A 144,179-nucleotide genomic window follows, 5' to 3' on the forward strand; every position below is an offset into this window, starting at 1 on the left:
AAATAAAATTCCATTAAAAATGTGACTCACTGAGGATTAGGTAAGTCTTTTGGAAGTCTCTTACACCATACTAATAACACAGGTGTTCTGGAAAGCCTCTCTCTTTACAGTTTCAAAAATATCATCAAGTTGCTCAGATTGCAAAAAGGAAACCCTAGCACTTCTATAGAAGTCTCAGCAATGGAGAGCTTTAAAAGCTCACCTTTGTGTTGGTATTTCTCTTATTCAGGATAAAAGAGGAAATTATGCTGGAGTACAATTCAAAATAATAACAGGATCAACCTCCGTATTCTTTCTCAACAGCCCAAAGATTACATGTTCCCATTACCTTTAGGGTGTGTTAGAAAAACCCCTGGTGTGCAATTTCCAGCTAAGCTTCTTCAGGAAGACATCCAATTTCTGTCCTCCAAAGGCCTTTAGTGATGTAACTTAAAGAATATCAAGCATAGGAGATTCACAGGCAAGGGCGATTCGCATCATAGAAACATCTATGTAGTGCTCTTAACCGCTAAACTAGGCAGACCCATTCATTTCCCAGGAGCAAAAGGCTCCTCCAGCAAAAGAAAATTGGCCAAGATCCCATTCATGTTCATCTGCATGAAGAAGCTATTGCAAAACAAAAAAAGCCAGGTGTGAATTTTAAGTACAATAGCCATTTATTGTTTCTCAGCGCTCTGGCTCCATCAGGTTACACTGAGGTGGCTACAGAAGCTGCTGTTCGCAGCTGGGCACGTGGCCCTTGTTCAGAGGTTTCTCCCTCCATTATAAGGCTAGTTCATGAAGCAGCTGCTGGGCTGCCACAAATTACAGACAAAAATTAAGGAAAACCATCAGGCATAATACATGACGAAGAATGCATCCTCATCCTAGGTAATCCTAGGCATCCTAAGCAACAACAAGGCCATAGAATAAATGAGATTGGTAGGTAGCTTGAAAAAAATTTGTCAACAAGGATTTGTAGGATGCCTTGTGCCGGAACTGGGAACAGGGTGAAATTCCGAGTGGCCCCCCAGGACTCCTAGCCAAACACGATTTAAATATAACTGGTGTCCATACCAAAACCAATGTCTTTCACACCATCTAGTTTGAGCTGCTGCTGTCATAAACGAGCTTTCACAAACCAACGGAATTCTGTTTGTCCCATCCAATTGGGTTTACAGGCAACTTCTTTTAAAATAGTGAATTACGTAAAAATAACTACACACATGGACAGCCCTCCAATAACTGTAAGGCCAGCTAGATCTTTCTTTATATCTATGGGTCTTTAGATTTCAGCTGGAATGGTACAAAAATGGAGGTAGCCTTTTACCAAAGGGAAGTACAACCTGAAATATTTTAAACCAAAAATTTCTTCCCACCTTTTCACACAGGTTTTAGTATTGCTCGGAACAATAACAACAAAAAAATTAATGAAAAGACAGGCTTCAAAATTATTTTTAAAATACATTTTTGGTCATGTTTTCAGTTCTGCTTCAGGGACCTTTAAGTTAATGATGGATAAAATTCATAGAATAGGATCATAGAATAGTCTGGGTTGGAAGGCACCTTTAAAGGTCAGCTAGTTCAACCCCCCTGCAGTGAGCAGGGACATCTTCAACTCGATCAGGTTGCTCAGAGCCCCGTCCAACCTGACCTTGACTTTTTCCAGGGGTGGGGTGTCTACAACCTCTCTGAGCAACTTGTTCCAGTGCTTCAGCAGCCTCATTGTAAAAAATTTCTTCCTTATATCTAGTCTAAATCTACCCTCTTTTAGTTTAAAAGCATTACCCCTTGTCCTATCGCAACAGGCCCTGCCAAAAAGTTTGTCCACATCTTTTTATAGGCCCCCTTTAAGTACGGAAAGGCTGCAATAAGGTTTCCCCAGAGACTTTACTCGTAATTCACCTTTATGACTACAAATAGAGCTTGAAAGGTCATGAGTTATATAAGAAAATTTGCCACAATTACTTTATTTGATCCTTCAGAATTATGTCTCTGTCTTCTAAGAAAAGGCTGTTTCTATTTATGTAGAAAAGCTTCCAGGAGATGATGCCAGCCTCTGAAAAGGCAAGGGCAGCAATGCTTCAAGTACTTGTTAGGCTGTGTGATAAGCCTCACGCTGCATTTTGCTGATCACGTCAGGCTCCAAAAGAGGCAAATATTATAACTTCATAATATGAAACAATGTTGTTGCTGAGCATATGACCTGGGAGCTGGCAGCCATTTCACCTGTATTTAAAGGAGTCATTCAGCAAAAATCCACCTTTCACATTCCAGCAAGCAGGAGCTCTGCCTTTGGCTCTTTATGCCCTCCTTGTGTTACAGTGCGCTGGCAAATCTTTGTCCCCATTTTGTAGTATGTTGTCATTATAACTTCCAAAATTATGTCTTTTCCTTGGTGACCAGCACAGAAGAGCAAGTAGCCTAAATAGACATTTTTGTTATAAAAGCATTCTTAATGTCATTTCTCTGTAATGAAGCCATCTACATTTATAAGGGTGTGTGCACCGGTTTGAAAACTTTTCTGACAAAGATTGTCTACATGTGATGTGTTTCAAGGAACAAGTCAAAATGGCAAATGTGAGCACTTCAATACTAGATCCTCAGCAGAATTTAGCTGCTTTTGAAAAGCAGAATTACATTTTCTGTAAAGATATAGGTTCCACTTGACAACCACAACTCTGAAGAAATGAAGTATTTGCAGCTAGCTCTTCCCCTCCCCTTTCTTTTTTAATTAATGAAAAAGGCACGGCACCTGTAGGGGCTGAAAAATATGTTGTGGTTGTAATTGCGGAGCCATTCAGATCATACAGCTGGGATTCTGCCAAAGCCAGATGACAGTGCAGACTGCCATGTGGCTTGGAGGTGCTTCTTCCCTGTTAGGATGCCTGTAAGGTCGTGCTCGGAAACATTTTGAAGATGCCCAGAGAGAAAGCACAGAAGTGCTGTAGGTCTCAGACTCCAAAGGTTCATGCTTTGTGGTGGCTACCCTAACTTTGCGTGTGTCTGCATGTGTGTGTCTCCATGGTTTGCTGGATGTGTCTCTCAGCCTGCATTTCCACATCACCCCATCCTCCCCGGATAAATGAGTCGTTCTTGTTTTCAGCGCTGCCAACTCTCCTGAGGGCAGTAGTTTGAACCTTGCCGTGAGGCAAATGGCAGCCTTTCCTCACATGTTTCCTCCTTCCTCAACATGGCTGCCCCCTTCCATCTTGGACAAAAGGATTTACAGCAGCTATTTCACCTCCGTGGTTCTCTGCGTGGCTGCAAGGCCAGGTTTCAGCACAGGTGCTGCCCTCCGCTGCTTTTAGTGAGACTGAAGTTGTCCCCAGTAGCAAAGTGATGGGAGTTGACGAAATCCTACAGGAAAGAAGGAAAATGAGACAGGAGTGGGTAACTGCATGACAGGCCCTGGGGCAGAGGTGCTGCTGCGGCCCCCCGTGCATGAAACATCCAGTGGGAATTGAAAGAAAGAGTGTTTGAAAGGAGATGTGTCTTTCCTTGGTGTTTGACAATTAATTTTTTTAACCTGCATTTAATGTAATCATTCATGTTATGTGTAGATCAAACATACATATTTTAAATTATTATTGAAATGTTTTCAGTGTGTGAACATTCATTATTTTAACAAGACTTAAGATTCCAACATTAAGTACAGTACTCAATAAGAGAAGCTTATTAGTCTCAAGTTTTTCTAGGAGTTAACAAGATGGTTAATGTCCAAGAACACTCTTTCACATAAAGTGAGGTTGTAGACATTTTTATTAGCCAGAAATCCGAAAGACTTCAGGTCTTCACTAAAATCTGAACATCAGTATGAAATACACGTCTCCATTAACTGCTACAGTACCTTTCTGTTCTATTTCCTAGTTTTTGAGCATAATAGTTTATATCAGTGTATCCTCATCAAATTGAAATGGTTATTTAATTATATCACAATTCTACCTATCTTTAAATAAGCGTTTCACAGCTGCTTTCTTCTTCTGCAGACTTTAGTCCCATTCATACCTCAGAGCAGCTGCTGCTAAGAATGCTTAGTCCATAGTAACAGGAGACAAGCCAGGGCCTCCTGAGGTAATAGGAGCCAACAGGGAAACACCAGTGAAACACCTCAAAGGAATTAAGGGGTGTTCCTCTAAGAAGGTGACATGGCCAACAGTCCAGCTGAAGTGCCTCTACACCAATGCACGCAGCATGGGCAACAAACAGGAGGAGTTGGAGGCCGCTGTGCTTCTAGAAAGCTACGACCTAGTTGCCATTACTGAAACTTGGTTGGACGAATCCCATGACTGGAGCACAGCTATCGGTGGATACAGGCTGTTCAGAAGGGACAGGTGAGGAAGGAGTAATGGAGGCACTGCCCTCTACATCAAGAAGTGGATAGAGTGTGAAGAGCTGTCTCTGAAGAATTGCCACGAGCAGGTTGAAAGCTTATGGGTAAGAATTCGAGATCAAGGCAACAAAGGGAACCTTGTTGTTGGTGTCTACTATGGGCCACCCGATCAAAGGGAGCCTATTGATGAAGCCTTCTCATTTCAGCTACAGGAGGCATCGCGCTCACAGGCTCTCATCCTGCTGGGGGACTTCAACCGCCCTGACGTCTGCTGGAAAAGTAGCACAGCAAGCTGTAGGCAATCCAGGAGACTTCTGGAGTACATCGAGGATAACTTCTCAAGCCAGGTAACAGACAGCTCTACCAGAGGGAATGCAATACTGGACCAGATGGTCACCAATGCAAGTGAGCTAATCAGTGACATCAAGATTGGAGGCAGCCTTGGCTGCAGTGATCATGCACTGGTGGAGTTCGCAGTCCTGAGGGATATGGGCCAGGCAAAGAGTAAAGTCAGGACCCTGAATTTCAGGAAAGCAAACTTCCAGCTGTTCATGGAATTAGTCAATAGGACCCCCTGGGAAACTGCCGTCAGGGATAAGGCAGCAGAACAGAGCTGGCAGATCTTTAAGGAATGCTTTCCATAGAGTGCAAGAGCTCTCGATCCCCAGGTGAAAGGAATCAGGCAAGGAAGGCAAGAGACTGGCATGGCTGAGTCGAGATCTGCTGGTCAAACTAAAGGGCAAGAAGGAAATGGACAGGCAGTGGAGAAGGGACAGGTATCCTGTGAGGAGCATAAGGACGTTGCCCAGTTGTGTAGGGATGGGGTCAGGAAGGCACAGCTAGAGCTGAAGTTGGCGGCAAGGGATGCAAAGAATAATAAGAGGAGCTTCTACAGGTATGTCAGCCAGAAAAGGAAGGTCAAAGAAAGCGTACTCCCCTCCAATGAGCAAGACTGGCAAACTAGTAACAACGGACAAGGAGAAGGCTGAGGTACTCAACAACTTTTTTGCCTCAGTCTTTGCTGGCAGCCTCTCTCCACACCTCTCAAGTGGATGGACCACAAGGCAGGGACTGGAGGAGCAAAGTCCCCCCCACTGTAAGAGAAGATCAGGTTCATGACCACCTGAGGAACCTGAACATACATAAGTCTAAGGGACCCAACCAGATGCATCCAAGAGTGCTGAGGGAATTGGCTGATGTAGTTTCCAAGCCACTCTCCATGATATTCAAAAAGTCATGGCAGTCAGGTGAAGTCCCTGGTGGCTGGAAAAAGGGAAACATTGCATCCATTTTTAAAAAGGGTAGAAAGGAGGACCCTGGGAACTACTGACCTGTCAGCCTCCCCTCTGTGCCTGGGAAGATCATGGGACAGATCCTCCTAGAAGCTATGCTAAGGCACATGGAGGACAAAGAAGTGATTCGAGACAGCCAGCATGGCTTCACCAAGGGCAAGTCCTGCCTGAGCAACCTAGTGGCCTTCTATGATGAAGTGACTACATCAGTGGACAAGGGAAAAGCTATGCATGTCATCCACCTGGACTTCTGTAAGGCCTTCGAGACGGTCCCCCATAACATCCTTCTCTCTGTATTGGAGAGATACGAATTTGATGGGTGGACTGTTCAGTGGATGAGGAATTGGTTGGATGGTCACATCCAGACAGGTCATAGGTCAATGGCTCAATGTCCAGATGGAGATCGGTGATGAGTGGTGTCCCTCAGACGTCCATATTGGGATGAGTATTGTTTAATATCTTCATCAACAACATAGCCAGTGGGATCGAGTGCACCCTCAGCAAGTTTGCCGATGATACCAAGCTGAGTGGTGAGGTTGACATGCCTGAGGGATGGGATGCTATCCAGAGGGACTTTACAAACTCAAGAAGTGGACCCATGTGAACCTCGTGAGGCTCAACAAGGCCAAGTGCAAGGTCCTGCACCTGGGCTGAAGCAACCCCCAGTATTAATACAGGTTGGGGGATGAAGAGATTGAGAGTAGCCCTGCAGAGAAGGACTTGGGGGTACTGGTGGATGAAAAGCTGGACATGAGCCGTCAATGTGCGCTCGCAGTCCAGAAAGCCAATTTTATCCTGGGCTGTGACAAAAGAAGCGTGGCCAGCAGGTCAAGGGAGGTGATTCTGCCCCTCTACTCCACTCTTGTGAGACCCCACCTGGAGTACTGCGTCCAGCTCTGGAGTCCTCAGCACAGGAAAGACATGGACCTGTTGAAGCGGGTCCAGAGGAGGGCCACAAAAATGCTGAGAGGGATGGAGCACCTCTCCTATGATGAAAGGCTGAGAGAGTTGGCGTTATTCAGCCTGGAGAAGAGAAGGCTCCTGGGAGACCTTATTGCAGCCTTTTAATACTTAAAGGAGGTCTATAAGAAAGATGGGGACAAACTTTTTAGCAGAGCCTGTTGCGATAGGACAAGGGGTAATGGTTTTAAACTAAAAGAGTGTAGATTTAGACTAGATATAAGGAAGGAATTTTTTACAGTGAGGGTGATGAAACACTGGAACAGGTTGCACAGAGAGGTGGTAGATGCCCCATGCCTGGAAATATTCAAGGTCAGGTTTGATGGGGCTCTGAGCAACCTGATCGAGTTGAAGATGTCCCTGCTTACTGCAGGGGGGTTGAACTAGCTGACCTTTAAAGGTCCCTTCCAACCCAAACTATTTATGATTCTATAAATTTTTTAAAAAATCTAGTGTGGAGAATGCTCATTTCATGGTATTTGTGTCACAGTTGTTTTATCAGATGTTCTGGAGAAGAAAACAGAAAACATTCTTCTCACAGTAGATGATCTTTATCTGTGACGCTCATATGGGAAAACAATTGTGACCCTTTGTGTACTTACTGTCAAAAATACTGGAACAGCATTAATATTCGTGGTTTCATTTGTCCTACCACCATTCTTTAGGCTCCTAAGTCCTGATCCTTCAAACCAATGAAGGGAGTACTAACCCTTTTAATTTTATTGATAATATCTTAGACATTAGAGTCACTAAGGCCAGACTTACCCAAACCTAAAACATGAACTGTGCACAAGCCAAATACCGTGTGTGCAGGGTAAGTAAGAGCTTTGGCATTCCTTGTTCTTCCTGAAGTATATTATACCGCCTGCAATACGTTGTCCCGAAGACAGAGCTCTGTTTGATGTTGTATGAATAGACATTGTTGTTGTTCTCTCATCTTCTTAACTGAAAACTTGACATGAACTTCAGTAGAGTCCCAAATAAACCACATGACACTATTCAAGAGGCAGGAGAGATTAAAAGGAGTTGGGTAATCTTTGGAATAGACAAGAATAGTTTATGCATACTAGAGATGTATTCCTTTATAGGTCTTATCTAATGATACCCAAAATATCTTCTCCCACACACTTCTCAGGACTTAGGAGGGGAAAGAAAAAAAAAAGCAAAATGACAGAGCGTACCCTGATCTATTCATGGCATCACAGAAACAGATTATTCTCCATAAATTTTTTTTTTTGCTCTGTCTCAAAAATTCACATGCAGCTTAATCTTCCTCAGGGTGCTTTTTAGCACCTACAACTCCAATCAGACTGTGAGGTCATCTTAGTTTATGAGTCAGGCTATCAGACCTGCAATACAAGATTACAGGGATACTGCAGTATTTCCCAAGTAGAAAATGACCTCACGTACAGCTACACTGCTATTCAGTTGAACTGAAATTATACATATCTGACCCATACAGGAAGACTGGAATTTTAATTCCAGGAATTGAGAACTTTTTTAAGGCTATCAGGTTCCACAGATGCACAAATATTCAAACATAAAATCTTTCCTACTAGCACTGAATTTTCTTAAAGTTACTGTGTCTAAATTGATTACTCAGCAAGTTTACGCATAGCAACTGACAAACATGAATCAGTGCTAAAACCACATGCTATTTTGACTGACATTGAAAGAAAACCAGTTAGACCTGCTGGATGTTTTGACATCTCTTGCTAAATCAAAGTGATTTTGTGAGTTAATCTTTTATGGCAGCAAGAAATCAGCTAAGAAGAAACTCAATCTAGAAAGAGTAGCTAGTAGTCTTCGTTAAAGCAATCATTATATTGACTGTCTTCATTTAATAGTTCATACATTCCAAATAACAGGGGAATGTGCTCAGACTAAAATCAAGGAAAAACCAGATTTTTAAGGGAATTCGGGATTACTTTTCCATAAGTTATGTTTATATTTAATCTTTGTTAATAGAGTATTAAGTATGTTTGTGATACTTATGTTGGAAAGAAGTTGTACAATGAAGTACAACATTTATTTGAAAAATGCATTATCTGTTCTCAGCATTAAAGGATCATTTTACTTTCTACACATACACATAACACTCAGAATAACTCAGGTATAAAGTACTTTGCTGGTTTTCAGTAAACATTTCAGTAGTTCCACTGAATTTAATTCCCACTTTACTATTAAACAAGTGACAGACTGAAGGGGTTAATGAAGTCTTAACTTTTCCCTTCTGTGTCAGAAGAAATAGCCCCTTTCCATGGACAGACACAGTTGGTACCTGCTGGCCACAATGGAGGCAGTGAAGGTATTGTTTATCAGAAATGCTGGCTGCTGTTAAAATTATTCCTGCCTTATTGCAACACAAGCTAACAAGCAAAAGACACTATTTCAATAAATAAAGTCTCCTATCAGTATCTAATTCTCATGGTCTTGAGTATACATAATTAGACTCCACAATGAGGCCCCATATGTGAAGGATTCTTCAGCCTTCTTCTCCAAGCTGGGGGTCTCTGCCTACTTGAGGAGCAACTTTAATTGGTCCTTCAAGAGAAGAATCCTCTGTTTTCCAGAGAAAAATGTTTATTTCTGTAAATGTTGGGACTTCAGATGCAAACTGAAGTCACTATCAGGCCTATTTTTTCCCACTAAAATACACGAGGGACTAAGTAATGGGACTGATGATGTAAACTTACTTTTAGAGTTGTCAACCTCCAGGAATGGAATCCACAATCTGTAGTTATAAAATTATTGTTATGGGGTGGCAGTTTTAATTACTATGTAATTTTAATTACTAAATTACTGAAGTGTGTAGTCTGGAGAAATGTAATAATGGACCAGCTCTTAATAATTGCCTCAGTACAAATTCAGGGATATGACTCCCACTTTTTAAATCAAATTATCTTGTTTTCGTGGCTTATAGGACTCCAAAATGAATGAAGAAGAAAAATCTTAGATTCAAACCAAATATGCTGTTGCTGCCTGTTTGTCTTCCTTTTGGATACACATAGCAAAAAAAGTTCTAAATCTAACAAAGAACCTTTTACTCCTTTTAAATTACCACAATCTTTCAGTATTCCATTAAAATTATTACATGCTCTTGGTAATATTTTTGCAAATTACATTACATTAGAGACTCTTATGATGTCATCACACTGGAGAGAGAATGTTGTCTAGAAAGGTTTCTTCTCTTTGATGCTGTGTCATTTTTTAGGTTCCTTTTCAAACAACTAGCATCTGTAAGACAGAAGCGACGAAGAAGCTGAGAAGACTTGATTGTGAGAAGTACCACTGAAATGCAGACAGAAACAAAGCACTGCTGATTTGCGCAGCTCAGAAAGTTTTTATGTTACTTTTCTTCCACAGTTTCCCTGGGGAGAAAGACTGAAAATACAGGCTGCTGTCACCCTTCCCTCAGGAAGGAAGAACACTTCCACTTTGTATAATCTCATGGTGAAGATGTGGGTTCAGATCCCCTCAGGCAGAGCAGGGATGTGAACTGGTTTTCCCACATCCTCAGTGAATGTTCCACCACACGAGTACTGGAAAGGGCTGGGATTATTCCTCCTCCCGGCCTGTGAATTGAGACTTTTGTTTCTAAAGCTCTTCATGAAAAGTGATGGGCACTGAAATATTGCAGAAATGTCAGAAGAAACTGCTCTGGTCTGCCCTAAATCGGCTTTTTTTTTTTTTTTTAAGAAAGCAACTAATATACAGAGGATCATTTGGCCATTTTCTACATTCAAGATAGTAAGTCCAGCTGCTCAAAACAATTCTTTCCCAGATGGTCAAAAACCACCATCCCCATCAGGACACAGGTAGTTTATTGTCTTATCTGCTTGGAGTAAGTGCACGCATCCTTATCGCTCATTCTGCTCTCACGCCTCGGAGACAATCACAAGATTTATGTTCATCTTCATTTGTTCCTTGACTCTTCCTGTACTGTGTTCCAGAAATGTATTGAGCACAGATGTTTTTTCTCCACCTTGACAGAGCACTGGGTCATCAGTTCCAGGCCTGCCAAAACCGGTCCTGCTTTAATTGCCCACTCCATCTGCATGGTATCTCCATGCAGCTCTCTGGGGAATCACCTCCTTCGATCGCTTTGCGTTCGGAGTCTGTCGTGGGAACCAACTCTCACCACATCCAGGTAAGTATCAGTGTGTCCTGAAAGCATAAAGCCTTTTCCCCGAGTACTTTCATTTTTGTTCCTGGAAAAACTTGACATCTCGTAAATGCCATTTGCTTGCTTATTGAAACTAAACTTCTAAGTTACTTCTTTAAGAAGGAAGAATGTATTTTGTCTTGGTCTATTTTCATACAGAACAACTTATGTTATTATTTCTTATTTTTTAATAATAGCTTGTACACGTAAATATGAAAGTAGTCTGTGCATTAAAGCACTGAGTTGGATTTTTTCCCTTGTTGACATATTTCTAAAATACCGGAAAATAATCAAAATATTGAAAACATAAAGCAACAACATCAGTAACTTTTATAAAAAAAGGAGAGTCATATAAAAACTGTACAATGTAAAGTCATAGTAATAAAGTATGCCTAATATTAATTGTGTAAGTTTTGGAATAATTCTGATAAATTGAAACCACTTTGTATTTAAAACCACTTTGTTAGTTTTAGAAAGAATTCCTGAGAACTGAAAAACAACAGTGACAACATCATTCAAAGAGTAACTTTTTAATATTATTCTGAGAGTATATTTCACATAAGTGCAATTTTCCTCCAATTTTCAAATCCCACAATCAGATTTCCAATTTTCCAAACCACAAATACACTCATATTTTGACTGTGTAACCTATACTTCTGAGTCTGGAGGCTCACGACTCGGGGGGGGGGGGGGTTTGATGACAGCAGTATCTGTTAGGCATCCTCCAAATGCCTCCATCTCTTTTTTGTCACTCCAGTACTCCTACTCTTCTGAGAAGGCTCCCTCAGTGCTCTCCTAGTATCATGCTGCACACAGAAGACTGGCTCATGCTTTTCCTCTTCGTTCTGTGCTTCCCCAAATCGTACACAATGTAAAAGTGGAAGGAACATTAACCACTGCGTAGGCTCCCCCTTAACCAAAAGGTTCCTAGTAGTCATCAATGTAATCTCTTTTTACACTATCTTAATACTTATGTGGACTTGCATATAAAACTAGAAACAGAAATATTTCAGAAAGCTGTCATTGACCCCAGCACCAAGTCTTCCTTCTAATTCAGATTTAACTTCCTGGATCAGTTCTGTGAATATGAAATACATTAACCCATACAAGAAGCTAATTTTCAGATGTTTTCCAAGTCAAAGTAAAATTAATACATACTGGTATTTTTTTAATTAACCCATGCTCATTTCTTTCAGATTCAAAAGTAAAAGAAAAATGTAACTAAAAGAATAACTAAATCACTACGCTTCTCTTTCCTTTCTTAGTGCTGATGTCAGTAGCAAAAATTTAAATTCACCTTCCATCATTCTCCTGTATTTTGAGAAAAACCACCAAACTGAAATATTCTGACAATAAAATACATAATGGTGCCTAAAGATCATGATGAAAGATCCAAAATACACTGAAGTTTTTTAAGTACTTACTGAAAAATAACAGTATTGAAAAAGCTGGACCTTTAGTCATAATGTGCAATCCACTTTCAGGGCGATGGGTGCGACACAGTATTTGCCTGCATAGCTCAGAGAGAAGTGAAAAAGGGATGTCTTTGCAGTCAATAGCGATGAAAAGCTTTTGTTAGGACATTGCTGTTTTGTCTTGATAATTGCACCTTCAAAAATAAGTTTACCAGAAAAGCAGAACAACACTATGCTCTGCAATCAGCTCAAAAATCTTTTTGGCAGGACTGACAGAGCGCTGATAAGGACCTGTTATCCACCCCACTGCATAAAGTTGCATGTGTCACTGACTTCTCATTAGGATGAAATCTTGACCCTACCCAAGTCAGATTTGTCACTGATTTAATTGTAGCCGCAATTACCTCCTTAATGTTTTTGAACATCTTCAGAAAAGACAATTAGCTGCTTCTGGCTAAGGCAAACAAGCAAGCAACTTCATGGCAAATTTCCCTGCCGTGATCTCGTGAGGAGTGGTTTTGTCTTTCCTATTTCCAACGATAACTGAAAGAGAGAATTTAAGTGCTTCAGGTTTGGTGAAAGGTTGAAGCCAGGCAGAGGGAGCTGCAGATGAAGGTCTTCCCTGGAAGGGACAGTTTTGCCAGCTGCAGGTGTTGCTCCTGTTCTGGCACTGTATTTCCACCCAAATAATGTCAGAAACTGCACTCTGCTGAGAAATGGGCCCAGCAGCTCCATGAAGACAGAAAAAAACTTATATAAAACTGTTCTCTTTGAATGCCCATGTCCACACCACGGACACCAACCTACCAAGGTTCGCTTTGCCTTATTTTGAAATCAGTTTGTTTCCACAAGGTCTTTTGGAGGTGGGGAACAGCTTTTACTACCCTGCTGCAGAGGGATTCACACACAGATCTTCTACGGGGGGCTGTGGGGCAGTATGTGAACTGAGGAAACACCGGGAGGGGAGAGGAGCCCCAGCTGCAGCTTAACATGTTTTTAACATGAAGATGCGCTGGCCCTTAACATGTTTTTCATCTAATTTCTCCCACCAGTTTACTGAGCACCGCAGCGTGACCTTCTCCAGATGTGGGGTGTGGAAAGTTCTGCTGGGAATAACCAAGCCCACACCTCTGGGGTGCCCTCAATGACGAGAAAAGCCATCAGGCGCCGGGCAGCCCGGCGAGCCCCGCCGGCGAGGCCCGCTGTCACCCGTTGGCGGCCCGGCCCTGAGGCGGCGGGGGCCGCTGCGGACTCCACCTCCCGGCATGCCGAGCGGCGCGGGGCGGGGCGGGCGGCCGCGCATGCCCGCCCCGCCGTAGCGCCCGGCGCTCACACCTCCCCCTCAGCCGGGCTGCGCGCGGTGGAGCAGCGGTAGCGCCATGGAGGCCGTTCCACAGCTCCGGCCCCGGCCCGGCGGGGCTGCCGCCGTCGCTGTCCCCCTGCCGCCGTCGCCGCCCCCGGAGCAGGAGCGGAAGCTGGAGCAGGAGAAGCTGTCGGGCGTGGTGAAGAGCGTCCACCGGCGGCTGCGCAAGAAGTACCGGGAAGGTAACCGAGGGGGAGGGGGCCGCCCCCTCCGCGGCGCCCAGGCCGGGGCGCCCCGCTGCCCTCACCGCGGGAGCCGGGCCGGGAGCAGGGGTGGTCCGGCGGGGAGCCACCGTGCCGCGGCGGCGGGAGGGGAGTCGCCCCCGCGGGGGGCTCCGCGCGGATCCGGGTGTCCCCCCGCGGGCGGGGCGCGGCGGGGCGGCCCGGTGCCCCCAGCCGCTGCCGGAGCGCTGCCGGCAGGCTGGGCCGCGGACCGCTGCTGAAGGGGGTGTGTCGGGGGGGGCGGTGGCTGGGAGCAGCCCCGGGCTCGCTTCCTGCTCCTCGGGCGACCGGGGCGCCGCTGCCGTCGGCTGCCCGCAGCCCCCCCGAGGAGCCCCCGTCGGGTCTGCCGAGGTTTTGCCGCTTTCCGTGGGCTCTTGGCAGCAGAGACCCCTTGGTGGCTCAGGAGGGCTCACGGCGCATCTCTGGGAGCTTTTCCCGTGGGATGCAGGAGAAGAGGATTGGTGTGCACGGATAATGCTGCGGGATGAAGACGGGCGCTTGGCTCAAGGTGCGCCGCACCTGTGCGCGGACACGGCTCCGCGCGGCCCTGCGGTACCGCGCCGTGCGACATCTAATAGCTCGTGGCTACAGCCAGGCCTTTCATCACAGGCAGCTTCCAAGTCGTACGGCGATGTTTTCCAAACTGGGAACCTGCAGGAGTGGGGAGGACAGTAGGTCATGAATGCAAAGGGAGATTGAATGGTGATCTGGAGAGGCACGGGTCTGTGTGACCTGTTTGTGCCTCCTGTCTTTCAGACGTGGAGGAATAGTTCAGACTGGAGCACTAAGCAGAAGAGCTGGGGAAAAGCTCTTATAAAATAAATTTCTGCGAGTCCTTGAAAAATCTACTTTGTCATCAGTATTAATGCCCTTATGCAAGGTTCTTAATGGGTGGTATTGGAATGCTTAAAACCTCCCAGAAATGCTTTCAGATGAGTGTCAGAGTTGAGATTTGTTTGCTGAAATTTGTAGTCTCCTCAGGTTGATTATAGTCGTCTGCCTAATCTTTTTAAGACAGGTTACAAAAAAAATCATCCCTTCGTTCTTTCAGTGAGTCCACAGCTCTTTGCTGACATGGTGCATACCTCAAGAAGGACACTTGTGAAATGGGAGCTCTTCCCGTTGTAGGCACTAGTTCTTGCCTCTCCTCTATGTCTGCATATGACACTTCTGTTAAAGTAACAAGGTCATTCTGCTTTCTGGACTTCAGAAGTCTCCACAGGAGCCTGTCCATGGGATTTGGGCACAGATATCTACCTGTGTAGACACTGATCAAGAGTCACTGTTTATTTTGGCCTTGGTGAGCCAAAACTGAAGGGAGGATCTCCCTTGTTCTCCTGACTTTTAGGTGAAGGAGCACAGTATGTTTTTAACAGTCAAGTCCTGGCAAAAGAGCCCAGCTTTGAGCAGTTCATATTTCTCTGTTTTTTCAGAGTGCCTGCAGATTAAGACAGACAAATATTGGCACTGTTAACATTAAAAAAATGTGAGCAATCTCTGTAACAACTGAATTTTTTTTAGATGACAGCCTAAATTACATGGAAGTCTATGTAAGCCTACTTCTCGGCAAAGAGCAAGTTAGTACGCAAGGGTAAGTTGTGTTTTATCTTTAGTTCAGCGTAATTGGTTAAATGAGAGAGCAAATAGTACTCTTAGCTTACTTCGTGTGTCCTGGAAATCATGTGTTAGTGAAAACTTTGCAGTGATTTTTCTAGTCACTGTAAGTTAGCAAAGTTGTATGTATTTGCATGGAGAGAGTTAAAACCCAAACAGTTCATCACATCATGTCTGAGCAACAAGGAGAGCTCCACCCATTACCTACTCATCCAATAGCAGGTGGTCTTTACAAGTTACTAGGGATTAGTAGTCCTAGTACTTCATATGTTAGGTTGTTTCAACTTCAGAATTTTATTTTTGGAGTCTTCTCTCTCCATATTTCTCTGTGCTTCTAAAAGCAGACTTGAGAATCTCCTTCCTAAATGCCTTTAATGTCATTCTGAAATTTTAATACTAGTACATGCTTGACCTCTGAAGGATCTTTTCCTGGTATTTTTGTTTCATTTTCTAGTACATAGAGACACTGACTGGCAAGTATGTTACCCTGAAAAAATCGAAGTTGACAGTTTGCTAAAGAAAAGTAAAAAAAGCCACAAATCATCTGTAATTTCTCAGTATGAATTGAATTATAACTTGGGTATGAAAAAGCAAACGTAAAAAAAGCATCCTTGGTTATAAGCTTACAACACAGGGAAAGCCTCTTGTCTCCACAGTGCAGTGTACCCACCTCCATATGAAGCAGAAACAGAGCTATCTGTATTATTCCAGAATCTTGTATTGTCCTTTCTTTTTGTTTTGTCTTTTTTTTTTTACTCTGCCTTTTCTCATGTTTACTAGAGTTCTATGAAACTAGTTTCCATTTTGTCTAAATAAGCAAACAGCACTAGAATTGCTGTTGTATTCAGTGCTTTGTCTGTAGATACTAAAATAGAATTGTGTATTAATTTTGTTGGTAGAGGAAAAAGGATGTTGAATATCCTTCTGAAAGCTATATGATTATGTTCTACAGAGTAGATAAGTCTAAGAAAGCCCTTAATATTGTAATATGATCTTAAGTTACTGTCTTCTGTTAGAAGCGTTGAAGGGAAATAGATGCTTCCTTGAGACACTGAGATGTTTGTTGATAGAAAGTTATACTGGCTTGATTTTAATAAGCTGATTTCTTTGAGAATTCATTTGCCTTGCTGATGTTAGCAAGCCTTGAGTTTCAATCAGCAATTGTAAAAGGTAAGCCAGTGTATTATCTGACTTGCTTATAACTGGCACCATTGTTACCATTTTCTTTCATTTCCCACAATGGTTCCCCTCTTTTTTGAAGATGAGCCAGTGGAAAAGTGACAATACGGTTCAAAGCTGCAAGCTAACATGTTTCTGAAGAAGTTGCATACTTGGCAAAGTGCAAAAGCAATATTTCTTAACTAGGGATGCATCACAACAAATTTTTTGCAGTTACTAAGGAATTACTAGAGTAAAGTTTAGTCAGCACCATGTCATCTAAAGGGTTTGATTTTTTTTTTCTTTTTTTTTTTTTTTTTCCCCTTGGTGAAAAACTGTAACTCTTGAGATTCATTAAAGCTGAACCTTGGCTGCTTTTTAATTTCTCAATTTGTTGAACCACTTTTACTTGTGTGGTGGATGGATTTTGTATGTACTTCTGTACTGTGGCTCATATGATAGTCCCAGAGCATGCTAGTGTATTTATGATAAGCATTTGCCACATTCAAAATGATTCAGCTTAAATTCTTTGGAGCTTGCATTGAAGTGCATTTTTTTTTTTGTTTTCAACAGTTTTAACTTTTTTACTGTGTGACTAGTACTTACGTCTTCCTGTTTTCGAGATATTACTAATCTAGTATGACTTCTAGTGGGAATGCTTATATTTTTTCTCCTTTTTCATCTCCTTTTCTTTTCATCCTCTTTGATTTCCTTCCCATTACACCCTCTCTGTTGTTGATTAGTAAATAAAGAAGGGAAGCATGTAATCATAAATGCCATGGCAGATTTGGTATTTTGTGATTGTAGGATACTTTTTTTTTTTTCCCCACTGTGGATCCCGCAGTAGTATTATATGTCATATATTTTAAAATTGTTTAATGAAGTTTAACAAATGAGCATGGGATTTTAGTGTGAAAAAGTGTATTTGTTTTTAAATACGGTGATTGGTCCTTGTCCACACTGAGTGAATGTGTCAACTAAATTAGCTAACCATTAATAAGTTGTTTCAGACTACTTTAAGGCAGTGGTAGGGACAGACAAAACCTGTCTAGTGGTTCCTAAAAATACACATAATTCCTCAGGTTAGCCTATGAACTTTGTCTTCATAAAGGAAACTTTCTGAACTGAGAACAAAACACACTGAGGTGTAACGTGTTCACTTAGGAGGGTATCTCATTAGCATAAGACTCATGTTTTTCTGGTGTTTTACTTCTGTTTCATGTCCAAATGGGTTAGTTTAGTCTTAATTACATTACACACCAGGGTAAAATCCAAAAGCTGAAACAGCTCTCAAGTGCTCAGTTATTCACTTATGAAACTTAAGGATTTTGTGTGCTTGAGACAAGCACTTAGAAAGTACAGAAATTTGGAGTTGAGACTTGAATTTCTCCTACTAGCCTGTTACAACACGGAGATGGGGGGGGGGAAAAACAGCTTTTGGTTTAGTCTGTTGCTCTTGGTTCTGTTGCCTGGTACCACAGGTGACTCCAAATTTTACAGGATTTTCCTCTGTGCATCTTTTAGGCACCTGCAGCCATGGGCTGGAGCATGTTGTATCTGTTCCATATATGCATGTATATTATATATATTGCGTGTATGCTGATGTCTGTCAAGCCTGACAGACAGGCTTGTAAAAGCAGATTTTGTGGTTCATAGGGAACTAAACATGATCTATTGAACATCTGCTATGTGATACTAGTTTGTTTGTTTGTTTCCAGTTGCTTGTAGCAGCCAAGTAGGTTTCGTTTTTTACTGTGATAAAAAGCCCTTCCTCTGATACAGAGGCAGCCTTTTTTTTTTTTCTCTGAGTTGTTTGTTACCTTTGTAGTCATGCAGAGCTGTATTTATCAACTAAACATTTTCTGTGCAGCATGACCCTCAGTTATAGATGGTTTTGTATGTAGTCTGGAAAGATGATTTACAGAACCCTCTACTTCTCCCTGGAAATCCTGTATTGAGTATGAGCGGGGAAAAAAATTGATGAGGTATCTGTAAAGGTATTTTATGAAATATTTTACTGTGTGTTAACCAAAACGTTTTGTTATTCCTTCCATACACCTGTTAAGGCTGTTCAGGCTTAGAATCACACAGAACTGGTCTTTGTCCTAGTATTAGTTACTTTATCACAGAAGCTGATAAAAACATTTCTAGGTGGTAGTTTGATTCCTTAAAAGAAAGATTTGTTGAAACTTCAAAGAAATGGATAGTAACTTTACTAAGAAATTTTTCAAATCCAGAAAATAGGAAGACTTTATACAGGACCCTGCCTGACAATAGTAAGTAGCCTGAGTAGGTAAGTGGTTTAGACATTCATGTGAGAAGTGTCATTCTGAAGTCAGTTGCTTTATGATCTCTTCCTCTCTTACGCATTTCATGAAAAACCTTGAGAGAGCTTAAGTTCTTCCTGATGTGAAACAGGAAACATTTTGAAATAGTGGCATTTTTCACAGGACAGGAAGACTTGTCACTGAACTCTACACGGTAAGTTAGCTGTTGTTACTCCTTTTTGTTAAAAATAACTGGTTTGCTGTAGAAATAAACCTAAGTTTTCAAGATCTCTATTTATCTTTCCCCACTTGTGTTAATTTCTTGGAAGAGGGAGACATTTTATAATACCAACTGGTACATTTTCAACCAATAGAAACTAAATGCCATTTCGTTACAATTAAGATTCATGCTATTTTATGACGTGGGCATTAACATATGATTGCCCTTACTGTTTGCACACCACAGTTTTGCAGTGAAACTTTCATTCGAAATCCCATAATATTTTACAGTTTGGGGGATTTAATCATTGGTGTCACTTAGCCCACAGATTTTGAAAACCCACTGACTGTGGCACAGACTTGGATCCCCTGAACAAACAGCGACATGTAACCTCCTTCCCTGCTTCTTTATTGCCTCGGCAGGGAAGATTACGTTCCTGTTGCAGGGTCAGCATAATGAAATCTGTAACTGCACAAATGAAATCTGCATTTGCACAAATCTACCAAAATCAGTAGTTTCTGTAATGTGATCATCTCTGCATTGGTGGCGTTAAGGCGCAGCACATAGTCCATCCCACAAAGTCAGGTTTGGGGGAGAGAGGTGATAGTTTCCAACAGTGTAGAACCAACACCTGGGAGCAGTAATTGCTTAAACTATCACAAACAGGCGCCCCACTGTTTGTGACAGCCATCAGAGACTTATAGCAGATTGGAGACACAGATCATTCTTCAGGATGGTATAAGCTCACCCCTAATAGATGCTTTAAATAGCAGATGAATTGTACACTGTGAGTCTGTTTAGTCTAAACAGATAGATAGGAAGTTTACCTGACAGGTCAGATGTAGAAATGCACATTTAGTCAAATGCATCATTTCTACGTGAGTAGAAGGGAGGAACATTAGTATTGAGAGCGACAGAAAAACTTAGATTCTTACACTTTTCTTTTAAGACTTTATTGGAAAATATTTCAGGTAAATCCTAAGAAATGTAAAGCAAACACTAGTCAGACAAGAGAAGAAAAATATTAGCTCTGATTACTTGAACTTTGTCTGAGTTGAAGTTCATGTTCTGTATTTAGACATGTAAAATTGGAAAACGGTGAGGCCAAAAATACCTGAAGTCTTTCACAAAAATACTGGACATGCTGTTTTAGTAAGACAGATGCTCAGTAAGTTTCTAGTTTATCTTGTATACACTGAAAGTTGTAATTAGCATAGTATTAGCTAATATTCCTCATGTAATTAATTTTATTAATCATTGCCACAGTATCCAGAGATTTAGTAGTACAGCTAAATTTCAACCGACAAGTCACTGTTAATGAGGAAATTTTGTCAGATATTCATAGGAGTTTGATTTCAGCTTTAGGCTAGCAGACAGTGTAGGATTGCTTTTCCCATTACTGTTTAGCATGTTGTAGAAGCTAGTTTACTGTTTCCAGTACATAAGTGAGAGGTGGTCTTAGGAGGCTAAAAATGAGATGGATTTTTTTTCATTCTGCAGTGCATTGCCATCATCAACAACAAAGAAAGCTCAAGGATCTTGCTAGGCATTGCTGAGGCCAGCAGCCTGTCATCTGAAGTTAGCTAGCATTGTCATGGACACTTGTTAATCGTGGGGATAGGTTTGCTTTGTACAATGAGCAATTCAAAGAGTTTTATTGATACTATCATACAAATATGAACATATTGCTTTTGCTTCTGTCTTTCAGTGTTAGTCAATGTACTGAGCTTATTTTCTCCTCTACCAGAGCCATCAAAGGTGTACATAGGAAGGCGATGTGCTGTTAAATAGAAGTAGTTGAAAAGGGGGTGGTGGATTGAATCTGTTTTTTGCATTACCAATTTTTATTAGCATATAGGTAGCCAAGACTACAAACCCTTTTTTGGGCTTCCTCCCCTTATTACAATTGCTTTGAATTCAGAAAATTGTAGTTTTCCAAAAGGAAATAATGGCTGTTCTAATTCCAGTTTTCCTTAAGTCTTAAAAAACTGTTTCTTTTGGGGGGAGTTGTTGCTTAAGATCTAAAACCACAATGCATCTACCTGAAGTGCATGGTGTCAGTTAAATTTTGGGATGCAAGATCTTGTTTGGTGATGGATGAAGTACCTTGTACTTGGTTTTGAGATTGTCAAGAGATGACTGCACTGTTTTCCTGAAGAACACCAAGGGCGTTAAGGAAAATAGTAATTACAAAATTTGTCTTGTGGGTGCAGGTAGTACATTTAACACTGTGATTTAACTATTTTATTGCTTGATAGAATTATTTACAAACAACAAATCAGTTGTTTGGGCTTATATACAGAGGGTTGTGTTTTGTTTAAAACACCAATTGTTATGATTTGTTGAAGAATTGACTAATTTTTCTATTTATTTCATAAACATGCCTTAAATGACAGTTCCATTTAACACTTTATAAAGAAATATCTAAAAAAAAAAAAAAGCTGGATTTTGTTTTTAAAAGTAGACTGCCTGGAGAGAGGAGTTACCGTGTTGGGATTGTCCCACCAAGAATGGCAAACCTGGTCTTCCCACACTGTGCTCAGGACCTTTGAGACATTGTAAATAAATGTGGAATGAAGGGAGTTCTTACTGAGCTTGTATGATTCTTTCTTCTTTATTAAAAATGTTTTCAGTTGTTGAAACTTACAGCTAACGTTAGGTCTCTATTGCTGTCACCCACAATTAAAACTATCTTGTAATTAGGATCACTTAAAAATAACTTCTACGTGCCTGACCTGTTCTCTCTGTGACAGGATTTGGTAACTACTGATTACTCTGTGGTTGCGTTTGGGGGTGTGATTTGGCTGTTCTGTGGGCAGTATTAATGTGGATGGAAATTATTTAGAGGGATTCAGCTGCTCTTGTAAATAGTATTGGAATTCTGTTATTGCATTAGAAAAGGCTGTGTTATAAGAACCTACAAGTTGGTTGGTCTTTTGTTCACTGACAGAATTGCTAGAAAGAGATGGGCTTTGGGCTTTTTGTTTTTAAAGGAACAGTTAATCTTTAAGGTAAAGAGTAGGTAATTTATTTATTTTCTAGGCAGTTCTGGATGGAGAGGAGAGCAAACATGAAATAATTTAAAAATAATGTCAGTGTAGTGATTTGAGAGGTGTGTGAAACTCCTGTTATGAACCAGTCTTGCCAATCACACTTTTCAGCTGGATGTTGGTGTAACTGGTTCTTTGATGGAGATCTGAGCTGTATGAAGATCTCTGAAGAGTCAGTGCTCAAAACAGGTTTTAAATCACAGAAAAGGTGATCTCCAAGTGTATAGTAAGAGTGTTGCGTAGCCTTAAACTTTATATTATGGTATGGTCATGAGTATGTGAGATGAAAAGTTTAATGCAGCAAATCAAATATTAACTTTAAGATGTAATTGAAGATGCAAGTCTTTTTTTATTCCTTTAGATTAACCAACCACAAACTTCTATTTAATTTACAGCACTATTGATTGCTTAACAGATTTTATTTATTTCTTTAGTAACCATTAGTTTTGCGGTGAAACCTTCCTGCATATTTTACTGCATTTTTGATTACACAAGGAATGATTCATGAATAAATGTTTAACTCAAATAGAGTTAATGCAGTATTTGCACATAGATTATAATGTATTGTTTGAAAAATTAATACACAGTGGATTGTAATGTATTGTTTGAAAAATTTAATACATGGCTCTACTGTGTTCTGGGTATCAGTCTGAAATTGGATGCTGCAAGACCTGTTGTAGTCGCTACCTCAAAATCTCAACAGACAGGAAGCATTATTTGCATTTTCAAGTCAATATTGGAGCATGGTTCTGGAATTAAAGTTCCTGTAAATCTAATACACCTGTCTGTGCCTTCTCAAAGCTCACTCTGGAGAAGAATGGGGAAAAAAACACCCAACAACTCACTACCATGGTATGTGCTGAAGGGAAACTACTTCAAACGCTTCTTTGAAAGTCCTTGCACAGTGTCTTAGGGAAACCTCTTATCTGCAGTTGTTTTGGAGCATTAATGCCATTAATGAAAGGGCAGACAAATGGGTATCATATCAAACCCAGTATTGACAGTGGGTCAACAGCAGATGCTTAGACAAGAATATATGAGAAGTGCTGCTGGAATATCACTGTATGCTTGCTTACCATTATGTCTTTCAGTGATTTCATGGTCTAGGAGCTCCTGAGTTAGAAATTCCATCTTTGAATATGGAGTTGGTCATGGATTTTTCTTCCCTTAGCTTGTCCAGCTACATGAACTTTAAGGTTAATTATGCATTTTGTGACAAAAGAACTTTTTTTTTGTTTTGTTTTGAAGCTGACCTTTTATGCTTTTCCTGATTGTCTCCTACTTTTAGAACAGCCAGAAGTTGTTCCATGTTTACCTTTCCTGTGTCACTCATGATCTTGTGGAAGTCTGTCCTCTCCCGCTTCCATCCATCTTTTTCTTGCCTCTATTATGTGTTCCTCATACAGAAGCTGTGCTGTATCTGTCCCACGTTGCCATTTTCTGTATCTGTAGACCTGCTGTTTTGGTAGATGAAAACAAACCAGAAGTGCACACAGAATTGACTTTTGGTATAGGATATGTGATGGAATTACTTTGTGATGAATTTTTCACTTTGTTCTGCATGTCTCTTCTAATAGTCTGTATCATTCTGTTTTATTTTCTTGTCAGCTCAATGCCAAGAAACTGTTGATGTCATAGGCAGCTCTGTTCTGACCCAAAGTTCATGTTTCAGAGTGCTGGTAGTCAGCTCTAGGTCTGTTGCTATATATCTAAATTTAAGATCCCTTATCAGTGGACTCTTTTGCCCCTCATCTGACTTTCAGAGAGAAGTGCAAGTCTCTGCCTTGTTCAGAAGGAAATAAGAAGAGTTGCTATGAGAGCAGGATTCAGGATTTGCTGTAAGAAGGGACTGGCTGGTGAAGAACATCTGGTCTTTGCATATTTCTTCTTTCCCATCTGCCTTATTTAATTTTTAAGGAAAAGTGGTATTTAAAATAGAATAATTGCTTAAGAATAGACCAAATTAAATAATGGACTAAAATAAGAACAGTATTAAACTTCGGATTTTTGTATTTGTGATGTTTTCCTTCAGTAAGTGTTCACTCATTTACTTTTTTTCTTTCTAATTAGCCATGTATTCTTCAAACAAAACTTTAGCAACTGCATGTCATTCAGGCATTTCACAGTTGTCTGGAGCATGCAGTAAGATTCAGAGTATTGTGGCAGAGAAACTATGAAACTTTATCTAAATTGTACCAGAATTAATTGGCTTTGAGAACACATTTTGAACTTGGCTGGTGCTTTCTGGCTTGGTGTTGTACAGGTTCTGCGCTTTGTTGACACAAGAAAGATTCATAAGAGTTGTACTTGTTTTGCCCACTTTGCTGGTAGAACACTGTCTATACCATTTCTTGCTCTCTTTCATCAGTAGAGTATGTTCTGTCCTGCATGACTGTTTCTCCATAAGGCTCTCCTGAAAGCTCTGGAAAAGTGACCCACAAGTTTTAGCAGAAACCCTTGCAGGGACCTGCCTGTGACCTGGGTGTTTCTCTGCTCTGGTGCTCAGTTGGTGATCATGCTAGTGCCTTTTCTTATAAAGCCTGTCTCTCTGAACTTGGATCATTTGGGAAATAATGAGAGATACCACTCAAATATAATACTATATTTTTTTCTGTCAAATCTAACAACTTTCTAATATATGCCTGTTGAATAGCAAGCAGAATACATGTTTTCTTGTATGGCTTCCCTATTTTGTTACAACTAAATCATGTCCGCTCCCTTCCATCTCAACTGCCATCTCACACAAGGGAGTATAAACACCTAACTTTAAACATGACTCATTTTGATGATTGTACAATTGTGCTAGATGATTATTTTTGAAGAGAAAAATGCTGTGACATCCCTAAACCAAACTTAAATAGGGAGTAACCTGGATGGTTGGTTTAAATCTTCTAAGTATGCAACTGTCTATACTTGTCCATCATACCTAGTCTTGCTGTAAGTGACACAGGTGAGGTGAGGGATTGTTACTGCTTTGCACATATGGAGCGGGGAAGGTTGCCACTGGAAGAAATCCTTTATTACTGCTAATTAAAACAAAGTATATCAAAGAAATTGCCATAAGTGGGTTAGAAACAGAAATCTCTTACTGATATGAGGAGGTTCTGGAACTGTGTTTTGAAAAGCGTGTTGGTCGTCCGAGTAAAAGCTTAAAGTATAGCTGTGCTCTTGAAAACTTGTTTTTAGCTCTATCAGCTTGTAGGTGCAAAATCAGTAGATAATTCTTATTCTACAGATTTATATATATTTATACTAGTTGTGTGCACACATCTGTGATTAAGAAACACAAAAGGAATTAGCGAAGCTCGTGCCAGTGAGCATGTATTTTTCTTTCTTAGGGCAGAAATGTCCTTTTAGTAAGGTGTGCCAAGGGTTTGCGTGCTGTAGAAACCACAATAGGAATTGTGGCTGGCCACGAGTAGCATTTATCTCGTTTTTGTTTAGCAGTACATTATGTAAAGCAAGCTAGGAGAAGTGGATACTTAGCAGCAAAAGAGAAAAATCATTGTGTTTAATTACTTTGAAGTACCAGAATTTAACATGCAAGACTTCTTTTTAGCAAGGTGAAGAGCATGAAAATACATCTGTCCCTGGAGATCAGCAGATGAATTTCTGTGATTTTCTGACTGAAGTTGGTTTGATTCTTCAGTACTGTCCCCTAGAAGCTAACTCATTGAGAATGGCTAGATTAGGCAGACATCAATGAAGACCTGAATTCCTTTGCCAATGTATTCAAAGAAATCTATAGTCTTGGTTAAACTTCCATTTCAGCATTTTTTCATGTAATACCATCCACAGTATTTGCCATGAACATGAATGCTACTAGGAAACCTTTCAATCTTTCATTTCTAAAATGGTTGTCAAGTTAATGCTCATGCACAGAAACCTGAAAGCAAAAGTTCCCAAGGACTTGACTTTCACAGAACAAACTGAACAAAATCAGTATACTGAGAATATTGCTAGTTTCTCAAGTACCTGATAGCCCCTTCCTTCTCCAAAACCTGGAATTTTGTGTTTGACTAGAGAAAAGCACGTAAGTAATCTCTTTGTGCATTATGTAACTTCTTTAATTGGAAGATGGGGATTTTGCCATGGAGATAATGAGACACTTTGTATCTAATGTGCAGTTTTTTCTGTTGTTGTTTTGTTTAGTGGGAGACTTTGATAAGATCTGGCGTGAGCACTGTGAGGATGAGGAAACGCTGTGTGAATATGCTGTGGCAATGAAAAACCTTGCAGATAATCACTGGGCAAAAACTTGTGAAGGGGAAGGCAGAATTGAATGGTGTTGCAGGTAAATCTTCATGTATTTGAAAGACACAATTACACACTTGCAATTATTTATAATACAAGGCTTAAGCATGTTTTGCTTTTTTCCCAATTTTTAAGATTTGTTCTATAACATGTTAATGATTTATTGCTTCCTAAAACAAACACATTCCTGTTGTTTCCACTTACTTAGGAAATACAGCTTATGAAGTGTTGTGTTATAAGGTGAACCTTTTTTAAAGTATCTTCAACAAACAAGGGTTTGGGTTTTTTTCCCCTGAAATACTGAAGCTGTTTGCAAGTAAACCTATGAAGTAATTTTCTGTATATTTGAACCTAAACTGAGCAAATGCAGTGAGTGTAGCTCAGGTTTAATTTTTTAGGGCTTTGGTTTGATTTGTGCATATAATAGGGTTTGTTCTCTAAATGCAAATCTCTGCTGCATAATTTTCAAGTCTTAATCTTGACTTTAACCTCTGTGAAACTTATTTTAAATGGATTTTAAACTTTAAAATTCCGATATGTCATAAACATCTAATTTGTATTGGGTTGTCATAGTAATAAACTCACAAAGTGAGTTCAGCTAAACTATTTCAATCCTTGAGGAAAATAAACTCCTAAAAGAGAAATGTTGGTCACTCAGGATTCCTGCATACTGTTGGCATCCAAGGCGTACCATGGATCCATACAGTAGAATAAAACAAAACATTGTTGAAGTCTAACTGGGAAGAGAATTTGTCGATGGTTCCACCTTTGGGAATGACTTTAGACAGGCAAAAAGTAACGTTGAGTGCCAGTCTGTAGGTCCTGCGTGGGTGGGTGTTGCAGTGTGATGAGCAAAAGGCAGCAAAGAAAAGCAGGCATGGTATTGAAGTTCATTACATGGGTCCTTTGAGCCCATAAAACTGAAAAAAAAGAGGGGGGAACAACTGTGAAACTGTTGATTTAGAGGACATCTTGGTGGCAACTTGAGCTGTTCTGTGGCTTCTGGAAATGGAGCAAGTCATAACAAGCTGGTTTCCTTTTTCTGTACAACAGACTTAAATATGTGAAAACCATTCCTTTATGTATCAATCTTTTAGCTTTTAGCTTTTAGCTTTTAAAAAAAAAACAAAAAAAAATAGTTAAGTGTTTCTTTATAGACCCTCTTCCAGACATGTTTCGTGTATCATTACCGCAGTTGCAAGAGAGGTGAATCAATTGGAAAGAACTATGCCCAAAAATAGACAGAGCATTCCCCTGGCCTTGTCAGGGATAAATACTCCAACCTCAATAATATTTCTTAATTTTAAACTCTTGTTTATGCTACTGACTTTGTTTGGTGGGTTTTCTGTGGGTTTTTTTTTTTGTATTGGTGTGGCATTGATTTATGTTCATTTGTGATCCCCAACTGCCCATTTCTTTTTTACAGGCTTCCTCAGTTGCTAGTTGTTTTCTTGTATTTGTGCTATTTATTCTTTCTGTGGAAATGCTGTTTGTACTTCTCTCTAATAAATTACACTCTCTTAAATCATACTGAATTCTAATATTGATTTCTTGCAGCATCTAGCCCCTGCACCCCACTGGGCATCATTCACAGAGCAGTTCAGAGGAGTACTGACTGTTCCAATGTTCAGATTATCTGTGAAAATACTAATTGTACTGGACCCAGGACAGATTTCCTTGCAGCATTGCTTGATATTTTCTTACAATTTGGTTGTCAACTAATATGTGAAACTTTTTTCAGTATCCCTGTGTGCACTTACCTTAAAGTAATTTCAGGTAAATGGTATTCCCTTATCTTGTAGCAAATTTGTCTGTTACCCTATAGGACAGGATAATGTTCCTTGTGGACAGGGGAGGAACAGTTGATGGCCTGTGTATTGAAGAAGGCTCTGTGTCTCACTTGTTTTCTCTTTGTAGTTCCTAAAAGATTTACAAAGTAAACATTTATTTAAAGTGTCCAGTTTGGCCCTTGCAGCATGAACTTATATTGAAAAGAGAGTCCACCTGGTAAGAGACACTAAAATGCTCTGTCTCAGTATAAAGCTTCAATTAAAGCACGTACCTTTTCAGCTTGCAAAGTCAAGGGGTCAGGAGTTTTACAACAGTAGAAAAAGAGGAGTACTTTTCACTTTTGTGTGCCTCAGATTAAACTGAGGCCTGGATGGCTAGATACCAGAACATATCAGATTGACTTTGTGTTCTGCAATTTTTTTGTTCCTTCTTGAAGGACCAAGAGGTGTGCCAGACAGATGGCAGGTCCCATTGTTGTTACTCCTCCTTGTGTCTGGTTGCATAAATGCATGCAAGAGAACTGACTTCACTGAAAGCTTTTGCTCAATGCTTTAACTGTGTCACCATGACAGCAGGAAGGTAGCTGATGTATTAGATGAAGTTTAATTTGGGAATGGAATGCTGAAAACACTCAGCAACTGCTGGTATATCCCTGCTGAAGAAAGGGTAGTCTGAGCTTTTTTTGTTTTTCTTGGAAGGAAGATCTTTTCCAAGATCTGAAATCGAGAAGTGTTTTTTCCACTAGTTAAAAGAAAAGGTTGGGTGTTTTTTTTTCTTTCCTTCATTTTTCTTGTATTCTCTTATAAACAAGCACTGGATAAAGTAAATCAGAGAATGCTGAATTCTAGAGAAGCCATGTGTACTTCTCAGGATCAAGAATAACAACTTTCTTGCAGGGTTCTCTTTTCAAAAGTCTTTCTAGCTATTTAGTTGAAGACACTGGAAAAATGCTTATTCTGACATTAATTCTTAAACCAGATGATATAAAACTTATTATTTTACTTCTCCATTAGTTGTTGATTTAAAAAAGCACATACCCAGACTTTAGAAACCATAAAAGATGGAAAACAGTACATGATAAATTGTGCTGATGACCATATGCTGTGTTGTATAGGGCCAGTTTTATGTATTGTTTCAGGGCAACATTATACAACTGTTAGTTGGGGAGAGGGTAGGAGGGAAGAGGGATTAAAACTTCGTCCCCTTCCAGATGCAGGTTGATGATCTTCTGGGCAGCACTCAGCTGTCCTTCCTTTGCTTTCTTTTTATATCTTTAGAAAACTGAATACAGAGTAGCAAATGACATTTGGAAATTAACACTTCTGTTTCTCTTTCATTTCATTTATATTACAGCACAAAACTTAAGTCTTAAACCAAAACAGGGTAAGATGATGTTTACCCTGAATGATTGTCCTAACTCCTAATTTTTGCTGGCATAGGTAGGCTGGTGAGCCTTTGTATGGGCAATGAATGCCAGCCTGTTCTGGTTCTAGTTAGAACAAAATAAGCTAGACCAGCAGGTTTGCTTCTTTCTGTTGCTTTTGCATCAGTGTTAAGACTTGTGTTGACTTGGCTATTTTTTAAATAACAAAAAACAAAATCTGCACTTCTAACTATCATGACAAAGCACTCTCTGGACCTGCAATTTTTTAAAAACTCTTTTGCCTGTTTCATGAGCAGACTGAAGAAATGTGGTCTTGATGAAGTTAACATTGGTTGAGTGCGGAACTGTTTGGAAAAACTTGCAAAGAATAGATGTTAGAAGCTTATCTTAAAATGTGATTTACTGAGAAGGACTCTGTCAGTGTCTGTCCCTGCATCCATATTAAATCTGCAAGTGAGACTGAACAGAAAATAACTGTCACTCTGACAGCAGGATTAAAATTAACAGTGTTGTTAACTATACCAAATATTATCAACTATACAAACACAGGCCAGGGAGTAATTGGTTGTGTCAGTCTTTTCTAAAAGCATTTGGATTCTGTAGCAGGCCACAAGCTGAATATAAAACAGTCAACAGGAAGCTTTTGCAATAAAGGCAAATATCATACTGCAGTGTGTTAATGAGATTATCCACAAGATATGTAAAGCACTCCTCTGACTTTATTTAGCATTGCTCCTAGCCAAAATATTATGTTGGCCACTGCATTTAAAAAATGACAAACAGCTCAACTCCAAGAAAGTTACAGAAGTGATCAAAAATATTATATTTTTTTCCACAAAAGCCTTGGGGTTTTTTTTCTAGAAGCTGGAGGTGTGTAGTCAAAAAAAGAAAAGGCTAAGTGGTCTCTTACAAGATCTTTGAGAATAACAGGTCTCTTCTAGAACTGTAAAGCTGATCTTGTTTGGGTTTGGAATATTGAATGAATGAATGTTTGAAGTCCCTTCAACACTGTGTGGTGGATTTTTTTTTGATGAATGCAGTTAGTAGAGCAATTCACTTTCAGGAGAATGGAATTAAGAGGGAGATGGCGTAAACAGGAGAGAAACCATTTAAAATAGAAAAAAGACCTAATGTTCCTTGTTCATGTTTCTATAACAGTCTTCATTTTTGCTCTTAAATAATACTTCGTTCTGACAGAATCATATCTGTTTCTTCGAACATTTGATCTAATTAGAGCAGTGATCATATGGTAACTGCCACCTATTTTCAAGGTCTTGGAATCGTCCAGTAATGAAGAATATTGCCTCCAGAAGCTGGCTTGGGGTTCAGGGGTGGACACAACACCAGAGAAACATCTGGTTACAGACCTAATTGTGTTTCTCAAAAGGAAAATGCCTCAAAACCCTAAAACTGAGACCAATTATGGAAAATAAAACGGAAAAAATATATTGTATAAAAGTTTCTCAACTTGAAGTTTAACAAAATATAATTACGATAAAAAATTATAATACTTTACATTGAGAAACCTAGCGCTCTCACCTACGCTGAATACAGGATTTCCTTAGCCTAAAGCTGGGTGCGCATGACAACAGTAAAATATTTTTCAGTCCAGAGGAAACTTTTGTGCTCTTCTAGGTATGATTAATGTGTACAAGGGAAATTCAGAATTCTCCCTTCCTTGATTTTCTTTGTAGGTTGTGGGGTGGGTGGAAGAGTTTGTGGAAGAGTTTACACTTTTTTTTTTTTTCAGGCCAGAGCTCTGCCAGTTGACATTAATAAACTTACTCCTCAATGTATGGGACGAGAGGAGAAATGTTTTGCAGACAGAAACCATGATGATAAGTCCAGACTTTCCTTCAACTTTGAAGGGAAGTATGTTATTTCTCTGTACCCTCACTGAACTTCATCTTCAATGTTAGGTTTTGGTTAATAAATATGGTAAGGAACACAAGTCAAGCTTACCTTTTCCTCATTATAAAGCAGAAGGAAAGAAATGGACTGTGTTGGTTCTTAGCCTGTAAAACAGGCTGCTTGAAACCCTTGAGCATTGATAACAGCTGTGAGAAACTGCTTTTGCCATGATAAAAGCTGACCACACCGAATTTAATTTAGTTGTTCATTATTATTTGGCAAGAAGAACTACCTACTGATTCTTTCATGGCTTTTAAATTTCATATGGTGTTTCTTTGGCAATTCCCTCCTCCTTTTTAAGAATTATATATTCTATTGAAACCCTTGATTTTGGTCATTCTATTAGAAAAAGAAGCTTCTCTTTCATTGCTGGAGAGTATAAACAAATAAATATGTATTCACATTGGCTTTTACTGAAACTTCCTATACAAGTCCAGCCTAAATGGTGGAACAGGGGGGTCAACTTGAACAGGTTGTTTACCATTTGAGATTTGAAGTATGGAAAACAAGTTTCACGGAGGAAATAGCTAGATTCATTTTTTTTTTTAAAGCAAAGACATGAACTGGACACTTCACCTGTGTCTCTGCCAGCAAACTTACAGTTTAGACCTGAAATGTTTATTTTGCAGTTTGTGTAAACTGCAGGAAGTGTTAGCTCAGGTAGCATTTACATTGCACAATTCTTCACAAACAAGTATGTTAATTGTAGAGCTATTATTATATCATCAAAGACTGAAAGCTTAAATGTCAGTTAAAAATGGAGCCATGTCAGTTCTCAGAATTATAAAATAGATTCCTTAATTTTATTTCTCTTTGTAGATAATTAAGGGATCTTCTGTTCATTACTTGAGACAATTGTTAAATGTAGAGTCTTATAAAGCTCAAAACCACAGTGTGATCAGTGACAACTTTTAATGGCCGGGAAGTTAAACATGTGGCTACATCAACAAGTTACCATGGGTAAACTACTGAGCGCATTACCTCTGGTTAGCTACGATGCGGTAAATGTCCATGGTCACTGTACCCCACTGTAGGTGTGAGGTCTGCCTCTGTGAGGGGAGTACACAGACAGCTCCTCTGAGGCCACGGGACCCAAAAGGGCAACATGTAGTAATCCTGCCAGAACTAGTGTTGCTTTAGAAAGGCGTAAAGTGGAGATAACCCTCAGCGGTTATGAAGTGCAGTGTTTCCTGGGGTTTTTTGTTTGGATGGGTGGATTTGGTATTTTTTTTTTGCTTCCTTGTGGTACTGCACAGGTATGCAGACTGCGATCTGAATGTGAAGAATTTTACCCAGTTTTGGGCCTTCGTGTGGCTCTGGCCCCTCTGTCTACCAGCAAAAACCCCAGGAGCAGAAGATACTTCTCCTCATGGTTGACTTTGATGGTGTCTTATGTGCAGACAAGGTCAGTTAAGAAGAATATAGAATTATGAGAACTCAGTTGACATGATAGACAGGGGTAGAAGGATGGAAAAAATACTGATTTGCACCAGTACCAAGAATGAGGAAGAAATGGCCTCTTGGTGACAAGTGGAGCTTATATTACACTTTAGAAGCAGGTGATTCTCTGTGCAGCAGTTCATTAAGTGTTAAGCTGGGCAACATACCAGCTTCTAGTGAGTTAAAAGGTTGATAACATCAATAGGATGAGGAGGAAAAACCAATACGTTCTGCCAAGGTTGTGAACTTTTTGATGTGTTCTGACTTACCTGTCAGCATCAATGGCAGTGTTAACGCTATTTAAACTGCCATTGATTCTGGATGTTTTAAGAGATATAATGAGAAAAAAAGACTTGGAATAAAAATAAAGAGACTGCAAGATGCTAACAAAGTATTAAGGTAGCTGATGAATGGTAAGGAAAAATTTTTTTTTTGAGTTTTATTTCTTTGACTAAATGACACACAGAACTAAATAGTTATAAATTGATCATATGCTTATAAACATATAAACAACATAGTGTAAAATACACTTCTATACCAGCAATAATTCAAGTGTTTTTCTAGGGTTCTTTTTTGTTTATTGATGTTTTTTATCTCTTTCCTGCTAAGTTAACTGACTGGCTCCTTCTATTTTAACTTTGTTAATTTTAGAATTGTTGTCTTTCCACCCGTGTGATCTCTAATGGATGGAGTTAGTATAGTTTCACAGCCTATACATCTAGGAGTACTGCAGTCTGGACTGCTATTCATGCTTCTGCATGTGATCTTGCTACATACTGTTAGATGTGGATTTTATTTATTTATTCCACCTAGGTTCTCTTTGGTCTGAAAATAGCTTTGGTTACGGAGGAATTGCAACTATAAACTTGTTGATATATAGATAATGTTTACTGAGTTTATTTCTCATATAGCTGTGTCTTCTGGTCTATGGTTACTGTCTGCATTTTAGACTTTTTATATTTAGTGCAAGAATGCCTAGGGCCTGCTTGGGCATGTAAAACTTGCTTGTGCTTTGAGTTTGTTAGACACAGGTCAGTTTTGATCTGGAGGTTCTATAAGCATGTCAGCACAGAAATGTGTCCAGGATAACTTATTTTTCCCCCTCACGGCAAGAATTATTAACCTGGACATAATGTGCTACTGTAATTATATGTCTACTGACTCAAAGTGGTCATTTCCTCCCATCTTGGAGTAAAGTGGCTTCTGTCTGTACCTGTTTGACTGTGTATGTTTCCCTTTGAGAAACTCAACTCCAATGACTTTTTTTTTTCCCCCTTCATGTCTTACATGGTGAAGAGGCTGGATATATTTGTTGCCTATAATATCACCAACCCTTAGATAAGGCCTGTGTATTCCAAGTCCTTGTCTCTGTGATTTAAATGCAGCATTATGCCAACATGTCCTTTCCTGAATCTGTGATGTGAAGTACTTTGTTATCTTGATCTTGCTTTGTATAAGGTGTTATTAAATTCCACTTGAATATATGTTTTCTGGAACATTTCCTTCAAACCTCTGCAGCTTTGTTAGAGGAAAATTGTGTGAATTTCAAGAAAGCATCCTAAAAATGGGTTGTTATGAAAACATCATTCAAACAAGTACTATTTCTGTTAAACTTTCCATGCAAATACTTGGCTGGCACATCTAATTAAAAATACTGCTTTGTGCAGGGTGAGTCAGGCTTTTTAATTTCACAGCAACAAATTGTTTTCAATTCTAGTTCTATTTGGTGGACAAAACTCAGTTATTCTCAAACATAATGCTTGCTGCTCATACACTAATGCTGACTATTGGTTGAAGTATGCAGCTGCAATTTAACTTTTTTGATAACATTCATTCCTTTAAACTGGTTAACATTTCTCTTCAAGTATGACCAGATTATTTTGTTCCGGTTCCTATTAGCAAAATAATTAAGTATGGGGAAAAAATTGAAAGCTAAAATAAGTCTTCCACAATAATACAGCTACTGCAGAGATCTGTTACTTAAAACCAAAAAGCACTCCGGGCAAACTCAATTAAAATTAAAAACTGGTGTATGTAAGTTAGCCCATGAGCCTGGATTATGATTCTTTTCCCCCACATTATGTGCCTTGCAAGACACAGATGTTTCAAAAGCCCCTGCATTTATGGGGAGCTCGTTAATACCTCTTTGCACCTTAGTGGTGCTCAGGTGACAGCTGAAGTTTACCCTCTGGTGATGTTCTGACAAGACTTCTGCTACCTTGCTCTAAAAGTCTATTCGGATAAAACTATTTTGAACCTGTTTACTCAACTGTGACTCACAGCCTAATTTTTGGAAATAGAACACCACTCAACTTCAAGTGTGTCTTTGGGTGTATCACATCTTTTCTAAAGCTGATTTACCAAAGTTGCAGTAAAATCCGGATTTGTTTTAAAGCTGACAGCACTCGTATGTCTTAAACCTCTGGCTTGTGTCTTATCTATAGTAATGACCAAAAATAGCATTCTGTTTTTCTGGAGAATTTTTCTTTTTGTCTTTTCAGTGTATGCCGAGAATATTTTCAGGATGGTGGGAAAAGAAAAGCACTTGAGAAAGATGAAAAAAGAGCACTTCTTGATTCGAAGACCACTCCAGCTTTAAATGTTCCCCAGGCTCCCAAGATTGAAGATCCCTTGCCAAACTTTGGCTTGACAAATCATGAAGCTATAACAGAAGAGTAAGTTTTACTTTTTTTCCCCTTCTTTGTGTGGTAAGGCTTACCTGGACATTTTTTTCCCCATAACATATTAGATCAGTCTTATTTATTTTTAATAGTTAAGAAAGGGCATTTTCATGTGAATATATACATGTTTCAAGAAATATTTATGTTGTAGTATATTTTGGTGGATGCCATAAAAAAAATTGCTTGAAAATGACAACCTAGTCATCTTTATTTAGGTGTTAAAGCAATTTCACTGTTGTATGTCATTGGTGTGCAATGCAATTTATATTAAACCTTTAGGTGAAATAAGGGAGACATTAATTAAGTTAGAATCTAATGGCTGTTCAGCATTTGTTAAACAGTCAATTGCTTGTGTAAGTACTAAGTGCCAAATGTAAATATCAGAGTACTTAAAACTTTCTCTTCATAAATAATTGCAGAGAAACTCTTGATTCCAATTATACACTTCAAAAGCAATTTTGAATTATAACCCTCAGTTTTAAATGTACTAGCTTTCGGATGACTGGCTCTGCAGAAGTTGTGGTATCCTTGAGGTATTTTCCTCACAACAGTTTTAATTTTGTTTCTGACCTTTACTCAACTAAGAATTTTATTTTTGGCATTCAGGAGTAGCTTTAGAGTCCCACCCTCCTTTTTTTTTCCTAAGTAACATGGGTCATGTTTGTGGCTATTCCATGTGTGATGGAAAGAATTTAATATTTTGCAAGTGTAGTGGAATAATGAATGCATAAGCATATTATCAGTAAATGTTACACTTATTACTTGCTTCATATTCTTTATAGACCAGTTCTTACAACTGTCTGCAGTATTTTTTTCTGTGCTGTGAAGAGACTTTTCTCATTATTGTACAAGTCTTCTGTGATCAGCACTTTAAGTTAGATGCAGTTAGGAAAGGAACAAGCATGTTACTTAATGTTATTAGCAGATGTGTTTGTCCTTATGAGCTGCTATCTTTTGTGGTTTCTCATGTTTGTAAAGTAACTTGCAAACAGCATAAAGATCCCAAATGCCTGTGTAGTTGAATAGTACATGCAATATTAAAACATTTTCCCCATTGTTGTCCTATTACGACAAGACAAAACAGATGCTTCTAAAATGAACATAGTGGCTTCTCATAAGCTGACTTCCCCTACAGACTTTTCTTTTTAGTGCTCATTTTGTTAAGTCAGACTCAGAATGAATACCTGTTTTTAACGAGAACTGCCAGGCACTTTAGCACAGAGGGCTGATGAGATACTAATACGTTATAACATCTCAATAATGCTGGCATTTGTTAACACATAATTTTAGCATTACGATAAATCGTGGTTTGTTGGTACTTGTTTGTTTAAATCAATAGGTTTGTTGATCATACACCACTTAAAGTTGATTTGTCTTCCAGTGGGAAGCCTTGTCATGATAAAGCGTTAGCTCTCTCTTTGCATGTGCTCTATCTTCATACTTTATACAGTTTATAATGGCCGTTGCAGAGCTAACTTCACATGAGTTTCTTCTTGCTACCAGTAGTCTGTAGCCTTACCTTTCGTTCTGACTAGTGTGTATAGACAGTAGTTAACAGAGAAGTTGTTATTAAATCATTTTTGAAGTATTTGTTAATACAGTGAGTGATGATGATTTTTATCTTCATTCTCAAAACTTTAAAAATACATACATCTGTAAAGACATACCTGGCAAAGGCAAGATTCATAGTATTTACCTGAGTAAGCAACAAATGATAGTAAGATTTTTAGTAGCTGTACAGACCTTAAAGCAACAAGATATAGCTGTTTAAGTTACTGCCCAGAGAAATAAAAGCTCAGTTTCTTCCTCTGTGCCTTATAGAAGAAATTACAGAGTTTATCAGAATGAAAATGGATTGTGTATTACACAAAGCATACTTTCCTTCTGAAATGTTTTTCTACCATGTCTATACTGATCAGTTAGTGAAGTCTGAATCTTGGTGAGGTCTTGGTACAAGGGGTACGGGGGAACCTCTCCCACGCACACACTTGTTCAAATACTCTTACTCCATTCTGGTCATGTAATGCTACAAATAAGAGTTGTGGGGTTGTCTATAGGTATGGCTAAGTCTGACATTTTGTTTTATTCTGGTAAGTGTAAAGACAATTTTTTCTTCCCATATATAATTCTCTCTCAAGTAGTATTAAAACAGGTTGTTAATGTAGGAGCTCTTTCTGAGCTTACCTTTACTAGCAAGCCATGGTAGAGAGACTGCACTTTGCTTGGTAAGGAGCAAAGCTAGCTCAGGAAGAAAAAGTTCCACAGGTAGTAAAAAAGATGCTGAGAGATGTGGAGAGAAGTAGGAAGCACTCAGCCAGCTCTCAAAGGTGATGGTAGGAAACATTGTAGGAACCAGAAGTGCAAAGTTTACTGCAACTCAGAAAGTCACTCAGCTACTTTGATGAACCCATTTCCAGTTGCTCATGTTGCTCACCTTTTTGTCAGATTAAAATTGGTGAGTGTCACAGAAATAACTAGTGTGAACAGTCCTTTTTTACTTTCATCTGTATGAAAAGTAATGTATTGTCCACAGTACTTTATTCCATCCCAGAATGAGTTCTTATGTCTCTAACATTACAACTGCACTTGTGAAGCTGGACATCAAAGTGGCTCAGTCTTGCAAGATAAAAGCAGCTGCTATCTGCTATTTAACAGCTTCTCCCTTCAATAAATCAGTCCCCTCACTTTGTTCTCTTTTTGAGTTGTTTCTGTTCTTTTTCTGTCAAATTAAGCAGTCTTGATTTTTATTCTTAATGGTGAAAATCACAACCTTTTTGGTATGGATTCTTCTCAGGTGTTGGTTTGACTGTCTCTTAAGGTTCAACCTGTCATTCCTTCTTACAGCTCAGCAAGCTAGACCTTTCCAGTGGATATCTTTATGGGTGGATGTTATGAATGATTTGAGGCGTACCAGTGTTGCTGCTCAGAACCAGATGCAGAGCTTTGTTCTGCTCTTCTGACAGCAGCACAAGGCTTCTGAGTGTTTTTCCCCTCCCATCCTTGACAAACAATAAGAGTAATTGTAAACTGTAAACTAGGAGACCAGCACTTGAAGTGATTAATTCCAGAGATAAAGTGACTTTCTGTCTGGTCATATAACTGTGCTCTACTTCTATCTACTTCCGAAAGAAAATGTCACTTACCTGTACACCACCTAGTTGAATAATAGGTGCATTTTTAAGGGGGCTGATAATCAAGAGCTACAGTCCATTTAATAAAGTTCTTGAAATAAACAAGTGTGGGATATACTTAAAATGCACTCACTTCCTCTGTTATGTACACTTCTCTGCCAGTTCCTGATCTGTAACTATTCCCATTTTGTTTTTCTACCTGTACACTAATGCATTAGAGAACTGTGGATTCAAGATGTGCTTGGAGATTATCTGCAGCGGCAAAGTATTTCCCTGGCTTTTAATGTTGCCTTGACTGAAAAACCATTAGGAAATGGTGTTGAAGGGTGATTATCAATGAATTCAGCAACACTACGTTTCTAACAAAGTCATTGGCTCACTGGATCAGTCATCGTCACCTAGATTACAGTTATATTCTCACTGAGGAATCTGACTTAAGAGTCATAATGCTGAAAAAGTAGGTATCTGAACTGGTGGTCTTGAGACCATCTGAATCGGTGGTCTGTGCTCTCTGTGTATGTTCAGTGGTGAAATCTAAGTGCTTCTGAAGAGCTTCAGAATTATTTCAAGCACTGAACTAGGATCCTGTTCCTACTGATAACTGGCAGACTTAGAGTTGCTACTAAGCTATTCATTGCACCTGTGTTCTGAGAGCAGCAAAACCTGACAAGGAATAGGAAGTTAAGACACAAGTGAGCATCTGAATCTCTGCTACTTTTAAGGTTTCAAAGTACGTTTGCATTGAACTTAGACTACAAGGCTCCTTGGATGTGACACACCTATCAGAGTGAATTTGCCCTGTATCAAATGCCTTAGATCTGTTGTCCATTAGTATGGAAGAGAATTTCTGGCTTCTGCTCAGCTTGGAATCCAGAGTTGTAGCTTTCCAGAAGTGTGCCCCAATGCTGTAGTAGTCTGAAGTTGTGTCCCTCTTCACCCAGTCAAAAATAACACTGCAGCCAAGAATGCAGGTTTTGTAAGAGAGGAAGACAGAATACATCACAGTGATTTTTTTTTTCACTCTACCATAGGTAAAGTTGGCTTTCCTGGTGATTAGAGGGTTCTGGGTTGTGCTGCTTAATTTTGATATGTACAAATATTTCATTGAACACTTTAAATGGAAAATGTTAAGACATCTAGAGGCTGTCAATCTTCTTTATGGGAAGTTTGTTCTGCACTGTATAGTTACATTCCCTCTTGTTGGGTTTCCTGTGGTCCTGTGTGTTTTCTATTCTTTTGCTGTTACCATTGGACTCTTATGTAGAACACAAGCATACACACAGAAATATATTTTTGTGTTTGAATGAGAAGGAATCTGCCATTAGTGTCTCCATTTGCTAGACAAGGAGGTGTGCTGGTCTGAGAAACCTAATACTAACCTTACGTGGAAAAAGACACTACTTGACTTCAGCCCATGTTTGTGATTTATGGCCACTGGGATCTGAATGGTCCTTCTGCAATATTCAAATTCCTGTTGTACAGATTATATTGTGATTGGCATCCAAGCTGGTAAAAAAATGTTGCTATTATCTTCATTCTGAAATCTCACTCAGTACTGACTGACTTACAGGGTAGCCTGGTAATGTGTGCAGTTTTAACCTAAAGATAGTTGTTGCACTGTTTGCCTTGGTGATGCTGGTATTTTGACAGACGTATCCCCTGGATATCTTCTATTCCACGTAGAAGCAAAATCCTTAAACTTGGCATTATTATTCTGCCAAGTGCAACAAGAAATCTTCTCTTACTTCTCCAACATCCTCTCTGTGGTAGATCACTGGGATTTTAGCAGGAGTAGAGAGAGCCCAAATCTCTTTATTGCTACTTAAAGGTATTTTTTTCTGCAGTATTCCTTACTGCTTTCTTGTTGCTATGAGTACAACCATGGCTTTGTTGGACTCCATTGGCCCTGCAGATCTGTTTCTGAAAGTTTTTGCAGTTATCTGTCTCTCTAGGGCTGAATCTTTCCCAGAAAGATGACAAGTGATATTTTGGAGATGCCAGTTGTAATTGGCTACAGAAACTTAACGCAAAAAGCAACATTTGCTTGCTGGAAAGTTATCATTCTCCTCCCTGTGCAAGCTGTGAGTTCACCTTTGTTTGCCTCTATTAATGGATTTTGGATATTCTAAGATCTTACAGATCATGATGGAAATTTTTAGATGCAGGTCTATAAATGATCCAATAGAAAGAGCTCAAACTGTTGGGTGCTACTGATGCTGAATATTTTCTTTTTTTTCTTTTGATATGTGGATGGACTCATCAAGTTGTGTTTTAAAGAACAGGCACATGTAAAGTCTGTACTAGTGGACTTGAACAGAATTGTTCAGCTCCAGCAGTTAGTGGTTTGTTGCAATTGCAAAGAAAGAATGAACAGCAGGGGCCTCCAATTTCAGAATGCAATGAAAATAAAAAAATGTCTTTGATTGTAGCTGTATTCAACAGCTGAGTCTTTGATATTAGTGATAACTGAGTGCAACATTCAAATTCTAATTCTTCTAAGAGGGACATTGTATCAGGTTAGACAAACTAAGTGCCAGGATGCAGCAAAACCTTTAAATGATGACAAGATAGCTGACTGCCAGTACTTCTCTACAGGTCCATTGATCTTATCTGATGCTGGTAACTGCCTTAGTCATGAAGAAAATGCCTATGGTTGCAAACTTGAAGACGACAAACGTTCCTCTAGGCATTGGTGAATGAGGCTATCCTGTGGAACATAAGAATGCTTTCAGAGGCAAGGCAGCAGTCACTATCCTGAAAAGTTGCCAGGCATCTATCTTCTTTTCTTTTTTAAACTACATTTTTAACTTAAAAGAAAAGAGCAATGATGTCTTTATCTTCATAAAGTCATTCTGGGTTCGTTTTGCAGTTGGTCACAGGTGTTGTCAGAGCTTCCCAAGAAAAGGCAAATCTCATCTGCCAGCCTCTAGCACATCTTCTGCTGTGCTATAATGGGATCTTCCTCCAGACAGTACAAGAATGTCCTGTTTGTTTCTTTAGTCTGCTGTTTTCTTTCTGATCTCCCACTCTTCCAGTTCTTTTTACCCCAGGAAGTTTTGGAATCTGTTTGAGAAGATGATGGGCTAGCTATTCAATGTGGGGTTGGTTTTTTGGTTTTTGTTTTGTTTTTTTTTTTTCTTTCACTTTCCATGACACTTTGAAAAGGTATATGTGCATGTCTGCAGCATTCTGGAACTAAAGTATTAGTGTCCTCAGCAGTCTGCCAACCTCTATCAGTCCAAGCAGTAAGTCATGATTTCTCAAGTTAATCCCTCCCTCCCAACTCCTTTTTTTTTTTTAATCATTCACCTTTTGTTGTTTGGTAGCATAGTTAAGTATTTAGCATTATAGCCATTGGCCTTTTATCTATAATTTCACCTTGAATAGTAAGGTCATCACACAGTGGCAGATAAAGAGATAGATTTTTGGCTTACTAACATTTTCTTCAGAATTCTTATAGGATAAATCTTCATTTTTGAGTACTTCAGAAGTACTCTGATTAGGACTCTACTCCAAAAGAAAACTGATTGCACGGCATGGAATAGACTTTTTTTTCCCCCCAGTAGTTTTGAGGGAATACTTCAATTCATTTAGATATTTAGAATAACTTCCCTACAACTTGAGCAGCCAGTTTTTAAGTTTGTGGCTCTGCATGGACTGATCTAACTCTTCCACAGCATCCATTGAAAAGAGCATTGGAGTGAACCTCCAGCATTTTAAAAAATATTAGCTAACATAAAGCAAATAAAATATTTTAATTTTTTTGCAGGGAATAACTAAATGTTTTCATTTTTAGATACTTTTTTGTTTACCTTGGAATACTATTGTGTGTTCTCTTGTCTTTATTAAACCAGTGACGGTGCTTGACTTCAGATGCTCTTTAAAATGGGACTGACAAGTAGGTAGGTCATAGAGTGTTGCCAGTTTCTCTTTTTGAACTCCTGAAATTTTAACTCTGGTGACTTGCGTGACTTCAGCACCAATAAATACTGCAAAAAGTTAAGTGGGAAATAGAAAGCAATAGAGAAAACCTGTCTAGTGGACATACAAGTTGCCATTTTAGTTTCTTACTACAAGTACACAAGTTAATAGTATTACAGCTGCTCTGAACATAAACTCTGCTTGAGGACTATTTGCTTTACTGATGGAGCGTGGTTCTCTAGGTACCTCAGCAATTCAAGTAAGGCATTCACTTCTACTAGTCACTACTGTGGTGTTCTATGAGAATTTTTGTGTATTAGTTCTCTGAAATTGTAATTCAGAATACAGCTTCAAAAATAACATTTGATAAAACTGAATTCTTTTTGCTTCTTAGATTGCTCCACTCCTTGGGGAAGATCAGATTACTTGATGTTGGTAGCTGCTTTAATCCATTTCTGAAGTTTGAAGAATTTCTGACAGTTGGAATAGATATTGTTCCAGCTGTTGAGGTATGTAATGTTTGCTAAATTTAATATAAATTTGATTCTCAAATATTTTAGAATGCTTCAAAATTGCTGTAAAAAAGTATATTTAATACTTAAGTATGTATCTTTAATATCTGTGCTTTAATAGGAACTGTGGCCCTCCTACATCCTTTCCCATGAACAGGCTTTAAACTGTATTTGTATTTTGTTTGAAAAGCTAATTTTTTTTCATGAGTTATGCCTTTATAATGCAGTTGTGAATCTTAAAATTGAAAAATTTTAGTAACTATCATTTAATGGCATTTCAGATGAGTCCTTGCATCTTAAAAGGCATAAAGAAAAATTGAGTAGGCTTATGCTTAGGCATGAACCCCTCAGAAGCTGCATTTGCTGACAGAAGGAAATAATCAGTGACTGTACTTGGTGAGTTTTTCTAGGGAGTTTTAGTAACCAGAAGTGCACTGTAATGGGGCTTTTCAGTTTATTGCTAGAAATATGAATGAACTTCCACAATCCTGAGGACAAATTTGTCAGCACTTTTGTGGTAAATTGATTCATTTTCTCTAGGTAGTAAGGTTCTCAAATGCATTAATTCTGCTGTAATCATATGTTCTTTCTGTCTTTTGCTCTTGACCCAACTTTTGTCAGTCCTAATAGCATTTATCAAACAAGCAAAATGGCAAAGTGGAATGAAAAAGAAAAGATACAGAAAGGAATGCATTTCTGACACAAACCAGAAAAACCTTTGACCATACACATCTTGACCACTTACAGTTTAAAATCAGGTTCTATTAAAATCTGTGGCCTAAGGTAACACTCTCTAGAAATGGAGTGATGAGAAGTGCACAAGTACAATAATACAGTTAACTTGAAAGTAATGTTTTCTTATTTGCTGCGATGTGGTTTACATGCTAAATGCATGGTATTTTGTTGTGGTCACCAGGATTAGTCCGCTAACACGTAATTTATATTTTTGCATATATGCTTAGAGATAATGAAGGATATTCTTGACAAAAACACGAGTCTGATAAATTGCTTTTTAAAGCAATTCAACGTTAGTTTCATCTAAAACACAAAAACTTTGAGGGGACTCCATCTTGCCAATTTGAAGAATAGGCATCAGTTGCCCAAACATGATTGCCTTCTACCACTTAAGAGGCCGTAGGACAACTGCATAGGGCTGTTGGGCATAGCACAGGATGTCAAGGAGACGTGTCACTGAAGTGGCAGCCTATGGCACCTAAAATGGTAATATATGGCAAGTAAATTTCCAGCTAAGATATATAGATCATGGGTGTCTACATCTGGGGTTCTATGTTCCAGTTAAGAGTCAGTGGAAATCTATTAAAAATAGTCAGTGAAACCTAAATGTCTGCTGTTTCACAGTGAGGTGAACTGTGTTTTGACCTCATGGGCTGTGTTGACTGGCTCTCCAGTGAGTATAATGGGCTCCTGGGCACCTGAAGTTACATGAGCTGAATCTAACCATCAGTTTTTGGGAATGCATAGTTGATGTTTTGCTATCAGTCTGTCATGCTGTTTTCATAAGAAAATTACTTTTGTTTTCATGAAAATCAATTTAAATGTACACTTACCAAAACCGTTATTGTAAGAGTCCCAGAAAGGTTACTTCTGTGGATGTAATGGAGGAATGTGAGTAATCCAGGCCAGACAACAGGAGAGGGAGTAGTCAGGTAGCTGCAATTTCTGTGTACTAACCAGTTCTTCAGGTTCTCTCCCAGTACAAGGGAACGATAAGATAATTGACTTCTTGTTATCTGACATAGCTTGATGATAGGAACTCCCTGGAGTGCTACTGTACAGACCAACGTCATTACTGTGAGGCCTGTCTCAGGCTCACCAGCTTCTATTGCTTCCATTCTCTTGGATACTGTGGTGTGTTCAGCACACCTGGAAACCTAGCTAGCAAGCATTCTTGGAGTGATGTGGAGTACAGTTTGTGCACTCAAACGCATCTCCTAGCATAAGCTTAGGCCCACCTCTAAACCAGAATTAATAAGCTAAGCCCTGATGTATTCTAGATGAATCTGCTGTGAGCTGCATCAGCACCATAACCACCTGAATAAATTTATTTTTAGGCCAGCAGTTGCCTGGGCTGATATAAGATTTCAGAATAACGACGAGAGGGTTCTTATGGTAGTTAATATTGTCTTCTGACCTGAAAAATGGATCTGATGACTTAATGGTAGAAGCTGAACATAGAAAAAACTGGTAAAATCTTCTGATTTAGCATATCTTTCAGGTAAGATACCAAAATTTTTGAAACACATTGAAGCATAGAGACTTCTTTGGAAGTCAGTTTCTTGAGTAACGTTAAATAGAGGATTAAATAATTCCTTCTTTAATAAAAATAGATTAATCCACTTTCTGCATATATAAATGCTTTGGATATAGACTAAGTACTTGAATAAAATAATTTAGCTAATTTAAGGAATAAGAAGAATGTTATTGTGGAAAAACTAGGAGAGGAACTGAAATGTTAGTTATAATAAAAGAATTAATGTCTTCAGAGTGTTTAGAATCTCTGTTTCATAGAGAATGTAAACTGTAGAGATACAAATATGGAAATATATTTCCATTAAAAGGTTTTGAGGGGGGACAGGGGGGACTGCATCAAGAAAAGATTAGTGTTCTCTTTAGCTAGGCATTGTTCACTCATTTTCAGTGTCTTGTTGTAAGGTACACTGAGAGAAACATACAGTATTAGAAACTAGGCGGAAGGAAACTGAGACTGGGGTAAGCGGAACAGGTTTCTTCTTGTTTTTGTTGGCCATTCCTTCAAACATTCTGTTTATGACACAGATATTCCAGAGTACAATTAGCAGTGGTTATTTTCTTAGAGGAGTTTAATTTGTCTACATAATAAAAAAATAAATTAAAAAAAGACAGCAAAATTGGAATGAAAGGAGAATCTCCACTTCGGGAAAATCCAAATACAATTACATACTGGTGGGAAACATGCTCAACATGCAGCAGATGATATATTGGAGTAAATATAGTCTGAGACATAAACCAAAGAGGCTGGAGGGTACTGGAATTAAAAACTAGAATATACAAGTAGGATTGTGTTCTTAAATGTCAGTGGATGCACTGAAATATGACTGTTTGCTGTTTCAGTGTCTAGAACAACTTTAACATCAGTTCAAGACTTGTATATCTAGAGTTTAGTAGCAGTTTCCAGTTTAGCAGCATTTTTGTCCTAAAACTGCCTGCAGAGTTCCAATTCCACTTGAAACATACTTTAGTCCTGAAATTGTCTTTAACATTATATCTACATAACTTTTATGAGTGTTTTTCCACTACTGAGAAATAAGTGCAGTCTAAATTGTTTTTTTCAACTGTATATGTATAACCTCTAACTTTTTAAGTCTTGCTTCTAAGTAAGGTTAGGATGTTACTCTGAACAATTATTCTTCAAAGCACTTCTTTCCTTTAAAACTTATTAGAGGTTATCATGAAACTACTACTGTTAATTTCCTGTTCTAAATATTACAAGGAACCAGAATCTGCAGGTATAATAGTTGCAATTAAAATTTCTTGATTATAGCCACATCATGCAAGTCTCTCTTGATTTTTTTGAATACTGGAGGCCAAGATTAAAGCTACTGAAAAATAAATCACAGATTTTTTTGAGCATTGATTACTTTTTCTAATTTACTGAATACTCTTGGAAGAGAATGTGATTTCATGTAAACAGAAATAATGTTTTCTTCTACTTGGAAACAACTGTGCATATCAGTCGCTTTACAACTACCTTTACAGTAGTGTTCTAGTGATCTTTTTTGAACATTGTTTTATAAAACATGCTAAAAGTATTTCTGTGGTACGAAAGAGCAACAGATCTAACTCTACCTTTCACATGTGCTCCACAGAATGTTTTGTGTCTGCTTTCATGTTAACTTACCTGTTTAGAGTGTCTGTCGCTCACTGCACCTTCTCTAGGCATTAATAACAATTCTTGTTGCTATCATGTGAAAACCTTGTATCTTAATACCTTTTTATGAAGTCAGTCCCAGGTTTTGATGAATATAAAGTGTTAAAACTTAAATGTAGTGAATAGCATACTATTACTCTTATTTTTTGAATGCTCTTTTATTTATGTTTTTATGCTCTTTTAAGTTAAGAACTTAATCTTCTGTATGTTGAATTGTGTCATTTCCCATCTTTGACAGCTTGAGCGCACAAATGATCAACAGATGAATTTATAGCCCTTACCTTACTTTGATAACTGCCCAAATCTGTACTGCTACACTTTGCATTTACAGCGAGGTTAAAACATGGCCCCGCATCACTGCTGCAAAGCAATTAGTGTACTGTAACTTTCTATTGTATATTGCCTTGCCATAGTGTCTTTGTTTCTGTAGCAGTAAAGAATGACACTTTTTTTTCAAATGACCAAGCTGCTTAAGTTTCTTGGATTCTTTTTGAAGAACTGGTGGAAATACTTGAGGTATCAAATTTATTTTCTCATTACTGATTTCAGGTTTATAAAAGCCGATAAAAGGCTTCCAGCATCTGGAGAAACAAAAGCAATCTAGGCTTATCCGAGTTCTTCTTAAATCGTTTGTGAGATAGCAGAGATGATACTTCATTCTATTTGGGCTAAATTTCTTTTTTTTTTTTTTTTTAATCCTTCTCAGCTATCAAATCTCTAGTAAATTACTGCACATCTAAAATTTTGCTTTGCAATCCTGAAAGCTAGCAATATGTGTTAAATTTGTTATTTTAGATTGTTTGATTTAATAGCAAGAGGAATGTTCAGCAGGCTTGACATTTCCTCAAGGAGGAAAGGAGAAGTTATCATTGATTTTCTGTGGGTTTGGATTGTATTTGCTCTTTAAAGTAACCTTGATGTTTGTTTGGTTTTCTGTTTTTCTTACTCCACCAGAGCGTATACAAATGTGACTTCTTAAATCTTCAAATTCAGCAACCTCTCCAACTGGCACAAGATGCTATAGATGCCTTTCTTAAGCAACTGAAAAATCCCATTGATTCTCTACCTGGAGAACTGTTCCATGTTGTCGTTTTCTCACTCCTCCTTTCGTACTTTCCATCCCCCTATCAACGATGGATATGCTGCAAGAAGGCACATGAACTTCTCGTATTAAATGGCTTATTGCTTGTAATAACTCCTGATTCATCTCATCAGAATCGCCGGGCTATGATGATGAAAAGCTGGAAAATTGCCATAGAGTCCTTGGGTTTTAAACGCTTCAAGTATTCCAAGTTTTCTCACATGCACCTGATGGCATTTAGGAAAACTTCCCTGCAAACAACAAGTGACTTAGTTAGCAGGAACTACCCAGGAATGTTGTATATCCCACAGGATTTCAACAGTATAGAGGATGAGGAGTATTCCAACACTTCCTGCTATGTTCGATCAGATACAGAAGATGAACAGCTAGCTTACGGTTTTATGGAGCTACCTGATGCTCCTTATGACTCAGACTCTGGAGAAAGCCAGTCTAGTTCAATTCCTTTCTATGAGCTAGAAGACCCTATATTGCTTCTAAGTTAATGTAGTAGTTGAAATGCCCTTTCAGTCAAACCTCTTGCTTAACTAATTTTGCTATACTAACATGGGCTCAACACACAAAAATGGTTTGCGTAAAGAAAATGCAAAGGTTTACAGAGTTTGCTATTTTTTTCTACTTTTGAATTTTAAAATTTATTCTTGTATGAAAGTGAAAAAATACAAGTTTTATGCAAATGACTCATGTCATAGCATAAATTGCTGTTACTTTCTTTAGATTTATATCACTAATTTTTTTTCCAGAAAGGTACCATTCTTTAGTGCTGTGAAGTGTGAATTCTATTTAATTTGCTAAACGTTGTTTCAATATTTTAACTCAGTGTGGTTGAGCTTAAGGCACTGGAGTTGGTGGGCTTCTGAGAAGTATATGTAGGAAGAAATAATTTGTACTTTAATTAAATGTGCAGATAGGTTAAGACACTTCGTTACACATGTCCCTTCTTAATTATGGAACAAAACTTTTTTCCAGAATCTGTTTGACTCTGGTTAAGCCTGGGCTGGAGAAACTGTAACACTTGCACATTTGATTTTATGTTGCAGCCCTCTTGAGATAATACCAAATCAAGATAACACCAAAACACTGGAATATATTCATCCATAGTTATACATACTATGTAATTTCATTGCATAAATAGTAGTTAGACATGAGAGTTCTGAAGAAGTTATCCCCCACAGAGGAGTATGGTACGTCTAGACAAATATGTTCCACTTCAAAGCTGGAACATAGTTTTGCAATTTTGAGTGTACAAGCAGTAACATATATCAGTATTTCCCCAATGATGGTGTTCTGTATTCTCTTCAAACTGTGTTTTTTTGGGGGACAGGGTGGGTTTTGTCATGTTTTAAAGTAAATTATTTATGCATTTTAAAAACAAATAACCTTTTCTTTAATTGTACTTATTTGTAGACCTCCCAAGTTATATGGTAACTACAGACCAATTTTGTAAAAAAGGAACATAATTATACAGGTTTTTCAAGGATACACATATTTGCACAACCACACAAGTGACATTAGCATACACTATTTGTTTGCTTATTTGGACCCAAAAATCTTCTGTTTAGTTAAACAAGAACTCCATAGCTGTCTGAAAAATGGTCTGCATTGTAAAGAGATGGAACAGAAGTGTTTTACATCTATTAAGTTTTTTAACTTGTGTAATAAATTTGTGAGTTTTTGCAGGAGAAAACAATTCTGTTTGGTGGTAAAACAGAGACTTCAGTATTAGTTTAGCTTAGCTTTCCCTCCATTTAAAAATAATGGCCAGAATTTTCAGATTTGAATGTTAGGCTGTTAAATCTATATGTAAGTGCCTAATAATAACAGATTTGAACTAGGTGCCATATCATGGTTTTAAGACTGACTTCAGCAAAATGGTAGAAAATACTAATATAGTTTCAAAGGTGGTTGTGATAAAATATACCTTACACCATATTAACCTACCATGTTGTATTTATAATACAGAAGTTACCAGATAAACTGAAGTTGTGGTGTGGATTTTACAGTGGTTGCTACAAAAAATGAAACTTACTCCTTCCATTGAAGTTTTGCACTGAAAGTGTCACAGTTTGACCTACCTGGTTTTCTTTTATACTGTTTCCTACATAGAGTCATCCTGCATTGGTCCAGTGTACACTCATACGTGGTCTGGACTGCAATGCTTTATTCTTTAACATAAGCTTTTTTTGTGTCTCTCTTCTTAACTTTAAAGCATCCCCTAATACCCGCTTCAGATTTGGTATTCAATCTGAATGATATCATTACATACAAACCAAACAATTGCATTCTGATGTGTAAAAAAAAACAATTAAGTTCAGACATACAGGTATCATGGTTGACTTTTAAATTTTTTTTTTTTGCGGAGAATGCTTCTCTAATGAAATACATGATGGCTTCAAAACTGTCTATAAGTCAGCATTTGCATCTAGTGCTTTACCACTTGACTTTCGCTAAAACATTTGTCATTCAAAGCTTTTCTTCTTCCCAGTTAACCACTGACTCCAGCAGTCCTCATGTTAAAACTAAAATATTGGTGCTATAAATTAATCTGTTTATGGAAACTTAATCTGTGCATACTTCAAAGTGTACCGAACATTTTAACTGCGACTCCTTTTAAATAAAAAATAAATAAATATATGTTGGCATTGGTTAATGAAAATTGGTTTGAGACATGCAAAAAAAAGCAATTCACGCCAAGATTTATCCCCCCAAAATAGTTTAAAATATTAACATCTAAAATTTAAGCCTTTTTGGCAGGTTGGTGACACCACTGTGTTTGTGGTTTAGGGACCCGAGATTCGTAACAGGTTGGTTTTCTTGCTGCTCATTCTAAAGACCTGAAGTGTTCTCTCTCACTCTCTCATTCTCTCTCTCTTTTTTTTTTTTTTTTTTTACAAGGGACAATAGATTGTGGTGGAGGAGGAAAGTGGGATTTACATAGATACTTATACCTCCCTGAACAATAAAGTGGTGATATCAGGAGTTGTTGGATATTTGGCTTTGGTGCAAGAAGAATGTTTCTGAGTTATCAAATGTTAGAAAATTGTGACTGTGCAAGAGATCTCTTGTTCTTAAGGTGCTGGAGAGGAAAAGGAAAAAATGTGTATTTGCATTTCTGTTGTCTTTATGTCACTGCTTTGTGAACAAACCACATTTATTAAAAAAAAACTGAAAACCTTTTTAAAAATTGTTTCTTTGGTGTGGAGATGTTTCTTTTTCTTCCTGTGCAATCAGTTTATGCTGAAATCCAGTGAAACCAACGCAGAGTTATTTTCCTTATTGCCAAGAAAACAGTTGTGTTGGGTTTATTTTATAAACAACTGAATTATGGTAAATATGTTAAATTTGGTACTTCAGTTTCAGCTTCTACATCTCAGTTGTGGCCTTTGCTTTACAGCGGAAGGGTTTTTGGAGTTCTTCCATTTGATCCTGTAACATGTTTCTTTGCCTGCCGGCTTAGGATGCAAACACCTAATGCAGTTCCTCTGTTTTCTGTCTAGATGTTCTTAATTTCTCCCTGAAATATATGTGCAGCACCTGTTGTATGTTGGCCCTTTGAGGTCGCTGCTGTATTTTTCTACCTGGTGATTTTGAGTACTGGAGGTGTTGGGAAAGGATGGCAATAGGAAAAGAAACCCAAAGAACTGAAAATGCAAGGCTCCTACTCAGATACAGATTCTAAGAAAATTAGATTTCAGCAGAACTGAAGTGTGGCCCTAGCACTGCAGAGCCTAGCTGGTATATTCTGGTCTCTTACTGAGAGTGAAGATCAGAAAATGTGATTTCACAGCTCTTCAGTATTGCTTCCTGCAGAATCTTTCTGTCCTTTTCTGCTGCATGGACACTTGCTCACTTGCTTTAGAGGTGTGATCATTCTAAGTCTTTTTAGTCATATCTCCATGAATCAGCAGCAGGTTTTCTGCTCCTTTTTCCTCATTTTCTCCAATTCATTGTTTTGTACCTGTAGAATAGCAGGAAGATTTTTTTTTTTTAGAAGGGTTGCATTTCACAAACTTGCATAGAAACTTAGTTGTTTTTTTTTACTTTTTAAGTAAAATATTCACCAAGCAGTTCAACAAATAGTTCTTGAAGAGTATTCCTAAATCATAGTTGGACAGATACAGTACTGTTGTTTGTGGTGCTGGTAAAGCATCTGAAGCAGGTGATGTTTACTAAGCAACTGTAATTTTTATTGTTCTGCTTGTTAAAGGAAAACCTTTGTGCTTTTTTTTTTTTTTTTAAACCCAGGTAACTTTTAAGGCCTGTTGGTCAGTTTTATTTAAAATTTGAAGAGGAGAGGTAAGGAGGTTCTTGTGAATCAGTTGACTGAATCATTGAGGCAGGAAAGACAAACTGTCAGAGTTCAGGTGTTTGCATATCCAGCTGCTGACGGTCAGCACTAGTGCTTCTGTTCTAGGTGGGCAAAGGGGCTGGTTGTGATGAAGGGATTGTAAATCCGCAGCAGGCCCACCCTAGAATGGTTTGGGTTGGAAGGGACCTTAAAGATCATCTGGTTCCAACCCCCCTGCAGTTCAAAGAGCCCCTGTGCAGCAGCTGTCTAAACTTCATTTAAACTCCCCTGGTTTTGCCTGTTGAAGCAAGGGAGCTCTTAAGACCCAGAACTGCTTGCTCTTGCCCACCTACCTGCAAGGGCCAATGCAAAACACGCATTTCCAACAGAAAGTGTGGTGAAGCACTGATGGTCAAGGAATCGTGCCTTCTGTGTAATGCCGGGGTGGTCATATCTTTGTTTGAGGAGCACGAGTTCCTCCAGGACCAGAGTCCTCTCGCCCAGCAGAAGGCTCCTGCTAGCCAACTAGGGGACCCGTCTGCCTTGCAGTCCTGATTCAAACACAGCTTTCCCTCTTCTGTGTCCTAAGCACCAGCTGACACTGTTTATAGGTTTGGGGGTTGTTTTTTTAGTTCTTGGAGCCTCTTAACCTGGCACTTGGGTCTGTGGAGGGGAGAACGCGCTTTCACTCCTGCCTATCATTTAGGTGCTACCGCACAGCGAGACAGCTGTGAGGCTGGAGGCTGCCCATGGGAACACTGTTACAACCCCACTCTGGCTCATCGACTCGGGCAACGGTTCTACCGAGCGCCTCGTCGCCCGGGCTGGGCTCCGGCAGCGCCCGGGCGGCCGCGGCGGCGTTTGAGCCTCGGCGCGGCCCGTAGGCGGGACGCCTCGCTCAGGCTCAACATGGCGGCGCGCGGGGGGTGGGAAGTTTCCGGGATGCCTGTTGAGGTGAGTGCGGGCCGGGGCCGGGCCTCCTCCCGCGGGTTAGGGGAACGGCGGGGGCCTGCGGCCTCCCGGGGGGTGGGCCGGGCTTGCCCCGGCGCCGTGTGCGTGGAGCAGGGCCCCGTCAGCGCGGCGAGGGGAGCCTGGCAGCCAGCCCCGGGGGGAACGCGGCCTCCCCGGGCAGGCCCAGGCCCAGGCCCAGGCCCGGGCCCTGGCGGGGCGGGCGCCGTCTGCCCAGAGCAGCTTCCCGGGGCGGCAGCTTGTGGTAAGCGGCGTTGCCCCGGCAGCCCCGCGGCTGGCTGCGCCCGCTCCGGGGAGCCACATGCCGGCGTTGAACTTCCGTGGCCGGGCCAGCCCGGCAGCTGGTGCTCTGGCCGGTGCTCTCCGTTTGTTTGGCACCGGTAATCCCTAATACAGGCTTGGTGTTAACATCTGAGAAGTAGCGGAGTCGTTCGTCTGAGGTTTAAGCCTACTGTATTAATATGTTACCTAAATGCGACTTTTTGTTTAAAAAAATTCTCATAGAGTTGCTTTTTTAAAAAAATATGCGCTAAACTGGGAGAACAAAGCTGAAGAAAAGCGGGTGGAGTTATTTTAGATAGGCCTTACCTGGACTTTAAATCAATTGCAGTTAAACTACTGAACCATCTTTGGGTTTCAGTTTTTTTTTTTCTACTTTGTTAGACAAATTAGGTAAAAACTACTTTGGGAATAGTGTTCCTTTTTGTGTAGGAAAGCTCTTGGATAGTTTAGTCCCTAAATCTCTACTTAGACTCCAGGTTTTGCTTAAAGTTGTGTTTGCAAAAGTTGACAGATATTTAAAAGTGGGTGTACGCATTCTGTTTTGGATCTAAACATGATTTGCTCAGATATGTAACTCAGATGTTGCAACCTGAAATTTTAAGGCCCTTAGCCTAAAACATAAACAAACACAACACCCCCCTGACTTTGAACAGTCCTTGTCTAAACAGTCAAAGTCTTAACAGAAATGAGTAACAAATAGCTGTGTTTTAAAGAATAAATCGGATACTGCAATTTCCCAGTAAAATTGTCTGAATTGCTGTGTTACATTTATTTGCTAGTAGCTGCACAATGGGATACATTAATCATGAAAACACTCCTTTTCCTCTTTTCACCAAGAAGTTGACCATGTGTTTTGGTTAGAAAAATACTAACGATTAACAGTGTGGTTTAGTAGTGCACCTTTTTGCTGATTGGCTGGAAGGTGTAGCCAGGAAGAGGAGGTTGCATTCCTGGTCCGAGCTGTCATTTTGCGAATACTTCATGCTCGAGCGGACTTTGTGCCTTTCTGCTAGGAACAGATGTGTTCCCCTGCCCCGGCACCCGGCGCAGCACATGGGGCAGCAGCAGAGGAGCTGCTCTTTTGTGTTTTGCATGATGTGATGGCAGCAAAACTCCACTTGGCACAAGCTGAACCAGTCGGTGTAGTTTTCTGTCAGAGTGCCTGTTTTCCTGCAAGGGAGTTTGCTAGTGTAAGGATCTCACCAGCAAATAATTTAGCGACTGTAGCAAAATTTTAAGCCAGGCGTTAGATGGGAGCTTCCACCCTTTGCGTATGAGCCAGCCTGCTGAACTCTGTGAGTCTTATCCAAAGGAAGGTTTATAGTGTTAACCCCTTGACTTGGAAGGGTTCCAGAAAGGCTCAGGAATCAAGATAACAGGATGGCATGGCAGATGTTCAGCGTAGCAGTAGTCACGCATCAGTGCTGTGGGTTGGAAGGAGATGGGAAATTGTTCCTCTGTATTCATGGTTTGAATGAGAGATAACTGGGGGCAGGGGGAGGGCATGCGTAGAAGTTGAAATAAATGGCTCAAGTTGTCCATAAAGCACATGTTGATTGTGGTATAGGAAACAGTGAGACTGTGGACAGTGCTGTGACACCTGATATATTGCGAGCTGGAATATGATAGCTAACTTTGGGCTACGTTAGCTATATAAAGTAGAAACAAATGAAAGGTTGAGAGGAACAGTAAGTATATTACTGAGTGAGGGGAGAACTATTACGAGATCTTAAGCATCCGGGCAACTCAGAAGTAAGTTTTTGTGTATAAAACATTAATAATAATCAGTACAATGAAAATGCACAGTTGAAATCCAAAGAACTTTAACTTGCAATGGCATAATGTAATAATTATTTGCTTTAACTATATGGTATGTTTTCTTTTCAATTAAACAGATTTTTAATGCATAGCTCTTCCAAGCATATCTGCGATGTTGCTAGATATTTAACATAATTTGAAAATACGCGTTACCAAACTTAAGTAATTTAAGCAATAGGATTTCTTAGGCCTAGTTTGTCTCTACACCAGTTACTCAAGCTGGCTTTACACTGGGTGTCAATCTTCAAATCAGGCAAAGCTTGTGGGCAGATCAGTCAATTCACTTTTTCCTTTGTTGTTCACTGGTTTGAAAAGTGAGAATTTAAAAATCAAGAGAGAATAATGTCTAAGTTTTGAGTTTCAGTCAAGGTGTCCTTTCATACTTCCCCCAGCATTATAAATAAAAGTAGTAAGCTGTAACCCAGCTCTGAGTGTTCTTGACACATTGGTTGCTCTGTCATACCAGTGACTCTTCAGACGTCTCTGTAAGATGGGTTATTAAGTAACATCATGGTTTAACCTCAGCCGGCAGCTAAGCCCCACGCAGCCACTTGCTCGCTCTCCTCACAGCGGCATGGGGGAGAGAATAGAAAGAGTAAAAGTGTGAAAACTCACGGGTTGAGATAAGGACAGTTTAATAGGTAAAGCAAAAGCCACATGCACAAGGAAAGCAAAACAAGGAATTCATTCACTGCTTCCCATGGGCAGGCAGGTGTTCAGCCATCCCCAGGAGAGCAGGGCTCCTTCACGACTAACAGTTACTTGGGAAGACAAACGCCATCACTCCAAACATCCCCTCTTCCTTCTCCTTCCCCCAGCTTTATATGCTGAGCATGACGCTATATGGTCTGCGATATCCCTTTGGTCAGTTGGGGTCAGCAGTCCCAGCTGTGTCCCCTCCCAACTTCGTGTGCACCCCCAGCCTACTCGCTGGTGGGGTGGTGTGAGGAGCAGAAAAGGCCTTGACTCTGTGTAAGCACTGCTCAGCAGTAACTAAAACATCCCTGTATTATCAACACTGTTTTCTTCACAAGTCCAAAACACAGCCCCATACTAGCTACTGTGAAGAAAATTAACTCTATCATCCCAGCCAAAACCAGCACAGGTAATTACTTAAAAAATGATAGAGGCTACGTATGAGTCTTCTTGGGGACTCTGCCCCCTTGTTGGGGACTTTGCCCATAACGTGTATAATCATACTCTTAGATAAAGTTTTTGTTAGTAACTTTAAAAGCAAAAGTTATACATAAATATAAACAGTACACAGGATTTCAGTAGCTTTTTACTAAGGGAATTGGGCTGACTGGTTGTTCTGGGGCTCTTTGTAATTTGTGACACTTCTTAAGACAATTAGAAATGAAAAAATATTGATACTGACTTTCTTATTTCTGTACTTTCTTGTGATCCACCTGTTGTTTTCTGCCTGATTTTCTCTGGAGGTGTCGGCTCTGTTTCATTCATTCAGTGAATCCTGGTTTAGGAGGATCGAAAGGATAAAAAAAGAGTACATGTGGTTCTCTTTACAAGTAGTTTCACAGAAAGCTTGTTCTCGGAGGAGTACTTATCAATTTGTCACTTACAAAACATTTTGCAAATAGAGCAGGGTTGTGACTTCAAAGTACAAACCTTTTTTGCCTTTTAACTAGGGAGCTCTGAACTATGCCTCTGACAAATTTGTGATAAGTAGAAAAGTATATAAATACAGTGAAATGGAGATTTTTATGGAAATAGAATTTCATCAATATTTTTTCCCTACCTATAGCAATTAGTAGTATTGTTTATGGGTAAATTCAATAAGATTAAACACCAATAGGATTGGTGGTCGTGGTCCTCGTGTTTCAAGAGTGAGTTCAGACCAGGATGAAGCTTATCCTGTAAAATAGTCATGATCTCCAGTGAGATCTGCCAAGCCACGTTTTCTTACAAAATTCTAAAAATACTACTATCCGTTCCTATACTATATGAAAAAGAAAAGCATGATGATTAAATGGATCTGAGTAAAAGGTGCTTATGATCCTAAATATAATATTTATCCTGATCATTTTTGTTTGTTTTTATTTGTGGGGGAGAAAAGTGACTTGGAGGGGTGAAAATGAAGGCTTTGATTTTATATTAAGAAAAGTCTCTGAAAATGTTGCCAGATCAGTTGATACATCTGTGTGTCCACTCCCGTTCCATGAAATGGAGATAATGATAATATCCTTTTTCATTATCTACTGTGGATTAAGCTTGTTAACTGATTATGAAGTTCTTTTTTGTAAATTGTGTAGTTATTTGACTACTAAAAAGAAGCCTTGCGAAGCATATTGAAGAGGTTTAGTATAAAGTGATAACTTGCCAAATGTAATGATGAAGTAAAACAATGTTTTAAAACAATATTAAACTATTTTAGAAGGTAATAGGTATGATAGTAGTATTTTGGATACCCATAGATACCTAATATAGATACCTAACGGATGGGTTTTGTGGAAAAACTGCACAGGCCAGGTTCAGTTTGCCTTTTCCTCCCATTCCAATTATGAAATAAGATTTATGCAGAACCCATTTTATATTGGTTTTAATAATGACCCCAATTTGAATGACCTTTAACAACACACATACTTTGTCTTTATTATGTGTTTTTTAATTTAGATGTTAAACTTCTTGGTGAGAAAGAATGTGTCATGTTTATGCTGTATATGATTGAAAGGAATTATTTGCCACTAAAACTATTTTAATTCTTCTTCCAGGACTTCAGTGATTCTGGACCACTGTTACTGATTCTGGACCACTGTTACTGAAATGATATTACAGAAGGCGGCGATTGCATTGTGTTTGTTGGATGAAACCCAAACATTTACTTTCAGTCAAGTGGGTAAAACCCCCTAACTGCAGTTTACATGTGTAGGTCACTGCGTTACTGTGTTAGTCATTGTCTCTATGCAGCAATGACAAGGCTAGAAGAAGCGAACAGAGAAGTGAACATGCACTCATCAGTCAGATATCTTGGCTATCTTGCCAGAATCAACCTACTGGTTGCCATTTGCATGGGCCTTTATGTCAGATGGGAAAAAACTGCGGATGCACTGATTTTGGTAATATTTATTCTGGGGCTCTTTGTTCTTGGAATTGCCAGCATACTGTACTACTATTTTTCAATGGAAACAGCAAGTTTGAGTCTCTCCAATCTTTGGTTTGGTTTTTTGCTTGGCCTTCTCTGTTTTCTTAATAATTCTGCCTTCAAAACAGATGCGAAAGAAGAAGCTACTAAATATTTGCTCCTCTCTGCCATTGTTTTAAAGATATTATGTGCTTTGGTTGAGAGGATTTGTGGTTGTATCCATCATCGACCGACTCTGCTGACAACAGTTGAATTTTTGGAGCTAGTTGGGTTTGCAATTGCCAGCACAACTATGCTGGTAGAAAAATCTATGAGTATTATTCTGTTGGTCATGGCTTTGGCCATGTTGATTATTGACTTACGTATGAAGTCTTTTTTGGCAATTCCAAATTTGGCAATTTTTGGAGCCATTGCATCCTTACTCTTTTTTCCATCACTGCAAATCCCCACAAACCCTTCTGCCTTGGCATGTTTCTTCAGCTGCCTGATTTCAGATCCCCTTCTTGACGTTTACTTCAGTGGACTTTCAGTTACTGAACGATGGAAACCCTACTTGTACCGTGGTAAAATTTGCAGGCGGCTTTCTGTCATCTCAGTTGGAGTCATTGAACTGATCTTTTTCATTCTTGCAGCCTTTAAACTACGTGATTTGGATCTCTGGTATTTTGTGATACCTGGTTTTTCTATTTTTGGAATTTTCTGGATGATCTGTCATGTGATTTTTTTTATAACTCTTTGGGGATTTCACACAAAACTAAATGACTGTCACAAGGTATACTATACCCACCGTGCAGAAAACAACAGCCTAGACAGAGTTATGGCATCTAAAGGGATGCGTCACTTCTGTTTAATTTCGGAACAGCTAGTATTTTTCAGCCTTGTCGCAACTGCTGTTTTGGGGGCCGTGTCTTGGCAGGTAAGTATTAATCTCTTTATCTTGATCTCCCTCTTGAGAATGCTCCTGAGAATTGTTGGCTCCTTAAAATTCCTGTGACATTTAATGGTGTGCTGTGGCTCAGCAATTCGAAGTTGGAACCCTTGGTTTCACCAGCATGCTCTTCAAGTTAAACACTCTGTGCTGCCTTGACTGTGGCCTGTTAAGGCAACTAGAACATACCAGCTTCTTTTTGTGGGCAGAATGGGAAGAATTAATGCTTCCAGGGCAAAAGAAGTGTGCAAAGTATTGCAAGTTTGCCTACTTATGAAATTATTTTGCTTTTGGATTCATTGTGCCATAAAATTTGTTTTCAAAGTAAATCATGATGTTGAACCCTAGTAATACTCACTATATTGAGGGCTTTTCTTATGGACTATTTTAATTGAATCAAGGCAAATTCATGTTTTAAGAATGTATTTTTCAGTAATTTTCCATTTAACTATTAATATGGAATTAGAGATCAGCTGATAAACTGCTAAATTGTTGGCATATGCTCTAAGTGTCTTATTTTCAAATCTAGTTATGCACCACAGGATATGTCCTCTGAAAGACCAGTTCTTAAAACCACACACTGTTTTTTACTTTTCTTTCCATTTCTGAATTAAGGACTTTGTCTTTTCTTTGCAGAAAACATACATTTCTCTCAAAATGCTTGTTCAGCACCCAAGTTAAAGTACGTTTTGTGATGTCAGAGTTACAGTAGGGTGAAAAAGGAGTTTGGTGTCTGTTTTCTTTTTTAAGCTGATCTAAAAACTGCCAACGATCATTTTTATACCCATGCATCTCTTAAATGTATTACACACATATATATAATAATAATATATAAAAATGGTTATTATTTCTGGCAGATCCAGTTTACAGAAATGTCTCCATAGTGTTTCCAAAACAATTTGCTGCCCATTCCTGCAGATTTTCTTAGAATAAATAACCTTGTAGATGACAGGTGTTACAGAACTTGGTGGAAAAGGAAATTTACAATTATTTTGTGAGGTTTTGTGGGTTGTTTTTTTTTTTTGGTTTGGTTTGGTTGTGTGGTTTTTTGTTTTTGTTTGGTTGGTTTTTTTTTTCATGAAGATCGTTGGAGGTTAACAGACAAGCCTGGGAGGAAGGCTGGGTAGTTTTGCTCTTTCTTTGGAAAAGTATCAGCATGCATCGCTATAGCATCTGGACTTGCAGAAAGGACAAAGGGAAGAAATAGAACTGAAAAGAAGTAGAGAAGAAAAATCTCCAAAATGTATTTACGGAAAGTGAAGGTGCTAATGTACCAAAAGAAATGGCAAAGTGGTTTGGGAGATAGAAACAACAGATGGAGTATCAGCATGCTAATATTGTTAACTTCCATACTTCTGAGAATTATGTGATTTTTCTCAAAACGCAAATCTTTACTTTTTCTATGCTAGATGCCGGTTTTACAGTAAAAGCCATTTTTTGCCATGTCTGTCAGATAGTCTTATTAGTTTCTCTCTCCTTGCCCTGCTCCTTTAACATCCTGAGACACACTCCACCTAATTACACCTAACAAAGCAGTCAGAACAAATGGAATGCATACGTTGTCCATATGGTCACTGGAGAGAGGCAGTTCCTTTTGGTGGCGCCCAGAGCCTGTGTGCAGGAGTTTAACCACCAGACTTGGACAGAATCTTCAGGGGAAGGGCTCTCTCCCCTCATCTATCTGCTTAAAGCACACAGGCACTTCCTGTAGGAGGACCGCTTCCTTACTGCAAGCTCTGTGCGTAAGCAAGGAGGATTGGATTCATACCCATCTTGTTACTTTTTTCTCTTCACATTGATTGATAATTCTTTGTAATTTTTTTCTGTCTCTGTGCTCTGCCTCAAAATAACTGCAAAGGTTACATGTCTGATAATTTTCAGTCCTCTCTAATTCTGAAGAAGTACTGTCATGCTGTGGAATCACTTGTGCGGGACTGTTCACAAGAAGCAAACTGGCAATGCGTCTAAAATCTTAATATTTGTTAATGGCTAATTTCAGTTTGTAGTGTCCTATGTGTAAATAAGATAAGCTGTTGCTCATCACCTCTGTCTGATAGGTTGCATATTTGCCTGTTCAGCGGGAAAAGAATTGTAGTGGCAAAAGGGAAAGGCATCAGAAAATACTTCTGCTTGTCAGGAAATCCAGTTTTTTCTTATGATAATTTATTTTTAGTAGATAATTACATTTGCATTTCTTCTACTATATTTATATTTCTTTCATCATGTGCTTATAGTAATGAATTAGTTTAAGATTATGAATGCAGTTGTCTCCAACTAAAATAATTTCTACTTCAGAAGATGTTGTGATGTTTGCCTTGCAGATCACTGTGCCTATTCCATCTCATGTCAGAAAATGAAATACTTTATCAGCCCTGGCCAGAACAAAATTTAATAAATGGATGTATCGTGTATTATAGTGATTGCAGGAAACTGTGGCCTTTTCTGTATTTTTCTGGCTAGTGTCAGGTTTCGAAATAATTAGAAGAAAGCAATGATGCATAAGCACACAATTGACCATCTTGCTGGGCATTTGTTTTTTTTTTCTAGAGGTTTAAGGAAACTAGTATTATTTCTTCTTTGTAAGGGGGATTTAAGGCCTCAAGACTCTAGAATCCTTTGCTGGATTTTTGAGTCTGCTGTTTCAAGAGGTCTAACAAGCTCAAGAGTAGTGTAGCTAACAAGCTTCTCTAGTAAATATGTGCTTTCCTTATGGTTATTTATATGTATTGTAACAGATAAAGAGACAAATCAGACTGTTGAAGACCACTCTCTGCCCTTCCTCTTTAAAAAGTTATTGCTAAATACTTAGTGGGTTGGGATTTCAGGGTTTTGTTTGGTTTGCTTTTGTTTTTAAGAAAACTCTTCTGCAGAAAAAAAACTGGGAACATCAGTATGTGGTAGAAAGAGATCTTAGGGCTGTGTTAGGTGCCTTTCCGTGAAAATGTCAGCTTAATGTTTATTAGTGGTCAAAAAAGCAAATTAAATACTGGGAATTACTAGGAAAGGACTGGTGGTATCATTATGCCGCTGTATAAATCCATAGCTTCCATATTGTGAATAACTGTGCAATTCTTACTTGCCATTCTATAGGTAAGAAAACAAGCGAATGTTCAAAGAGAAGGGCAGTGAAATTCATTATGGTCATGAAACAGTTTATATGGAGGGAATGAATAAACAAGGATGCTTCAGTGAGGAAAAGAGGAAACTAAGTGAGAATATGGTGAACATGTAAAATATTGTGTGTGATGTGGGAGGAGGTAAACAGTAAGAGACAATAAACGATCAGTTCCAGTGCAAACGTTGAGGGGAATCAAGTTGGCAAGAAGCAGGTGGGAGCTAGACAGATGGGAATAGTTCCTCATACAGCACTGAGTTAGCTCTGGGACTGTGTATCGTGGCACGCTGTGTGTGCAGAGCATTTGCAGAGGCTCAGGAGGAAGCTGGACAAGTTCATGGAAACAAATTCAGTGAGGTTTACATACTATATGGAAACCACGTCTGGCTCAGGAAGTCCTTGAGCCACCAGTGGTTGCAGTACTCAGGAAACATATGTGTTTGATCTGTCCTTACAGTCTTTCCTAGGCATCCATTTGGCCTCTTTGGAGACGTTCTTCTCGATGGACTTTTGGTGCAGCCTAATGCAGCCACTCTTACATTCTTATGTTATGTATTTTTTTTTTCTTAACTGTTCAACATTTTTTCCTTATATCCTTAGGAATGCCAAGTATTCCTCAGGCACCAGTTCCTGAAAATGTGTTTGCACTTTTTAAAATGGTTTAAAACATTTTTCATATATGTAAGATTAACAGTTTTCAGTCTTTGCAGCTTGCAGTTTGGGATTTATGTTGTCATTTTCGTAAGTGCTAATTATATTTGAAATCTGTTAAGTGTCACCTAGAAGGTGAAGCATTTTTTATTTATACCTTTCCTCACTCTGAAGATGTACTGAAAGCTAGTTTAATGATACTGCATTTGATAAGAGAGGTGGCTTGAAATCGCTTCATGGGCTGCCATTTGACCTCCTACATAATGAATAGAATTGGCTAAAAAACTGAGCCTTGGAAAGGTACTTCCTGACAGTCAGCTGTAAATAATTAGCCATAGCATGTAAAAAGTCTAGCTCAGCTGTATATGTTAGGTTATAGCCAGAAATGGAGTGATGGAGGGGAGGGGTTCTGTTTCATGGAAAACTTTGTTACAAGTACATTATATATGCCCTTTTAATGTTTTTAATAATTGTGATATCTGTGCATCATATAAATCTCAAGTGTATGAAAGGTCAAGACCTAAAGAGACAGCTATCTGCTAATTGGTGGCTAGAAGGTATCCTATTTGATTAAAATTGCCAGAAAAATATAAAATCTTTTGTGGAAAGGCCTTTAAAGTGAGGTCAATTAACTCGCTGTTACACACACAGTAATTTTCTGCCTTGTGCAGAATTGTTGAGACTGGAAGTTTTGTTAGCCAAGGACCTTTCTTTAAGAGGAGCTTAGCCGCCGTAATAAGCCAAGGGTTGAAACTCTGCGTTCCTGGTGCTTCAGTATGTGCTTGGGAAGAACTGTGGCTCCTGAAAGCAGAATCTCTCTCCAGCAGATCAAGCTTTAAATATGAAGAGAATTGTCAGGTCTGTCTGAAGCTGGAGGATGAGTGCAGGAAGCACAAGAAGTGTAGAAGTAACTTGTTAAAGCTGGTTACATTCAAAAATGGAGTAACAGCTTTTCAGTGGGGCGTGTTCCAGCTGGGACATGGTCTGTCTCTGAGAATAATCCCTGCTTTAGCTGGAATGGAAAGACACCTTGAGTTGTTGGTAGAAATACATTGAAATTTCCCTTGCAAAATCTGCAGGAAGTGTTCTGCGCATGCCTTTACATTTGTGTGAGTAATTTTGGTCAGATCAATATACTCCTTAAATCCAACTTACTCATTTCAGCAATTACTCACATGCCTGTCCGTAATTAGGCTCTTGGACGGGACAAGATCCAGCAGAAGTCATACAAATGACTTGGGTATTACTTCTTTCAGAAGCCAATAAAATGATGAAAAATTTGCAGATTAAGGTCTTGGAATTTGCAAGCAAAGATCTTCAAAAGGTTTGGGGGACTCTTTTTCTTAGAAACTTAAAATCAGATTTTGTTAAGTGCTCTGTGCCAAGGTAAGTACAGGTTTTCTGAATTACTGGCCAAAGAGAATTATTATCCCTGAAAGATCTGTGTTTAGTATTACCAAGAGTAACCTGAACTATGTCAGAGACAGGTAAAGTAATGGAATGAAGTACCTCCAGTATATTATTCTTGTTTTTAGTGAATTTCATGGGTTAGTAAAATAATAGTATTCATTATATGCTTGAGTACTTGTACTTAAATGGACAGTACTATTGAACTCGAATTATTAATGGAAGAAAAATTAGTTTATTGTAAGTATGTGTATTTTCTTGTTTTGAGGAGAGTTAGTGATTTTGTAGTCTTTTACTGTGGTGTGTTTGCCTGGTGTTTCTTGAAAGTTCAATTTACAATACCTTAATAAAATTGAAGATGGTGACTTCTCTAAAAACAAGATTATTTTCTGAATAGTAAGAAGTTTTCTAAGTAACATCTATATTTACTTGCACATACTTTTGTTAACATCACAGATTAAATAACTTTTTTGAATGCAAATCATATCCAGTCTTTCTGCTTCATTTTCCCCTGCTTTTCTTCCTGACTTATATTTTTAATCCAGTCCTTCTCATGCTTTGCTTGTCCAGTTTAGTTTTTTTTCTTTTCCTTCCCCAGAGGCCCTGCTGCATCCTCTGGCCTTTCTCCATAGTTTCTCAAATAGCCATGCCACTCTTGCTTTTTTTTTCCTCTCTCTGGTCGTCTTTAGTTCCCCCTTTTCTTTTCCTCACCGTTAGTTTTTCCCCTCCTTGTCGATTTGACTTGCATATCTGTGTCTCGCTATTTCTTTACAGCCTTGGCTGTTCAGTTTCTTTTGTGATATCTTTATTCCCTCTTTCCCTATTGTTTCATCATCTCGTAAGCTGGATCCTAAATCCCCCATGCTCACTGCTCATCATTTCTTCTCAAACTCACCCGCCATCCTGTTTATTTTTGCTGCCCATCTTCCTCTCTGCGGTAGGTGCTCAGCCCTCCTTGGCTCTGTACCTCTCCAGACCTGTCCCGAGGGCTACGTCAGGTTGCCTGCTCACATCCACAGTGGCAGAACACCTTGCTGCTGTCGCCACCGCTTCCAGAGGCCCTAGGTCATGAGGAGGATCTCTGGTGACAAGAGAAAGAAAGTCTTCATTGCTACTCTAAAGAATCTGATTTAAGTGTTAAGCTTGCTGTCAAAATCTCATTAGTTTCAGAATTCAGATTTTTATATTAAAAGAAAAACAGAAATCCATTTAGTACACTTTTAAATTGACAACCACTTCTGGTTTTGCTGCGACAAATACCCAGTGACTAAAGCACAGACTTTCCCCTGGTTGGAAGAGTTGTCAGGGGTGGGTAACGTAACACATTAGATCCATCTGCCAGTAAATGTGACAGCTATTTTCTGCAAACTGTCTTCTAGATTTTCCCAGGGCTGTTTTAATAGTCAGAAGTAACGGATTATTTATTGTTCTCTAGAGACTATTCTTTCATTCCATAAGTTGTTATAAGGCAGTTTCCTCTGGTAGTTGATCTACGTTGTAACTTCACAAATTTTGTCTTTAAGCTTATTTTTACCTGTAATATACATATCTTGTTTTCATTTGGAATAAGCTATCCATCGAATATTTGTAGATTAGTTACCACGTTATCCTTTTTTCTCCTGAGCCTTCTCCGTCATGGAGCGTATACTACTTTGTTTTTGCAGAATCACTGCAGAGGAGCTAAGCAGAACTGTTTATTTTATATTTACTTATGTGTGTGTATATGGTTATATAAAAACAGGTAAATATTATTCAGCTTGGATAATGGAAAGCAGAGCAGAATTTTTGCTTATAAATACACAAAGACATCTTTGTTAACCTCCTTAGTTGTTGGTCTCTTACATACAATCCCAGGCAGCCTGCTCCAGGTGGCCCTGCTTGAGCAGGGGGGCTGGACCAGATGACCTCCAGAGGCCCCTTCCAGCCTCAACCATTTGGTGATTCTGTGATGATCTTAGTTGACATCTGTTTAGGAATTTATTTCTATTTTAATCAGAAGGGCTCCTCTATAGGTCTTTGTAACTGGCTTCCAGTTTAAACTAATGATTCTTTCTTTTTTTTTTTTTTTTTTCTTCCTCCTCATTATTTTTGTCAGTCACATGTCAGTAATGCTCCATTGTTAAATACAGTTCCAGAACTGGTGGTTTACTCCTTGGGACTGGAGTTATCATATCCATTAATATAAAATTATATATGTTGGCTGTAAAATACCTCTAAATTCTTCTGGTGTTTTAACAGTTACACTTAACAATAAGCATTGCTTGAAAAGCTAAAGAAAGTGGAAAGATGATAATACTACTATTGAATCTCACCCATCTTTTATTGTTTGTCATTTCAGTCATCAGAGGCAAGAAGTATATTTTTTTTACCTTTTCTACTTTATTTGCAATGAGAACACACTGTGTATTTCCTAAATATTCATCTAGAAGAAGAGAGACAAAGGCAAAAAAACCCTAGACTAAGAGATAAGATGGCTTCTCATGTTTTCAGTGGGATTGCCAAGATGGTCCCTGTCCTCTGTTTGCTTTTTGAGCAGTCTGTCTGGAATCAGTTGGCACTTAAGAGTACAGGGATGTGCTGCAGACTGAGATGGACAGTGCAGTCAAAAACAGGATGAAAATGGGTTGAACAGATGAGAGAACAAAATCCCTTTCTGGCTCTGCCTGTGCATCCATGGCCATCTGCTCCATTAAAGACCAGTCATCAAATCTTTTGGATTTAGTAAAGCACTGACAGTCTCCACGTGGCATCTTAGATGTTATCTTAAAAGAGGGACCTATCTTCAGATTTACAGTAGTTACTAACTTAATTAGATACTATTTTTTGCTGTTTCAAGTTCTTACAGTTTAGGTATTTTAAAATGCCACCAGTCATTTTTTGCAGCACTGAATTAAAATATTTTATTATCATACAGAGTTGCTCTAAACTTCATTAATCATTTTTATATTTGTTAGTGATATATTTGTTCTAAATCAAAATTGTTGAAAAAGTGCTGACAGCAAGTACCAGCATTCTTACATTAGTTAGATATCTATAAATGTAAAATATCCATACTAACAATACTTCCCTACTTCATAGCATAAGATGGCCACTAAATGAAGAGGCAGTTGAAACTTCAGATGGAGCTAAGTTGATTCATAACACTATAGAGCATATTTCCCATTCCTATTTAATATTTGGTACAAACTCAAAGCAGGATACCGAGCAAGATGGATCACTGAGATGATCCTTACAGTTTCTGTGTAGATCCTTATCTCGCAAGTACTTGTAAATTTTCTTGCCAGTATCTTCCTATTGGTTGGAGTACTTTCAACAATTAAATGTAAATATTTTTTAAAAGTCAGACTCAATCAGAAGTTCGGTGAAAACTGTTAATCTTTGTGATAATCTCAAGTTGCGTTATTGCAGAACACTGTGGTCTTAATAACTTGCATGTGTTTAGGGGATTGGGGAAATGCAGGGAGTGTTTAGAACAACATGGCATGTTGTAAGAAAACTTCTACAGTAAACTTCATGTAAAGTACTAATATAATAATATTTTTTAGAATATTGTGATTGCTGTAGTTTTTATGGGCAGATATGTTTATTATTTTGTAATATGTTCACCGTGATCAAAACACTAATGCCGTGTAAGAGCAGTTTGCTCTCACGAGATCCAAGAAAACTAATATTTATATATATCGTATTTATATATGATGGAAAAGCTGAATTTGTCATAAAAATGCATTCTAATGCTTCCTGTTCCATGTGTTCAGTCTTTCCAAGGTTTACAAAATCCTCTAACTAACTGATCATGAATAGGAGGCTTTTCCAGACGAGGCCTTCAATTTCTTCAGGATCCAAGTGTTTTGTGTTTTTGTAACTTAAAGAAAATTATCCTTCTGGTATCTACAGTTGCAAAAGTAAGTCTCCAAATCCTGAAACTAATTTAGCTAGAGCACTCCACTATTTCATCAAAGTCTTCTATTTTACGACGTTTCTATAGAATGAAAACTAACCAAATCTTTGTAAGTTTTTATTGCTGCTGCTCTGAGTCCTTTTCATTTTCAGAGTGCATTTGGGAAACAGAGCAACAAAAGTGAGCACTTTCTGCTTATACATTTGAAACAGAAATTATATTGTCTTAGTTACAGGACTTTTTTTTTCCTTATTAACAACAAAACAAGTTGAGGTTGCACCATAATTGTTAGTGTTTTAAGCTTTCCTGTCTTCTGGTGATTTCAGGTAATTGCATGGATTTGGGAGAGATTATTCTGAAAATCCTTATTCTATGACACAAAACCCAAGAATCACTATGTGAATGCTTCTCTGCACTCGTCCTAAATACATTCCATCTGCTCACTTACTCATTGATCCTGACCCTCTGAGTGTAGGCAAGACTGGGACAGGGAAAGGATTGTAAATGGAAGGATGCAAAGTATCTCCTGAGATGGCTAAGAAAATGATGTACATAAAAGTGACTGTGAATCTCCTATAATGTATGTAGCCTTCATAAGCACACTTTGCTCCTTGTAGCTTCAAATTATTAGCACCAAAACATCAAATTACACCATACCACACGAAATCAGATTGCAGTATTAACACTAGCATTATCACCTGTTGATGGACTTGTTACATCTGAACCAGCTTCATAGCTTGAATGTTAGCAAGTCAATAAACGTATTAATTGCACTTTTGTGATAAGGTGTGCAGGGCTGTGGGTAAAGGGAAGCTCTCCATGGTTGTTCTGTAACATGATTTGATGTCGGCTCAGTGTCATATCCTCATGTCCTTGAGAGATAGAAGCTAAATAAATGAACTTTTCATTTGTCATGAATTGTATAAAGCAAAGTAGGAGCTGGATGTAGTCTTATAGTGGTTTCAGATGTCAGAATTTGAGAATAATGCTATCAGTTAACAGTTATTTGAGAATAGTGCTATCAGTTAATAATGCTAGCAGGTAGTTATCCGTTAATATCAGCTTCTGGTGTTTATTTGTGGTTAGAAGTATTGCTGTCACCATTTCAAGGGCACATAGGTGAGATCCTTCCATCAGAAGTATAAAGGGACACTTGTTAAAACCAGAACAGGTAGCAAACAGTATTATTCCTTAGGGCAGGAAGCACATTAGATGGGTAAAGCTGTTCTTTCAGACTAAGTCATGTGATATTTATGTGTTTAAAAACTGAATATAGTTGAGTTAATGCCATGTGCCAACAAGAACTGAGTTGCTTTAGGTGTGATTTTTTTCAGTATAATTTACTTTCCAAATTATTAATAGCTTTGTCTATGTATTAAGCTGAACTACCAGTCCACATCAAATCACTGAGTGTTAAACAATAAGGCAATATGCAGATTTTTAAAAAACATGAATATTGTAGATTTATGCAAAGAGGGCGAATAAAACATAGATGTGGTCAGAGGCCACAGGACTCTTCTCAAGACAGACATCCATAGCTAGGAATTTATTTCCTTTGCAACATAACTAACATTAATAACTGTGCCATGGATATTAAAGTTCTTGGTTAATTATATGTTATAATACTGTTTCTACCTTTCTTAAGGCATTTAATGCCTCATTAAACCCATTCACATCATAGTAAAATAATTAAAATGAATCTGTATCGGTTCTGCCTCTCACTGACAGCTGGCATTTCAGAAGTCCATTTTTATTTTACTAGTCCTAGTGTTTGAGACTTAATTTTTGAAACTTTTTTTTTTTTTTTTTTTTTTTTTTACGGAGATCGTCAATGTATCAGTGTGTTCTTTTCCAAAACTGCTTTTTACCTACAAAACAGGAAAGCTCCATATAGGGTATTAGCTGCGTGAATGCTACAAAGTCCTGTAGTGGATGTCCCTTCTCATCTGATATTTATGTAGCTGATAAAGAATTGTCTTTTTAATTGCAATAATGTCCATAAATGTTTTCACAAATCATCTTTTGTGTGATACATAGTATTCCATGAAGAATATTTTAAAAACCCTTGGCGTTAAAAAACAGGAATAGTTAAAGCTATGTTTTTAATGATGCAATATAGTATGTTATCATGTGATGCTAGGTACATAATATTCTGTGTTGTACTTTACTGATTAAGGCCTGATCCTGCAGATATTTACAGATATACTTATTTTATGCATGTAAATAATTTTGTGGCATTTGATTTTCCTGCTTAAATGGGTAAAGCTAAGCTATGACCAGGGTCCTGTGCTGTCAGTGTTTTCAAATGTATTCCTTTCAGAAGAGTGATCCCTGCTTACCAGCCGCCTTCTCCCAAGCCTTTCATTTGTCTTTAGAGTACTTCAACGTGTAGTATGTGGAAAAAGAAGTATACCTTACATATAATAACTTGCACGTTTCAGGACCCAGTTGTGTCCTGAATAAGGAACTATTCATAAAACCGTAACCAAGAAATAGGAAGGATTTTTCATGCGATACCTAAAACTCTCTCTTTTCGTTTTAGCCAACCAATGGGATCTTCATGAGTGCATTTCTCATCGTTTTACCTCTGGAGTCTATGGCTCATGGGCTTTTCCATGAGCTGGGAAACTGCTTGGGAGGAACATGTGTTGGGTATGCTGTTGTGATTCCCACCAACTTTTGCAGGTATAGTTATCATGTACTTCAACTTCACAGTAGTGTAAGTCTACTGCTAGCTCATAGAGGCAATGAAGTGCTGTTGCTTGTATTTTTCAATAATTAAATACAAATGTATAATAGGCAGATTTTGTATTTTTCCTTTTCCTCACCTTCCAAAAAGAATGACTAACTCCAGCTCCACCTTTTTCTATGTATTTAAGTTGCTTTTAGAAAGCCAATGAATGCTTTACGCACCAATCATGCATAGGCAGATTCCACAGTTCATATCTCATGCAAAGGAGGATTGGAGCGTTTGACTGCATGCAGATATTTTATACGAGGAGATTTAATAAGCCAAACAGATGATTTCAAAACAGTTTTGAATTCTATTAAATAAGATGGTGTCTACATTTAAAGGGCATTGAAATTAGATTTGCGAGTGGACTACATGTCAGTTATTGGTATTGTGAATTTACAGCTGATTTTTGTTCCAATATGAATGTTACCATATGAGAAATGCTTGGGGGTGGAGGGACTGTACGATTATTATTTGCCTATTTGTGTGTTTTCCTTATGAGCTTTAAACTTGCAAGTGCTACTTTAGCCATCTAATTAAAATTGTGTGTACACACTTTTTTTGTAAACAATAAACAAGAACTATGTAAGTTATCTATTTGAGTTACAAGAGAAACCGAGTAGTAAGTAGTAGTCAAGGGAAGTCATCCTCCCCCTCTACACTGCCCTGGTGAGGCCACACCTGGAGTACTGTGTGCAGTTCTGGGCCCCCCAGTTCAAGAAAGATAAGGAACTACTGGAGAGAGTCCAGTGGAGGGCTACAAAGATGATCAGAGGACTGGAGCATCTCTTATGGGGAAAGGCTGAGAGAGCTGGGTCTGTTTAGCCTGGAGAAGACTGAGGGCGGATCTTATCAATGCTTACAAATACCTTAGGGGCAGGTGTCAAGAGATGGGGCCAGACTTTTCTCAGTGGTGCCCAGCGACAGGACGTGGGGCAACAGGCACAAACTGAAACATGGGAAGTTCCATCTGAATTGAGGAAAAACTTCTTTACTTTGAGGGTGACAGAGCACTGGAACAGGCTGCCCAGGGAGGTTGTGGAGTCTCCTCCTCTGGAGATATTCAAAACCTGCCTGGACACAACCCTGTGCAATGTGCTCTAAGGGAACGTGCTTTGGCAGGGGGTTGGACTAGATGATCTCCAGAGGTCCCTTTCAACCCCAACCATTCTGTGATTCTGTAAGTTGAAATGAGAAGCTTAAAAATACAACTGCCCAATTTATGAAAACTGCCCAGCTTGCTGTACATGTAATGGATTCAGTGGATAGGGAAAAAAATTAATGAGCAAAGAAACAGAAGGTAGCGTCCTGATCTGAGATCACTGTATCTTAAATAGTGTAAAATGCTGTAAAAAAAAATTTCTGAGCTTCTGATCTACAGTTTTCAGCTGTACACTGTTTTAAAAGAATCGATGTATTCAGTTATTGTTAGGGATTAAAAAAATAATTTTTCAAAATTTACATTACAATAGAAATAAATTATTTTTGTTTCCATGGCAACAATTTAATTCTTTCATTGTATTACATTATTCTGGCTCTGGCGGTTCTCTCTGATTTCAGAGTGAATGAGATACTCTCACGCAACTGTTTAGGACCTGACAGAACTGAGCTTCCTTACTAACAAAGCTTGACTGTTTCAATGATGGGCCAAGTCTTCACTTGCTGAGACAAACAGTGATGATGATGTATTCAATGTAATTGTAGTAGTGGAACATTAGTCTTCATGAGGGCACTAGACAGGTGAGGAAGAGGTGCAAATTTAATTATCTAGACCAATAAAGAAACCAGGTAGCTTTACTCACTGACTTGCAAACAAAATACATGAAGAATCCATACATATATGCATATATATAAAAAAACAGAAGTCATGTTTTGTATTAGTGGAGTAAGACCATTTCCGTATTTTCACCCACAAAACCTCTCCATGTCTGTAACTGAGCATAAATCAGGCCAGTTTGGTACAGCTGCCAATCATGCTCCTTATCGTTACCATTATTACATTGGCTGAAGAGGGATGAATGCATTTCTCTTTCTGAAAATACATCCTGAAGAGCGCTCCCATAACTGGGTGTTTTGCAAGGCCAGATCTCTTATTGTCATGATTAATGAATAGCTATGTAGACTTAAATTTAAAAAGTGCATGTCTCCCTGCCCCCCGCCCCATCCTTCTTCCCTCCCTTTCTCCTTCCCTCCCTCCCCCCTGCCTCCCCCCCCAGAATAGCATGGGGTTGAGTAAGGACTATGCTTTGAAGTGAAGAAGTGTGTCAGAAGCAGGTGGGGAGATAGTAGTCCCTCACTCAAATACAGTATTTTGAATTGGTTATAAACTGTACATTTCACGTAAATTTGAATTTAGAACAGTGCTACTTCATAGCAGAGAAAATATGCACAGGAAAAAAAAAAAGAGCTATTGCTAAAAGTCCACTAAGCATGAAATAATTATAAATCATAATCATAGCTGGTTTTCTTTTCTTTAGTCCTGATGGCCAACCAACTCTTCTTCCACCGGAGCACGTACAAGAGTTAAATCTGAGGTCTACTGGCATGCTTAATGCCATCCAAAGATTTTTTGCATATCACATGATTGAGACATATGGCTGTGATTACTCTACGAGCGGACTGACCTTTGATACCCTTCATTCCAAGATCAAGTCTTTTCTTGAACTTCGGACAGCAGATGGACCCAGACATGATACCTACATTTTATATTACAGTGGTCACTCCCATGGCACTGGTGAATGGGCACTGGCAGGTAAGTGTTTGGGGAATTTTTTTATTAATAATTTTGGTATTGATAAACTTCCCAAATCAATTAATTCTTTCTTTAAAAAAAACATACTGTGTTGCAAAACTTTGACGTTTTGGTCACATTTGTTATCTGAGAGTTCAGAATGGCAAAGAGCCACCAGTCTTTGGAGAACAGGTTCATAGAGGCTCCTGGCAGGGCAGGAAGAAAGGAGAGGATAATATACAGAACACGACTGTTAAGAGATTCAGAGGCTACAAGGAATTGTGAAAATGTTGCAGGCTGACTACCTCTGCTAGTGGAGAGAATGAAGAAATGCAGAAGCCCCTTTTGTATGTAGTTAACTTGATATAAAGAAGCAGCTCTTTCCTTACCTTGCTCTGTATGAGAGTCAGGTATGTTACTATATGAACTTCCATGTCATTTTTAGTATTTAGTCACTTTGATAAAAATCCTTTTGCAGCTAACTGTTCTTTTAGTTGTTCTCAAAATTGTCTAAATATTGTTGACCCAAAGTGTATGCTTACAATTTTAAGCATGATTTCTTATTCCCCTTACAATTCAACAAGGTAACTTTAAAGATTGCTTTTTTCCCGGAAAAGCAAAGTGGAAATGACGCCCTTCTGCTCTAAAGACTGATTTCCCTTGTATTTTGAGAAATATTTGTTCCCTGTAATGAACAAGCATAAATATCTTCTCGTTCCCTGCACATGGCAGAGCCAGCACACGTACTTCTTGAGTGAATTACAGAGTGTTCTGCATCACTGTGTCAGCTGGGCTGTCATGAAGGACTGCATGCATGTCCGTAAGATGTGCTCTGTTTTTTAAAAGATAGAATTAATAAAAGAAATAGGAGGCAGGTATACAAACTACAGTAGAAAAGCAGATCTTCAAACACACAGCAAACCTTGTATCATGAAAACAGCTACAGTTTGGTGACATCCTAGGGTCTGGGAGCCATCAGTGTGTGGCCTCAATACTACAAACCTCTATAAAGGGCTGGTTTAATGCCTAGTCATCTGCTTGGCATTGACTTCACCATTTCCCCCTTTCCTGGTCTGTTTTTGATCTCTTTATAGTGGGCAGTTCTATCTCAACTGTATAAAAATTGTTGGTAAACCTGCTGAAGTTTTCAAATCATTGGTAGGTTTAGCCTTGCTCTCCTGCTGTATGGAACTGGGCTTCTGAGGTTGCTGTGTGCAAAAAGTGAATCTTGTAGAAATATGTTGAAAATTTGCAACTTTTTTTCTTCTTGGGACAGAATTCACTGTCACAGATAGTGCTCTGCCTGCGAGCTCCTTGCTGTCAGCAGCCTCTCTCCAGGGGCATCTGCTCTTCGACAGTGTAGACAGATTTTAGCTTTGTTGTGTGGTCATGCTGAGATGTTCAGGCATAGCCGGTCAATTTTCAGCTGGAGGCCATATACCTGTTTTGGTGCAACTCTATGCCTTAACCGTTAGACCTGCTGAAGAGCAACGCATATTTTTTCTCAAAAGCTTCATCTGTATCAGTGATTTAAAAAAGCCACAGCCATACTCAGACCTTAGCGCGAGTTATGTAATGCAGTGTACAGCAGAGTGGCTGAATGACTTCTCCAGGACTAGGGTGATCATATCCATAAGAGCAGCTGCTGCCTCGTGCAGTTGCCAAATGTGTCCACGCATTGCATGGAGCAGGCTAGCAGTGAAATCCTGTCTCTTGTCCATGCTCCAGCTGGCAGCATAGACACGGTTAGCTTACTAGAATATATAGAGCTAAATGCAAAAACTAGACAGCTTCCAGCCCAGTCCTGGCTTACATCTGGCCAGCCTGGAGCGTGACAGGGGAGCTCAGGTCTCTGTATACCTGTTCAGGTAGGGTAGGCTAAATTAAACTCTTGTCTTTAATTTTAGGATAAGGGCTAAGGTAACCGTTACAGTAAAAAGAAAGTTTCTGTGCTAAAAGATGCAGTGTGTAAATGCAGTGGTGTTCAACTTTCTCACGAAGTTGCTTTTCAGTTCTGTACCCATCACAGTTTCATTGTCTACTTGGAGATATGTATAGTCACATAAAGGAGAGGAACAGGCAGCTGTGACGTGACTTGCATCCTTTTTTGTGATTAATTTTAGATAAATCATGGAGTGTAACCTGATACTCCTTCCAGGTAGCACTGCCTGTGAATGTAACTTGGGGTATAAACTGAAAAGATGAAGGCTGTTAGATTGTGTAATTGTAGCACGTGTTGGACAGCAGCATTTTCTGACATACGGAGCATTTAGTCATCAGCTCCTGTAATGTGTACTGTCCTCTGACCTTTGGAGAGGATGAAGAGAGATGGCAACAATGAAACAGAACATTGGGATCTAATAGAAAAAGTAGTGTCTTACTGCCGGCTTATGCTGTGATACAGCACAGTAGTAGCAGTGTAGTCTTTGCTTTATAATGACATCTTTTAAAGGAGGCTTACTGGATTTATTAGTTCACTAACGATGTTTCTCTGTTGTTGAAAGCTGAGATGTAACACAGTGGTGTATGAAAGAAACTGTTAACTAGTCATGCATAAAGTATGAGCAGTCAAATGGCTTGGGAGGTCATGTTCTCTGAGTGAAGGCAAAGGCAAGAGCTGAGCTGATGAAGCTTTGTCCTGTTGCTGAAACTGTCGGCTTAACGGCCTGCGAAACCTGCCAAAGAGCCAGATGTGGCCAGACGCATAGATTTCTTGGTGCCTAAATCTTGCGCTGGCTGCCAAGCCCACGTGTTTGAGGTCAGTAGAGTTGGAAGCTAAGCATGTGTTTGTGTGTGTGTATGAAGGATGAGATGGTTTTCTGTGGGCGCTTCTGTCCAGCACTGTTTTGAAATCAGACGCACCCCTGCATAGTTACACTAAAATAAAGTTTATTTATAAGCCTCTAAAATGTGAACAAATAAAGAAATTTTTACTGCTAATTGACACAGAAGGCTCACCTAGAAAAGGAAAACTGCTTCTATACAAGTCTCTGTTGTAAATAACTACAGCAATTTGGGGATCACATACCAAGACAAGTCCTTAATGTAGGTTTGTATATTAAGATTTTCTTTGCTACTAAATTTTCCAGGTTTGCTTTTTTTTTTTTTTGGAGAAAGTTGTAGCCCTGTAATTTTGCTTTTACTTTAACTGCACTAGCATGCTGAAAGCTTTAACTCTTAGCTATTAACTTGAAGCACTTTTTTGTCACCCCTTACAGGTAAAAATGTAAGTGCTGAAATATGCAGCTATTCTGTTTGAGATTCATCTGCGCAGTTAAATTCCTACTAACAAGATTTTAAACACTGCTAAATGTACTCAGATTCCACAGTGAAAATCACTATGAAGTTAAAATGCAGTTATTTTAAATCACATTTTTCTACCTTTCTTCTAAAAGTCTTCATTTTTTTAAAAAAAATGACATTTTCAAACTAGAGTGTTTTTGTTGTAAATCTATATCATAGCTCCAACCTGCCAACACCTAGACATATCAGTTCTTCCCATTAATAGGCATTATGGAGCCAGTGTTCAAAAGTCCTCTCTTTTCCTTAAAAGAGGAGTCCTTTTTAATATTAATAAAAACATTTTAAAAAGAGTCCTTTTTTTTTCCTTAAGATTATTAAGAATTTAATACAAAATAAACTCTTATTTCAGGTTTTCTTCCCTTGCTTAGCTATTTCCAGATTTCATCAACAGGCTGTAATTTCTTTCACCCTGGGAGGTAATTCTTTTTTTTTTTTTTAATCAAGGGTGAGTTAACAGCCTCATCTGCCACAGCAAGTCAGGTGGAATCAGCTAATATCTCTTTGGAGATCTGCAACATCTACAAGCAGGGAGGGTCAGTTGAAAACTTCTGTTATCTCTGTCCAGGTTGTTAAAATAAGGGATTCTTGGAACCTGCAGTCAAAATCCTACGGAGGTTTCTGTTTCTTCCTGCTAACCTTAAATATTTTTCGCTTGTGGCAGGAGGTGATGCTTTACGACTTGACACACTTCTGGAGTGGTGGAGAGAAAAGAACAGCACTTTTTGTTCTCGACTGATCATCGTTTTAGACTGTGAGAACTCTCAGCCTTGGGTTAAAGAAGTAAGAAAAGTAAATGACCAGTATGTTGCAGTGCAAGGAGCAGAAATGGCCAGAGTTGTAGACATTGAGGAAGCAGACCCTCCCCAGCTTGGTGACTTCACCAGGCAGTGGGTTGAGTACAACTGTAACCCCAACAGCAACATCAGCTGGTCCGAAAAGGGACGTACAGTGAAAGCGATGTATGGTGTGTCAAAACACTGGAGTGACTACACTTTGCATTTGCCGACAGGAAGTGATGTTGCCAAACACTGGATGATATACTTCCCACGTATCACCTATCCTTTAGTACATTTGGCAAACTGGTTTTGTGGTCTCCATCTGTTTTGGGTCTGTAAAGCGTGCTTTAGGTGCTTGAAAAGACTGAAAATGAGTTGGTTTCTTCCCACAGTGCTGGACACAGGACAGGGTTTCAAACTTGTCAAATCCTAGTTAGCAACCAAAGAGAAAATGAAGTGAGAGCTCTAGGAACTTTCTCACTGTACTACACTTACAACTTTTTATATGAGTATTTTTCATTGAAAAAGTCTGCTACACTCACTTTATTCAGCTCTTTGAGCATCTACAGTATATGCAGCAGATAGAAACTGCAATCTTAAACAGAAGAGGGTAGGACTGTGTTACTGGAGTTTTGTTACTGGTCTGTATGTACATATGTAAGAGACTTACTTAATATGACCACGCATTTTGGAGACAGTTTGTGTGTTCATATACGTTACTTAAAGCAGCCTTTGTTCAGAGTCACCAGTTTGATGGACAACAGCTCCTGTGAATGTTACAGCGTGCTTATTTGTCATTTATATCCACTGTAAGGTTCAAATACAGGAAAGGAACCAAGCTAATACTCAAATCAATTTATATGTCCTTGAAACTATATGGTGGGGTCAAGGGATGTTATAAAACTGCACTGAGCCAAAAAAATAGAAGAATGAATAGCCATTGTAGCTACCACGAATCTTTAGTTTTATTTGCTTTTACATCTTCAGCCTCTGCCTCAGTTCTCTGCTGCCATCAGTGGAAATTTGCCACAGAAAACAAGGAAATCAGACAACCCTCTAATGTTCTGACACTGCTCAGACAATGTTTTCTGAAGTGCAGTTTTAGAAGTTTCAGTGTTACTTTCAAAATTCAATCTCTTGCTGGTGATCCTTTTTTTTTTCAATTGTAAATATTCCCAGTAGTTAATTCATCTATGGAATGAAAAATGCACTGTGAGTTTTTCCCTCACCTGTTAAGGTGGTTCTGTCTTTTCCAGGCTCTTACTAGTTTGTAGTTTGAAAAGCTACCCTGAAGAATAAAAAACAAAACCCAAGGCATTTAACAAAGAAAATAATCAATAGATAAAAAATGGAAATACAAGCGTTGCCTTGCTTCCATGTTTATCTGAAGTCTTTGCTGTGCCTAAGACCTTGATTCTGTAAAATGCCGAGTACAGGATTGGACCGATAAGTTCATTATCTATTAAAACCACGAGCAAGGTTTGTCAGAAAGAATAGATTATTCCCTTAGGACAGGAATGAATCCTGAGTATTCCGCATCTCTGTTCTCTCAGCCACAAGGTCCTTACCTTAATCCTTCCACTTACACAGTTGGATGGGACTGTAGAAATCCTGCCCTGGCCTTTCCTCTTCAGTTGAAGAAGCTGCATAGGTTTCTGATCTCATTTTCGCAGGTGCAGAAAATAAGGAGTGAAACAACTAAGCAGCTAAGACAGTACAATTTGTGGTGGTTTTTTTTTGCATATGTGTGTGCAATCCGGTAGACCTAGGGTTTACATTTTACTGTTTCCATCAGTATTCTAATAAAAATGTTAGGTATTAGCTGATATATGTCTAAAATTAAATTTTAAAAAATTACTAAATTATAATATATGAAAATACTTTAGGAGCTCTTTAAGTCTTTGTCATCAAGGGTTTTTCTAATTCCATTTGAACTTTCTAGCCAGCTAAATTAGAGAATCTGCTAACACTGATACCCATTAGTAACTCCTGAAAATAAAATGTGTGATTAAATTATGAGATCTGCAATAGCCAGAGTAATTTGCACCCATCAACTTCAAAATGGTGATTTTTGTAGGGTTTACAAGTGACAGCCACTAAGTTTCTTCATTAGTGTGTATTGCACAACTTTTTTCATCAAGACAGCACCCCCCACCTGGCTTTGCCTTTCTCCATCCCCTTCCACAAAGTGAAAAGGGGATAAAGACATGAGAGATGAGATGACATAGCCTGCCAAGACTCAGTTCCGTTGGGTCTTCTCTAAATAAATGCTGTTATTGCAGCTCCATCACAGATTCGAGAGGTGGCAGTTCTCAGTAAGGACAGAGGGTGATCTCACCATCTAACTTCAGGTATCCAACTTACGTTCCTAACATGGGAGCCTGAGGTAGGAGTCATCTCGTTTAAATTCAGATGTCTGAAAGCTAGACATCTGAACCCATGCTAGTGACCTGAAGTGCTCCACTGCTCATAACAAGAAGTAAATATTTCTAGAGGAAGACTCATTTGATCTCTATTTTAGGATGAATTTTCCTGTTATTGTGCCTATTAGATTTGTTTTGTTTATGCTTTCATATGCCAAAGGTCAAGCAGACAAATCCCTTATGTCTATTTAATAACCTTAAAGCACTTCTGTTCTAAGTCATCTTCTGGAGCCTGGGCTGGGTACATAAGCTCCTTGTTCAAGCACATAAATTGGATTTAAAGTTAGGCTGAACGAGCACCCTTCAAGTTTCAGAAGAGCAGCAGTGCCTCCTCTTCAGAAGTCATTTTCAGCCATTTCTGGTCAACAACCCTTGAGTATAGAGAAAAAAGATTGCATAAAGGCAATAATTTGGTTTGCAAAATCACCATTATTTGGACTCTATTTCAGTAAAAGTTCATCTGATTGCATCATAAACTGTTTCAACTAGAGTACTAGAAATTTTTAACCAAGTCCCCATAAAGCAACACTGTAATACCTGATAGTCACCCTGTGAACATTTGAAAGTCAAGAATTTAGTCCTTTCTGTTTTGGAAAAGCTTTGAATATCAACCATAACACTTCCCACTAATTATAATGAGTAAATCTTACTCTATACCTGCTACTGTTAATTTTTGTTGGACATCATCTGTATCTTTCTGTACATCAAGAGGAACAGGAAAAGTGTGGGACTCCTGACCTGTCCTGAGACTGTGAGCAGTATCTGCTCTGCAGTGCAGTGATGAGCCTAGCTTTGGGCAGAACAAACCCAATGGTGCTGATACTTTGCCTCTGTTTATTAAATGGTTTCCAGCTTACTTACCAAACTGTTAGAGTTTCTCTAGGATAGACTGGGTGATCTTTAGCGGTTTGCTGAAAGTTAGATAATATAGCAAAAAATTATTTGCAAAACTAATCACGTATTTGCAGATTTGTTTCATTTTTCTCAATTAAAGAACTCTAGTTTTCTGAATTTGAAATAGTTTTAACATGAGCTAAGTTATGCCTACTTTTGTTTTTGTTATTTTTTTAAACAACAAAGGCATGGTGACAATGCTGATTTGAACTAACATAAATGTTTACAGCCATTCAAAACTGTGAGGCCTTTTTAGACAAAGAGACTCTCTTGTGTATTTCAAAATACAATAAAACCCAGGGTGTAGGATGTTGAGCCTCAGGAATTCAACAGTATTAACTCCCTGCTTCTACACGGACTAATACCAAGGTGTCCTACCTGCCGTGAGCCACGTTCCCAGGTGGAGTTCTCCAGCACCGCAGGTCTCTGCCCAGCCCTGGGTGCGTGCCTGAGGGATGACTCACCAGGAGCTCCTCATCCCAGTGAGGAGTTATCCCTCTGCTGTTCCCTGTATGAAACACAGGGGCAACACCTGAAAGAGAAATTTAAATCTAATCCCAAAGAATGTTACACATGCTATCAGTTATGTATAAGTTGTTTTTCTTCAGTGGTAACACGCTTAGGAATTGTCTGGATGGAGAAAATCTAAACTTCTTTTGAGAGGCTTGTCTCTGTACTGTATATTCAGGCATTTTGTTATAAAGGTTGTTATAAATTTATATCATGGCAGTAATTTTATGTTGACTGTTTCATTTACCTCCAGTATAGTATCAGCCTTGCTGAAACATGCAAATGCACTATGTCCTACCAATTTAAGTCTTTAAAAGAAGTTGGAATTGCAAATTCACAGTAGATAATCTTTAAGGTCCCTTCCAACCCAAGCCATTCTATTTTTTTCTGGACAAGTATTGGGGAAAAAAGCCATTCTTCATTTTTGCACTACCAGAGTTATGTATTTTCAGTTCCTTATGCTTTGTATGCCTTGTGATTGTTGTTGTCCAGCCTTCAGTTCAAGTTTTTCCCAGAACCAATTTCTTCAGCTTTTTTAAGTTTTCCCTTTATTTTGCAAAGGTATAATTAATGCTATGCTAGCTGTAAAGCACCTCTGTTGCCAGCAGTAGACAGTGTAACTGGGTTAAATTTCTTTTTTATAAATACCTTTTTGTGGGAGGATTTTTACTGGATGTACTGATTTTAGATCTGTAAATAGTTTTTTTTGTGTATTTGTGATACTACTTAAATGTATTTTGCTGGTTTGGATGCTCATTTCCATTTCATGTTTTTGTTTATGCCTTGATCACTTCCAAAATTTCTGTGATCTCTGTTGAATTACATGGGTTTTTTCTGTACAGCTTGGTTCAAAGTATTTTTTTTGGCTAGAAATGCAACAGAGTTTACTGAAAATACTCTGAGGAGTTCATGATTGAATCCATTACTTTCACAACTTACTAATCAGTGTTCCTTTTTTATTAAAGTTCTGTAGATCCTTTCTGATCAGTCTCAAATTGAGAGGTAACCCTAGAGAGCAACACAGCTCTCCCTCAGTGCTGCCCCACAGCCATTCTAAGTCTCTTCGAGTGGAGTCAGGCAACCCAAGGTATGTCTGCATCCATGGCACAGGGTTTGGGGTTTTGAGGGGCTTTTTTCGTTAACTTTTTTTGGTGACTTAGGAAATAAAAGTCAGTGTAAATAACCATATGAATGTTCAAATAATGTCTCTTCTTAGGTGCTGTTATATATAATTGTAGGAAAACCAGTGTAACCTAAGCACACCTAGTGAAGAGATTTTATTTGTGGTATTACTGTGGCATAAGAAGTTATTTTAAAAAAGCTTTTCAAATTCAGTTCTCCCTGAAAATTGTCCTGTTTCTGAAAAGCCTTCTGTTGTTGAAATAATGCAGTTGTCAGTTAGGAAAGAAGATGCAACAGACTCATGGAAAACAGTATTCAGTTACACTTGACTAGTCTGTAGCATGAGCTATAGTAATATTTTGGAAAGAAAATAAAGAATTCCAGTATTTTCTTTACTATTCAAAAAAAGTCCACAACACTTTGTAGCAGAAAAAAAATTCAAGCACATTGATTTGGAGTGCATAAAGGCTTTGATCAGTGTTACCTACTGCTCCAGCACTGCACTCAGCCAGTCCCCACCGGCTCTTGAATACATTGCCCACTACCTCTGTGGAGTAAAATACGAATATGGTGTTACCACCATATTAGACTGGAGACCAGAAAGCTGGACCCAATAAAGGCTCTCAGTATTACAGAACTCACCTTTAGACATTCAGGCCCAGAACGAGTACAACGTCCTCACACAACCAGATGTGCACCTTGAGCATTTGTGGAGGGCTGGTCACCCTGCAAGGCAGCAGTCGGGCTCTTCGGGATACTGAATAGGAAGCTCTTCCCAACAGGTGCCTGCAGCATCCAGATGCTTACAACTAATGACACAGGAATGTCAAACTTCGCTCCTCATCAGCACTGAATTACTTGCTCTATATAGTATTCGTATAGCCACTTCAAGGTGTATTGAAACATTCTGGGCTCTTACCTCAGATACCGCTCTGCACAGAACGAGGGAACTGTCAGCGCTGAGTCATGCCAGCGCTGAAGCTGATGGAGAAATGTAGGCAGCTCTGTTGATCACGGGCAGTTCTGTAGTTAATAGCTGCAGCTATTAACTGTATAGTTAAGTATATATATATATATACTTAACTATATATATATAGTATACTATATATAGCTAGTATAGTTGCTATACTATGCAACATGAACCTGACTTTGCCATCCCACAAATGCAAAGCCAGGATGCTGTAAGACAGTCTGTGTCAGGCTGTATAAAACAGACACCTGGCTGCCTTTGCAAATCAAAGAGAACAGCCTGATTCAGAGATTGGCAATACCCAGAAGAGAAGTAGAAACTTTTTGCAAAAAAATGTTTGCTTTATAAATTGTGTGTAAGGTCCCTAGATACCATGGTACTGAGTACATTATAAATGCGTAAGAGATCCATTAAGAGAGATGGGGAGGGGGAAAAAAACTGACAAATTAGGTTTATATAGCTGAAAGCCCTGAAGATTTCTTCTGCGTTGCAAGACTATAAAAGATGTTTATCCTTAGAGAAAGGTTACTTCTTTTCCCAGGAAGGAAAGGGCAGAAGAAAAGGAAGAAGGAAAAAGAAAAGAAACCAAGGGAAAAGGAATACTATCGGGTGGGTCAGATTTAGTGCTGTGGCCAGGAGAATGGGACTGACAGACCCAGAACTAGAGCGAGGCTTCAGAGCTGATCAGTTTTGTTTCTTACAGAGGTGGCCTGTGTGTACTAGCAGACTGTCTCACCTTCCAAACCAGGGCAGCAGCATCCAAAATGCCTGCCGAACACACCCCACACCAGCTCCCAAGCCCTGCCAGAAGTATGCCGTGGCCCATCCTAACGAACCAAGAGGATAAACGGGCAAGTTTCCATTTTGGGCTCATGTCCTGGCACCATTTAATGTACCGTTATAAAGATGGCTTCTAAAAAACTATGATTGTTAATTATATTTTTAATACAGTGCCTGAAATCAGATAATGCTATACAGCTACAGCTGGCCAAGCAGTGGGGTTTTTACACTATGGAGGCAATAGTGGATGTCACATACTCTCAGGCACGTTCCCACAGCGGTGTTTGTGCATGAAACATCTGCTGCGGCACTGAAGAAGGTTCCCTGTCTTCTGCCATTACTGGTGAGGAAGTTGGCTCAGACCACTTAAGCCAGGTCTCTGCCTCTGTTTCATTTTTGCTCTCGGGTGAGGCTCCAGATGCTTCTCCAGATGAGGAAACATGGTACCTTCCTTGCTGAATTTGAAGCAGGTTTCTAATATCTAAAATTACTCATGGAAATAGATTGTTTAAAGATCGAGCATGTTCTGGTAAGAGATTTGATGAATGCAGACAGAATACAGTGCTGGCATACATGGATGAGGTACGTGAACTACAGAATTATAGCAAGTGGGGCTGGAAGGGGAGCAGGAAGCCGTATAAAGGAACCACATCCTGCTTGTCTTGCACCCAGGCATACCACAAGACTGCCTGATTTAGGGCAGGAAGTCAAATATTTTGTAATGCCTGCTTGTTTGGCATAAGTGTATAAAAGGTAACTACCAGGAAGGATTCAGCTGACTGACCTACAGCCTACCTCATCTACAAATACAGACAGTGCTTACTGGGCCAGCACACAGGAGATCACCCATATCTGAACAAGCCAGAGCAGGCTGGTTCCACCCGTGGGCAAGAGGATGTAAGTCTTTGGACCAGCCTGCTCTTGATACACAAAAATATGTACAGAAACACCAGAATTAGCTGTTGGAGACTTGCAATAGATGTACAGAGTCTTCAGGCATCTCCAGTTCTGGGTAAGCAATTCATCCTGCTGGGGATGCCAGACTTCAGCTTAGCAAGTGTGGTGCTCCTGGGATTCTGCTCCAAAGCTTCTAATGCATATTACAAAGTTATTATTTAGAGACAATTTCTGTGAAGGGGCAAAAAACCCAGAACCCAACCATCTGAAAAGCTAGTACTTTTCTGGAGTTCATTGCTGGGTGTCATCTGCCCTGTGGCTCTTCTGACAGAAAAACAAAAGGAATTGATGGCAGCTGGGAAATTGCTATGCACAATTGCACAGTGAGCTGTTGCCACTGGAAGGTTAGCAGCTCTCACTTGCACGTACCCACAGAATCACAGAATGTTAGGGATTGGAAGGGACCTCGAAAGATCATCTAGTCCAATCCCCCTGCCGGAGCAGGATTGCCTAGACCATATCACACAGGAACGTGTCCAGGCGGGTTTTGAATGTCTCCAGAGAAGGAGACTCCACAACCTCTCTGGGCAGCCTGTTCCAGTGTTCGGTCACCCTCACTGTAAAGAAGTTTTTCCTCATATTTATGTGGAACCTCCTGTGTTCCAGCTTGCACCCATTGCCCCTTGTCCTGTCAAGGGATGTCACTGAGAAGAGCCTGGCTCCATCCTCATGACACTTGCCCTTTACATATTTATAAACATTAATGAGGTCACCCCTCAGTCTCCTCTAAGCTAAAGAGACCCAGCTCCCTCAGCCTCTCCTCTAAGGGAGATGTTTCACTCCCTTAATCATCTTCGTGGCTCTGCGCTGGACTCTGTCTAGCCGTTCCCTGTCCTTCTTGAACTGAGAGACCCAGAACTGGACACAGTATTCCAGATGCGGCCTCACCAGGGCAGAGTAGAGGGGGAGGAGAACCTCTCTCGACCTGCTAACCACACCCCTTCTAATACACCCCAGGATGCCATTGGCCTTCTTGGCCACAAGGGCACACTGCTGGCTCATGGTCATCCTGTTGTCCACTAGGACCCCCAGGTCCCTTTCCCCTACGCCGGTCTCCAACAGGTCTGTCCCCAGCTTGTACTCATACGTGGGGTTGTTCTTGCCCAGATGCAGGACTCTACACTTGCCCTTGTTATATTTCATTAAATTTCTCCCCGCCCAACTCTCCAGCCTGTCCAGGTCTCTCTGAATGGCTGCGCAGCCTTCAGGTGTGTCAGCCACTCCTCCCAGTTTTGTGTCATCAGCGAACTTGCTGACAGTGCACTCTATTCCCTCATCCAAGTCATTAATGAATATATTGAATAGAACTGGTCCCAGTACCGACCCTTGAGGGACTCCGCTAGACACAGACCTCCAACTGGACTCTGTCCCATTGACCACCACTCTCTGGCTTCTTTCCTTCAGCCAGTTCACAATCCACCTCACTACCCGATCATCCAGACCACACTTCCTCAGTTTAGCTGCGAGGATGCTGTGGGAGACCGTGTCAAACGCTTTACTGAAATCGAGGTAGACCACATCCACAGCTTTACCATCATCTATCCACCGGGTTATGTCCTCATAAAAGGCTATCAAGTTGGTTAAGCATGACTTCCCCTTGGTGAAGCCATGCTGAGTGCCCCTAATGATCCCCCTATCCTTGATGTGCCTAGAGACAGCACCAAGAACAAGTTGTTCCATCCCCTTTCCGGGGATGGAGGTGAGGCTGACCGGTCTATAGTTACCCGGGTCTTCTTTCTTGCCCTTTTTGAAGACTGGAATGACATTCGCTTTCCTCCAGTCCTCAGGCACCTCTCCCGTTGCCCACGACTTAGCAAAGATGATGGAGAGTGGCCTAGCAATGACTTCCGCCAGCTCCCTCAGCACCCGCGGGTGCATCCCATCAGGGCCCATGGATTTATGGACGTCCAGATTGCTTAATTGGTCCCTGACCCAGCCCTCATCTACCAAGACAGATTCCTCCTCTATCCTGACTTCTTCTGGGGCCTCAGGGGTCCGGGGCTCCTCAGGACAGCCTCCAGCAGTATAGACAGAGGCAAAGAAGGCATTCAGTAACTCCGCCTTCTTTTTATCCTCTGTCTCCAGGGCCCCCACCTCATTCATCAGTGGGCCTACATTGCCTCTAGTGTTGGCTTTACCTGCAATGTATTTGAAGAAGCCCTTTCTGTTGTCCTTGACCTCTCTTGCAAGGTTTAATTCCAAGGAGGCCTTAGCTTTCCTAGTTGCCTCCCTACATCCTCTGACAACAGACTTATATTCCTCCCAAGTGGCCAGCCCCTCCTTCCACGATCTGTACACCCTCTTCTTCCACTTGAGTTTGCCCAGCAGTTCCCTGTTTAACCATGCAGGTCTCCTGGTACCCTTCCTTGACTTCCTACCTGCTGGGATGCTCTGATCTTGAGCTCGGAAGAAGCAGTCCTTGAATGCTAACCAACTATCTTGGGCCCCCTTACCTTCTAGTACCCTGTCCCATGGGATTTCCCCTAGCAATTGCTTGAAAAGGCCAAAGTTGGCCCTACTGAAGTCCAGGGTCCTGAAGATCAGCAGGGGGTAGTAGTCTGTGGCCTTCACCAGGTTGGGGAGTTTCCTGGTGATATCCCTGATTCGGGCTCCAGGCAGGCTGCAGACCTCCCTGTGATGGGGGTCAGCTCTCCATATTGGGCCCTCAGATCCCTTTAGGAAGGAGTCTCCAACCACTAAAACTCTTCTCTTCTTCCTTGTGGAGGAGGTAGCTATACGCCTGTCAGGTTTTTCTGACTGTGGTGGGACCTCTGATATAGGTTGCCTCTCCACCACATCCCCGTTGGACCGGCTGTATTCCACTAGGGCTTCATATCTATTGCTCAGAGGCACCTGTGGAGGCAAGGTAGGCAAGGAGGACACTCGCCTTTTGCCACGGCCATAGACTTGCCTCCACTCACTCCTCTCCTCTAGGTTATTGTTTTCCACCTGAGAGGGGCAGAGTACAGGGGTCCCTCGATCCTGGGAGCTCTCCGGCAGGTGCTCCCATTTTTGTTGCAGGGAAGGCAGAGCCTGGCTCCACCAGTCTATCTCCATTTCAGCCTCCCGAATGCTCCTAAGCCTTTCTACTTCGGCTTGAAGCCTTTCAACCTGGCTTTGCAGCTGTGCCGCTTGGTCGAGCAGATCATCTACCTGCTCACAGCGCACACAGCCCCCTGTCACCACAGAGACGCTGTAGCATTCCCTGCAGCCTGAAACCTGCACCATCGCCTCCTTCCGTGGGAGCTCTGTCTGGGTTCCCACATCCATTTTGGTCTTCTTCCACCGGGTAGATACCATTGTTCTTTCACTGAGCTGGGAAATACCTGTTGGTGACACCCCTGGTTCACAGCTCCTTGGCACCTTCCTCGCCTTGTGCACTGGGAGGGAGTCAGCGCCCTCCCCAACGAGCTGCAAACTGCTGCGGCCTCTCCTGCCCTGGGACACACACAGTCACTGCTGACTCACACAGTCACTGCTGAGTCTGAGTCTGAGTCTCCGTCTCCCTCTCCCTCTCCCCTCTGGGCAGGGACTAGTCCCTGACCTCCAGGAGGCTTTTTATCACCCAATCAACAGGGGGTGGTGCATTTAAATCACCCGCGGTGCCTGTGGCTACGCCCCCTCCTCTCCTGATTTGTTGCCGGGAACCTCCGGGTCTGGGGTGGGGGGGAAGCAGCTCGGGGCTGCTGCTCCTGGAGAGAAGCAGCCCTGCTGCTCCTGGAGAGAAGGTTTGTTGGTCATTGCGTGATGCTAGATATCAGGTTGCAGCTGGAGTACTGTTACTGTAGTTAATTTTCTAATTCTTTCCCCAGCTCTTCACTAAAGAACTTAATAGAGAGTTAAGCTGTGAGACCTGCCAGAGGGTGTTGCAGATGCTTATATGGATTAAAGAGATCTAGGACAGACTCATGGGAGACAGCTGCACTGCAGGCTCTGAGACACAAAGCGAGTAACTCAGTTTGGGATTCGTCTCAGCTACAAACTGACCCATTCTTATGGCTCATCCCATTTTTGGCCACTGTCAGAAACATGGTGCCCGACTGGATGGGGCTCTGACCAGACCCAGTGCAGCTGCTCTCATTTTACGTTCTCCTCCCCTCAAAAAGCCCACAGCCCTCCAGTCTACCCAGGGAGCAAAGCGTGAAACGGTCCCTGAGACCAGCATGCTGGTTGGCATTTGCTGAATGGTGTCTACCGTGTGTCACCTCTTGGCTGACAGAGCATGAGAGGGTTAGTAGGTACCTATTTGAGGAGCCCAGGACTTTTAAGATCAGTCAGTAAAATACCCCAGAACCATAAACTGTGAAACTATTTTCATCTCTAGGTTCATATTAGATCGTAGGACAGTTACTGAGTGACCCCGAATTCCCACAATTGTGTCAGTGTGCTGATCTCACCTGTAATGTCAAAACTGAAGCAAATAAATACCCAAAAATACCACTTAGAGGAGAGAACTCATTCCCTGTTCACCACCTCTTCTCTTCTAGCTACAGTCACTGCTCTTTATATTTCCAGTGATCCTACGATGGTTTCAGTTGTGCTAGTTTTGATGTCTTCAGAATTTATGAGGCACTCAGCTTTAGACCGCAAAAAGGAAATAAGTCAAAACCCGTCACAAAGCTGTCAGTTCACCACTCATTCCAGCTCATCCATCTTTCACTTTTCATTTATTTATGGATTGTCCTTCCCACAGCAGAAATCCCCAGTTTGAGTGCTGTAGCTCAGATACAGCTCCTATTCAAGCCATCAGATTTACCCAAAACCACACTCAGATGAAGCCATGATGAGAACGGTACCACCCAAGGGCTGGGAAATAACCACCAAGCTTGCAGGCAGCGGAGTGAAGGCATCCCAGCGCTCACGTGGGAGCACGTAGTCATCCTGTATCTGCACCAATCTGGACACCCATGCTGGTGCTTCTGCCACTCCATGTATCCTACACTCTAATAAACGTTGGTTGATTTTACTGGAAAGTCAAAGGGCAGATGTAACATACTTTAAAACCTCAGGATTTTAGGGGCTATATAGTAGGACTCAGCTACCACTTTTCCACCAGACATCATCCTGTCACCCATGCAAATCCAGCCCAGCTTTTAGCCCTCTGTTAGGGTTTCTGCAGCAAAGAGAAATGTCTCCTTGCCTCACCTGTGCTATTTACCAGCCTCACACGCATTGCACAGCAAGCTTGTGCGTTCGAGTGTGCACCACGTTGGAGAAGAGCTGCCCTCATGAGAAACCCTTCTGGCCATTGCTCTGCCCCCCGGGAGAAAGGGGGCCAGCCCCAGATCCTCCACCTACTACCAGTGCGTGGTGTGAGGGTGCAGTGCTGCCCCACACCCAGGATCTCAAGCCCCAGGTATGTGGAGAGGGCAAGGGGTGCAAGCAGGCCTGCCAAGCCACCAGCAAGGCAGGATGTGATTGATGAACTGTCAGTAACGTCGACTGAAATCCCAGCTGGGTAAGCAGCTTGGGACTGGGAACTGTGACATTTGTTCTGGAGTTGAATGTTCAAGTTAATTTCTGGAGTCTTGTTTCACCATTAAAATGGTATTTTAAAACCATGCAGAGGGAAAGAGAAGGAAAAGGCGGCAAGAAGCCCGGTTGGCACCACTGCCAGTAAGGCTATTGGTCGGTGCCAAGGTCGCAGTCAGAGCAGTTTGCAGTGAACAGGTATGAGGTTCAGATCCCTGAGGTGATTTCAGTACTTATACCTCATCTCCTCAGAGCCCCAGGGTCTGAACTGTGCGCCATCACCTGCATTTGTCAATGAAATGCCGGTGTCCCTCAGTTCTGCTTCTGCATCTGGCTGGAAGCCTGCAGGCCACAGGGGGCCACGTAGCAAACCACCCAGCTCGGGGCTACAAGCACCTCTAAGTTCGTAAACTTTTCCTCTGTCATCTCCTTGCAGAGCTTGACCTTGTGGGTATGATTAGTCAAGACCTCCAAACACGTGCTCTAAACAAGAACTGGTAAGAGGGGAAAGACTTTCCCATTTAACTAGATGACTGGTTGCAGAACTCACTGAGTATATTGGAAAGCCGGCCTTGATTGCCAACACTACAGCTACTTTAAACAGTATTTAAAGCTGTCTGGGATTAGGTTTCCCCACTCAGGAGAGTGTGATACTCTTTGACTACAGCACATCACCTTTCTCTGAGCCAGCCCACCACACCACGTGAAGTGAAACACTTCTGCAATGAGGACTGGAAGAGATGCTCCACCAGAGACTATGGTAACAGCAGGTGGGAGGTGCTGTTCTTACTGAGCAGCCACGGGAAGTGAACTGTGAACACCCACACCATGGGGGAATAGCTGTAAATACCAAGTTTTGGATAAATAAAATTCCTGTCTCCTTGCCAAACAGCTGTTGATTTATTAGGGCGAGGGGGTGTAAGGTTCCAGAAGCAGCTTGTCCTTGTGTACAACAAATCCCATCCTGTACAGCCTTGTGGTGTTCGCAGGAAAACCAGCCGTGAGTATTTACTTACCACCCTTCATTTCAGGAAGCCATTCATGAATGCAAGCACAGGAAGCTACATTTAAAATATGTCAAAATATGCTTTAAAAGCTACATGTCAGCTACGCTTTTCAAAGCTAGAAAAATACCAACATCTTCAAGAATAATACAACACAAGAAGAAATTAAATTAGTTATGTTTTTTCTTCCCTTCATAAACCACACTCTGCTGAAGTCAAGCACTAATACATTAAAATGTTTTTCACCAGTGGCATTTTGCACATCAGGAAGACCTCATAATTTTATTTTGAATTGGCATTTGCATATTCAGTTAGTCAAATCCATTTCCTCTCCTGATTAAGCGTGCTATAAAAGTGATATTCTTCTTACCTGTAGTGTGACACAGCATGTGACTCAAAACTTGCCTTCGTAGGAATACTTATGAATGCTAAAGCACAGCATATGCAGGAAAGCACATTGCATTCCTGGGCACTCAGGCTAGAGGAAAATAGCTGCAGTGCTCCTGTTGTGGTTTAACTACAGCTGGCAACTAAGCCCCACACAGCCGCTCGCTCACTCTCCCACAGTGAGATGGGAGAGAGAATCAGAAGGGTAAGAGTGAGAAAACTCATGGGTTGAGATAAGGACAGTTTAATAGTTAAAGCAAAAGCCACGCACGCAAGCAAAGCAAAACAAGGAATTCATTCACTGCTTCCCATGGGCAGGCAGGTGTTCAGCTATCCCCAGGAGAGCAGGACTCCATCATGACTAACAGTTACTTGGGAAGACAAACGCCATCACTCCAAACATCCCCTCTTCCTTCTCCTTCCCCCAGCTTTATATGCTGAGCATGACGCCATATGGTCTGTGATATCCCTTTGGTCATATTTGGGGTATATCCTATTTGGGGTCAGCTGTCCCAGCTGTGTCCCCTCCCAACTTCTTGTGCACCCCAGCCTACTCGCTGGTGGTGTGAGGAGCAGAAAAGGCCTTGACTCTGTGTAAGCACTGCTCAGCAGTAATTAAAACATCTCTGCTTTGTCAACACTGTTTTCAGCACAAACCCAAAACACAGCCCCATACTAGCTACTGTGAAGAAAATTAACTCTATCTCAGCCAAAACCAGCACAGCTCCATAACTTCGCTTTCTTCAGAGGACTGGATGGTGTCTTTGTTCTGAGAGAGAAATATTTGCAAGGGAATACCAAGGAAGCTCTCTCCACTTGTGATTTTGTGAGTTTGAGGCATGTTGAGGGAAATGAGCAGATCGTACCAAGAACATATCCATTTCTTATAAGGAGGACACCAACACCAAAGATAGTTTTACCTTTTTTTTTTCTGGGTTTGTTTCAGTTTTGTTTTGTTTTTTAAGTATTGAATTCACTCTAGGAAACAAGCCAAACTTATACTTAGTGAGTTGCTCCAAAAATGCACAACCATCTCCATGGGTTTTTTGCCCCATGCAGACTATGGGCAGCCAGAACTGAGCCCTGTGCTTCATCAAACATTTGAAGAGGCAACACATGCCCAGCCACCATCTCCCTTTATTTAAAACTTTCTTCCACCTAACCTAGACTTTTCAAACTTGTCCTAATTGAAAAGTAAGCCCCTGGCACGTATAAAATTTTAATATTAAGCCACCTGAGACATCCAGTGAAGAAGAAAAGTTGTTAAAGAAATTGAACCCGAGAAAAAGATAACTACCGAAGCAACCACTGGAGTAACAGAAAACCTTAAAAAAATGACCCAGGTGTTAAACACAGGCTCAAAAGCAGCGCATTGCTGGGACAGCGTGCAACGTGTTCTTCACATGCATAAGTGTACAGGCCCTGAATGTCAGCTGTATATATTTCTCCACTTCTTAAGAAGTCTTCATTTTTTATTCAGCTCAATGTTTCTAATTCTAAAATGATTCATAATACAAGGTAGTGTCATTATATTACAAGACAGCTTAATTTGCAAGTTCATTCCGTGCCAAGACCAAGGCAGCAGAGTCCCTAATTCTAAGTAAAATCTATTTTATGCCAAATATCCTTGCCAAAGCCCTCTAATGAGCTGGCACCAAATGGCTTCACAGGAACATCCTACTGTCAGCAGTGCTTTCCAGGCATTTCCAGTACCTTATGACAACTCTTTTTTTTTTCCCCATGTGGTTGTCAGTTTGTTCTACCCTTCTCCAAGCAGCAAGCACGAGAATTTCCTCTCTCAACCACCACACACATTAAAGAAGCAGGTCACTTCAGTATATTATACTTCAGCTCTGTCATGTCTGGATATATTAAACATTACTATTAAATATTTATATAGTGAAGCAGTTCTGTCGCTGATAGAGAAAGCGGTCAGCATTGGAGTCTGAATCACAAATATCAACACTAGACCTCTCATTCACACACAGACAGGAGAAAAACTTTATGTGAGATTCAGTTGCTTCATGTGCTTACATGAATTATCCTGAAAGACTTTGCTCAGCCCAAATGCTGTTTTCCTGTGGAAAAGCTGAAGGTTTCACTTACTGGTCTAGTGGGACCTGAAGATATGAGAATATTTTAAGGCCTCTCTTGATGAATAAGCATGCTTCTCGCAGGAGGAACAAAAAAATAGATCAAAGCACTGTCTTCTCTCTATTAATTTAATCATCATGAGCCACATTATAAGCTAGTTTCTTACAAACTCCCCTTAGAGGAAGCTTTCCCTAAGAAGTAAGTGAGTAAACTCCAGAAGAAATCCCAGCATCTCTCCCCATTGCCCAACACACACACAACACATCCCCGCAGTACCAAAACACACTGCCCAAGTGCTTTAACATTACAGGTAGAGTATTTGTGACTCAGGAGTAGTTACACACATTAATTGATATGTTTTGTGCCATCCACATGCACTGATAGCTGACTATAACAAAACATTAAAAAAACCCAGAAGACCATGCTTACCTGAGAGCTTACTTCCATGAAGGTCTAGTTAGCACCAAGCTGTGGTTTTCAAAAGCTGCTAATACATCTCCATGAACTCTCTCCTCCTGAGGTAACCAGTCATCTCCAGGTCATTACCAGTGTGTGTGTCAGACACATTAATCCACTCCACAGCCCGGCTAACACCCACACAGTCTTGTAGAGATGCACTTGACAGCCTGGTCCTTACAGCCTCCACTCAGCTCATTAACAAGAAGCACCTTTGCCAACAGCTCCAGCAGATCGTAGACGAGGACCCATGCCACAGACCCATGTCCAGTATTCCTGGATGCCCTTGATGCAGCATAGAAAACTTTCAGGGCTCAAGGAGGGAGAAATTATTTCCTTGGATGTGGAGTGACCTGCCCTGACTGAAGAACCTCATCATGAGACAGATCACGGCTTTAGAGATATGACAAACAACTGGCAAAGCAGCAGACCAATACCAGACTTAATCTCTGCAAAAGCCAGTCACCAGCACCACCCAGAAACCTGCTGCCACTGCTCACCAGCAATCAGTTAGGCCTGAGCAGGTTATTTGCTGGCTGGTGATGGGATTGTGCTCTGCTGATGTAAAGAAAGTACAGCTGGTGCAGGTAGGACGTGATATATTTTCAACTGGGTGGAAGTGAGTAAAGAACCTTATCTACTCCTCCTTGCTGTTACATTATGTGTCTATCTTTGTTAGTGGAGTTGTTGGTTGTTTCGATGTTCCTCAGTTGCCCGACTTTTAGGTACGTGAGCATCCACATGACGTACCTTCACGACTAGTTTCTCTAGCCGAGCAGCAATATCTTGCCACAATTCAGCACCCAAATAGGTTTACCTTTACGCTGCCAGTTGCTTCGCTTCCACTGCTTTAACCACCCCCACAAGGCATTTGCCACCATCCATGAGTCAGTATAAAGATACAGCCTTGGCCACTTTTCTCGTTCAGCAATGTCTAAAGCCAGCTGGATGGCTTTTACCTCTGTGAATTGACTTGATTCACCTTGTCCTTCTGTGGCTTCTGTGACTCGTCGTATAGGACTCCATACAGCAGCTTTCCACTTCCGATGCTTTCCTACAAGACGGCAGGATCCATCGGTGAACAGGGCATACTGCTTCTCATCCTCTGGTAGTTCATTATACGGTGGGGCTTCTTCAGCACGTGTCACCTCCTTTTCTGGTGGCATTACGAAGTCTTTGCCTTCTGGCCAGTCCATAATCACTTCTAAGATTCCTGGGCGATTAGGGTTTCCTATTCGAGCCCTCTGTGTAATTAATGCAATCCATTTACTCCACGTAGCATCAGTTGCATGATGAGTAGTAGGAACCTTACCCTTGAACATCCAGCCTAGTACTGGTAATCGAGGTGCCAGGAGAAGCTGTGCTTCAGTACCAATTACCTCTGAGGCAGCTCTAACTCCTTCATATGCTGCCAGTATCTCTTTTTCAGTTGGGGTGTAATTGGCCTCAGAGCCCTTGTATCCTCGACTCCAAAATCCTAGGGGTCGACCTCGAGTCTCCCCTGGCACTTTCTGCCAGAGGCTCCAGGTAGGACCATTGTCCCCAGCTGAGGTGTAGAGCACATTTTTAACATCTTGTCCCATATGGACTGGTCCAAGGGCTACTGCATGCACAATTTCTTGTTTAATCTGTTCAAAAGCCTGTTGTTGTTCAGGGCCCCACTGAAAATCATTTTTCTTTCTGGTCACCTGATAAAGAGGGCGTACAATCTGGCTGTAATCTGGAATATGCATTCTCCAGAAACCCACAACGCCTAAGAAGGCTTGTGTTTCCTTTTTGTTAGTTCGTGCGGACATAGCTGTTATTTTGTTGATCACCTCTATCGGGATCTGGCGACGCCCATCTTGCCATTTAATCCCTAAAAACTAGATCTCCCGGGCAGGCCCCTTGACCTTGCCTCTTTTTATGGCAAAACCAGCTTGCAGAAGAATTTGAATTATTTTCTCCCCTTTGTCAAAAACTTCTGCTGCTGTATCACCCCATACAATGATGTCATCAATATATTGCAAATGTTCTGGAGCTCCACCCTCTTCTAGTGCAGTCTGGATCAGTCCGTGGCAAATAGTAGGACTGTGTTTCCATCCCTGGGGTAGTCGATTCCAGGTGTACTGGATACCTCTCCAGGTAAAAGCAAACTGTGGCCTGCACTTTGGTGCCAAGGGAATAGAGAAAAATGCATTAGCAATGTCTATGGTGGCATACCACTTGGCTGCCTTTGACTCCAGTTCGTATTGAAGTTCTAGCATGTCTGGCACAGCAGCACTCAGAGGTGGTGTAACTTCATTTAGGCCACGATAGTCCACAGTTAATCTCCATTCTCCATTAGACTTTTGCACTGGCCATATAGGACTATTAAAGGGTGAGCGAGTCTTGCTAAACACTCCTTGATTTTCTAATTGCCTAATCAGTTTATGAATGGGGATCAGGGAGTCTCGATTGGTGCGATATTGTCGTCGGTGCACCGTGGCAGTAGCAATTGGCACCTGTTGTTCTTCAGCTTTCAGCAACCCCACAACAGAAGGATCCTCTGAGAGGCCAGGCAAGGTAGACAGCTGTTTAATGTCCTCAGTCTCTACAGCTGCTACACCAAAGGCCCATCTATATCCTTTTGGGTCCTTAAAATACCCTTTCTTAAGGTAGTCTATGCCAAGGATGCACGGAGCATCTGGACCAGTCACAATGGGGTGCTTTTTCCATTCATTTTCAGTTAGGCTCACTTCGGCCTCCAATACAGATAACTCTTGAGATCCCCCTGTTATTCCCGAGATACTGACAGATTCTGTCCCTTTATGATTCGATGGCATGAGGGTGCACTGTGCACCAGTATCTACCAGGGCTCGATACTTTTGTGGTTCTAATGTGCCAGGCCATCGAATCCACACAGTCCAATAAATCCGGTTATCCCTCTCCTCCTCCTGGCTGGAGGCAGGGCCCCTCTAATTAAAGATTGGGTTCGTGCAGCTCACGGGGATTGGACCTTCATTTCCCCTATTCACTCTTGGGAAAAAGGGATTTGAGGCCCATCTACCCTGACTGGGGTCCTGCTCATTGGTAACTGGAGCAGCCATCCTCTTAGGAAAATTCTCACTGGTATTTCTGTTAGCTTGCAACTCACGTACTCGTGCCTGTAGGGTACTGGTAGGTTGTCCATGCCATCTGTTCATGTCCTCCCCATAATCACGCAGGGCAAACCACAGGATACCTCGTGACGTGTTCCCTTTCCTTTGAACCGGTCCTGTAGGAGGGCGTTTCCTCCTAAAGGCTGCAACGCGGGCCTGTGTAGGTAGAGATTCAAGTTTATTCTCGATCCTGGACAGTTTGTCTGACAGTTGTTTAAATGAGTCCTTGTTCTCCTTAGTCAGTTTTTCCACAGCCGAGACACGGGCCTGCAGTGGGGAAGAAATAATATCTTCATACTGTCGCATATAGTTAGCCATTTCGCCCACACTAGGTCGTGCCATAGCATCTTCTCCCCAGACTAATATTGACAATGTATGGGTATGTGTTGGTGGAGCATTCTTCACAACCTTCCGGAACATGGATCGGTTGCTTTCCACTTCATCAGGATTTACAGGATCTACAATGTCCTGAGGGTGTTTATAAATGATCTCTTGCACCGCTAGTTCTCTAAGGTAGTTAATACCTTTTTCTATAGTGGTCCATTTGCTTAGGTGGCTCATAACATCATCTTTATAGGGATACCTGCTCTTTACAGCTGACAAGAGTCGCCTCCAGAGACTGATACTGTTCGACCTTCTTGGAAGCATCTTATCAATACCACCATCTCTGGACAGGGATCCCAACTGTCTGGCTTCTCTACCATCCAATTCTATTCTATCTGCCCCATTATCCCAGCATCGGAGCAACCAGGTAATAATTGGCTCACCGTCATAACGACTAAAATCTTTTCTTATATTTCGCAGTTCTTTCAGGGATAAGGAGTGGTAGGTTATCTCTGCTTCCGAGTCCGAGCCCTCCTGTGATTGTTCTGCTTTAGAAGGACCTTTCTTGTCCTTCTCGTGTAATGGGTCTGCTTTAAAAAGACGATCAAGGAAACCCCCCTCTGTGTCAGGCCCTGACTCTGACTGAGAAGGGCCCTCACCTGGGTCCTGTGCTGGCTCTGCCTTAGAAGGCTCTGAGTCATCATCCTTCACTTTACTAGCTGATTTCTTTCGGTGTTTTCTCCTGGTTACAGGGGCAGCATGACACCTCCCGCTGTTGCTGCACTGACATCTAATCACATACCACACCAGAAACACATTCAGGACACACACAAATAAAAACATGCCCTGTTCGAATTTTGCAGGGATCAGCTTGGCAAAAAAGGAGCAGATACTATCAAAATCAGTTAGAAGACGCACGGTGTGCGCAGCTACCGATTCGCGATTAAAGCTGCCCATCATTGTATCATAGAGATAAGAGATCAAAATAATAACTGCCCAGTTTATCACGACATAAATCAGTATCAAAACCCATACCAAAATGACACATTTCGACCAGCACGCCCTGTTAAACCACATGTAAGCACTAACACACAGCGCATACGGCAAGTAAGGTATTATTACACTTAACTCTAAAACAAGCTTTATAAAGAAAAGAGGTAACACAAGGCTCACAAATAACATTATCATCTTAGCTATCTGTTTTAATTTCCAACCCCTCGTAAATCTCAAAGGAAGAAATCTGATACTCTCTTGGCTGAGCTCTCCGGGTCTCCTCCCACTGGAGCTGGGATTCGACTTATCAGAGCAACCTGTCGGAGCTTCTCTCATGCCCCACGTTGGGCGCCAATAAATCTGTCACGGTTTAAAGCTGGGCCGGCTATTAAACCTGCGGCAGATGCTCTCTGTTATCCCCCCCCCTCCCCCCAAAGGGAAAGGGAAAGGGAAAAGGGAGAGAGACTTACGGGTTGGAAAGTTAAAACAGTTTTAATAAACTATAATAATGAAAAAGAGTTTAATAACAATAATAGAAATAATCAAATATATACAAATATATATACAAAACCAAGACTGAGCTCCCCTGAAGTCAGCCACGTCACCACCGGCACTGCAGGGCAGGCTCCGGGAAGGCCCAGGCTGGGCCTAGCGACGGTCGAGAGCTGGATTCAGGGATGCACGGATCGGGATCGGGGGCAGCAGGAAAACAGACGGAGTCCTCCTTGGACACCGGCCATAGCAGAAAGAGAGCGAGACCCTCGTGATCCCCCCGCTTTATACTGAGAATGACGTGTATGGGATGGAATACCTTCGTTGGTCAATTTTGGGTCACCTGCCCTGTCCGCTCCTCCCTGCAGCTGCGACCCCCCTTCGGCTCTTCACTCGTAAGCAGTGAGGAATTTAGCAGTGACCTTGGTTTCTCTCAAGAATAAGTACAGCAAGAGCCTTTCTGCACAACATCCCTACCGGTGCCTCAGCGATAACTACAAACTTCGAGCGTTATCAGTCCTGGAAGCAGACACTGTCTGCAAAAACATGCAGTTAGTTTCAGAAAGTGCAGTTACTTAGAGGAGACTTAGCTGAAAGGAAAAATCACTGAAAGGAAAATCGGCCTGGTTTAGGCCAAACCAGGACACATAAAAAGAGGCAAGGTCAAGGGGCCTGCCCGGGAGATCCAGTTTTTAGGGATTAAATGGCAAGATGGGCGTCGCCAGATCCCGATAGAGATGATCAACAAAATAACAGCTATGTCCGCACGAACTAACAAAAAGGAAACACAAGCCTTCTTAGGCGTTGTGGGTTTCTGGAGAATGCATATTCCAGATTACAGCCAGATTGTATGCCCTCTTTATCAGGTGACCAGAAAGAAAAATGATTTTCAGTGGGGCCCTGAACAACAACAGGCTTTTGAACAGATTAAACAAGAGATTGTGCATGCAGTAGCCCTTGGACCAGTCCATATGGGACAAGATGTTAAAAATGTGCTCTACACCGCAGCTGGGGACAATGGTCCTACCTGGAGCCTCTGGCAGAAAGTACTAGGGGAGACTCGAGGTCGACCCCTAGGATTTTGGAGTCGAGGATACAAGGGCTCTGAGGCCAATTACACCCCAACTGAAAAAGAGATACTGGCAGCATATGAAGGAGTTAGAGCTGCTTCAGAGGTAATTGGTACTGAAGCACAGCTTCTCCTGGCACCTCGATTACCAGTACTAGGCTGGATGTTCAAGGGTAAGGTTCCTACTACTCATCATGCAACTGATGCTACGTGGAGTAAATGGATTGCATTAATTACACAGAGGGCTCGAATAGGAAACCCTAATTGCCCAGGAATCTTAGAAGTGATCATGGACTGGCCAGAAGGCAAAGACTTCGTAATGCCACCAGAAAAGGAGGTGACACGTGCTGAAGAAGCCCCACCGTATAATGAACTACCAGAGGATGAGAAGCAGTATGCCCTGTTCACCGATGGACCCTGCCGTCTTGTAGGAAAGCATCGGAAGTGGAAAGCTGCTGTATGGAGTCCCATACGATGAGTCACAGAAGCCACAGAAGGACAAGGTGAATCAAGTCGATTCACAGAGGTAAAAGCCATCCAGCTGGCTTTAGACATTGCTGAACGAGAAAAGTGGCCAAGGCTGTATCTTTATACTGACTCATGGATGGTGGCAAATGCCTTGTGGGGGTGGTTAAAGCAGTGGAAGCGAAGCAACTGGCAGCGTAAAGGTAAACTTATTTGGGTGCTGAATTGTGGCAAGATATTGCTGCTCGGCTAGAGAAACTAGTCGTGAAGGTACGTCATGTGGATGCTCACGTACCTAAAAGTCGGGCAACTGAGGAACATCGAAACAACCAACAAGCGGTTCAAGCTGCTAAAGTGTTCCAAATAGATTTGGACTAGGAACATAAAGGTGAACTATTTTTAGCTCGGTGGGCTCATGACACTTCAGGTCATCAAGGGAGAGATGCAACATACAGATGGGCTCGTGACCAAGGGGTGGACTTAACTATGGACTCTATTGCACAGGTTATCCATGATTGTGAAACATGCGCCGCAATTAAGCAAGCCAAACGGTTAAAACCTTTGTGGTATGGGGGACGGTGGTTGAAATATAAATATGGGGAGGCCTGGCAAATTGACTATATCACACTCCCTCAAACCTGCCAGGGTAAACGCTATGTGCTTACCACGGTGGAGGCGACCACCGGATGGTTGGAAACATACTCTGTGCCCCATGCCACTGCCCGGAACACTATTCTGGGCCTTGAAAAGCAAATCTTGTGGCGACACAGCACGCCAGAGAGAATTGAGTCGGACAATGGGACTCATTTCAAAAACAGCCTCATAGACAACTGGGCCAAAGAGCATGGCATCGAATGGGTATATCACATCCCCTATCATGCACCAGCCTCTGGGAAAATTGAACGGTATAATGGGCTGTTAAAAACTACCCTGAAAGCAATGGGGGGTGGAACCTTTAAAAACTGGGATAAACATCTGGCACAAGCTACCTGGTTAGTTAACACCAGGGGATCTATCAATCGAGCTGGCCCTGCTCAGTCAGACCTTTTACATACAGTAGAAGGAGATAAAGTCCCTGTGGTGCATGAAAGGAATCTATTGGGAAAAACTGTCTGGGTTCTTCCTGCAACGGGCAAAGGTAAACCCATTCGTGGGATTGCTTTTGCTCAGGGACCTGGATGTACTTGGTGGGTGATGTTGCAAGTTGGTGAAGTCCGATGTGTCCCTGAAGGTGATCTGATTCTGGGTGAGACTACTTAATTCTGAACTGTATGTTGTTGCTGTATAAGTGTCTTTCAGGTTAAGACAATGGTGATGAGACCGGAGCTAGCTGCAAGTGGCGTCCAGTAACCTCCTCGAGACTGACATTTTGAACCTGCAACCCGTGGGCATGAACCATGACAAAACTCGTACCATGTCTCCTGCCCTGAGAGACTGCTAGCCAGATGGAAACCCACAATCCTGAACTAAACGAACTTGATGAACTTTTTGCATAAAGATGAATCATAAACTAGTGATATGTGTATATATATTTGAAAAATGAAAAGGTAGTGGTGATCCGAGTATGACGTGAATGGTATGGAATAAGGGGTGGAATGTCCTGGTTTGGCCCAAACCAGGCCAATTAGTCTTAAAGAAACCAAGGTCACTGCTAAATTACTCACTGCTTATGAGTGAAGAGCCGAAGGGGGGGGTCGCACCTGCAGGGAGGAGCAGACAGGGCAGGTGACCCAAGATTGACCAACGAGAGTATTCCATCCCATACACGTCATTCTCACTTTCCTATTTATCACTAACCCACTTCCTCCTGGAGGTGGGGCCCAGGAGGGAGGGGCCCTCCTGTCTCCCACTGATTGGTACCAGCTTTGCCAGTTGTCCAGTTAAAAGCCTGCAGGTGTGCTGGCAGGGGGAGCTACTGTATTTTCCCCTCTGCCCATGCTGGGGGGAGCAACTCTGCCTGAGGAGGTTTTCTAAGCTCTCGATCTTGGTTTTGTATATATTTGATTATTTCTGTTATTATTATTATACTCTTTTTCATTATTATAGTTTATTAAAACTGTTTTAACTTTCCAACCCAGAAGTCTCTCTCCCTTTTCCCTTTGGGTGGTGGGGGGGGAGGGTTAACAGAGAGCGTCTGCCACAGGTTTAATAGCCGGCCCAGCTTTAAACCGTGACAACATCTCAGAAGGAAGTTTATACTCCTGTGATTTATTAAGTTTGTCACTGTGATGGTTTTTTTATGCTTTGTTTAATATTGTATGAACATTGCAATTAAATATCATGAATATTTCTATGAAAATTAATGAATATAGTAAAATATGAGGTCAGAAGAATTCATGAAATGCAACACACAATTTCATGAAAACTGGGCGAGTGTTGTCTTGGAGTCTGCCCAACTTACAGCATATTTCACTGAGATCTTAATTATTTTTGTTATACACTGGCATCTATGTTTCATGAAAGCATCAGGGAGTCTTTTTAAAAAACTTTAGATATTTTGTGAAAGTTGCTGAATATGAGAGCAGAACTTCTTTGGCTGAAAGTTGCTCTTTTATAGAACTTTTTTCAATTATATAAATGTGAAATACTTCATTTCAAAAAAAAAAATTAATTTTGCTGGAAGAAATTACACCAAAGAAGAAAGCTCGTAAACTTAAAAAGAGTAAGTCATTAAATTTTGATGCTTACATAAACAATTGCGTTAATTTGTCAAAGTCCAAGAGACTACAAGTTTCCAACTTTACAATTAGCTGCCCACTTTGTTTAGGTATCTTGAGGACCAGAATCTTGTGTGGGAGAGAGCCCTCCCTCAGCTGGGTGCAGTATGGCCATCAAACCAAACCTCCAGTTCTTAATGCCCTGTGCTATGACCTATGCAGAAAATAAGCTGTGATAGGAGTGGGAAAAAAAAAGGGGGGTGAAAAAGCACCTTGTTTCAGTCTGCTTTCCAGTGAAGCCATTTGCCTGTTCTTTATCCGCAGGAGTGATAATTGCTCATCCCTATTTTCCCGAGTCCTGTTGTTTATGGTGAGAATGTCTTCAGTTCTAACACTGCTAACCCCTCATCTTTCTCTTTCCAGCCTTGAGAGATCCTGAAAACAGTCCTGAAAACACTTGCTGTCAGCTGCTTTAGACTACAAGATGTTGTTCCAGCACTTCCTCCTTTGATTTTTTCTCTCCTTGTTCAGATTTGCAAGGAAGGAGGAAATTGTCCTTGACAACACCAATGGTTCATGTTCCATTGCTGTGGAAGGGATGTAGATTAACATGAACTTCTTGGACGTTAAAAGATACCACCTCCCACACCCTTTAGTTAAGAGATGTTTGTAACTTCCCTAGACTGGAGACAAAAAAATTGTTTCCCCGCCTTGTTTTCCTCAAGGATGACACCATGTGTTCAAGAGGCCTCTCTGTATGCCTCTGTGATGTGTGGCCAGTGGGGGGTAGATGGGTGCTTTTTTGCTGTGGACCATTGATCAAGAAGAGCTGACTGTCGGCAGCAATGGTTCCCATCACTGCAGTGGGAAAGGGAAGAAGAGCTTTCAGAGGATGTTGGCAGGGAAATACTTGGGAAAACCATGGAAGAAATGTCATTCTTTGAATGCCTGCAGGAGGTAAGGTAACAACTGTACAGTGGTTTCCACTGGCAGACTGCATCTACTATTAAAAAGCACAGATGTACTTGTTTAAGAAGGTAAATGGAAACTCAGGAAGACATAGGCAGATTGATTCCCTCACAAAATGCTGCTGGCATGTAAAGGTGTAGCTTGATGTACTGGAGCAGATGAGAAGGGAGAGCTGCCTGGCAGAGTAACAGCTGTACCGTCAGTGTCACCTGCAGATAGGTACAAAGTTCATTCACTAGTTATAATAACCCCGGTAGGATTTCCTTGTAGAATTGCCTTATTAGGCAATTAAATGCTCTATCACCATGACATAATTCTATGAGTCATCTGTCATAAGTGTCATCTCAACAACCCAATGATAAAACTGAATCAAAATGCTTTAAATGATGCCTTGCTGCTCCAGAAACTTACTTCACTGTAAAGTTTTATTACCCTACATCTAGTATGTGGCACACTAAAAACACCACCAAGGTAGACAGGTTGTTTGCTGATGCTAGAATCCTCTTGGACCTCTCTGTGAACCAGAACCTGTCCTTACCTCGGGAGGGCCTGGCTTTGTCGGCAGCCGAGGCTTGCTGCAGGCTGCTCTCTGATGAAATGCCATCCAGCTTGTCAGAACATGAATATGATAAAAATACTGCTGGGGGTCAGGATTTTGCGCAATTTCCTATGGAGATCACACATAATAACCCTGTGTGTGCATGCATATATTCCCAGTAACTTTCAAACATAGTGATCAAAATATAAATGTAATTTCTTGTCAGGCTAGAGCTGTTAAAGATGTTAGGTTCCTACAAGTTTCATGAAAGTATGCAGAGGCGACGGAGAGGGACCTCCTGTAAATGTCCCTCTTGAATGAAAGGCTGAACTCACTTCAGGTGCTAGTTACCGCATACAAGAGTGAATACATCGTGAAAGTCCTTATTGACATGATGTAAATCACGGCTAGTGTCATCAAACATCAGAGTCCAGCTAGGAGATTCAAATCCACTGGTAACTAATTTCCTTTGGTTTTTGCTACTCATGAAACCTGCTGTTTGTTCTTTGGATCTTCTACAATTTGCTTTTACCTCACTGTGTTAATAAAACAGGCTAGCCCAGATGCCTCCTGATTCAGGTACCCCTTCAGGGGATACTTCTCAAGCCCATCCTGAACCTTTCCTTCTTCCCCAAAGTCACAGAGATCTGCCCCTCGCCATCTGACAGCGCTGGAGTGCCTCAGCCATATTCTGCTGATGACGGCGCCAGGGATGTGCAGGTAAAAATGCCCACAGTTTTCTCCACAGCTGGATAAGGCCTGAAGGCAAAAGGACTACTTGGTCCTGGTGTGAAACACAAGGGAAGGACTGCGATACATTAAAAGCGTGTCTTTGTCTGTACTATGTCAATAAGGAGTGAATTTAGAGCACCTTCAAAACAGACTCGTGAACAAACACCGTCTTGGCAGTCAGTACACTAATTATTTTGCATTGTTAGCTGCAGCTGCTTTCGTGAGCAATAGATAAGCTTAATGTGAAATAAATACCCCTGTGAAGACACATCTTTAGTTTTGGACTTGTCATCTCATCCAAACTGCTGCAGTGTCACAGGAAAATAGCTATTTTAAAACATTTGTTCTTTACACCACTTTCTTGAACTATTTTGTAAAGTGATCTTCAAGACACTTTTGTGGGGCAGTTAATGGTATCCAGCAAAACAACTCAGCCAAAACAAACTGGGTAGCCTCAGATGGGGAATTTTCACACAACGGGTGATGCAGTATCACAGTCAAGCTCAGGAGAGCCCATAACAGCCCCCATAACTCAGCAGCAGACCCCTGCCCTCTGCCCCTGCAGCTGGCTGGCTGACTGCTTATGTGCCGAGCACCTGCAAAGGAAGCAGGAAGATGGAGCCTGCCAGCATTATTCGTTACTGACAAAACAAGAAGTGGCTGGCAAAAGTTGAAGGTTGCTTTGTGGTGTCTAATGCCCTCAGCTTGCTCGAGATGCAGACTGGGACAAGACGACTGAGGTAACTAGGGTGGAAGTGGCTCTCCTAGTCTCTAATGTACAGGCCGAATCTCAGGTCTTGCCGAAGGACCCCAGGTTCTCAGGCTCATGAGAGATGAGTTCCTCCAAGATCCTGGTACGCAACAGATCCTGGTAAGAGGCAACTGACCTCTATCCGCTATAAACCCAGTTCCTCCTACTTCTCCAGTTCCCCCTTCAGCCATTCTTCCCAGAGTTGCCCAACACTTCACCTTTTTACACAATTTCCCTTTATCTTCGTTGCAGCCCCAAGTTTTTTCCTCCCCAGCTTTTCATCCTGTAATCTCTGCCCCTGACAAACATTCACACATCATTTGTTTTCTGAACTAGCTGAGCTGTAACCCATGTAAAGCAGATAATTTAATAAGATATTTCCTTTAAGTAAAAAGAACAGAAACACAGTTTCCTCCAACAGTCATTTCTAAATTCAACACTGATTTCTGTCAATGACAAGCATGAACTTTACAAAGACTGGATGGTATTGCAGTTCAGCGGCCACAGTATGTCCCCACCAGAGTCATTCTCAAATGGCGACTTCACAAGGCCACATTTTATTGGCCTGGGAGACCCCCTCCAGTCTCCCTAAAGAGAGAATTAAACTCTCCATATAGTGCCTCAGAGGTGCACAAGGTGCTTTGCTCTGGCCAGGATAAGTATTGAATAACTAAGAACATTTGAGATGATATAAGTTGTCATCAGCAAGTTTGCTGATGACACAAAACTGGGAGGAGTGGCTGACACACCTGAAGGCTGCGCAGCCATTCAGAGAGACCTAGACAGGCTGGAGAGTTGGGCGGGGAGAAATTTAATGAAATATAACAAGGGCAAGTGTAGAGTCCTGCATCTGGGCAAGAACAACCCCATGTACCAGTACAAGTTGGGGGCAGACCTGTTGGAGACCAGCGTAGGGGAAAGGGACCTGGGGGTCCTAGTGGACAGCAGAATGACCATGAGCCAGCAGTGTGCCCTTGTGGCCAAGAAGGCCAATGGCATCCTGGGGTGTATTAGAAGGGGTGTGGTCAGCAGGTCAAGAGAGGTTCTCCTCCCCCTCTACTCTGCCCTGGTGAGGCCGCATCTGGAATATTGTGTCCAGTTCTGGGCCCCTCAGTTCAAGAAGGACGGGGAACTGCTAGAGGGAGTCCAGCGCAGAGCCACGAAGATGATTAAGGGAGTGGAACATCCCCCTTATGAGGAGAGGCTGAGGGAGCTCGGTCTCTTTAGCTTAGAGAAGAGGAGACTGAGGGGTGACCTCATTAATGTTTATAAATATGTAAAGGGCAAGTGTCATGAGGATGGAGCCAGGCTCTTCTCAGTGACATCCATTGACAGGACAAGGGGCAATGGGTGCAAGCTGGAACACAGGAGGTTCCACATAAATATGAGGAAAAACTTCTTTACAGTGAGGGTGACCGAACACTGGAACAGGCTGCCCAGAGAGGCTGTGGAGTCTCCTTCTCTGGCGACATTCAAAACCCGCCTGGACACGTTCCTGTGTGATATGGTCTAGGCAATCCTGCTCCGGCAGGGGGATTGGACTAGATGATCTTTCGAGGTCCCTTCCAATCCCTAACATTCTGTGATTCTGTGATATAAATAGATGAATGATTTGCAGGTCACATCTTCCCAAAAGATGTGACCTTCACTTGCTAGCACTAAAAAAGCCCTGTTTTATGAAATTGAAAAAAAGAATTTCAAGACTCCTGCCTGAATTTGTGTCACGAGTGCTATTCCACATCAGCACAGGACATGCCAGATTTCAAGGCACTCTTGAGTACATATGTGAAATTTAGACTTCCAAAAAAGCTAGTCTTTACATTTGAAGGACACATCAACTTCACTCTAGCAAAGTCAGCACTGTAATATGATCTCCAGATGAAGCTGAAGGCTGTAAATCATGAATGCACAGAGATTACCTAGGAATTTCTGTTGTGGTGACCTCAACCTCTTGGAAAATCCTACCCCTGCTTCAGGTATGTCTCTGCTTTTCATGCAGCTACTAAAATGTCAAAGATTTACAAAGATTACCCATAAACTGCAATGGTTCAGTTTCCATGCCACACACATCTGAGACTCCAATAAAAATGGAAGAAGCAGGGCAGAAAACAGGAGGATGAGAATTCCTCCGCATTACAATGAAAAACTGGATTATGCTGACCAAAGGGATACAGGCATTTCAGAGAAGTCTTCTTGTAAAGCTGGCATGGTGCATCTCGAGCAATTCTGCTTGGCCTCATCATCGTCTGCATTTTCTTTTTGTTTAAAGGTACAACAAATCACTACTGTGAAGTAAATAACAGTAACAGACTTTTCTGGAGTATACACCACTATCATCTGTTAAAGTTGATAAGGTAAACTGCACTGCTATTAAGTCTTCAATACCTCAGATTAAAATGAGTTTTTAGTAATTGCACTGAGTCAAAGCTGCTCCTGAACTCATTAGTCACAAGGGGTCCCTTAATTTCTCCCTGCTGTGTTGGACTAGATGGGATTTTACTGTCCTCTTCTGTTTATAACTTTTTTTTTTTTTTTTTTTTTTGGCTATCAGTAACATTCCCCCACAGCCTTTTAAATAGAGAGCTTTCCTGTAAGGACTCAGTTGCATGCACATGAGAGGCAGGCAAGTCTCCTGTTACGGCTACACAGAGCATCTAGGTTGAAACATGGATTTTGCATTGAAGAGGGAAGAAATACTGCCCTCAGTGTTCCTTTAAATGCCTCTTCTAAAGCACAAATGTAATCAGTATTTTCTTAATAAAAAACAATTGGGTCAGCAGAATCCCTGAAAACAAGGCCATATGTTTTAGTGACTAAATTTAAGAATGCAAATACTATCAGCTTAACTTAAATGAGCCATGAAATTTTACCTTCTTATACTAGACAAGCCTAGCACAGACCTACTGTCTCAAGACAGGTTCTCTGGCTACATTTTTTTGAAAACAGGCTGACTCAGGATTCTGTCCAAAATTGCTGCAATATAGTTTAAAATTTCCCAGTTGTACCTCTGAGATCCCCTCCGGAACAGGTGAAGCTGAGTAGGAGGTACGTGCGCACCAGGACATCTCCTGGTAGAACGCTTAAGCATTAACCGACAAGCGAAAAAGGCAACTAGACTTACTTCATGCTGTGATACCCAAGACCTCTAATAAAGTTAGGCCTTTCTCCTCCTGATCTCACCAAATTAGGCTATGATTCACAAAAAGGAAAAAAAAATACTTCATGCCTACCACTTTGGTTTTTTGATTGAAATGAAAACTAGTCTGCTCTTTTGGTTTTATCCATCCAGTACTGAATAGAGTTGTTTTATCTACAGCAAAATTCAGACATGCTGTTTCCATATGTTAAAAGCTATGAAATCTGCATGTTATGACCTCTGTTACATGTGCAAGCCTAAGTTTGTCCTTTCTGTTTTCTGGAGTTTTTTTGAATCAGAACTGGTATGCTTCAGGACAGGAAACTGGAAACCAGACCTTCTCCTTATGAGACAATCAATAACTGAACAAGTTGTGCAGGGAGTTAGGTTGGGAAATTGCTTCTCCTTATGTTGTCCACAGAGATATAAAAGAAAATTAAAGAGTTGAGGGAGTGAAAACAAGTGTCAGAGTTGGGTTTTTAGACCTTCAGATGAGAGGTTTAAAGGACATGCTTTCTCAGGCAGAAGAACCATCTTGATTGTCAAAAGACTCCATGTCTAGATCAAATCCCCCAAAAAGGAAATTAGGTGTGTAAATTCTACTCTTTCACATAGCTCTGAATGTCCTTTGTGACTTATGAAAGAATACAGAGTAACTGCTTAGAAATCCCTCTGTAAAGCTCATCTTTCTTATTTCTCTTGCCTGAAAGACTTCTGAACTTCTGCAGCAAGCTCCATTGCACAGTATATCTATTTCCCAGGTATCTCACTCTTTGAGAGGAATCACTCTGTAAGTCCCGAGTGAATGTGGGGAGACCCTGAAGTGAAGGGAAGAGATCCTTCAGAACCACGAGAACTCCCTGTTTTTGCTGGCTAGGTCTGGGTAATGTACATGTGCATTGTCCAGGGAGCCAAGGCTTGTAGCTACAAGGTTCTGGATTAAGCTTTGGGGGACAAGACAGCAAACTTCAGGCTCAAAGAAGTTGCTGGCACACAAATACCTTCTCGGATTTAGGGCAAGTCAGGGTGTCAGCCTGTGGATTCTGCTATAAAGCGCCTAAAACCAAGTGCTGCAGGATCATTTTTATTCTCTTTATTTTTACCTTATATTCTTGGGAGAATCCAGATCCCAATTATTTTACTAATATTTACTGAAATATACTTCATACACCAAGATGTATTTGATTCTGGCAGAGCAACACTTTGTCTTGTCCTAGTCTCACCGTTCGGGAAACCGATCCCTTTTAGAATCAAGCGCTGTGGTCTGCGAGTTACAAAAACCTGACCCAGACAGTAGAGACCAGCTCTTCTTGTATTACTGTTGGTTTGGGGAATACTCCAGTGCAAATGGGCTTTCTATACATTCAGGGAACAGAGCAGAAATCCTTAGTGTACAGACCTCATAATCTGAGCAAATCAACAGGAGATCAGAGGGGGTTTTATCACACATTAAACAGGGCATGCTGCAGGAGGGCTGAATTGCTGAGGCCTGAGCAATGGGCCCCGAACTAAAGTTGACCTCTAGATAAACCTCCAACCACACATTATATAATATTAGTATCTGATTATTAGTGAAATATACATGATTATTAATGAAAGATGTAGCTTAGGTAAAATATAATCCTTAGTGAAAGGTCATGAGAATGTATCCATGTTATGAGAATATATCTATTTTTCCTTGTTTAGAGGCAGGCTGTCAAGGCTGTGAAACCAGGTGTCTGGCCTTGTCTGGGAGCATGTAGTCAGAGCCAAATAGATAAAGACACTCCCTTAGTTCCTCCTTAAGCTCTGGACAGGCTTTGGGTGGCATCTAATGGAGTGAAACCAGACTTTCCGTATTTGAAGTTATATAACCTTGTTTATTCAATAGTGTAAAAGCTGTACCTTCTTAGAGCGACTTTGGAGACCTCACCTATGAGTGGACGCACTGCGTAGGACCTCCCAATTGCCAGGAAAGGCTCTCCAAATCCTTGCTGTAACTGGGGCTCCCCAGCGACTGCGGATCTGGATGATGGTAAAGTATTAAGGCAATTGGTGATGAATATTTCTTAATCACTACGCTTAATTCTAAGTAGTAATAATTAGGTGCATCACCTTGCTTTGTTTTGTTCCAGCTATATTATTTCCCGTACTATTCTATTGCTGCTTTAAACTAAAGTAAAAGTAAGCTTATCTTTTGAACCTGGTGTCTGTGTCCTTTGCGCTGACCCCATCTATTGGCAAAACAAGGGCACAGTGAAAACGTTTCTAGATGGATCTTAGCTGACAAGATGTAGATGTCTTGTAGCTAAACTTGGAGATGTCTGACTGCTTGGCAGACCCAAACAAGTAAAATGCCATATTATCTGTACCAGAAGCTAGTGATCCAGTGAACCAGGGCAGTAAAGCTGCCAGCAAAGGGCCACGGTGCAAAGCCACGTAATCAGACATGGGGACCAAGACCTGCAGAGTTAGCGCAATGCCTCTGTCTGAGGGCACTGGCTTTGCTGAGAAGGTTCCGTGCTGTAGCGTTACGCAATTGTACAAAGCTCTGCAGCTGGTGAAACGCTTCTTCCTGCTTCGGCCGCTGTTTCTGTGTTCCCAGACTGAAAGCTGGCATGCAGACACTAGCTGGCCTGAGATTTGCATGTGCTTTGTTTTCATAAAAAATGAGCTTAGCTTCACGTCAAGAGCTTTGGAAAATTCCTGGGCTAATAGAAACTCCCTAGGCTAATAGTCTCTGAGCCAAACTCTGCAGTCCTAGGTTTTCTGGGCACTATGAAGCAATGTTGAGAATCAGGTTATATATTCAGTAGCTTTTCTTTAGAAAAACATAGTTTAAAAAAATCTCCCAGACCTCGGCATTAATATGTCATACCATTAAAAGATAAAAGGAACTTCAACGTAAACTAAAAATGCCTTTTAAGAATGTTTTTTAAAATACAATATTATGATGCTGCAACAAGTTGGATTAAAGCCTGACACTTAAAAATAATACTATGATAAAGTCCTTTTACTATTAAGTTTTAGTGCTGCTTAAAAAAGCAGCTAAATACTTGAAATGGACTGAGGCGATACAATAGGCCTGCTGATTTTTTTAAGTATTAAAAAGGTGTGAAAAACAGAACTATGCCAAAATTCAATTTAACTTCTGTTTCTTTTTTTTTCTACTATAGGGTTGCCACACAAACAAAACAGGTTTTTAATCTGTGCATAAAAGAGCAGGAGATTTTTAATGCAGAGGTGAGAGACACGTAAGCCTAGCTGCAGAAGCTATTCTACCTGGAGGGAAAGCAAAGAGAGCTCTCTCGAGCAAGAGCACAGAAAGAGGTCACTGGTCCTCTAGACTTGCAAAGAGTAACTGTCCCTGTGGGATCCAAAGCAGGTACTGAGGTAGCCACAGTAGTTATCTGAATTATTTACACTGAGAAAATTAAAATCAAATACTATGGTGCTACAATAATGGCTTTTTTTAGCAAGCTTAAATAACCACTAAGCATGTGAAAGGTTGACAAGAAAAACATGAAGACACTTACTTTATGGATATGGCCTTGGTAAATCTGTTCTCTTTACATTATTTGTCCTCTGAAGGAACAGAGGATCACCTTCAGATTTTGCTGCGTTACGGTCATAATTATGCCAGTTAAAGCAAGGTATGTGCAACTAGGCTTGGATAAAAATAACTGACTGAGATGGTTTTCTTGTCTAGTATCATTGTAGATGGATGTCCTGTCATCAGGACTTTTAAATGCAGAATAATGTTCTGTTTTTCTCGTTAAAATCTTTCATTCTGTACTGGAAAGGGAAATATTTACAAAGATCCTATTTTTTTTTTTTTAATTAGCAGTAATTCTAAATACTCTAACAGTGCCACACAGAGTAAATGAGTAAAGAGAATGTTTTAATGTTTTGAATATAATGAGTATAATGCTTTTAAGAGACTAGTTTTTCAGTTGGCTCCTCCTCATCTTCCCTAAGTTCAATACAAATAAATAGCATTCAGTAACTCCTTAGGGAGATACACCCCACATTGTACAGGCTGGGAGTGCAGTACTGTAAAGCACCAGCACCTCCCAGAGGATGCTGACTGCTCTCAGCTCTCTAGCACCCCGAATACTCTTTTCTCTCAGCTAGTAGTCTCATTTTAGGGTTGCAAATGTTGATACAGGTGTGAGTTAAGATGCAAAGTATCTTTCAAATACTACACAGGAAGCCCTCAGCTGAAGCCCTCGCACAAGTTCCAGTCACGCTGCCTTCAGTCACAGCCAGTGAATAATCTGGTGAACCAGACCTTCCTACTTCAGGAACAAGACCTAAGAGCTGCAGAAAGCTAAGGCAGCCAGATTAGTTTGGAATCAGGAATATGAAAGCAGACAGTTTCACTTTCTAAATGGAAAATGTTTTAAAACAAATTTCAAATAGAAAAGAACTCTAGAAATATAGATTTTATATTTAATGGGAACACAAACTTGTTGAAATCTCAAAATTCTCAGTTTTGATTAGGCTGCTTAATTGTAGTAGTATTGGCTCTGCAGACTGAGGCTGCAGGACTGGATGATAACACATTACAGCAGTGCTCTCCACTCAAGGGATGGCCAGAACAGAGTGCTGAGATACATCTTCATCACACAGCCATATACTGGTACCTTTGATCTAAAAGCTATCATCCATTCTCATGAAATCTGATTCACTCTCCATTGAGATTAAAAGAGAAAGACTTTTCTGGCTTCAGTATCAGCTAAATGTGGTCTCTGTTGTCTACAGAACCATCATTGTTACAGAGAAAGTAAAAGAGGCACCAATGGAATTATGAGGCTTTCCCTTTTTGTAAGTGAGAATGTAATAGAAGGTTTCCAGTCCTACAAAAATCAAGGGGAGGAACAGATTCCAATTCCCTGAAGAAAAGTGTTTCCTGAATAAACACAGCGAACATCATTGGTAAAAAATTATATGCAGAGAATGAAAAAAAGTAGTTAACCCAAATCAGAGAATATTTTAAAAATAGAAGTATTTTAATACGCTCCTTAATCAAACATATTGTATTAGATCACAAAGAAGAAATATAATTTAGGCAGCAATGCCTCAAATGTAACCCAAAGAAAAATAATGCAAAAGAATGCACTCCTCCATTCTGCGATATTTATGATATAAGTGTTTGAGCAGTATAGGACAATACTTTTTTGAAAATCCATTCTACAAAGCCTCTTGTCAAATAATTCAAAGTGACTTGAGACAAACACAATATTTTTTTGATACTTTAGTGAAAAAAATACTGTATTTAGAGAAACATACTGTGATGATAAATTTTCACTGAAGTGGTTTTGGCTTCCTCAAAAATGAATAAATACTGGCACTGACACTCTGATGATTAGATAAACCTTGACACCAAGAGCTGCAACATAGTTTAAGTTAATCTTTAGCAAGGATAACTTGTGCGAATGCCACCAAAATGAATACCAACCAGAGGCATAAATATAATACACTTCTTGAAGATACATGCTGCCATTTCTTAGACATCTTCCAGAAAATAAGAGTGTATGTCAACATTTTTTATAAATAACTGAGGTGTCCTACGATACTATTCTGGACTCACTAAGTGAAAAAACACATAAAGAACATACATATGCAAAGACAGTCAGGAGAACTATTAGAAAACAAAGTTGGGAAAGGCATCTGTATGAGAAGACAACTGGAAGTCTCTAATACTTTAATTCAAAGAGTAAAAACATTATAGAGGGACAAGAAATAACGATACAAAGAAGGAAAATTGAATGCTTCTGCCTGCTGGTTCTTAAAAATACAAGAAATAACTTATAATATATTTTTATTAAATATAACCTACAAGGCTTCCATTCCAATTTAATGTATCCCAAGTGCTTGTTATCATATTCTCTTTGGCTTGCAGCAATCACAATGAACCTCAGTTGAATTCTGAACACCCTTATGCCTCATATTGGAGCAGCCCTGTTCCTCTTGCAGTATATAATGCTCCACAGAATTACAATGGGAAGCTGGTCTGATCATGGAAACCATATTGACAACACGACTTGAATCACCATCCTTTCTGTAAAATAAATACATATTCTTTCTTTTTCAAGTGAGTTCCTGCATGGATTACAAGATCAGCAGATAGTAGCTGTAAAACTTCTGTTCAGGTTTGGAGATTTGCAAAACGAATCTAAAATTTCGCTTGTATTAGTCAATCTACAGAAGGTGTCTGAGTTACAATGCAATGGGCTCTTGTGCATGTAATTAGATCAGCTAGCTGTCTCATAACAGTATCCACCACAATAAGATATACATTTATACAGCATTAAATATAAAAATCTTGACCTCTAATCCATTTGTAACAGGCCACAAAGCCAAAGTGAACTCCAAAGTGTTCTATCCTGTCCAGGTTGTCTTAAAGATCCCTGCTCACATCACTATATAGAAACTCAGCATTTTCCTAGTTGAAATTGAGCTTGGTCAATGAAAAATGAGAAAGTTAACCAACAGAGAAAGTAAAGATTAAACAATACCTTTGGCAAGATACAAAAAATATAAAATTGGTGAGAAAGAATCTGTTTTGCAACAAACAATGTCATTTTTTTCCATAAAGTTATATTAATTATCATTATATTTTCCTCCTTTAACTATATATTAATCAAGTCTTGTATCAGCATCCCTCATTTTGCCTCAGACCAATGTCAGAGAAGTCTTCATTGCTCTATAGAATGTTTCAACTAATAAAATAATTAAAAGATGTTACTTATACCTATAAACCTTCATTTTCTTACATCCTCAGGCTACCACAGCTACAATAACACTATTACCAGATAACCCACTCTCGACAAAATACACCAGTATCTTTAAAGAACATAAAGTTGTAGAGTCAGAAATACAAAGGGAGCTTGGTCAAGCTGAGACTGCGCTTTAAGAGTTGGAAAGAAAAAGCCTGAATATAGAGAGTGCGAGATGTTCTAACATCTCCCTGGGGTGGCTGTGGGAGGGAGACGATAGAGCTTTAGAACTGATGCAACAGAATCTCATCTGTATTTCAGAGCTGCGCATCACAGCTGCAGAGCTGTTGCACTGAACAGCAGAGCTGCTTCATTGCAATTTTTCACTGGAAAGAGAGAAGAGTTTATGTTCAGGAAACGGGTATAAAGCCCATAGAAAGAGTACCTGGAACATATTCAGGAGAGCTGAAAGAACACAGAGATCCAAGGGTTTTGAGCTAACCAAATTTTTTGTAGTATGGTTGTTCCATATGTTATTTGGGTAAACAGATATGGACTCATTTGCTTTATAACTTTTCCATTTATGATTATACGTAGTCACTAACTTTGTGCTTAGATATAACAGTTCTTGCCCAAAAAACAAGACGGAGCAATAGAAAAATGTTACTCTCTTTCCAAATTACTTTTGTCTTTTTAAACCAACATAGATCTCGTAAGCAGTCCCAGTCGACATTCATGCTTATAGTATAGGGGCGTCTGGAGAAGCCACATGCACTACAGCAAACCTAAATTGTCATGACTAATCAGCCTCACAGATGTGACAGGATAATTCTGCCCGAGTTGTTTACTCTCAGCACTCTGAGTCATATAAAGTGTCAATTATACTGAAGTTAATAAGAAAATATTTAATTTACTAACTGCAGGATCATACAATGAATCAGCCTCTGAAGTAACAGGAATAGTTAAAAAACAACAAACAATAATTGCCTGTACTTTTTTAAAATAAAACCACTATAACAATATAAAATCTAGCTCAGTCTTATTTTCCACATGCAAGTCATTATTTAAATTCATGAATAATGGATATATCTCTTTTATGATGTCTTGTTGCTTTCTACAGTATGAAAGACAAGCATTATGCAAATATAACATCTTAAAAAACGTCTCTTGTCAAATAGGCATCGTTTTCTATTTTTCTGTTGCTAATATAATTGACAAAATACTTGATACTACTGATTATGCTTTTTCTTGTAAGCCACTTACTTTATGGGCTTAAACAGCTGTGTTTTTGCCTCTATGAGTTTGTGATTTCGTTATAAAGTTGTAACCATGCTGTGAAAGAGCAATAGGCATAATCTTAGGCATACTATCCCACCAGCTGGTAAACAGCATTTGATAGCAATAAAGGTATAATTCAATCAACACTGGTACATTTCTAAAAAAGGGATAAGGTTAATGTTATTCTCTCCTCCTCCTCCTCAAGTAGTTGAACCCACATGAAATGAACAGAGGTTTAATTTGCAAATCTGAATGTAGATGTTCTTGATTTATAAAGAATCTCTTCAAAGATCCGCAAACATCTGCCACTATTAACAATTCTAGGTCTCACCCTGGGAAACCTTGAGTCAATTCAGCTCTCTTCAAGATTTCTTTTAAGATCCACCCTATCTGCTATAAAATCAGACCACTAATTCAAACCTAGTGGCTCCAAGATTAGAGAAAATAAGGTTACAGTTAAGGCATAAGTCTTGTTCATTCCTACATTACACCACTTCTGCAAATGAAACCTGACTAACTTCTACAGCAATAAAACAATTACAACAAAGTGGCAAATTCTGACTGAAGATTTTGTTTGTAAACACTAATTACAAAGTTATTTGCCACTAAAGTACGTCAAAGTTTTCAAGTACTGCACCAGATTACTTCTGCAGTGTTACAGATATGGAATGAAAAACTGTTTTGAAAAGTAGCACTTTCAGTTTGATGAGGTATTGGGGATCAAGCCAACAGAAACTTCATGAAGTTCCATGAGAAGTGCAAACTTCAGCACCTGAGGCAGGAAACTTGGATGCATTGCGACAGACCAGGAACCAACTGGCTGAAAAGCAACCCTGCTGAAAAGCTTCTGGTGAAGAACTGAAAACCAGAATATAGTCTTAAACACGCTTATCCATGGAGAAATAACAAGTATTTATTTTTTTTTTTTTAAATTAGAGAAAATGGACTGCAGGTTGCATTACACAGCAAATTGCAATTAAGCCAGGGCCATCTTTAGAGCTACCTTTCAGTTTTTTCAGCTATACTAAAATGAAGCTACTTCAGCAGGGAGAAAGCTGAGATGTAAGTATCCCAACTGGAGGCAAGCACCTTTGAGAAATGGAATCCAGACCCTATTTCTCTTCTCTGCATTTCTCCACTCATCTTTACAGCTTTTTTGAAGTCACTTCTAAGGGGCTTCATTTTCCCTGCTGTGTGTGTGAGGCACCCGTGCTCTGAACAATAATTGGTAAAGTTAAGGATTGCAACAACCAGGCAGTATTTGCCAACGCAGCTTCTGAACTCCACAGTACCTCTGCTGAAAAAGATGGGTTGAAGACATAAAGGAGAATGTGGGTGTACTTTTAGCTATTTTGTAAATACAAAAAAATAATAAATTGGGATACTATACACAGCAAAAATTCACAGGCTGTACTCATACAAAGGACACTCTAAAAGGCCAGCTGAATATGAGCCAGCAGTGTGCCCAGGTGGCCAAGAAGGCCAAGAGCATCCTGGCTTGTATCAAAAATAGTGTGGCCAGCAGGACTAGAGAAGTGATCGACCCTCTCTACTCAGCACTGGTGAGGCTGCACCTCGAATACTGTGTTCAGTTTTGGGCCCCTCACTACAAGAAAGACCTTGACGTGCTGGAGAGAGTCCAAAGAAGGACAACAAAGCTGGTGAAGGGTCTAGAGAACAAGTCTTATGAGGAGTGGCTGAGGGAACTGGGTTTGTTTAGTTTGGAGAAAAGGAGGCTGAGGGGAGACCTTATCGTTCTCTACAACTACCTGAAAGGAGGTTGTAGCGAGGTGGGTGTTAGTCTCTTCTCCCAGGTAACAAGTGATAGGACGAGAGGAAACGGCCTCAAGTTGCATCAGGGAAGGTTTAGACTGGATATCAGGAAAAATTTCTTCACTGAAAGGGTTGTCAAATATTGGAACAGGCTGCCCAGGGAAGTGGTTGAGTCACCATCCCTGGAGGTATTTAACAGACGTGTAGATGTGGTGCTTAGGGACATGGTTTAATGGTGGACTTGGCAGTGCTAGGTTAACGGTTGGACTCGATGATCTTAAAGGTCCTTTCCAACCAAAACGGTTCTATGATTCTAATTAGCTACCAGCTTTTTTACTAGTGGTAAAAAAGTTGCAGGACCATCCTAGTTTGGTTTCCTTTCCTTCGAGTGTATACTATGGCTGGAAGAGGTATGGAAGACATTATAAGCTTAAAACCAAGAAGCCCTTTCTGGTTTCTGGTGTCAAAACTATTTTTAAAAGGCACATAGCTCATAGTTGTTGGTGACAACCAAAATCTGTCACTACTGACTGTAGCACAAGGACCAATGTTTTGCCATCATTTGTCTTATGAATTTTAAAATCTTCCTTCTACTGGGGTGGGGCTTTTTCCTCAGTGATGAAGAAACACAGTTTGTCCCTGCACATGTATGTATGTGTATGTATGTATACTGACCACAACAATTTAACTAATCATCATTTACTTCACAGATTTGGAACTAACTTTTGCCATGCAGGATAACTGGTACTTTGTCTCTGTGATGACACTTCTACTGCTATTACCATCTTTGTTTTTTTTCTTCATGGAGCTAAAGGCTTCCTTCTCTCCTGGCCACTCTAAAGCAGTCTTGGTGATTCACAGAATCCTCCCTGAAATCTCACTTTTGAAGAAAATATGGCCAAGAATTTTATGCTTGAACATGTTTGTACCTGGATAACAGTTTAGGAATGAAATTCAATTTGAGCTTCTGTTGTACATTTTTTCATATAATTCTGTCTGTTCCAGTGTTGCACTAAATTGGGATATGTTTCTTATTCTAGTTCTTCCAAAATATACATTTGTGTTAAGTAAATCTCATTTGTATTTAGTTTTATACTCTTAGTCTAGTTGAGCTCTAAGCACGGTGACACTGGGCATGCTAGGATTGCATCAACAGCTCTGAAGGTCACTTGCCTTTACCACCAACCTAGGTATAGTCTGACAGCACAGAATCAAGGCCAACACAGGTACGTTGAGGCCATCTTGAATTTTGCCTGGGATCCCAGTAACGATCCCTAATATCTACAGAGCTGTCTTGTGGGCTGAAAAGATTGGCATGGATTAGAATGGCCCAGAGTTTCACTTTCTTTCATATTTCATAGTGGTAAAATGTGGAGGAAACACTGGGAAAGGAATTGTGTAAAACTGCTTATGCCAACACTGCTATTGCCTCCCTTGGAATAGCAATTTTCAAGATGCTAGTTTAGCCTTATGAAAACAAAAATCTCATCTTACCTCCACATTAGTGTTTATATAAACAAACAAAACAAAACAAATTACAGAGAAACAACAACCAGAAATGAGTTTACATTTGCACTTCAGTTTTTAGTTTTAAAATTTTTCCCTATGTTGTTTCACTGTTTGACCTACACATCCAAATATACTATATATTAAAAAAAAAAATAATCTGTTTTGAACCTTCCGTGTGGGTATAATACTTCTTCCTTGTGCCTCTAGCTAAAAAGTGTTACTATTCTTTAACTGTGTTTGTTTCTTAATTAAACTGAATAAAAAACCAATCTTTCTCAGCAATTCAACTTAACAAGAAAAACCTCTACCTCTAAACAGCAATCTAGTATCACGGGCAAGTATTGCTGAAAAGCACTAATTTAGGTGTTTCTAGCAAGAAAATAAAAATCTATACCCAGATTTAAAAAGTCATAACTTGGTCATTTGCCCGAAGTTATTTTATTTGCAAAGTTTTGCACGTATTATATTTTACAGATTAATCAGCAAATGTAATCTACCTACCTGTCTTCAAACTCCACCACTCCAAGCCTCTCATTCCTTACCTGTCCATTCTTTCCATATCGTCAATTTAAAAAACATAACAAAACAAAACAAAAAACACCCGGCCCACACTTTGGGTAGGAACTAAGTGGAACTCTGCTTTATTTTCCATAAAAGCACTATGTACATCTGTATTTCCATTGAAATGCTTCTCATGAAAATAAGAAAACAAAACATTCTAGAGGAAGAGAAATACGCCTTTGGGATAGATTTTCAGTCAATAAGAACAGATATATTATTACCTTCTGATGTTGCATCCAGTTCCTTCATTATCTCCACATCTGATATCCTCCATAAAAAGGCAGTGTTCGCAGGATAACTAGCTGGAGTACCACACCTAAAAGGCTGCACTTGTTAATGTGGAAGTGATTCAGTTGCATGCTCTTTCCTTAATGCTGCACTAAAGAAAACAAACTTTCTCAAAAACTGAAACCATTTCAATATTTTAGTAGAGAAAGTTTTATGGGTCAGAAACGTATTTCTTGAAAAAGTACATAATGAAATCCTTGACACATCCAGAACAACAGCCTGTACGTAAATAACTTTAACGATAGAGTTGAGAACATATAAACAAACACACTGAGATGTATGGAAAATGTTAATTACTGTAAACACAATGGTATTTTATACTGGCATAGTTGTAAGTCTACCTCTCTCTAACCACTGTTGAAGGCCTGCCCCCCATCATCAGAGCTGTCTGTGACCAAAGACCCAGCTCTGGTACAGCCAGCTGTGTAACCTTAACTCTTACTGCTGAGCAAATTGCAAGGTGAGAAAGAGCAACGAGAGGATCAGTAGAGTAAAGCCAGGCAAGATAAGAAAGGTAAAATTGCAAATAGAGGATTACTAAGATAGGGGTGCTTAGCAGTTTAAGGGGAAAAGAAAAACAACACATAAAGGTATACGAACTTTCAGGAAAAATCAGGGAACCAGAGGGTGACAATTCAGCACCATCAATAATCTTTTCCAAGGAAGAGTAGAAGTCAACCTTCCCCCACTTGAGTGATACCTGTCTGGCCAACAAATGCTCTTCAGGTGTCTTACTGGGGTGGGGAGCATACTAATGCTTAGCTGAGTAGCTCGTTAACCCTAGTGATCTTTTGTGTGTTTTAGCCAATAAGAAACTGATTTCTGCATTTGGCTTGGATGTGTTCTGTATGCAGAGTGCTCTTAGTGTGTGGTAAAAAGTGCCTGAACAAAGTCACTCCTCCGCAATGACAGAGGGAAGGTAACTTACGCAATAAGGGGTCTACAAGTACAGTGCGCAACCTAGTTGCAGTAAAGAGTTCTGGCTATACACAGCAGAAATTTCTGAATTTAAAATAGCGAAGGGGTGTTCTCTGGAGAAAAAATGGAGTTTTACTCTCAAAGAAAGGAACCTGGTCTAGTGGAAGGTATCCCTGTCCATGGCAGGCGGGTTGGAACTAGATGATCTTTAAGGTCCCTTCCAACCCAAACCCTTCTATGATTCTTTAAAATAATAATTTAAATAATCTATATTTTGAGGCCTGCAAAAAATGTTAAGACAAAACAAAAGGTTACATGACTTGGATACTTGCAATTGCAAGGATCCTGATTCAATGACCCAAGATGTCCCCTTCCAGTCTTAAGTTCATATTTTTGTTATATCTGGTTCTGTTTCATGGTCAAACAAACAAAAAACTCAAGCTTTGCAAAATCAGTCCAACTTGCTCCTCTAAATTTTATACTATAAGGTGTTAAGGATTGTAAGGCACGCATATCAATTTTTGCCTTTGGCTTGACATTTATCTACACAAAAAGGACCTAAAAAGGAACAGGCGGGTCAGGAAAGGACTATCAATTGTGGCTGTTTTTTTGAAAGGAATACTTAAACAACTTCAGCTTTATTTGTATGCCAAGCATCCTGAAGCCTGGGATAGGAGGCATAGGAACTAGCTCTGCCGCTTCAATGAAAGAAAAAGAAATGACTGAATAACTTATTAAAGTCAAAGTTATTAATCAGTGAGAAATATTACATTATTTTAAGTAACAACAACATTGAAAGAATGAGGAAAAAAGTGTCTGATCAAGTCTGTATTTATGTTATTTGTAATCAGTATCTTCTGGTGAAGTCTGAGCTCAAGCATAAACTTAATTCCCAGGCAGCATCCTCCTACCAACAGAAAGTCTCAAAAGCTCAGTCTATGTTACAGAATTAAACAGGGCCAGGACAGTCTCAAGCACTGTCTTGCAGTTCTTTACACTGTTTGATGTATTTAACTCTTAGCATGCTCCTTTACTATGGCTTTGCTGTGTCAGCTACCACTTTCCCAAGTTATGCCATATTGCTAGGACAGCATGGGCCAGGCACTTACTCCCAATACACAGTATGATACAGCCACAAAGTTTCATGTAGCTAAAGAAGAGAAAGGTTGGTCATATGAATGTAAGTCATAACGTGACACTTGCTTTAAGAGTCAGAGAACAGGTTCCCGTATATTTTATTTAGTAATACAGACATAGCCCTGTGGTCTGGACTAGCACAGGGCAGGAGTTCTGCAGAGACAGCACACTGAGGACCGTGTAAGAAATGTATCACGTTTCCCCAGAGCAGCTGGGGAAGCTGTACAGCTTTAGAAATTAATATCCTTCAGTATTCCTAAGTTTCAATGAAGGCAATAGGAAGGTAGGTTTTTCATAGGGATAAGAAGTTGTAACTCTCCCTAAAGACATAGCATTTGTAGGACAAAATAATTTTATTGCACCATTGACCATAAGTAATTATAATGATCAATATTATAAGAAACATTGCTAAAAAAATATAGTTCTTGTTGAAGAACTTATCTAAACAACAACAATAAAAGTACCATTATAACTAAGTTGTTACATTACTAAATCTCCACTAGAGTATAAGTAAAGAAAATTCACATAACATGCTAATGTTGATATAGACTGTTTCCTCCAGAATGAATGGCAATAAACCATACTGGTAATACACCTTCATTAACATAACTACATTCACACTACAATTTGTACCACTTACAAACTACATTAGCTAAAAATACAATCACATTCTTAGTGGATATTATGGCAAGCAAGTACCCTATTCAACAAAGTTGACTTATTTTCTAAAATAAATGCTTGCAGTAATAAATAAATGTTTCCTTGTGGGGTTTAGCACCTGCTAAATACCAAGTGAATGATCTGTCTTAAGCAGTGTTAAGACACATGAATTTGGGATACTTTAACTTAGACTTATATTCAGATCACCTAAATTCTGACAGAACTGGAAAGCTGGTGCACTTTCAGTGACCAAAAAATTTTCACCGTTTTTGGGACACCCTTTAGACACTTATTTTGGAAGGCAGGGAACAAGCCGAATGTTTCCACCTTCTTCTTTTTTTTCTTTTTGTCACTATATATTTTGTAATGTCAATGGAACCTATAATCCAGGATTATAAACCACTGTAAACATGGAATGAAACTGCACTCAAATTTTTGGAAATACTTTGGGGCAAGGAAATTAGTAGACATGAGTTGTCTAAAAATATAAAACGCTTCATAGTATTCTAAACAATTCAGTGATTCTAGGCAAAGGCAAAATACGGAAGATAGTGCACTAAAATAAAGACTTTAATAATTCTTACAAAAGAAAGATGACTGTGGAATAAATGATGGTCCAGCCAACAACAAACAACAATAAATGACTGTCCAGCCAACAAGCTGTTGGGTGAGCAGCCAAGAACCCGATTTCCATAATTGTGTGAGGTACACTTAGCGACCACAGGTGTTTGAGAAAAAGAAAAGCCACTGAAAATATTTCTTGTTATTATGAGGACTCAGTTCCTTGCAATTCTTCAGATAAGTTTTCCTAAACAGAATGATTCTTTTTACTACAGCCCAATCCATTCTTTAAAAGGAATTTAGTCTTTCTTCTTCGAAAAAGTGCTGTTGTAAGAAAATGAAAATTAATCTTATTTGGTATTAACAAATATTTTAATCTTATATGTGTTCATGGATAAGCCTTTGTGAGCATAGGTTTGTTCTCTTTGCATTTCCTTCTTACTTTTAAAAATGTATTAATAAGTACAAATTGAAAAAAGATGCCAGTATTCTGCCTATCTCACCTTCTTTATTGTGTTGCTAGGATAAACCACTTATGTTTTCTCAGGTGTTCTTGGCCTGATAAGCCATAGGTCTATGATATAAGTTTCTAAAACGTACTTGCATGTACTGTATATCAGATTAACTTTCCTGTAGCCAGTCTTTGAGGTATTGCTGCAAAGTATATCAATGTTACAATATTTTAGCGACTTTATTAAAAGCAGTTCTTTGCATATCACAGATGTGCCTTTAAAACAAAGTAGTATTTGCCTAAAACTTAATTAATAAATTAACTTACTCAATGTAAAACAAGATCAAGATACAAAGTATGGACCTATAGATGTTTCTGTGTTTCAAGGAATTCCATCTCTTTATGTCAAATATTACAATTCTTTGTCCTGAACATTCACTTTAATTAATCTCTCTGCTTACAGGATCTGCCCAAAAGAAAATGTTTATATATGCTTTTTTTATACAAAGGTTAAGTTGAATAAACAGAAAATGTCATTAATAATTCTTAACTCCTAAATCTAAAATGCTATTAACCTATATCTGATTAGCAGATAAATCAGTAGTATAAAGATCACAAAGTAGAAATCCAGTGGTTAAATAAGTGAATAAAGACAAAATCAGGTAATTCAAAATTAAGGTCCCAATTAGGCATCCAACAAGTTGAAAGTATGGAGATGCACAAACAGCAGTAACCCATACATTTTTACGTTGCTCTCTGGTGCTGCTTGCCTCTCGTTTTCTTCTAGTTTCTTTAAAATAACTGTAAATTTTGGATCGGGAATTCTTTTTTTTAAAGGCTCTTTATTGAAAAGTTACTGCAACAGAACAGCAAATTTTACAACAGCACAGTCTTGATTAATAATTTTTCATAAAGATAATGACTGTAGAAACTTAAATCGGAAACAGTCTAGGAGGGGTATCAGAAATGTGTTAGCCCTGCTTTTGTAGCTGACTTCGTAACATGTCTTTCCTACACCAACTCTGAGGCTTTCATGTGAGTACCCTAACGTGGAAGTATCAGGTATATAATCTCAATTGTATGAAATCTGTTTGCTGCATAGAGAGGGCCCTATTCCATGGGCACAGAATCTGCCATAGAGTTGACACATGACTGTGTTTCCTTCATTAAAAATAAAAAAATATCTGTAGCTTTCATGAGCCATGTATGAACATTCTGTGGATCCACACAGTAGTATCACTGTAAATTTGCAAATGCCTTAAATGACAGCACTATCATCAGACAAAATAATTTCAATACCAATAATTTTAACTGTTTCACTACTGATAACATTTAGGAACTATCTAATTAGTGACAAAGTTTAGTGGCACAATCACAGTTTCTCACTCCCACCTACGCAGGAGGCAAAAACTATCCCCAGCCAACCTGCCAAATCTTCCGCTATGGCTGGTAACAATATTACTACAGTTAGTCATTTTCCATATAAAATCTACAGCATGTCAAAAACCTCAAGTTACATAGAACATCATAAACTGATTGAAATTAAGTGTGAAAACAGATGACAAGGCCCCTGTAGATAGTTTTCTACATTTAATTCAATAACAAAATCGCTAGATTCTGAATGTCTTATTGCTGCCTATTTCTCCAGCTGCAACTAAAAATGCATCTGAAGTAGCTACAACATAGCCACTAAAGTGATACCATAAAGATCACAAAGAATTTCCTCTATCACTTGGAGAAGGAAGTTGTCATCCACACATTCCAGGAACCTCCTGGATTGCTTGACAGATGGACCACTCGGTGGATAAAGAATTGGCTGGATGGTCGCACTCAAAGAGTTACGGTCAACGGCTCAATATCCAAGTGGACACCAGTGACGAGTGGCGTTCCTCTGGGGTCGGTATTGGGACCGGTCCTGTTTAACATCTTTGTCGGCGACATGGACAGTGGGATTGAGTGTGCCCTCAGCAAGTTTGCCGACAACACCAAGCTGTGCGATGTGGTCGACACGCTGGAGGGAAGGGATGCCATCCAGAGGGACCTTGACAGGCTTGAGAGCTGGGCCTGTGCAAACTGCATTAAGTTCAACAAGGCCAAGTGCAAGGTCCTGCATGTGGGTCGGAGCAATCCCAAGCACAAATACAGGCTGGGTGCAGAATGGATTGAGAACAGCCCTGAGGAGAAGGACTTGAGGGTGATGGTTGATGAGAACCTCAACATGAGCCGGCAACGTGTGCTTGCAGCCCAGAAGGCCAACCGTATCCTGGGCTGCATCAAAAGAAGCATGGCCAGCAGGTCAAGGGAGGGGATTCTGCCCCTCTACTCCGCTCTCGTGAGACCCCCGCTGGAGTACTGCCTCCAGCTCTGGGGCCCCAAACATAAGAAGGACATGGAGCTGTTGGAACGAGTCCAGAGGAGGGCCACAAAGATGGTCTGGGGGCTGGAGCACCTCTCCTATGAAGAGAGGCTGAGAGAGTTGGGGCTCTTCAGCCTGGAGAAGAGAAGGCTCTGGGGAGACCTTATAGCAGCCTTCCAGTACCTGAAGGGGGCCTACAGGAAAGCAGGAGAGGAGCTTTTTAGAAGGGCAAGTAGTGGTAGGATGAGGGGGAACAGTTTTAAATTGAAAGAGGGTAGATTTAGATTAGATACTAGGAAGAAATTCTTTACTGTGAGGGTGGTGAGACACTGGAACAGGTTGCCCAGAGAAGTTGTGGCTGCCCCCTCCCTGGCCGTGTTTAAGGCCAGGTTGGATGAGGCTTTGAGCAACCTGGTCTAGTGGAAAGGTGTCCCTGCCTGTGGCAGGGGGGCTGGAACTAGATGATCTTTAAGGTCCCTTCTAACCCAAACCATTAGAAGATTCTATGATTCTAATACGTCTTGCCTGACAACGTGCATTGGCCCTGAAGTTGAATGTTAATGAAAACGCCTTTGATGTGCTATTTGTTTAATGTGGCACTGCTTATTTGTCCTGTTGTGTCTATCTTAATCCAGTACTTGTAAAAATCAAGCAAGTTGAGGCCAATGAGTAAAATTAATTTTTGTTATAGCTGAAAAAGAAGGGAGAATCCCAGGTTCAAGATTGGGTCCTTGGTTCCCATGGCTCTTAAATGGAAAAGCGCATGAACGTCCTCTAGAAACAAAGGGAAAACACCTTAGAGATACTCCCTCTCAGTATGAGTAACCTTACCTCAAGGCCACTGTCACGATTTAAAGCTGGGACGGCTATTAAACCTGTGGCAGACGCTCTCTGTTAACCCTCCCCCCCTCCCGAAGGGAAAGGGAAAGGGAAAAGGGAGAGAGACTTACGGGTTGGAAAGTTAAAACAGTTTTAATAAACTATAATAATGAAAAAGAGTATAATAGTAATAATAGAAATAATCAAATATATACAAATATATACAAAACCAAGATCGAGCTCCCCTGATGTCGGCCACGTCACCACCGGCACTGCAGGGTAGGCTCCAGGAAGGCCCAGGCTGGGCCCAGCGGCGGTCGAGAGCTGGATTCAGGGATGCACGGATCGGGATCGGGGGCAGCAGGAAAACGGACAGAGTCCTCCTTGGACACTGGCCAAAGGCTCAAGCCACAGAAGCAGCCCGAAGCAGCAGAAACACCCAAACACAACAGAAGCAGCAAGGGAAGGGGGCAGAAGAAGGAAGGGGGCCGAGACCCTCGTGATCCCCCCGCTTTATACTGAGAATGACGTGTATGGGATGGAATACCTTCGTTGGTCAATTTTGGGTCACCTGCCCTGTCCGCTCCTCCCTGCAGGTGTGACCCCCCTTCGGCTCTTCACTCGTAAGCGGTGAGGAATTTAGCAGTGACCTTGGTTTCTCTAAGACTAAGTACAGCAAGAGCCTTTCTGCATAACATCCCTACCGGTGCCTCAGCGATAACTACAAACTTCGAGTGTTATCAGTCCTAGAAGCAGACACTGTCTGCAAAACATGCAGTTAGTTTTGGAAAGTGCAGTTACTTAGAAGAGACTTAGCTGAAAGTAAAAAATCACTGCAAGGAAAATTGGCCTGGTTTAGGCCAAACCAGGACAGCCACAGAATTGTTTCCTTTTGAAAGCCATTGGGACTGATGAGGTTTGCACTGATGACAATGCACGCTAAGGAAGAAGTGGTCTGAGATGACTAATGGATTTAGATTGAACTAGCCATTGAGACAGAATTCAGTTGCTTTGCTGCCCGTTATTAACTCATAAGAGATCTTACAGGGGACCTGCGTAACTGCTTCCCAGGTCAGAATGCCTCTAGGCTTACTCTAGCAGCCATCCTGAGGCACTGAAACTTCATAAACCGAGGCAGAGGAATGAAAACACTTGATTTCATTGTCTTCCACAGCTAGGCAATGCCAACAAACAGTTAATCAATCTGTCTGAGACTTGTTCTTCTAACAGTAAGATACAAGCAAGATACAAAAGGTATTTGGGGAATCTGAATCTGCCCTCAAGCCTTGAATTCAAAGGGACTAGGAGATTCTTCTGTAAGTGTGTAAAGACCCAGCATCCACTGGAGACATCACCAAGTAAAGACATGTTATCTGAGAGTTCAAATTCAAGAATAAGGACAGCATTGTCTGAGGTACTATGCCAACTAATAATGACCACATCATCCAATAATAATGAGCTGTAGGCTAGACCTTCTATTTCCTAGTTGCAGAATACATTTTATACAAATATGTTTTGTGCCATAACTATTGAAAGAATCTAATGGTAAACCACGAGATCAAATACCTAAGTAATAGAGAAGATTCACATATTGGTATAGCTAAATTGTGAAAGAATAGTATTTCAGGTTTTGATATTTGCCATAAGATTTTTTGCAAAATACTGTGTGAACTATATTTTAATGATGGTTTTATTTACCCCAAAAGTGATATTTGTGTTGTTGTTTTTTCAGAAGAGCTTTATTTATAAGCTTTTCTCAAATATAGGGAGAGAAACGAGTGTACTTACTTGGATCAACATTAAAATCACCAAATGCTCATTCCTAATTTAGCTTTATTTTAATTGTTCACAATATCACCATAGTTTCTCGATAAAATGGTAGCCATAGCAACTACACGTCATGTATCAGATAGAAATCAGTATCAAATCCATCCAGCATACACAAAAATTTTAGGATAGAGCTAAGAGAAAACAACTGAGGAATATTTGTGCATCAAATTTGTCATACTGAGAAGCTAAATTCATATACATTACCTCAGCAGATTATGTTTTATATATAAGGAACAGTTGCAACATGTTGTTCTGATGATAAAAATTCAGACCTGAGAACAACTCTCAACAATAAAGGGGAACAGCTGAGGTACAGAGCTTCCCTTCAGGACAAAAGACAATCTGCCTCCATCAAGTGACCATTTTACTAAAAAGTAATTTTACTTATGTAAAAGCACTGTCAAATATACATAAAATAAGACATACTAACGCAACTTTTGTGTGGCTATATATTTTAAAAAAAAAAACATAAAACAAAACTGGGTTTACCTAATTCTATTCTCAATAAGCAAGTGCTATAATTTCAATTTCAGTGAGATATGACTACATTTAAGGCCAGTTTAGTGGTAGATGCAGTTTTACTGTAAACATTTCATTTTCTGAACAGAAATTCTCAGTTGTGGGAAGCATGAAAAGAAAAGTCAGCTTAAACAGAACAGCTTCCAAGACTGTTCTCAAGGCACAAAAGGACAGTATTTTTACCTAGGTTTATAAAATGACTTTTTAATCACTCTCTGGCATAAGCAAAAGACTAACTGATTCTTAAACCCTTGCTAGTGTAAAAGCCTGGCCTGGCTTTTTCTCGTAACACTGTTCCTATGGGAGATCAGAACTATTCGTTCTTCCATTTTGCAGCCTCGTTTATGGCCTTCTAACACAACAGAGAAGTTACAGGGTATTAACAATCATTTCCATACTGAACTTTCATTTACAGGTACCGATTAAGCAGCTTTTAGTCAAAGAGTGTTCTTGTTCTCAAACAAATAATTTATTTCACTCGGCTAGCCAGCTATATAAAAACTCGTCTCTGAATCAGGACTCAGTATTTCAAAAACTGAAATACCAGTTCTGACCTGTTACAAGAACTGAAGATGCTCGCAGCCTCATTTCACCACTCACTACATTTGTTTATCTAATGGTCAAACTGGGATTACTGAAATGCAAAGTGCAGACACACTGAAAAAGCAGCAGGCTATTAGCAGACCAGCAAGTTAGTTTTTCTCATCCTTAATTTTTGTGTGCATTTCTAATCACAATGCACGGACGTGATGGGTCAAATACCTTAAGAAGCAAACTAAAAGGTTAACCAATGCACATCTCAATCTAACCACATTAATGTTTGAAAAGTTCATCACATCAGCTCACAAGTGGTAAGTTCAAATGAAAGCTTTTATAATTTAAACCAATAGTTTTTATAATGACATCAAAGACAGGTTTTTTAATTTAGTTCCTGATTATAGCATGTATTTTCACATCTTTGGAATCAAATCAGATTGTATGGGACTGGTACTTTTCAAAAAGCTTTGGAAAAATATACTGGCATAAAGCTAAAGCAAGTTAAAGGATCCTACTAATTTCACAGGTGACATTAATCTTTTTGAGGGAAAAAAGAAATTTTGAGAAGTTACTACATGTCAGCTCAGCAGAAATTAATAGAATGTCCATTTCCACTTGAGTTGATGACCATCATTTACAGCTAGGTTTTTACTCCTTGGATTCACTGCTTCATCATTAATATCTACCTGCTCTCAGAAGACATTTTAGATAACAATTTTGCTAAAATTTCAATAGGTTTATCTTCCTTGGTGTCAACTTGCCCAATATTATTGCTGTATCAGTGCAATTTTATTAGTTTATTCATATAATCTAATTCAAAACACACTATCACAAGGGGGCTGGCATGCAGATAATTTTTTTCTAAGAGGTAATGTTTACCCAAAAAAAAGCAATATGGCACACGAGTCTGCATATTCTTTGGGTTTTGTTAGAGGTCTGCTCAGTTAGCATAATCCCTTCTGCATCCCGTAACACACAAGCATTTTTCCTCATTCTACCTCTTAGCACTTTTTATAGGGGAAATTCCCACCATAAAGCAAGATCTGTATAAGCAAAGGGTAAATTATCTTCTTCAAAAACATTTGAGAATACTGTGTAGCACCCAAGCCATATCTCTTTGTCTCTTCACAGCTATATTCTTAGCCCTGAAAGAGTTATCTACATACAGACCCCAGGGGAAAAAAAGCCCGTAGGTGATTCTACTGTGACAATCTCATGGCCATGGGAAAAAAAATGGAATAACCATGGGCTCTTATTGTCAAAAAGTAAAACCATAATAGATCAAAGCTTGTTCTATACAATCAAATGAGTTCTCACTTATCCTAGAAATATGCCATTTTATGACTAGAGAAGTCGTCCACATTAAAAAACTTCTGACTTTTCTTGGTCAGTTGAAAAGTCTGTTAATGGGAAAAGAACTGAAATTTTAACTAGATTATCAGAAGTATGGAATTAAATGCATAATAGCATAGCGATGATTTGTTGAATAAGCTTGAGCATGTGGAGAAGGTACAGATACCATATTCCAAAAACCATCACTCCTGATTCCTTGAGGGATTAATAACAAGAAATAGGTGTCCACCTGGCCAATTTTAATACACATGATGTCAGTGGTGATCAAGAATCACTTGACCTAGCTTGTTGTGAATAGTAGCTTATTGCCTGAGCAAATCTTACAGCCCTAATCAAGAGATCCTCATACTGCACTGGCACTTTGAGTCTCAGCAGTCCCACCAAAAAACTGTCTATGGGTGCTAAGTGGACCTTGTATTTCCACATCTTTTGCCTTCAGACCAAGGACAAAGCATATTGGAAATGCATTTTTGGGAAGGCAGAATACATGCTCACTATGCTACATCTGTTCTGTGAAATAACAGAGGATTCTCTACAAATTTTTTGTGCTTTCATAGAGCATTAGAAGTAAAGTGTCTATTTACTAATTGCACATTAATTACCAGAGTACTTGCAACACAATCCTATACTGTAATCAGCAGCAGATGAAAATTGCAAGCTATAAAGCAAATGAACTTGAAACACTGCAGATGTATGTGTTAAAATCCAATTGCAGAAGGTGAGAGTTAAACTATTGGTTCCAGGGAGCATATAATTAACTTTAGTCACAGTGAATTCTATAAAATTCCTTTTGTGTTCAAAATTAAGCATATTCTTTAGTGTTGCTCCTTCACAGCTTTAAGTCTAATCATCCAGTTTGCTTGGCAAGACTCTTTGTAATCATATCTTCCATTCCCAGCCAGCAAGGTGACTTCATTCCTTTAGCTTTAAAGAGAGATTAATTACATTTCAGATACTTTGTCATCATTGGCCATGTTGGTAACATAGAAACTGATGTTTTTTTCTGCCCAGTGTAGATATTAACATTCTCATAAAAATAAATTTGGGTAGAAAAGGTTTATCTTGCTGTTAGAATGCCATGATTCATCTTCCAAGGTCTGCTTGTAAGAACTATTCCAAAAATCAATTATTCATGTAGTAAAAGAAGTGTAATCTTCAGTAAACTAGCTTGAAGTTTTCCTGAGGGACTTCCCAAATTTTCATGTATCATGTTTCATATAGATGCAACTTGAATTTCTCACCTGCAAAAATCTCTATGATATTATAATATTTTCCCATGCCAAGTAATTTGTATCTAATACAAACCAAGTTGAAAAGGCCTATGGGTCCTTCTTAAAACACAAAAGAAGAGGGAAAAAATGCAATAAAGATTGATCCTCATTTATGTCAAAATGTACTTTCTTTACTGACTCCCAGATGTGTCAGGATCAAACTAACCCAGGTTTCATACTTTACTGATCAAGCGTTTTACTCTATGAGCTGAAACATTGTCTAGAACCGTTCCACTGATGCTGTATTATTATTATGTGTGCACACACACTGCTCAGTAACCATAAATCTTCATATTTCTTAATAGTTTTAATTTTAACCTTAATGATAATGTTCCATCTACCTGTAATTCCTTTTTCTCCTTAAAATCAAAATAGAATCATAGAATCATTGAATGGTTTGAGTTGGAAGGAACCTTAAAGATCATCTAGGTCCAACCCCCCTGCCATGGGCAGGGACACCTTTCCACTAGACCAGGTTGCTCAAAACCTCATCCAACCTGGCCTTAAACACTGCCAGGGAGGGGCCATCCACACCTTCTCAGGGCAACTTGTGCCAGTGTCTCACCACCCTCACAGTAAAGAATTTCTTCCTAGTATCTAATCTAAATCTACCCTCTTTCAATTTAAAACCATTCCCCCTCATCCTATCACTACATGGCCTTCTAAAAAGTCCCTTTCCAGCTTTCCTGTAGGCCCCCTTCAGGTACTGGAAGGCTGCTATGAGGTCTCCCCAGAGCCTTCTCTTCTCCAGGCTGAAGAGCCCCAACTCTCTCAGCCTCTCTTCATAGGAGAGGTGCTCCAGCCCCCAGACCATCTTTGTGGCCCTCCTCTGGACTCGTTCCAACAGCTCCATGTCCTTCTTATGTTGGGCGCCCCAGAGCTGGAGGCAATACTCCAGGTGGGGTCTCACGAGAGCGGAGTAGAGGGGCAGAATCCCCTCCCTCGACCTGCTGGCCATGCTTCTTTTGATGCAGCCCAGGATACGGTTGGCCTTCTGGGCTGCAAGCGCACATTGCCAGCTCATGTTGAGGTTCTCATCAACAATCACCTCCAAGTCCTTCTCCTCAGGGCTGTTCTCAATCCATTCTGCACCCAGCCTGTATTTGTGCTTGGGATTGCCCTGACCCATTTGCAGGATCTTGCACTTGGCCTTGTTGAACTTAATGCAGTTTGCACAGGCCCAGCTCTCAAGCCTGTCAAGGTCCCTCTGGATGGCGTATACCTTATTTAGTCATGCTGCTAGAAACAAAAGACACTCCCAATTTCTCAATTTCTTTCCATCCTGCATTTGCAAGTATTCTTTCAGTCATCTCTAAAACAATTTCTACTTTAGAAAATATTGTGTGCCACAGTGGAGGGTAGTATCAGAACGACAGTTCTTTCTGGGCTGTCACATGTTCTTTGTTCCATCACGTTCTCCCTAGGGAGAACTGTATGTGCTGAGGAGCATTCTGCTTTGGTAAGGCTTGTGGTTTTTTAACCAAACACTACTGGTTACCACAGGAAGGATGTGGAATTGTAACTGAAAGGTGATCCAGAAACAAAGCTTTTACTTAAACACTCCACAATATGAGAAGATTAGATCAAATCAAAACTCAAGAACCAAAAGCATTTAAGGTCCATTTCAGTTTCAGCATAAACAGTGGCTTAGAAAAGATATGCAAGTGCTTAAACTAAAGCTTAATTTGACCTCTGTCACGGTTTAAAGCTGGGACGGCTATTAAACCTGTGGCAGACGCTCTCTGTTAACTCTCCCCCCCCACAGCCGAAGGGAAAGGGAAAGGGAAAATGGAGAGAGACTTCGGGGTTGGAAAGTTAAAACAGTTTTAATAAACTATAATAATGAAAAAGAGTATAATAATAATAATAGGAATAATCAAATATATACAAATATATATACAAAACCAAGATCGAGCTCCCCTGAAGTCAGCCACGTCACCACCGGCACTGCAGGGCAGGCTCCGGGAAGGCCCAGGCTGGGCCCAGCGGCGGTCGAGAGCTGGATTCAGGGATGCACGGATCGGGATTGGGGGCAGCAGGAAAACGGACAGAGTCCTCCTTGGACACCGGCCATAGCAGAAAGAGAGCGAGACCCTCGTGATCCCCCCGCTTTATACTGAGAATGACGTGTATGGGATGGAATACCTTCGTTGGTCAATCTTGGGTCACCTGCCCTGTCCGCTCCTCCCTGCAGCTGCGACCCCGCTTCGGCTCTTCACTCGTAAGCAGTGAGGAATTTAGCAGTGACCTTGGTTTCTCTAAGACTAAGTACAGCAAGAGCCTTTCTGCATAACATCCCTACTGGTGCCTCAGCGATAACCACAAACTTCGAGTGTTATCAGTCCTAGAAGCAGACACTGTCTGCAAAACATGCAGTTAGTTTTGGAAAGTGCAGTTACTTAGACGAGACTTAGCTGAAGGAAAAATCACTGAAAGGAAAATTGGCCTGGTTTAGGCCAAACCAGGACAACCTCATATTTTCTTTTTTTAAACATGAGAAGCAAAACAAACTAAAATTTCTATAACTTTTCGTGGTCTTCATTTTTTTCTGAAGGCTGCAGGCTTCCTTTTGCCATAAGATTATTTATGATAGCCACCCTTATCATTAAAGCACAGACATGAGAAAGATTGAGCCTGTCTCTCTTTTTCTGCTTTACAGTACTCTGCACAAGAGCTCTGATACACTATGTATCCTGTAAACCAAAGCATAACAGCAGGCTCAGTTTGCTCCATCCTGAAGGTAAGGATTATTTTGCAGCACCTTTCTTGTGTGCAGACTGAAGCTGTAAAGATGCCTCTGAAGCAGACAGAAGCCTCAAAGAGCAACATCTATCAGGTTCCTTTTAGTGCATGAGTAGGAGTTAACAGAGCCAGCTCTGATTACAGAGCTGGTATACAGCTGTATACAGACGTATACTGATATACAGCTCAGTATACGTCTAGCCGGTGTGTACCAAGAAGCATAGTGTCACATTTCTGACACCAAGAGGACTATCTGTTACAGCTTTTTTACTTAAATAGTAATAACCCAGACCTATTCTGGATGTTTTGCGTTTTATGCAATCCTGGCATTTCTTACTGTAACTGTTCAAGCAGTTATCGTGCTTGCTGCATGACTGCGCCACTATAAATCTACATCAGTAAGCCCATTTCTTACATGACGGTGTCACTCAAAGTATGTCTGCACCACAAACTCTTCTATGGCTGTACACATATCCCTCCAGGTTCCTCCAGTACTGGAAGAAGTTAAGCTGTGCAACTCAGAGCTCAGCATAGGCTGGTGATGCAAAAATATACTAATCTTCCGAGCCTACATTAAACCCTGGATTTTCATGTCTTTTCCCAGTACCCAAGCTCAGTAGTTTGAAAGTGGTTTTGACAAATCTACGCTACATAACCATGTGGATATATGTAAGAGGAAAAGTCTTCCATTTACGTGGAAAATTTGAGATATAAGAATTTAAATCTGCAAATACTTTTCTACCAAAATGTCATTTTCCCCACTTCAAAATATCTTACATAATAAAATATTTTACATGAATATAACTAGGCACATTTTGATCACAGTGCCACTATTTGAAAGCTAGTCAAGGTGGTGCTCTCTTCTAACAAATACAGCAGACTAGATTAGATTAATAATTTCTAGGAAATTAGTAATAGCTAAATGAATAAACTCAAGCACTAACAGAAATTAAATGTTAAAACATACAGTTCGTACCATGATTACTTACAGGGTTTGCAGGGTCCAACTGGACAGCCTTATTAGCATCACCTATTAATTCTTTCTATTTTTCTATCACCAATGCAGAATAAGTGAGAGAAAGCAACAAATGAAGCTGTGGACATTTTTCTTACAATAGATGCTTTTCACAATGAAACCAGAGCATTTAATACATACAGTATGAGCATGCAATCCTGGCATTTTTTAGAGCAAAATTTCCTTGGTAGTAAAGTCTTAAGTTTTCTTCACCCTAATGAAAATTACTTTTCCTCTTTTTCTTGTGCAGCCCTTATATCTAAGCTTCTGTCTACTTCAAGTACCTCCTCTAAGACACTCCCAGCTAGTGTCTAACACAATCCTTTCAGATGGCATTTCCTCACTCAAACATGAAGTTGTACAATATATTCCAAATGACTTAACAACTTGCTACCTCCAAGAAGGAAGGTCCCATTCCTGTCACGTTCCCCCACTACCATGCCTGGTCTCCAGTTAACTCATCCCTTGCAACTGTCTGACGTTTTAACTGAAGCATACCAAGTCTGCTAAGTGAGTTTAATCCTTATAAGACTATAGGAAGTCCCAGACTGAGAAGTAATTTTATAAATGCAGGAAATGCTGCAACCATAGCTTGTGCCATGTTAGACAGTAAAAAATCCACACAAAAATGAAGTTTTGGCTGAAAGATAGATTTTATGGTGTGGCAAAACCCAAACTCTGGGTGAAACTTCTGTTGAAGTTTGGTACTCATGTCTTTCTCTCATGCCGATTCTTTCATGTCTAACAAAGGTTACACTTACATTGCCACCTGAGGGTCCCTTTAATTCCACCAGCCTATTTTCACAAAATTTGTGGAACTGAGTACCTCTGAGTTTCTGACACTTTGACTCTTAAATGAAAGAGGCCAACAGGATCAAATTCCTAGATTAGGGATCTGGAGTGTAATTGCATGAGCCACTTTTCCTTTTGGAAACAAGCTGCAGGTACTCATGGAAGAAGACAGAAAATGGATGAACCACAAGCAACAGACATTATTCACGCTGCCTTCTGCAATACTGATACCAGCTTATGGACAACGCTGACAGGACAGCCCACAGCAGAACTTGTACATGCTAGAACAAAAGATGCCAAATTTTCACTGCGACCCATACCAGACATACTGTGGCTCCAGCAGGACGGCATTATATACACTTGCAGCAAATTTTTACTGAATTCAAATTTCAAAAAATAATTCCTAGGCAATGCTCATGCTGGTTTTGCTCACTGCAAAGTAAAATCCAGAAGTAAAAAATCAGGTGTGTTTGAGCCAAATGTATAACCTGCACTTTTTAAATGAGTTGTGACCTGATGTGGCTAAATAAATACTTGTTCTACTGCATCAGAGATATGTGAAAACACACAGTAAAAATGCACATAATTCTTACCACTATAGCTTACACGGTCACAAAATAAATTGAAACAGAGCTGAGTGCAGAACTTACAAGCCCCAAGTTCCAAGTCTTTGGAAAGAACAGCTGGTGTTGTAATGGAGTTTTTTTAAATTATGTATGGTTCTCCTGACCACCTATGCAGCCACTGGTACCTTTCTGAAAAGGTGAGTATTCCCTTCTCACTCCGCATTGCACCCTCCGCACATCTGCAATGACATATAAAGCCAAACTATACAACAAATCTCATCTTTCATCTTCTCCTCTACCTGGTTTTACCAGGTATTATGGTCATTATTACTGCTTTTAGATTTTAAAAATACATTTCATAAAAAGACTGGTAGATTTATACAGTATTTTAATTTAATTAAAAAACATCAAAATGACATGTGAATATGGTCAGCAAACGTAAAATCATGAAAAAATGAAGAGAATCTAAGAACTGGTATATGAATGCATGTTATCATACATAGCAAATACACCTATAACAAATATATTTGATTATGAAACAATATGGAAGAAATACCTGAAATGCAGACTTTTTTAAGAAATTATTTGCACAATTTAGTCAAAAAGTTACATAATGCCTTTCCGAAATGGACTGCTCTCTGCAGGAAACACAGATGTATGAATACTGATAGACTTTTCACCACTGTAACGTCAAAGGCTTTGTGAATGTCACAAACTACTTCACTTGCATCAACCCTCTGACCTAAATAATCCTGCACATTCATATCTGAAGCCAGACAAATAAAAATACTTAACAAGATTAACCATGACTGCAAATGTTAATTTTGGTTTGATACCTGTAGTTTTGAGTCCTGAGAGCACAAGTAGAAATGACAATCACATGCATGCGCTACTGTATTGCCTGAGGATATGAGTATTTAAAGTTGAGTCTTTTAAAATTCATTTGAGCTCATTGGAAAAGACTGAAAATTGTGTCTCAAAATCAAATCTATAGCATTATCCATACCCTGAAGGAGATGGACAATCATTACTTCAACATTTCAAAATCGAACTGCATTATTATACACATGTATTCAGTGAGAAGAGAGCAGAGCTCACTCAAAATCCAAAGTAGACACTAAGGAAAAAGTTTTGCCACTTGTAACAATTTTTGATAAATGCAATGATTGTGTTAACAAACATCAAAAGCTGCACATGTTCGGTCAGCTAAGATTTCCACAAGATATTCCATAAAAGAGCCACTATGGTCACATACAGTAACAAAAGTAGATACCTATAAGCGAGGACGAGGACAGAGACAGACTGGGAGCTTGTGTGCCTTTTCTGGAGACGGCCTTTACTTCTTTAATTCCCCTATATAATCTATTATTACATTTTAAAACATAACATATAAAAAGATATGTTCAACAAGCTTCTCATATAAACTACCTTAAAGTTTTATTGCTGTTTAAAAACAAAAAGCACGGCCAAGTAGTGACAGGATGAGGGGGAATGGTTTTAAACTGAGAGAGCGTAGATTTAGATCAGATATCAGGAAGAAATTCTTTACTGTGAGGGTGGTGAGACACTGGACCAGGTTGCCCAGAGAAGTTGGGACTGCCCCCTACCTGGCAGTGTTTAAGGCCAGGTTGGATGAGGCTTTGAGCAACCTGGTCTAGAGGAAAGGTGTCCCTGCCTGTGGCAGGGGGGTTGGAACTAGATGATCTTTAAGGTTCCTTCCAGCCCAAACCATTCTATGATTCTATGATCCTATGGCAATTAAGCGAAAGCAACTTTTACTTTCAAAAGGCACCATGCTAATTTGACTTGTCCAAGCCGCACTGAAGTCCCTGATGTCAGAAGCATTTCTCCCAGAAACTTTTAGACCTTGTACCGATAGCACTTGAATCACTGAAAAGTAGTGTCGTATCTACACTTGAAGAACATAAATCTGTTTTACAGGCTGCACAAAGTCTAATCTTGCTCCAACATTGGTTCAGAAATTATTAAAAAAGTTAATACCATGAAATCTTAAAAAATGTGTTCTAAAGGTTTGGCTGCTTTTATGCAATTAACATTTTGTGTTCATCTTTGCATAAACACAGTATGCTTTCAACTACACAAATTGCTTCACACGCATGTTCCCCGGCATCTGCAAAAAAATTTCATGGAAGATCAATTTCTACTTTAAAAATGTATTTTATTTCTAAAATATAAATTTTATTATATTTTATTCATATGATATGGCTGAATTTATTCTGGGGGAATAAATTTTCAATGAAAATATAATATTTTTAAAGTATTTTCTACTATGTAATATGTACATGTTAAAAACATAAAGACTGACAAAAATCCCTGGAGTAGTTCCCTTTCAGATTAACTGTTTTCATTTTGTATCTTAAACTCATACTTTAATTCCCCTGCAGGTCAAGGGAGGAACAATAGCTTGGAGTATCAATGAGAATTAAGCACTGGTGAAGAAGCTACTGCAAAAAAGAGGATGCCCACACTGTGCTCGAGTGCAAAGTGGTCTAAGACCTCTTTCGGACCCAAACAAAAACACTGCTGTATGTGGATGCATGTCAAATGAAAGTACTTTATTACCCAATCTTCCTACTCTTTCTAACACTCTGACTATGGTGAGAAACAGGAAACAAAGAACAAAATCATCCCCACAAGCATATTTTTGTACCTGGAACTTCAGTATTTGTTGACTAAATTTAACCAAAGTTCTAGAGAATCTTACACTTTTCACACGTGCATATGCTCTTCGAGAAAGTGCTGGCGTTTGGAGGACAGATGTGGAAACACAGCCAGCCTGACATACTCTCTGAAGAACAAGAGACGGAATCATGAACTATAAAGTTATGATTTAAGCAGCATTACACTACATCCAATATCATTACACCAAGTAAACACTGTCATTACAAACTTAATTATATTCTTGAGACATCCACATTAGCACCATTGGTCTTTTATTCATTTCAAATTACTGTTCTTATTTACCTCAGCAGGGCTCTATACGATTACTCCCCAGACTGCTCAGACTCCTATGGGGATGATTTATGTTGTCATTCCAATATAATGTTTCCCATAATTGTACTGTGTTTAAAAAACATTAGAACCCAAGGGGCTAGACAAGGAGTTATAATATTAACAGCATGCTCATATAAATCAATTTACTCCCTTGGAGGGAAAAAAAAAATGAAAAAAAGAAGTTAGTAAGATTACAGCAGAACTGCAAAGCCAAAGCAAACCTACCATTTTAAGTGTGTTCAATCAATAACAGTAAATGCATCACAGATAAATCCTGGAAATGAAAACATAAGCAGGAATCCATTTTCACATGTTTAGTATTATGTTATTGACATTAGTAGACTGATCACAAAAAATAGGAAAAACATGATATCACTGAAAAGATTCAATCCCAGAAAGTGTCAAGCACCCCAAATGCTGCAAATGCACAATATTTTTAAGAGTTCTCAGACTCTTGTTAGATCAGCCTAACAGTGACAGACATAATTTCATAACTGCATAATTTTAAAGATTCCAAGTATATTGTAGGGGTCAAGAAGTAGCCCATGATTTCAGAAACACTGACCATTAAGGAAAAAATCTAATGATAAGGGTTATGTGAGTAGAAAACTAGGGAACTTCAGCCTCTCCTTTCCATTTACCTACTAAAATATCTCATTTTATTCAATGTGCAAGCATAAGATAACCTAATATGTTCATAAGATGGATTACTTGTACCTCAGTCTGATCTGAGCCTCTAAATGCAGTATTCTTTATTATATTCACTGATCTAATTTTGCTGTACTGTAGCTATATTCTAATGCAGCTGTCAATCACTTCAGGATAAATTTAGTGTAATAAAAAAACTACAAGACAGAAACAGGACAACAAATATTAAAAACCACTCTTCTGATATACTCTGTGATTGAAAATGTAGCAGCTCACTAAACTTAGGATATTCTTCTCCACACAAAGGAGCGGGCTATTATGGAACACACATACCGTAAATCCCCCTGCAGATGTACCTTAGGGACAGATGAAACTCCTGCTGCTTTAGTGAGTTCATCCAAAGCCTCTTTGTGGCAATTCCATTTTTGCAAGGCTGCAGCTAAATAATCAGAATCACAAATTAGTTTTTGCAGTTT

The 144,179-nt window shown here is 40.1% G+C and overlaps 2 protein-coding genes across 5 annotated transcripts; both read left to right on the forward strand.

Moving 5' to 3' along the window:
- Positions 1 to 13,512: 13,512 nt before the first annotated feature.
- SAMTOR (S-adenosylmethionine sensor upstream of mTORC1) lies at positions 13,513 to 51,278 on the forward strand. 3 transcript variants are annotated; one of them, XM_068401118.1, is made up of 6 exons: positions 13,513 to 13,689; positions 26,190 to 26,331; positions 35,319 to 35,492; positions 42,945 to 43,059; positions 45,135 to 45,298; positions 47,945 to 48,019. In XM_068401118.1, exons 1-5 carry the CDS (start codon positions 13,524 to 13,526, stop codon positions 45,153 to 45,155), a joined length of 618 nt encoding a protein of 205 aa, XP_068257219.1. In that variant the 5' UTR covers positions 13,513 to 13,523; the 3' UTR covers positions 45,156 to 45,298; positions 47,945 to 48,019. The 3 variants fall into 3 exon arrangements, with proteins under 3 accessions (XP_068257219.1, XP_068257217.1, XP_068257218.1); XM_068401117.1 differs by lacking the exons at positions 13,513 to 13,689; positions 45,135 to 45,298 and adding exons at positions 14,176 to 14,236; positions 15,250 to 15,319 and having other exon boundaries at positions 47,945 to 51,278; XM_068401116.1 differs by lacking the exons at positions 13,513 to 13,689; positions 45,135 to 45,298 and adding an exon at positions 14,068 to 14,236 and having other exon boundaries at positions 47,945 to 51,278.
- Positions 51,279 to 53,282: 2,004 nt separating this feature from the next.
- Positions 53,283 to 82,953, forward strand: TMEM168 (transmembrane protein 168). 2 transcript variants are annotated; one of them, XM_068402185.1, is made up of 5 exons: positions 53,283 to 53,331; positions 58,176 to 59,462; positions 71,088 to 71,230; positions 73,757 to 74,031; positions 77,975 to 82,953. In XM_068402185.1, exons 2-5 carry the CDS (start codon positions 58,326 to 58,328, stop codon positions 78,520 to 78,522), a joined length of 2,103 nt encoding a protein of 700 aa, XP_068258286.1. In that variant the 5' UTR covers positions 53,283 to 53,331; positions 58,176 to 58,325; the 3' UTR covers positions 78,523 to 82,953. The 2 variants fall into 2 exon arrangements, with proteins under 2 accessions (XP_068258286.1, XP_068258287.1); XM_068402186.1 differs by lacking the exon at positions 53,283 to 53,331 and adding an exon at positions 53,655 to 53,726.
- Positions 82,954 to 144,179: the final 61,226 nt, after the last annotated feature.

This window comes from Nyctibius grandis, chromosome 5 (genome assembly GCF_013368605.1).
Source record: "Nyctibius grandis isolate bNycGra1 chromosome 5, bNycGra1.pri, whole genome shotgun sequence".
Lineage (NCBI taxonomy): Eukaryota > Metazoa > Chordata > Aves > Nyctibiiformes > Nyctibiidae > Nyctibius > Nyctibius grandis.

Bases quoted from the DNA above. Each gene is read 5' to 3' on its own strand.
- SAMTOR (XM_068401116.1), top strand. From the start codon at position 14,203: ATGCTGCGGGATGAAGACGGGCGCTTGGCTCAAG. The intron at 14,237-26,189 runs GTGCGCCGCACC...TGTTTTGTTTAG, and splicing joins AGACGGGCGCTTGGCTCAAG to TGGGAGACTTTGATAAGATC. The intron at 26,332-35,318 runs GTAAATCTTCAT...TTGTCTTTTCAG, and splicing joins AGAATTGAATGGTGTTGCAG to TGTATGCCGAGAATATTTTC.
- TMEM168 (XM_068402185.1), top strand. From the start codon at position 58,326: ATGTGTAGGTCACTGCGTTACTGTGTTAGTCATTGTCTCTATGCAGCA. The intron at 71,231-73,756 runs GTATAGTTATCA...TCTTTTCTTTAG, and splicing joins ATTCCCACCAACTTTTGCAG to TCCTGATGGCCAACCAACTC. The intron at 74,032-77,974 runs GTAAGTGTTTGG...CGCTTGTGGCAG, and splicing joins TGGTGAATGGGCACTGGCAG to GAGGTGATGCTTTACGACTT.